Raw genomic sequence first — 144,179 nt, forward strand, 5'->3', positions numbered from 1 at the left:
CATAGTTTAGGAGATATGAGCAAAACAAGTTTTTCATATAAAAATTTCATTTTTTCCAGGATTTGGATGGAATTTTCGATTTTTTGGGGGTGGTCATGAATTAAGCTCCTTTTCGCTCTAGGACGCATAGTTGAGGAGATATGAGCAAAACAAGTTTTTCATATAAAAATTTCAATTTTTTCAGGATTTGGATGGAATTTTCGATTTTTTTGGGGGTGGTCATGAATTAAGCTCCTTTTCGCTGTAGGACGCATAGTTTAGGAGATATGAGCAAAACAAGTTTTTCATATAAAAATTTCAATTTTTTCAGGATTTGGATGGAATTTTCGATTTTTTTGGGGGTGGTCATGAATTAAGCTCCTTTTCGCTGTAGGACGCATAGTTTAGGAGATATGAGCAAAACAAGTTTTTCATATAAAAATTTCAATTTTTTCAGGATTTGGATGGAATTATCGATTTTTTTGGGGGTGGTCATGAATTAAGCTCCTTTTCGCTCTAGGACGCATAGTTTAGGAGATATGAGCAAAACAAGTTTTTCATATAAAAATTTCATTTTTTCCAGGATTTGGATGGAATTTTCGATTTTTTGGGGGTGGTCATGAATTAAGCTCCTTTTCGCTCTAGGACGCATAGTTGAGGAGATATGAGCAAAACAAGTTTTTCATATAAAAATTTCAATTTTTTCAGGATTTGGATGGAATTTTCGATTTTTTGGGGGTGGTCATGAATTAAGCTCCTTTTCGCTCTAGGACGCATAGTTTAGGAGATATGAGCAAAACAAGTTTTTCATATAAAAAATTCAATTTTTTCAGGATTTGGATGGAATTTTCGATTTTTTGGGGGTGGTCATGAATTAAGCTCCTTTTCGCTGTAGGACGCATAGTTTAGGAGATATGAGCAAAACAAGTTTTTCATATAAAAATTTCAATTTTTTCAGGATTTGGATGGAATTTTCGATTTTTTGGGGGTGGTCATGAATTAAGCTCCTTTTCGCTCTAGGACGCATAGTTTAGGAGATATGAGCAAAACAAGTTTTTTATAAAAAATTTTCAATTTTTTCAGGATTTGGATGGAATTTTCGATTTTTTGGTGGTGGTCATGAATTAAGCTCCTTTTCGCTCTAGGACGCATAGTTTAGGAGATATGAGCAAAACAACTTTTTCATATAAAAATTTCAATTTTTTCAGGATTTGGATGGAATTTTCGATTTTTTTGGGGGTGGTCATGAATTAAGCTCCTTTTCGCTGTAGGACGCATAGTTTAGGAGATATGAGCAAAACAAGTTTTTCATATAAAAATTTCATTTTTTCCAGGATTTGGATGGAATTTTCGATTTTTTGGGGGTGGTCATGAATTAAGCTCCTTTTCGCTCTAGGACGCATAGTTGAGGAGATATGAGCAAAACAAGTTTTTCATATAAAAATTTCAATTTTTTCCAGGATTTGGATGGAATTTTCGATTTTTTTGTGGTGGTCATGAATTAATCTCCTTTTCGCTCTAGGACGCATAGTTTAGGAGATATGAGCAAAACAAGTTTTTCATATAAAAATTTCAACTTTTTCAGGATTTGGATGAAATTTTCGATTTTTTGGGGGTGGTCATGAATTAAGCTCCTTTTCGCTCTAGGACGCATAGTTGAGGAGATATGAGCAAAACAAGTTTTTCATATAAAAATTTCAATTTTTTCCAGGATTTGGATGGAATTTTCGATTTTTTTGTGGTGGTTATGAATTAAGCTCCTTTTCGCTCTAGGACGCATAGTTTAGGAGATATGAGCAAAACAAGTTTTTCATATAAAAATTTCAACTTTTTCAGGATTTGGATGAAATTTTCGATTTTTTGGGGGTGGTCATGAATTAAGCTCCTTTTCGCTCTAGGACGCATAGTTGAGGAGATATGAGCAAAACAAGTTTTTCATATAAAAATTTCAATTTTTTCAGGATTTGGATGGAATTTTCGATTTTTTTGGGGGTGGTCATGAATTAAGCTCCTTTTCGCTGTAGGACGCATAGTTTAGGAGATATGAGCAAAACAAGTTTTTCATATAAAAATTTCAATTTTTTCACGATTTGGATGGAATTTTCGATTTTTTTGGGGGTGGTCATGAATTAAGCTCCTTTTCGCTCTAGGACGCATAGTTTAGGAGATATGAGCAAAACAAGTTTTTTATAAAAAATGTTCAATTTTTTCAGGATTTGGATGGAATTTTCGATTTTTTGGTGGTGGTCATGAATTAAGCTCCTTTTCGCTCTAGGACGCATAGTTTAGGAGATATGAGCAAAACAAGTTTTTCATATAAAAATTTCATTTTTTCCAGGATTTGGATGGAATTTTCGATTTTTTGGGGGTGGTCATGAATTAAGCTCCTTTTCGCTCTAGGACGCATAGTTGAGGAGATATGAGCAAAACAAGTTTTTCATATAAAAATTTCAATTTTTTCAGGATTTGGATGGAATTTTCGATTTTTTTGGGGGTGGTCATGAATTAAGCTCCTTTTCGCTGTAGGACGCATAGTTTAGGAGATATGAGCAAAACAAGTTTTTCATATAAAAATTTCAATTTTTTCAGGATTTGGATGGAATTTTCGATTTTTTTGGGGGTGGTCATGAATTAAGCTCCTTTTCGCTGTAGGACGCATAGTTTAGGAGATATGAGCAAAACAAGTTTTTCATATAAAAATTTCAATTTTTTCAGGATTTGGATGGAATTTTCGATTTTTTTGGGGGTGGTCATGAATTAAGCTCCTTTTCGCTGTAGGACGCATAGTTTAGGAGATATGAGCAAAACAAGTTTTTCATATAAAAATTTCAATTTTTTCAGGATTTGGATGGAATTTTCGATTTTTTTGGGGGTGGTCATGAATTAAGCTCCTTTTCGCTCTAGGACGCATAGTTTAGGAGATATGAGCAAAACAAGTTTTTCATATAAAAATTTCAACTTTTTCAGGATTTGGATGAAATTTTCGATTTTTTGGGGGTGGTCATGAATTAAGCTCCTTTTCGCTGTAGGACGCATAATTTAGGAGATATGAGCAAAACAAGTTTTTCATATAAAAATTTCAATTTTTACAGGATTTGGTTGGAATTTTCGATTTTTTGGGAGTGGTCATGAATTAAGCTCCTTTTCGTTGTAGGACGCATAGTTTAGGAGATATGAGCAAAACAAGTTTTTCATATAAAAATTTCAATTTTTTCAGGATTTGGATGGAATTTTCGATTTTTTGGTGGTGGTCATGAATTAAGCTCCTTTTCGCATAGTTTAGGAGATATGAGCAAAACAAGTTTTTCATATAAAAATTTCAATTTTTTCAGGATTTGGATGGAATTTTCGATTTTTTTGGGGGTGGTCATGAATTAAGCTCCTTTTCGCTGTAGGACGCATAGTTTAGGAGATATGAGCAAAACAAGTTTTTCATATCAAAATTTCAATTTTTTCAGGATTTGGATGGAATTTTCGATTTTTTTGGTGGTGGTCATGAATTAAGCTCCTTTTCGCTGTAGGACGCATAGTTTAGGAGATATGAGCAAAACAAGTTTTTCATATAAAAATTTCAATTTTTTCAGGATTTGGATGGAATTTTCGATTTTTTTGGGGGTGGTCATGAATTAAGCTCCTTTTCGCTGTAGGACGCATAGTTTAGGAGATATGAGCAAAACAAGTTTTTCATATAAAAATTTCAATTTTTTCAGGATTTGGATGGAATTTTCGATTTTTTTGGGGGTGGTCATGAATTAAGCTCCTTTTCGCTCTAGGACGCATAGTTTAGGAGATATGAGCAAAACAAGTTTTTCATATAAAAATTTCAATTTTTTCAGGATTTGGATGGAATTTTCGATTTTTTGGGGGTGGTCATGAATTAAGCTCCTTTTCGCTCTAGGACGCATAGTTTAGGAGATATGAGCAAAACAAGTTTTTTATAAAAAATTTTCAATTTTTTCAGGATTTGGATGGAATTTTCGATTTTTTGGGGGTGGTCATGAATTAAGCTCCTTTTCGCTCTAGGACGCATAGTTTAGGAGATATGAGCAAAACAAGTTTTTCATATAAAAATTTCAATTTTTTCAGGATTTGGATGGAATTTTCGATTTTTTGGGGGTGGTCATGAATTAAGCTCCTTTTCGCTCTAGGACGCATAGTTTAGGAGATATGAGCAAAACAAGTTTTTCATATAAAAATTTCAATTTTTTCAGGATTTGGATGGAATTTTCGATTTTTTGGGGGTGGTCATGAATTAAGCTCCTTTTCGCTCTAGGACGCATAGTTTAGGAGATTTGAGCAAAACAAGTTTTTTATAAAAAAATTTCAATTTTTTCAGGATTTGGATGGAATTTTCGATTTTTTGGTGGTGGTCATGAATTAAGCTCCTTTTCGCTCTAGGACGCATAGTTTAGGAGATATGAGCAAAACAAGTTTTTCATATAAAAATTTCATTTTTTCCAGGATTTGGATGGAATTTTCGATTTTTTGGGGGTGGTCATGAATTAAGCTCCTTTTCGCTCTAGGACGCATAGTTGAGGAGATATGAGCAAAACAAGTTTTTCATATAAAAATTTCAAATTTTTCCAGGATTTGGATGGAATTTTCGATTTTTTTGTGGTGGTCATGAATTAAGCTCCTTTTCGCTCTAGGACGCATAGTTTAGGAGATATGAGCAAAACAAGTTTTTCATATAAAAATTTCAACTTTTTCAGGATTTGGATGGAATTTTCGATTTTTTGGGGGTGGTCATGAATTAAGCTCCTTTTCGCTCTAGGACGCATAGTTGAGGAGATATGAGCAAAACAAGTTTTTCATATAAAAATTTCAATTTTTTCAGGATTTGGATGGAATTTTCGATTTTTTTGGGGGTGGTCATGAATTAAGCTCCTTTTCGCTGTAGGACGCATAGTTTAGGAGATATGAGCAAAACAAGTTTTTCATATAAAAATTTCATTTTTTCCAGGATTTGGATGGAATTTTCGATTTTTTGGGGGTGGTCATGAATTAAGCTCCTTTTCGCTCTAGGACGCATAGTTTAGGAGATATGAGCAAAACAAGTTTTTCATATAAAAATTTCAATTTTTTCAGGATTTGGTTGGAATTTTCGATTTTTTGAGGGTGGTCATGAATAAGCTCTTTTTCGCTCTAGGACGCATAGTTTAGGAGATATGAGCAAAACAAGTTTTTCATATAAAAATTTCAATTTTTTCAGGATTTGGATGGAATTTTCGATTTTTTGGTGGTGGTCATGAATTAAGCTCCTTTTCGCTGTAGGACGCATAGTTTAGGGGATATGAGCAAAACAAGTTTTTCATATAAAAATTTCAATTTTTTCAGGATTTGGATGGAATTTTCGATTTTTTTGGGGGTGGTCATGAATTAAGCTCCTTTTCGCTGTAGGACGCATAGTTAAGGAGATATGAGCAAAACAAGTTTTTCATATAAAAATTTCAATTTTTTCAGGATTTGGATGGAATTTTCGATTTTTTTGGGGGTGGTCATGAATTAAGCTCCTTTTCGCTGTAGGACGCATAGTTTAGGAGATATGAGCAAAACAAGTTTTTCATAAATTTCAATTTTTTCAGGATTTGGATGGAATTTTCGATTTTTTGGGGGTGGTCATGAATTAAGCTCCTTTTCGCTCTAGGACGCATAGTTTAGGAGATATGAGCAAAACAAGTTTTTTATAAAAAATGTTAAATTTTTTCAGGATTTGGATGGAATTTTCGATTTTTTGGTGGTGGTCATGAATTAAGCTCCTTTTCGCTCTAGGACGCATAGTTTAGGAGATATGAGCAAAACAAGTTTTTCATATAAAAATTTAATTTTTTCCAGGATTTGGATGGAATTTTCGATTTTTTGGGGGTGGTCATGAATTAAGCTCCTTTTCGCTCTAGGACGCATAGTTGAGGAGATATGAGCAAAACAAGTTTTTCATATAAAAATTTCAATTTTTTCAGGATTTGGATGGAATTTTCGATTTTTTTGGGGGTGGTCATGAATTAAGCTCCTTTTCGCTGTAGGACGCATAGTTTAGGAGATATGAGCAAAACAAGTTTTTCATATAAAAATTTCAATTTTTTCAGGATTTGGATGGAATTTTCGATTTTTTGGGGGTGGTCATGAATTAAGCTCCTTTTCGCTCTACGACGCATAGTTTAGGAGATATGAGCAAAACAAGTTTTTTATAAAAAATGTTCAATTTTTTCAGGATTTGGATGGAATTTTCGATTTTTTGGTGGTGGTCATGAATTAAGCTCCTTTTCGCTCTAGGACGCATAGTTTAGGAGATATGAGCAAAACAAGTTTTTCATATAAAAATTTCAATTTTTTCAGGATTTGGATGGAATTTTCGATTTTTTTGGGGGTGGTCATGCTCCTTTTCGCTGTAGGACGCATAGTTTAGGAGATATGAGCAAAACAAGTTTTTCATATAAAAATTTCAATTTTTTCAGGATTTGGATGGAATTTTCGATTTTTTTGGGGGTGGTCATGAATTAAGCTCCTTTTCGCTGTAGGACGCATAGTTTAGGAGATATGAGCAAAACAAGTTTTTCATATAAAAATTTCAAATTTTTCAGGATTTGGATGGAATTTTCGATTTTTTTGGGGGTGGTCATGCTCCTTTTCGCTGTAGGACGCATAGTTTAGGAGATATGAGCAAAACAAGTTTTTCATATAAAAATTTCATTTTTTCCAGGATTTGGATGGAATTTTCGATTTTTTGGGGGTGGTCATGAATTAAGCTCCTTTTCGCTCTAGGACGCATAGTTGAGGAGATATGAGCAAAACAAGTTTTTCATATAAAAATTTCAATTTTTTTCAGGATTTGGATGGAATTTTCGATTTTTGGGGGTGGTCATGAATTAAGCTCCTTTTCGCTGTAGGACGCATAGTTTAGGAGATATGAGCAAAACAAGTTTTTCATATAAAAATTTCAATTTTTTCAGGATTTGGATGGAATTTTCGATTTTTTTGGGGGTGGTCATGCTCCTTTTCGCTGTAGGACGCATAGTTTAGGAGATATGAGCAAAACAAGTTTTTCATATAAAAATTTCATTTTTTCCAGGATTTGGATGGAATTTTCGATTTTTTGGGGGTGGTCATGAATTAAGCTCCTTTTCGCTGTAGGACGCATAGTTTAGGAGATATGAGCAAAACAAGTTTTTCATATAAAAATTTCATTTTTTCCAGGATTTGGATGGAATTTTCGATTTTTTGGGGGTGGTCATGAATTAAGCTCCTTTTCGCTCTAGGACGCATAGTTGAGGAGATATGAGCAAAACAAGTTTTTCATATAAAAATTTCAATTTTTTCCAGGATTTGGATGGAATTTTCGATTTTTTTGTGGTGGTCATGAATTAAGCTCCTTTTCGCTCTAGGACGCATAGTTTAGGAGATATGAGCAAAACAAGTTTTTCATATAAAAATTTCAACTTTTTCAGGATTTGGATGAAATTTTCGATTTTTTGGGGGTGGTCATGAATTAAGCTCCTTTTCGCTGTAGGACGCATAGTTTAGGAGATATGAGCAAAACAAGTTTTTCATATAAAAATTTCAATTTTTACAGGATTTGGTTGGAATTTTCGATTTTTTGGGGGTGGTCATGAATTAAGCTCCTTTTCGTTGTAGGACGCATAGTTTAGGAGATATGAGCAAAACAAGTTTTTCATATAAAAATTTTAATTTTTTCAGGATTTGGTTGGAATTTTCGATTTTTTGAGGGTGGTCATGAATTAAGCTCCTTTTCGCTGTAGGACGCATAGTTTAGGAGATATGAGCAAAACAAGTTTTTCATATAAAAATTTCAATTTTTTCAGGATTTGGATGGAATTTTCGATTTTTTTGGGGGTGGTCATGCTCCTTTTCGCTGTAGGACGCATAGTTTAGGAGATATGAGCAAAACAAGTTTTTCATATAAAAATTTCATTTTTTCCAGGATTTGGATGGAATTTTCGATTTTTTGGGGGTGGTCATGAATTAAGCTCCTTTTCGCTCTAGGACGCATAGTTGAGGAGATATGAGCAAAACAAGTTTTTCATATAAAAATTTCAATTTTTTCAGGATTTGGATGGAATTTTCGATTTTTTTGGGGGTGGTCATGCTCCTTTTCGCTGTAGGACGCATAGTTTAGGAGATATGAGCAAAACAAGTTTTTCATATAAAAATTTCATTTTTTCCAGGATTTGGATGGAATTTTCGATTTTTTGGGGGTGGTCATGAATTAAGCTCCTTTTCGCTGTAGGACGCATAGTTTAGGAGATATGAGCAAAACAAGTTTTTCATATAAAAATTTCATTTTTTCCAGGATTTGGATGGAATTTTCGATTTTTTGGGGGTGGTCATGAATTAAGCTCCTTTTCGCTCTAGGACGCATAGTTGAGGAGATATGAGCAAAACAAGTTTTTCATATAAAAATTTCAATTTTTTCCAGGATTTGGATGGAATTTTCGATTTTTTTGTGGTGGTCATGAATTAAGCTCCTTTTCGCTCTAGGACGCATAGTTTAGGAGATATGAGCAAAACAAGTTTTTCATATAAAAATTTCAACTTTTTCAGGATTTGGATGAAATTTTCGATTTTTTGGGGGTGGTCATGAATTAAGCTCCTTTTCGCTGTAGGACGCATAGTTTAGGAGATATGAGCAAAACAAGTTTTTCATATAAAAATTTCAATTTTTACAGGATTTGGTTGGAATTTTCGATTTTTTGGGGGTGGTCATGAATTAAGCTCCTTTTCGTTGTAGGACGCATAGTTTAGGAGATATGAGCAAAACAAGTTTTTCATATAAAAATTTCAATTTTTTCAGGATTTGGTTGGAATTTTCGATTTTTTGAGGGTGGTCATGAATTAAGCTCCTTTTCGCTCTAGGACGCATAGTTTAGGAGATATGAGCAAAACAAGTTTTTCATATAAAAATTTCAATTTTTTCAGGATTTGGATGGAATTTTCGATTTTTTGGTGGTGGTCATGAATTAAGCTCCTTTTCGCTGTAGGACGCATAGTTTAGGAGATATGAGCAAAACAAGTTTTTCATATAAAAATTTCAATTTTTTCAGGATTTGGATGGAATTTTCGATTTTTTTGGGGGTGGTCATGAATTAAGCTCCTTTTCGCTGTAGGACGCATAGTTTAGGAGATATGAGCAACACAAGTTTTTCATATAAAAATTTCAATTTTTTCAGGATTTGGATGGAATTTTCGATTTTTTTGGGGGTGGTCATGAATTAAGCTCCTTTTCGCTGTAGGACGAATAGTTTAGGAGATATGAGCAAAACAAGTTTTTCATATAAAAATTTCAATTTTTTCAGGATTTGGATGGAATTTTCGATTTTTTTGGGGGTGGTCATGAATTAAGCTCCTTTTCGCTGTAGGACGCATAGTTTAGGAGATATGAGCAAAACAAGTTTTTCATATAAAAATTTCAATTTTTTCAGGATTTGGATGGAATTTTCGATTTTTTTGGGGGTGGTCATGAATTAAGCTCCTTTTCGCTGTAGGACGCATAGTTTAGGAGATATGAGCAAAACAAGTTTTTCATATAAAAATTTCAATTTTTTCAGGATTTGGATGGAATTTTCGATTTTTTGGGGGTGGTCATGAATTAAGCTCCTTTTCGCTCTACGACGCATAGTTTAGGAGATATGAGCAAAACAAGTTTTTTATAAAAAATGTTCAATTTTTTCAGGATTTGGATGGAATTTTCGATTTTTTGGTGGTGGTCATGAATTAAGCTCCTTTTCGCTCTAGGACGCATAGTTAAGGAGATATGAGCAAAACAAGTTTTTCATATAAAAATTTCATTTTTTCCAGGATTTGGATGGAATTTTCGATTTTTTGGGGGTGGTCATGAATTAAGCTCCTTTTCGCTCTAGGACGCATAGTTGAGGAGATATGAGCAAAACAAGTTTTTCATATAAAAATTTCAATTTTTTCAGGATTTGGATGGAATTTTCGATTTTTTTGGGGGTGGTCATGAATTAAGCTCCTTTTCGCTCTAGGACGCATAGTTGAGGAGATATGAGCAAAACAAGTTTTTCATATAAAAATTTCAATTTTTTCAGGATTTGGATGGAATTTTCGATTTTTTTGGGGGTGGTCATGAATTAAGCTCCTTTTCGCTCTAGGACGCATAGTTTAGGAGATATGAGCAAAACAAGTTTTTCATATAAAAATTTCAATTTTTTCAGGATTTGGATGGAATTTTCGATTTTTTGGTGGTGGTCATGAATTAAGCTCCTTTTCGCTGTAGGACGCATAGTTTAGGGGATATGAGCAAAACAAGTTTTTCATATAAAAATTTCAATTTTTTCAGGATTTGGATGGAATTTTCGATTTTTTTGGGGGTGGTCATGAATTAAGCTCCTTTTCGCTGTAGGACGCATAGTTTAGGAGATATGAGCAAAACAAGTTTTTCATATAAAAATTTCAATTTTTTCAGGATTTGGATGGAATTTTCGATTTTTTTGGGGGTGGTCATGAATTAAGCTCCTTTTCGCTCTAGGACGCATAGTTGAGGAGATATGAGCAAAACAAGTTTTTCATATAAAAATTTCAATTTTTTCCAGGATTTGGATGGAATTTTCGATTTTTTTGTGGTGGTCATGAATTAAGCTCCTTTTCGCTCTAGGACGCATAGTTTAGGAGATATGAGCAAAACAAGTTTTTCATATAAAAATTTCAACTTTTTCAGGATTTGGATGAAATTTTCGATTTTTTGGGGGTGGTCATGAATTAAGCTCCTTTTCGCTCTAGGACGCATAGTTGAGGAGATATGAGCAAAACAAGTTTTTCATATAAAAATTTCAATTTTTTCCAGGATTTGGATGGAATTTTCGATTTTTTGGTGGTGGTCATGAATTAAGCTCCTTTTCGCTGTAGGACGCATAGTTTAGGAGATATGAGCAAAACAAGTTTTTCATATAAAAATTTCAATTTTTTCAGGATTTGGTTGGAATTTTCGATTTTTTGAGGGTGGTCATGAATTAAGCTCCTTTTCGCTCTAGGACGCATAGTTTAGGAGATATGAGCAAAACAAGTTTTTCATATAAAAATTTCAATTTTTTCAGGATTTGGATGGAATTTTCGATTTTTTGGTGGTGGTCATGAATTAAGCTCCTTTTCGCTGTAGGACGCATAGTTTAGGAGATATGAGCAAAACAAGTTTTTCATATCAAAATTTCAATTTTTTCAGGATTTGGATGGAATTTTCGATTTTTTTGGGCGTGGTCATGAATTAAGCTCCTTTTCGCTGTAGGACGCATAGTTTAGGAGATATGAGCAAAACAAGTTTTTCATATAAAAATTTCAATTTTTTCAGGATTTGGATGGAATTTTCGATTTTTTTGGGGGTGGTCATGAATTAAGCTCCTTTTCGCTGTAGGACGCATAGTTTAGGAGATATGAGCAAAACAAGTTTTTCATATAAAAATTTCAATTTTTTCAGGATTTGGATGGAATTTTCGATTTTTTTGGGGGTGGTCATGAATTAAGCTCCTTTTCGCTCTAGGACGCATAGTTTAGGAGATATGAGCAAAACAAGTTTTTCATATAAAAATTTCATTTTTTCCAGGATTTGGATGGAATTTTCGATTTTTTGGGGGTGGTCATGAATTAAGCTCCTTTTCGCTCTAGGACGCATAGTTGAGGAGATATGAGCAAAACAAGTTTTTCATATAAAAATTTAAATTTTTTCAGGATTTGGATGGAATTTTCGATTTTTTGGGGGTGGTCATGAATTAAGCTCCTTTTCGCTCTAGGACGCATAGTTTAGGAGATATGAGCAAAACAAGTTTTTCATATAAAAATTTCAATTTTTTCAGGATTTGGATGGAATTTTCAATTTTTTGGGGGTGGTCATGAATTAAGCTCCTTTTCGCTCTAGGACGCATAGTTTAGGAGATATGAGCAAAACAAGTTTTTTATAAAAAATTTTCAATTTTTTCAGGATTTGGATGGAATTTTCGATTTTTTGGTGGTGGTCATGAATTAAGCTCCTTTTCGCTCTAGGACGCATAGTTTAGGAGATATGAGCAAAACAAGTTTTTCATATAAAAATTTCATTTTTTCCAGGATTTGGATGGACGCATAGTTTAGGAGATATGAGCAAAACAAGTTTTTCATATAAAAATTTCATTTTTTCCAGGATTTGGATGGAATTTTCGATTTTTTGGGGGTGGTCATGAATTAAGCTCCTTTTCGCTCTAGGACGCATAGTTGAGGAGATATGAGCAAAACAAGTTTTTCATATAAAAATTTCATTTTTCTCAGGATTTGGATGGAATTTTCGATTTTTTGGGGGTGGTCATGAATTAAGCTCCTTTTCGCTCTAGGACGCATAGTTTAGGAGATATGAGCAAAACAAGTTTTTCATATAAAAATTTCAATTTTTTCCAGGATTTGGATGGAATTTTCGATTTTTTGGTGGTGGTCATGAATTAAGCTCCTTTTCGCTCTAGGACGCATAGTTTAGGAGATATGAGCAAAACAAGTTTTTCATATAAAAATTTCATTTTTTTCAGGATTTGGATGGAATTTTCGATTTTTTGGGGGTGGTCATGAATTAAGCTCCTTTTCGCTCTAGGACGCATAGTTTAGGAGATATGAGCAAAACAAGTTTTTCATATAAAAATTTCAATTTTTTCAGGATTTGGATGGAATTTTCGATTTTTTGGTGGTGGTCATGAATTAAGCTCCTTTTCGCTGTAGGACGCATAGTTTAGGAGATATGAGCAAAACAAGTTTTTCATATAAAAATTTAAATTTTTTCAGGATTTGGATGGAATTTTCGATTTTTTTGGGGGTGGTCATGAATTAAGCTCCTTTTCGCTGTAGGACGCATAGTTTAGGAGATATGAGCAAAACAAATTTTTCATATAAAAATTTCAATTTTTTCAGGATTTGGATGGAATTTTCGATTTTTTTGGGGGTGGTCATGAATTAAGCTCCTTTTCGCTGTAGGACGCATAGTTTAGGAGATATGAGCAAAACAAGTTTTTCATATAAAAATTTAAATTTTTTCAGGATTTGGATGGAATTTTCGATTTTTTTGGGGGTGGTCATGAATTAAGCTCCTTTTCGCTGTAGGACGCATAGTTTAGGAGATATGAGCAAAACAAGTTTTTCATATAAAAATTTCAATTTTTTCAGGATTTGGATGGAATTTTCGATTTTTTTGGGGGTGGTCATGAATTAAGCTCCTTTTCGCTCTAGGACGCATAGTTTAGGAGATATGAGCAAAACAAGTTTTTTATAAAAAAATTTCAATTTTTTCAGGAATTGGATGGAATTTTCGATTTTTGGTGGTGGTCATGAATTAAGCTCCTTTTCGCTCTAGGACGCATAGTTTAGGAGATATGAGCAAAACAAGTTTATTCATATAAAAATTTCATTTTTTCCAGGATTTGGATGGAATTTTCGATTTTTTGGGGGTGGTCATGAATTAAGCTCCTTTTCGTTCTAGGACGCATAGTTTAGGGGATATGAGCAAAACAAGTTTTTCATATAAAAAATTCAATTTTTTCAGGATTTGGATGGAATTTTCGATTTTTTTGGGGGTGGTCATGAATTAAGCTTCTTTTCGCTCTAGGACGCATAGTTTAGGAGATATGAGCAAAACAAGTTTTTTATAAAAAATTTTCAATGTTTTCAGGATTTGGATGGAATTTTCGATTTTTTGGTGGTGGTCATGAATTAAGCTCCTTTTCGCTCTAGGACGCATAGTTTGGGAGATATGAGCAAAACAAGTTTTTCATATAAAAATTTCATTTTTTTCCAGGATTTGGATGGAATTTTCGATTTTTTGGGGGTGGTCATGAATTAAGCTCCTTTTCGCTCTAGGACGCATAGTTGAGGAGATATGAGCAAAACAAGTTTTTCATATAAAAATTTCAATTTTTTCCAGGATTTGGATGGAATTTTCGATTTTTTTGTGGTGGTCATGAATTAAGCTCCTTTTCGCTCTAGGACGCATAGTTTAGGAGATATGAGCAAAACAAGTTTTTCATATAAAAATTTCAATTTTTTCAGGATTTGGTTGGAATTTTCGATTTTTTGGGGGTGGTCATGAATTAAGCTCCTTTTCGCTCTAGGACGCATAGTTTAGGAGATATGAGCAAAACAAGTTTTTCATATAAAAATTGCAATTTTTTCAGGATTTGGATGGAATTTTCGATTTTTTGGTGGTGGTCATGAATTAAGCTCCTTTTCGCTCTAAGACGCATAGTTTAGGAGATATGAGCAAAACAAGTTTTTCATATAAAAATTTCAATTTTTTCAGGATTTGGATGGAATTTTCGATTTTTTGGGGGTGGTCATGAATTAAGCTCCTTTTCGCTCTAGGACGCATAGTTTAGGAGATATGAGCAAAACAAGTTTTTCATATAAAAATTTCAATTTTTTCAGGATTTGGATGGAATTTTCGATTTTTTGGGGGTGGTCATGAATTAAGCTCCTTTTCGCTGTAGGACGCATAGTTTAGGAGATATGAGCAAAACAAGTTTTTCATATAAAAATTTAAATTTTTTCAGGATTTGGATGGAATTTTCGATTTTTGGTGGTGGTCATGAATTAAGCTCCTTTTCGCTCTAGGACGCATAGTTTAGGAGATATGAGCAAAACAAGTTTTTCATATAAAAATTTCATTTTTTCCAGGATTTGGATGGAATTTTCGATTTTTTGGGGGTGGTCATGAATTAAGCTCCTTTTCGCTCTAGGACGCATAGTTGAGGAGATATGAGCAAAACAAGTTTTTCATATAAAATATTTCATTTTTTCCAGGATTTGGATGGAATTTTCGATTTTTTGGGGGTGGTCATGAATTAGGCTCCTTTTCGCTGTAGGACGCATAGTTTAGGAGATATGAGCAAAACAAGTTTTTCATATAAAAATTTCAATTTTTTCAGGATTTGGATGGAATTTTCCATTTTGTGGGGGTGGTCATGAATTAAGCTCCTTTTTGCTCTAGGACGCATAGTTTAGGAGATATGAGCAAAACAAGTTTTTCATATAAAAATTTCAATTTTTTCAGGATTTGGATGGAATTTTCGATTTTTTGGTGGTGGTCATGAATTAAGCTCCTTTTCGCTCTAGGACGCATAGTTTAGGAGATATGAGCAAAACAAGTTTTTTATAAAAAATTTTCAATTTTTTCAGGATTTGGATGGAATTTTCGATTTTTTGGTGGTGGTCATGAATTAAGCTCCTTTTCGCTCTAGGACGCATAGTTTAGGAGATATGAGCAAAACAAGTTTTTCATATAAAAATTTCATTTTTTCCAGGATTTGGACGGAATTTTCGATTTTTTGGGAGTGGTCATGAATTAAGCTCCTTTTCGCTCTAGGACGCATAGTTGAGGAGATATGAGCAAAACAAGTTTTTCATATAAAAATTTCAATTTTTTCCAGGATTTGGATGGAATTTTCGATTCTTTGGGGGTGGTCATGAATTAAGCTCCTTTTCGCTCTAGGACGCATAGTTTAGGAGATATGAGCAAAACAAGTTTTTCATATAAAAATTTCAATTTTTTCCTTTTCGCTCTAGGACGCATAGTTTAGGAGATATGAGCAGAACAAGTTTTTCATATAAAAATTTCAATTTTTTCAGGATTTGGATGGAATTTTCGATTTTTTGGTGGTGGTCATGAATTAAGCTCCTTTTCGTTCTAGGACGCATAGTTTAGGGGATATGAGCAAAACAAGTTTTTCATATAAAAAATTCAATTTTTTCAGGATTTGGATGGAATTTTCGATTTTTTGGTGGTGGTCATGAATTAAGCTCCTTTTCGCTCTAAGACGCATAGTTTAGGAGATATGAGCAAAACAAGTTTTTCATATAAAAATTTCAATTTTTTCCAGGATTTGGATGGAATATTCGATTCTTTGGGGGTGGTCATGAATTAAGCTCCTTTTCGCTCTAGGACGCATAGTTTAGGAGATATGAGCAAAACAAGTTTTTCATATAAAAATTTCAATTTTTTCCTTTTCGCTCTAGGACGCATAGTTTAGGAGATATGAGCAGAACAAGTTTTTCATATAAAAATTTCAATTTTTTCAGGATTTGGATGGAATTTTCGATTTTTTGGTGGTGGTCATGAATTAAGCTCCTTTTCGTTCTAGGACGCATAGTTTAGGGGATATGAGCAAAACAAGTTTTTCATATAAAAAATTCAATTTTTTCAGGATTTGGATGGAATTTTCGATTTTTTGGTGGTGGTCATGAATTAAGCTCCTTTTCGCTCTAAGACGCATAGTTTAGGAGATATGAGCAAAACAAGTTTTTCATATAAAAATTTCAATTTTTTCAGGATTTGGATGAAATTTTCGATTTTTTGGGGGTGGTCATGAATTAAGCTCCTTTTCGCTCTAGGACGCATAGTTTAGGAGATATGAGCAAAACAAGTTTTTCATATAAAAATTTAAATTTTTTCAGGATTTGGATGGAATTTTCGATTTTTTGGGGGTGGTCATGAATTAAGCTCCTTTTCGCTGTAGGACGCATAGTTTAAGAGATATGAGCAAAACAAGTTTTTCATATAAAAATTTAAATTTTTTCAGGATTTGGATGGAATTTTCGATTTTTTGGGGGTGGTCATGAATTACGCTCCTTTTCGCTGTAGGACGCATAGTTTAGGAGATATGAGCAAAACAAGTTTTTCATATAAAAATTTCAATTTTTTCCTTTTCGCTCTAGGACGCATAGTTTAGGAGATATGAGCAAAACAAGTTTTTCATATAAAAATTTCAATTTTTTCAGGATTTAGATGGAATTTTCGATTTTTTGGTGGTGGTCATGAATTAAGCTCCTTTTCGCTGTAGGACGCATAGTTTAGGAGATATGAGCAAAACACGTTTTTCATATAAAAATTTCAATTTTTTCAGGATTTGGATGGAATTTTCGATTTTTTGGGGGTGGTCATGAATTAAGCTCCTTTTCGCTGTAGGACGCATAGTTTAGGAGATATGAGCAAAACAAGTTTTTCATATAAAAATTTCAATTTTTCAGGATTTGGTTGGAATTTTCGATTTTTTGGGGGTGGTCATGAATTAAGCTCCTTTTCGCTCTAGGACGCATAGTTTAGGGGATATGAGCAAAACAAGTTTTTCATATAAAAATTTCAATTTTTTCCAGGATTTGGATGGAATATTCGATTTTTTGGGGGTGGTCATGAATTAAGCTCCTTTTCGCTGTAGGACGCATAGTTTAGGAGATATGAGCAAGACAAGTTTTTCATATAAAAATTTCAATTTTTTCCTTTTCGCTCTAGGACGCATAGTTTAGGAGATATGAGCAAAACAAGTTTTTCATATAAAAATTTCAATTTTTTCAGGATTTAGATGGAATTTTCGATTTTTTGGTGGTGGTCATGAATTAAAAAAAAAATTTAAATTTTTTCCTTTTCGCTCTAGGACGCATAGTTTAGGAGATATGAGCAAAACAAGTTTTTCATATAAAAATTTCAATTTTTTCAGGATTTGGATGGAATTTTCGATTTTTTGGGGGTGGTCATGAATCAAGCTCCTTTTCGCTGTAGGACGCATAGTTTAGGAGATATGAGCAAAACAAGTTTTTCATATAAAAATTTCAATTTTTTCCTTTTCGCTCTAGGACGCATAGTTTAGGAGATATGAGCAAAACAAGTTTTTCATATAAAAATTTCAATTTTTTCAGGATTTAGATGGAATTTTCGATTTTTTGGTGGTGGTCATGAATTAAGCTCCTTTTCGCTGTAGGACGCATAGTTTAGGAGATATGAGCAAAACAAGTTTTTCATATAAAAATTTCAATTTTTTCCTTTTCGCTCTAGGACGCATAGTTTAGGAGATATGAGCAAAACAAGTTTTTCATATAAAAATTTCAATTTTTTCAGGATTTGGATGGAATTTTCGATTTTTTGGTGGTGGTCATGAATTAAGCTCCTTTTCGCTCTAGGACGCATAGTTTAGGAGATATGAGCAAAACAAGTTTTTCATATAAAAATTTCAATTTTTTCAGGATTTGGATGGAATTTTCGATTTTTTGGTGGTGGTCATGAATTAAGCTCCTTTCGCTCTAAGACGCATAGTTTAGGAGATATGAGCAAAACAAGTTTTTCATATAAAAATTTCAATTTTTTCAGGATTTGGATGAAATTTTCGATTTTTTGGGGGTGGTCATGAATTAAGCTCCTTTTCGCTCTAGGACGCATAGTTTAGGAGATATGAGCAAAACAAGTTTTTCATATAAAAATTTCAATTTTTTCAGGATTTGGATGGAATTTTCGATTTTTTGGGGGTGGTCATGAATTAATCTCCTTTTCGCTCTAGGACGCATAGTTTAGGAGATATGAGCAAAACAAGTTTTTCATATAAAAATTTCAATTTTTTCAGGATTTAGATGGAATTTTCGATTTTTTGGTGGTGGTCATGAATTAAGCTCCTTTTCGCTGTAGGACGCATAGTTTAGGAGATATGAGCAAAACAAGTTTTTCATATAAAAATTTAAATTTTTTCAGGATTTGGATGGAATTTTCGATTTTTTGGGGGTGGTCATGAATTAAGCTCCTTTTCGCTCTAGGACGCATAGTTTAGGAGATATGAGCAAAACAAAATTTTCATATAAAAATTTCATTTTTTTCAGGATTTGGATGGAATTTTCGATTTTTTGGTGGTGGTCATGAATTAAGCTCCTTTTCGCTCTAGGACGCATAGTTTAGGAGATATGAGCAAAACAAGTTTTTCATATAAAAATTTCAATTTTTCAGGATTTGGATGGAATTTTCGATTTTTTGGGGGTGGTCATGAATTAAGCTCCTTTTCGCTGTAGGACGCATAGTTTAGGAGATATGAGCAAAACAAGTTTTTCATATAAAAATTTCAATTTTTCAGGATTTGGTTGGAATTTTCGATTTTTTGGGGGTGGTCATGAATTAAGCTCCTTTTCGCTCTAGGACGCATAGTTTAGGAGATATGAGCAAAACAAGTTTTTCATATAAAAATTTCATTTTTTTCAGGATTTGGATGGAATTTTCGATTTTTTGGTGGTGGTCATGAATTAAGCTCTTTTTCGCTCTAGGACGCATAGTTTAGGAGATATGAGCAAAACAAGTTTTTCATATAAAAATTTCAATTTTTTCAGGATTTGGATGGAATTTTCGATTTTTTGGGGGTGGTCATGAATTAAGCTCCTTTTCGCTGTAGGACGCATAGTTTAGGAGATATGAGCAAAACAAGTTTTTCATATAAAAATTTAAATTTGTTCAGGATTTGGATGGAATTTTCGATTTTTTGGGGGTGGTCATGAATTAAGCTCCTTTTCGCTGTAGGACGCATTGTTTAGGAGATATGAGCAAAACAAGTTTTTCATATAAAAATTTCAATTTTTTCCTTTTCGCTCTAGGACGCATAGTTTAGGAGATATGAGCAAAACAAGTTTTTCATATAAAAATTTCAATTTTTTCAGGATTTAGATGGAATTTTCGATTTTTTGGTGGTGGTCATGAATTAAGCTCCTTTTCGCTGTAGGACGCATAGTTTAGGAGATATGAGCAAAACAAGTTTTTCATATAAAAATTTTAATTTTTTCAGGATTTGGATGGAATTTTCGATTTTTTGGGGGTGGTCATAAATTAAGCTCCTTTTCGCTGTAGGACGCATAGTTTAGGAGATATGAGCAAAACAAGTTTTTCATATAAAAATTTCAATTTTTCAGGATTTGTTGGAATTTTCGATATTTTGGGGATGGTCATGAATTAAGCTCCTTTTCGCTCTAGGACGCATAGTTTAGGAGATATGAGCAAAACAAGTTTTTCATATAAAAATTTCAATTTTTTCAGGATTTAGATGGAATTTTCGATTTTTTGGGGGTGGTCATGAATTAAGCTCCTTTTCGCTGTAGGACGCATAGTTTAGGAGATATGAGCAAAACAAGTTTTTCATATAAAAATTTCAATTTTTTCAGGATTTGGATGGAATTTTCGATTTTTTGGTGGTCATGAATTAAGCTCCTTTTCGTTGTAGGACGCATAGTTTAGGAGATATGAGCAAAACAAGTTTTTCATATAAAAATTTCAATTTTTTCCTTTTCGCTCTAGGACGCATAGTTTATGAGATATGAGCAAAACAAGTTTTTCATATAAAAATTTCAATTTTTTCAGGATTTAGATGGAATTTTCGATTTTTTGGGGGTGGTCATGAATTAAGCTCCTTTTCGCTGTAGGACGCATAGTTTAGGAGATATGAGCAAAACAAGTTTTTCATATAAAAATTTAAATTTTTTCAGGATTTGGATGGAATTTTCGATTTTTTGGTGGTGGTCATGAATTAAGCTCCTTTTCGCTGTAGGACGCATAGTTTAGGAGATATGAGCAAAACAAGTTTTTCATATAAAAATTTCATTTTTTCCAGGATTTGGATGGAATTTTCGATTTTTTGGGGGTGGTCATGAATTAAGCTCCTTTTCGCTCTAGGACGCATAGTTTAGGAGATATGAGCAAAACAAGTTTTTCGTATAAAATTTTCAATTTTTTCAGGATTTGGTTGGAATTTTCGATTTTTTTGGGGTGGTCATGAATTAAGCTCCTTTTCGCTCTAGGACGCATAGTTTAGGAGATATGAGCAAAACAAGTTTTTCATATAAAAATTTCAATTTTTTCAGGATTTGGATGGAATTTTCGATTTTTTGGGGGTGGTCATGAATTAAGCTCCTTTTCGCTGTAGGACGCATAGTTTAGGAGATATGAGCAAAACAAGTTTTTCATATAAAAATTTCAATTTTTTCCTTTTCGCTCTAGGACGCATAGTTTATGAGATATGAGCAAAACAAGTTTTTCATATAAATATTTCAATTTTTTCAGGATTTGGATGGAATTTTCGATTTTTTGGTGGTGGTCATGAATTAAGCTCCTTTTCGCTCTAGGACGCATAGTTTAGGAGATATGAGCAAAACAAATTTTTCATATAAAAATTTCAATTTTTTCAGGATTTAGATGGAATTTTCGATTTTTTGGTGGTGGTCATGAATTAAGCTCCTTTTCGCTGTAGGACGCATAGTTTAGGAGATATGAGCAAAACAAGTTTTTCATATAAAATATTTCATTTTTTCCAGGATTTGGTTGGAACTTTCGATTTTTTTGGGGTGGTCATGAATTAAGCTCCTTTTCGCTCTAGGACGCATAGTTTAGGAGATATGAGCAAAACAAGTTTTTCATATAAAAATTTCAATTTTTTCAGGATTTGGATGGAATTTTCGATTTTTTGGGGGTGGTCATGAATTAAGCTCCTTTTCGCTGTAGGACGCATAGTTTAGGAGATATGAGCAAAACAAGTTTTTCATATAAAAATTTCAATTTTTTCAGGATTTGGATGGAATTTTCGATTTTTTGGGGGTGGTCATGAATTAAGCTCCTTTTCGCTCTAGGACGCATAGTTTAGGAGATATGAGCAAAACAAGTTTTTCACATAAAAATTTCAATTTTTTCAGGATTTGGATGGAATTTTCGATTTTTTGGGGGTGGTCATGAATTAAGCTCCTTTTCGCTCTAGGACGCATAGTTTAGGAGATATGAGCAAAACAAGTTTTTCATATATAAATTTCAATTTAGGAGATATGAGCAAAACAAGTTTTTCATATAAAAATTTAAATTTTTTCAGGATTTGGATGGAATTTTCGATTTTTTGGGGGTGGTCATGAATTAAGCTCCTTTTCGCTGTAGGACGCATAGTTTAGGAGATATGAGCAAAACAAGTTTTTCATATAAAAATTTCAATTTTTTCCTTTTCGCTCTAGGACGCATAGTTTAGGAGATATGAGCAAAACAAGTTTTTCATATAAAAATTTCAATTTTTTCAGGATTTAGATGGAATTTTCGATTTTTTGGTGGTGGTCATGAATTAAGCTCCTTTTCGCTTTAGGACGCATAGTTTAGGAGATATGAGCAAAACAAGTTTTTCATATAAAAATTTCAATTTTTTCAGGATTTGGATGGAATTTTCGATTTTTTGGGGGTGGTCATGAATTAAGCTCCTTTTCGCTGTAGGACGCATAGTTTAGGAGATATGAGCAAAACAAGTTTTTCATATAAAAATTTCAATTTTTCAGGATTTGGTTGGAATTTTCGATTTTTTGGGGGTGGTCATGAATTAAGCTCCTTTTCGCTCTAGGACGCATAGTTTAGGGGATATGAGCAAAACAAGTTTTTCATATAAAAATTTCACGTTTTTCAGGATTTAGATGGAATTTTCGATTTTTTGGGGGTGGTCATGAATTAAGCTCCTTTTCGCTGTAGGACGCATAGTTTAGGAGATATGAGCAAGACAAGTTTTTCATATAAAAATTTCAATTTTTTCCTTTTCGCTCTAGGACGCATAGTTTAGGAGATATGAGCAAAACAAGTTTTTCATATAAAAATTTCAATTTTTTCAGGATTTAGATGGAATTTTCGATTTTTTGGTGGTGGTCATGAATTAAAAAAAAATTTCAATTTTTTCCTTTTCGCTCTAGGACGCATAGTTTAGGAGATATGAGCAAAACAAGTTTTTCATATAAAAATTTCAATTTTTTCAGGATTTGGATGGAATTTTCGATTTTTTGGGGGTGGTCATGAATCAAGCTCCTTTTCGCTGTAGGACGCATAGTTTAGGAGATATGAGCAAAACAAGTTTTTCATATAAAAATTTCAATTTTTTCCTTTTCGCTCTAGGACGCATAGTTTAGGAGATATGAGCAAAACAAGTTTTTCATATAAAAATTTCAATTTTTTCAGGATTTGGATGGAATTTTCGATTTTTTGGTGGTGGTCATGAATTAAGCTCCTTTTCGCTCTAGGACGCATAGTTTAGGAGATATGAGCAAAACAAGTTTTTCATATAAAAATTTCAATTTTTTCAGGATTTGGATGGAATTTTCGATTTTTTGGTGGTGGTCATGAATTAAGCTCCTTTTCGCTCTAAGACGCATAGTTTAGGAGATATGAGCAAAACAAGTTTTTCATATAAAAATTTCAATTTTTTCAGGATTTGGATGAAATTTTCGATTTTTTGGGGGTGGTCATGAATTAAGCTCCTTTTCGCTCTAGGACGCATAGTTTAGGAGATATGAGCAAAACAAGTTTTTCATATAAAAATTTCAATTTTTTCAGGATTTGGATGGAATTTTCGATTTTTTGGGGGTGGTCATGAATTAATCTCCTTTTCGCTCTAGGACGCATAGTTTAGGAGATATGAGCAAAACAAGTTTTTCATATAAAAATTTCAATTTTTTCAGGATTTAGATGGAATTTTCGATTTTTTGGTGGTGGTCATGAATTAAGCTCCTTTTCGCTGTAGGACGCATAGTTTAGGAGATATGAGCAAAACAAGTTTTTCATATAAAAATTTAAATTTTTTCAGGATTTGGATGGAATTTTCGATTTTTTGGGGGTGGTCATGAATTAAGCTCCTTTTCGCTCTAGGACGCATAGTTTAGGAGATATGAGCAAAACAAAATTTTCATATAAAAATTTCATTTTTTTCAGGATTTGGATGGAATTTTCGATTTTTTGGTGGTGGTCATGAATTAAGCTCCTTTTCGCTCTAGGACGCATAGTTTAGGAGATATGAGCAAAACAAGTTTTTCATATAAAAATTTCAATTTTTCAGGATTTGGATGGAATTTTCGATTTTTTGGGGGTGGTCATGAATTAAGCTCCTTTTCGCTGTAGGACGCATAGTTTAGGAGATATGAGCAAAACAAGTTTTTCATATAAAAATTTCAATTTTTCAGGATTTGGTTGGAATTTTCGATTTTTTGGGGGTGGTCATGAATTAAGCTCCTTTTCGCTCTAGGACGCATAGTTTAGGAGATATGAGCAAAACAAGTTTTTCATATAAAAATTTCATTTTTTTCAGGATTTGGATGGAATTTTCGATTTTTTGGTGGTGGTCGTGAATTAAGCTCCTTTTCGCTCTAGGACGCATAGTTTAGGAGATATGAGCAAAACAAGTTTTTCATATAAAAATTTCAATTTTTTCAGGATTTGGATGGAATTTTCGATTTTTTGGGGGTGGTCATGAATTAAGCTCCTTTTCGCTGTAGGACGCATAGTTTAGGAGATATGAGCAAAACAAGTTTTTCATATAAAAATTTAAATTTGTTCAGGATTTGGATGGAATTTTCGATTTTTTGGGGGTGGTCATGAATTAAGCTCCTTTTCGCTGTAGGACGCATAGTTTAGGAGATATGAGCAAAACAAGTTTTTCATATAAAAATTTCAATTTTTTCCTTTTCGCTCTAGGACGCATAGTTTAGGAGATATGAGCAAAACAAGTTTTTCATATAAAAATTTAAATTTTTTCAGGATTTAGATGGAATTTTCGATTTTTTGGTGGTGGTCATGAATTAAGCTCCTTTTCGCTGTAGGACGCATAGTTTAGGAGATATGAGCAAAACAAGTTTTTCATATAAAAATTTTAATTTTTTCAGGATTTGGGTGGAATTTTCGATTTTTTGGGAGTGGTCATAAATTAAGCTCCTTTTCGCTGTAGGACGCATAGTTTAGGAGATATGAGCAAAACAAGTTTTTCATATAAAAATTTAAATTTTTCAGGATTTGTTGGAATTTTCGATATTTTGGGGATGGTCATGAATTAAGCTCCTTTTCGCTCTAGGACGCATAGTTTAGGAGATATGAGCAAAACAAGTTTTTCATATAAAAATTTCAATTTTTTCAGGATTTAGATGGAATTTTCGATTTTTTGGGGGTGGTCATGAATTAAGCTCCTTTTCGCTGTAGGACGCATAGTTTAGGAGATATGAGCAAAACAAGTTTTTCATATAAAAATTTAAAAATTTTCAGGATTTGGATGGAATTTTCGATTTTGTGGGGGGTGGTCATGAATTAAGCTCCTTTTCGCTCTAGGACGCATAGTTCAGGATATATGAGCAAAACAAGTTTTTCATACAAAAATTTAAATTTTTTCAGCATTTGGTTGGAATTTTCGAATTTTTGGGGGGTGGTCATGAATTAAGCTCCTTTTCGCTGTAGGACGCATAGTTTAGGAGATATGAGCAAAACAAGTTTTTCATATAAAAATTTCAATTTTTTCAGGATTTAGATGGAATTTTCGATTTTTTGGTGGTGGTCATGAATTAAGCTCCTTTTCGCTGTAGGACGCATAGTTTAGGAGATATGAGCAAAACAAGTTTTTCATATAAAATATTTCATTTTTTCCAGGATTTGGATGGAATTTTCGATTTTTTTGGGGTGGTCATGAATTAAGCTCCTTTTCGCTCTAGGACGCATAGTTTAGGAGATATGAGCAAAACAAGTTTTTCATATAAAAATTTCAATTTTTTCAGGATTTGGATGGAATTTTCGATTTTTTGGGGGTGGTCATGAATTAAGCTCCTTTTCGCTGTAGGACGCATAGTTTAGGAGATATGAGCAAAACAAGTTTTTCATATAAAAATTTCAATTTTTTCAGGATTTGGATGGAATTTTCGATTTTTTGGGGGTGGTCATGAATTAAGCTCCTTTTCGCTCTAGGACGCATAGTTTAGGAGATATGAGCAAAACAAGTTTTTCACATAAAAATTTAAATTTTTTCAGGATTTGGATGGAATTTTCGATTTTTTGGGGGTGGTCATGAATTAAGCTCCTTTTCGCTGTAGGACGCATAGTTTAGGAGATATGAGCAAAACAAGTTTTTCATATATAAATTTCAATTTTTTCAGGATTTGGATGGAATTTTCGATTTTTTGGGGGTGGTCATGAATCAAGCTCCTTTTCGCTGTAGGACGCATAGTTTAGGAGATATGAGCAAAACAAGTTTTTCATATAAAAATTTCAATTTTTTCCTTTTCGCTCTAGGACGCATAGTTTAGGAGATATGAGCAAAACAAGTTTTTCATATAAAAATTTAAATTTTTTCAGGATTTAGATGGAATTTTCGATTTTTTGGGGGTTGTCATGAATTAAGTTCCTTTTCGCTGTAGGACGCATAGTTTAGGAGATATGAGCAAAACAAGTTTTTCATATAAAAATTTAAATTTTTTCAGAATTTGGATGGAATTTTCGATTTTTTGGGGTTGGTCATGAATTAAGCTCCTTTTAGCTGTAGGACGCATAGTTTAGGAGATATGAGCAAAACAAGTTTTTCATATAAAAATTTCAATTTTTCAGGATTTGGTTGGAATATTCGATTTTTTGGGGGTGGTCATGAATTAAGCTCCTTTTTGCTCTAGGACGCATAGTTTAGGAGATATGAGCAAAACAAGTTTTTAATATAAAAATTTCAATTTTTTCCTTTTCGCTCTAGGACGCATAGTTTAGGAGATATGAGCAAAACAAGTTTTTCATATAAAAATTTAATTTTTTTCAGAATTTGGATGGAATTTTCGATTTTTTGGTGGTGGTCATGAATTAAGCTCCTTTTCGCTGTAGGACGCATAGTTTAGGAGATATGAGCAAAACAAGTTTTTCATATAAAAATTTAAATTTTTTCAGGATTTGGATGGAATTTTCGATTTTTTGGGGGTGGTCATGAATTAAGCTCCTTTTCGCTGTAGGACGCATAGTTTAGGAGATATGAGCAAAACAAGTTTTTCATACAAAAATTTCAATTTTTTCCTTTTTGCTCTAGGACGCATAGTTTAGGAGATATGAGCAAAACAAGTTTTTCATATAAAAATTTCAATTTTTTCAGGATTTGGATGGAATTTTCGATTTTTTGGTGGTGGTCATGGATTAAGCTCCTTTTCGCTCTAGGACGCATAGTTTAGGAGATATGAGCAAAACAAGTTTTTCATATAAAAATTTCAATTTTTCAGGATTTGGTTGGAATTTTCGATTTTTTGGGGGTGGTCATGAATTAAGCTCCTTTTCGCTCTAGGACGCATAGTTTAGGAGATATGAGCAAAACAAGTTTTTCATATAAAAATTTCAACTTTTTCAGGATTTGGATGAAATTTTCGATTTTTTGGGGGTGGTCATGAATTAAGCTCCTTTTCGCTGTAGGACGCATAGTTTAGGAGATATGAGCAAAACAAGTTTTTCATATAAAAATTTTAATTTTTTCACAATTTGGATGGAATTTTCGATTTTTTGGGGGTGGTCATGAATTAAGCTCCTTTTCGCTGTAGGACGCATAGTTTAGGAGATATGAGCAAAACAAGTTTTTCATATAAAAATTTCAATTTTTCAGGATTTGGTTGGAATTTTCGATTTTTTGGGGGTGGTCATGAATTAAGCTCCTTTTCGCTCTAGGACGCATAGTTTAGGAGATATGAGCAAAACAAGTTTTTCATATAAAAATTTCAATTTTTTTCAGGATTTAGATGGAATTTTCGATTTTTTGGGGGTGGTCATGAATTAAGCTCCTTTTCGCTGTAGGACGCATAGTTTAGGAGATATGAGCAAAACAAGTTTTTCATATAAAAATTTAAATTTTTTCAGAATTTGGATGGAATTTTCGATTTTTTGGGGGTGGTCATGAATTAAGCTCCTTTTCGCTGTAGGACGCATAGTTTAGGAGATATGAGCAAAACAAGTTTTTCATATAAAAATTTCAATTTTTCAGGATTTGGTTGGAATTTTCGATTTTTTGGGGGTGGTCATGAATTAAGCTCCTTTTCGCTCTAGGACGCATAGTTTAGGAGATATGAGCAAAACAAGTTTTTCATATAAAAATTTCAATTTTTTCCTTTTCGCTCTAGGACGCATAGTTTACGAGATATGAGCAAAACAAGTTTTTCATATAACAATTTAAATTTTTTCAGAATTTGGATGGAATTTTCGATTTTTTGGTGGTGGTCATGAATTAAGCTCCTTTTCGCTGTAGGACGCATAGATATGAGCAAAACAAGTTTTTCATATAAAAATTTAAATTTTTTCAGGATTTGGATGGAATTTTCGATTTTTTGGGGGTGGTCATGAATTAAGCTCCTTTTCGCTGTAGGACGCATAGTTTAGGAGATATGAGCAAAACAAGTTTTTCATATAAAAATTTCAATTTTTTCCTTTTCGCTCTAGGACGCATAGTTTAGGAGATATGAGCAAAACAAGTTTTTCATATAAAAATTTCAATTTTTTCAGGATTTGGATGGAATTTTCGATTTTTTGGTGGTGGTCATGAATTAAGCTCCTTTTCGCTCTAGGACGCATAGTTTAGGAGATATGAGCAAAACAAGTTTTTCATATAAAAATTTAAATTTTTTCAGGATTTGGATGGAATTTTCGATTTTTTGGGGGTGGTCATGAATTAAGCTCCTTTTCGCTGTAGGACGCATAGTTTAGGAGATATGAGCAAAACAAGTTTTTCATATAAAAATTTCAATTTTTCAGGATTTGGTTGGAATTTTCGATTTTTTGGGGGTGGTCATGAATTAAGCTCCTTTTCGCTTTAGGACGCATAGTTTAGGAGATATGAGCAAAACAAGTTTTTCATATAAAAATTTCAATTTTTTCAGGATTTAGATGGAATTTTCGATTTTTTGGGGGTGGTCATGAATTAAGCTCCTTTTCGCTCTAGGACGCATAGTTTAGGAGATATGAGCAAAACAAGTTTTTCATATATAAATTTCAATTTTTTCAGGATTTGGATGGAATTTTCGATTTTTTGGGATTGGTCATGAATTAAGCTCCTTTTCGCTCTAGGACGCATAGTTGAGGAGATATGAGCAAAACAAGTTTTTCATATAAAAATTTCAATTTTTTCCAGGATTTGGATGGAATTTTCGATTTTTTGGGGGTGGTCATGAATTAAGCTCCTTTTCGCTCTAGGACGCATAGTTTAGGAGATATGAGCAAAACAAGTTTTTCATATAAAAATTTAAATTTTTTCAGGATTTGGTTGGAATTTTCGATTTTTTGGGGGTGGTCATGAATTAAGCTCATTTTCGCTGTAGGACGCATAGTTTAGGAGATATGAGCAAATCAAGTTTTTTATAAAAAATTTTAAATTTTTTCAGGATTTGGATGGAATTTTCGATTTTTTGGTGGTGGTCATGAATTAAGCTCCTTTTCGCTGTAGGACGCATAGTTTAGGAGATATGAGCAAAACAAGTTTTTCATATAAAAATTTCATTTTGTCCAGGCTTTGGATGGAATTTTCGATTTTTTGGGGGTGGTCATGAATTAAGCTCCTTTTCGCTCTAGGACGCATAGTTTAGGAGATATGAGCAAAACAAGTTTTTCATATAAAGATTTCATTTTTTCCAGGATTTGGATGGAATTTTCGATTTTTTGGGGGTGGTCATGAATTAAGCTCCTTTTCGCTCTAGGACGCATAGTTTAGGAGATATGAGCAAACCAAGTTTTTCATATAAAAATTTCAATTTTTTCAGGATTTGGATGGAATTTTCGATTTTTTGGGGGTGGCCATGAATTAAGCTCCTTTTCGCTCTAGGACGCATAGTTTAGGAGATATGAGCAAAACAAGTTTTTCATATAAAAATTTCAATTTTTTCAGGATTTGGTTGGAATTTTCGATTTTTTGGTGGTGGTCATGAATTAAGCTCCTTTTCGCTCTAGGACGCATAGTTTAGGAGATATGAGCAAAACAAGTTTTTCATATAAAAATTTCAATTTTTTCAGGATTTGGTTGGAATTTTCGATTTTTTGGGGGTGGTCATGAATTAAGCTCCTTTTCGCTCTAGGACGCATAGTTTAGGAGATATGAGCAAACCAAGTTTTTCATATAAAAATTTCAATTTTTTCAGGATTTGGATGGAATTTTCGATTTTTTGGGGGTGGCCATGAATTAAGCTCCTTTTCGCTCTAGGACGCATAGTTTAGGAGATATGAGCAAAACAAGTTTTTCATATAAAAATTTCAATTTTTCAGGATTTGGATGGAATTTTCGATTTTTGGGGGTGGTCATGAATTAAACTCCTTTTCGCTCTAGGACGCATAGTTTAGGAGATATGAGCAAAACAAGTTTTTTATAAAAAATTTTCAATTTTTTCAGGATTTGAATGGAATTTTCGATTTTTTGGTGGTTGTCATGAATTAAGCTCCTTTTCGCTCTAGGACGCATAGTTTAGGAGATATGAGCAAAACAAGTTTTTCATATAAAAATTTCATTTTTTCCAGGATTTGGATGGAATTTTCGATTTTTTGGGGGTGGTCATGAATTAAGCTCCTTTTCGCTCTAGGACGCATAGTTGAGGAGATATGAGCAAAACAAGTTTTTCATATAAAAATGTCATTTTTTCCAGGATTTGGATGGAATTTTCGATTTTTTGGGGGTGGTCATGAATTAAGCTCCTTTTCGCTCTAGGACGCATAGTTTAGGAGATATGAGCAAAACAAGTTTTTCATATAAAAATTTCAATTTTTTCAGGATTTGGTTGGAATTTTCGATTTTTTGGGGGTGGTCATGAATTAAGCTCCTTTTCGCTGTAGGACGCATAGTTTAGGAGATATGAGCAAAACAAGTTTTTCATATAAAAATTTCAATTTTTTCAGGATTTGGATGGAATTTTCAATTTTTTGGTGGTGGTCATGAATTAAGCTCCTTTTCGCTGTAGGACGCATAGTTTAGGAGATATGAGCAAAACAAGTTTTTCATATAAAAATTTCAATTTTTTCAGGATTTGGATGGAATTTTCGATTTTTTGGGGGTGGTCATGAATTAAGCTCCTTTTCGCTCTAGGACGCATAGTTTAGGAGATATGAGCAAAACAAGTTTTTCATATAAAAATTTCAATTTTTTCAGGATTTGGATGGAATTTTCAATTTTTTGGTGGTGGTCATGAATTAAGCTCCTTTTCGCTGTAGGACGCATAGTTTAGGAGATATGAGCAAAACAAGTTTTTCATATAAAAATTTCAATTTTTTCAGGATTTGGTTGGAATTTTCGATTTTTTGGGGGTGGCCATGAATTAAGCTCCTTTTTGCTCTAGGACGCATAGTTTAGGAGATATGAGCAAAACAAGTTTTTCATATAAAAATTTCAATTTTTTCAGGATTTGGATGGAATTTTCGATTTTTTGGGGGTGGTCATGAATTAAGCTCCTTTTCGCTCTAGGACGCATAGTTTAGGAGATATGAGCAAAACAAGTTTTTCATATAAAAATTTCAATTTTTTCATGATTTGGTTGGAATTTTCAATTTTTTGGGGGTGGTCATGAATTAAGCTCCTTTTCGCTGTAGGACGCATAGTTTAGGAGATATGAGCAAAACAAGTTTTTCATATAAAAATTTCAATTTTTTCAGGATTTGGATGGAATTTTCGATTTTTTGGGGTGGTCATGAATTAAGCTCCTTTTCGCTCTAGGACGCATAGTTTAGGAGATATGAGCAAAACAAGTTTTTCATATAAAAATTTCAATTTTTTCAGTATTTGGTTGGAATTTTCGATTTTTTGGGGGTGGTCATGAATTAAGCTCCTTTTCGCTGTAGGACGCATAGTTTAGGAGATATGAGCAAAACAAGTTTTTCATATAAAAATTTCAATTTTTTCAGGATTTGGATGGAATTTTCGATTTTTTGGTGGTGGTCATGAATTAAGCTCCTTTTCGCTGTAGGACGCATAGTTTAGGAGATATGAGCAACACAAGTTTTTCATATAAAAATTTCAATTTTTTCAGGATTTGGTTGGAATTTTCTATTTTTTCGGGGTGGTCATGAATTAAGCTCCTTTTCGCTGTAGGACGCATAGTTTAGGAGATATGAGCAAAACAAGTTTTTCATATAAAAATTTCAATTTTTTCAGGATTTGGTTGGAATTTTCTATTTTTTGGGGGTGGTCATGAATTAAGCTCCTTTTCGCTGTAGGACGCATAGTTTAGGAGATATGAGCAAAACAAGTTTTTCATATAAAAATTTCATTTTTTCCAGGATTTGGATGGAATTTTCGATTTTTTGGGGGTGGTCATGAATTAAGCTCCTTTTCGCTCTAGGACGCATAGTTGAGGAGATATGAGCAAAACAAGTTTTTCATATAAAAATTTCAATTTTTTCAGGATTTGGATGGAATTTTCGATTTTTTGGGGGTGGTCATGAATTAAGCTCCTTTTCGCTGTAGGACGCATAGTTTAGGAGATATGAGCAAAACAAGTTTTTCATATAAAAATTTCAATTTTTTCAGGATTTGGTTGGAATTTTCGATTTTTTGGGGGTGGTCATGAATTAAGCTCCTTTTCGCTGTAGGACGCATAGTTTAAGAGATATGAGCAAAACAAGTTTTTCATATAAAAATTTAAATTTTTTCAGAATTTGGATGGAATTTTCGATTTTTTGGTGGTGGTCATGAATTAAGCTCCTTTTCGCTGTAGGACGCATAGTTTAGGAGATATGAGCAAAACAAGTTTTTCATATAAAAATTTAAATTTTTTCAGGATTTGGATGGAATTTTCGATTTTTTGGGGGTGGTCATGAATTAAGCTCCTTTTCGCTGTATGACGCATAGTTTAGGAGATATGAGCAAAACAAGTTTTTCATATAAAAATTTAAATTTTTTCAGAATTTGGATGGAATTTTCGATTTTTTGGTGGTGGTCATGAATTAAGCTCCTTTCCGCTGTAGGACGCATAGTTTAGGAGATATGAGCAAAACAAGTTTTTCATATAAAAATTTAAATTTTTTCAGGATTTGGATGGAATTTTCGATTTTTTGGGGGTGGTCATGAATTAAGCTCCTTTTCAAGTTTCAAAACAAGTTTTTCATATAAAAATTTCAATTTTTTCCTTTTCGCTCTAGGACGCATAGTTTAGGAGATATGAGCAAAACAAGTTTTTCATATAAAAATTTCAATTTTTTCAGGATTTGGATGGAGTTTTCGATTTTTTGGTGGTGGTCATGAATTAAGCTCCTTTTCGCTCTAGGACGCATAGTTTAGGAGATATGAGCAAAACAAGTTTTTCATATAAAAATTTCAATTTTTTGAGGATTTAGATGAAATTTTCGATTTTTTGGTGGTGGTCATGAATTAAGCTCCTTTTCGCTGTAGGACGCATAGTTTAGGAGATATGAGCAAAACAAGTTTTTCATATAAAAATTAAAATTTTTTCAGGATTTGGATGGAATTTTCAATTTTTTGGGGGTGGTCATGAATTAAGCTCCTTTTCGCTCTAGGACGCATAGTTTAGGAGATATGAGCAAAACAAGTTTTTCATATATAAATTTCAATTTTTTCAGGATTTGGTTGGAATTTTCGATTTTTTGGGGGTGGTCATGAATTAAGCTCCTTTTCGCTCTAGGACGCATAGTTTAGGAGATATGAGCAAAACAAGTTTTACATATAAAAATTTAAATTTTTTCAGGATTTGGATGGAATTTTCGATTTTTTGGTGGTGGTCATGAATTAAGCTCCTTTTCGCTGTAGGACGCATAGTTTAGGAGATAAGAAAAAAACAAGTTTTTCATATAAAAATTTCAATTTTTTCAGGATTTGGATGGAATTTTCGATTTTTTGGGGGTGGCCATGAATTAAGCTCCTTTTTGCTCTAGGACGCATAGTTTAGGAGATATGAGCAAAACAAGTTTTTCATATAAAAATTTAAATTTTTTCAGCATTTGGATGGAATTTTCGATTTTTTGGGGGTGGTCATGAATTAAGCTCCTTTTCGCTCTAGGACGCATAGTTTAGGAGATATGAGCAAAACAAGTTTTTCATATAAAAATTTCAATTTTTTCAGGATTTGGATGGAATTTTCAATTTTTTGGGGGTGGTCATGAATTAAGCTCCTTTTCGCTGTAGGACGCATAGTTTAGGAGATATGAGCAAAACAAGTTTTTCATATAAAAATTTCAATTTTTTCAGGATTTGGATGGAATTTTCGATTTTTTGGGGTGGTCATGAATTAAGCTCCTTTTCGCTCTAGGACGCATAGTTTAGGAGATATGAGCAAAACAAGTTTTTCATATAAAAATCTCAATTTTTTCAGTATTTGGTTGGAATTTTCGATTTTTTGGGGGTGGTCATGAATTAAGCTCCTTTTCGCTGTAGGACGCATAGTTTAGGAGATATGAGCAAAACAAGTTTTTCATATAAAAATTTCAATTTTTTCAGGATTTGGATGGAATTTTCGATTTTTTGGTGGTGGTCATGAATTAAGCTCCTTTTCGCTGTAGGACGCATAGTTTAGGAGATATGAGCAACACAAGTTTTTCATATAAAAATTTCAATTTTTTCAGGATTTGGTTGGAATTTTCTATTTTTTGGGGGTGGTCATGAATTAAGCTCCTTTTCGCTGTAGGACGCATAGTTTAGGAGATATGAGCAAAACAAGTTTTTCATATAAAAATTTCAATTTTTTCAGGATTTGGTTGGAATTTTCTATTTTTTGGGGGTGGTCATGAATTAAGCTCCTTTTCGCTGTAGGACGCATAGTTTAGGAGATATGAGCAAAACAAGTCTTCATATAAAAATTTCATTTTTTCCAGGATTTGGATGGAATTTTCGATTTTTTGGGGGTGGTCATGAATTAAGCTCCTTTTCGCTCTAGGACGCATAGTTGAGGAGATATGAGCAAAACAAGTTTTTCATATAAAAATTTCAATTTTTTCAGGATTTGGATGGAATTTTCGATTTTTTGGGGGTGGTCATGAATTAAGCTCCTTTTCGCTGTAGGACGCATAGTTTAGGAGATATGAGCAAAACAAGTTTTTCATATAAAAATTTCAATTTTTTCAGGATTTGGTTGGAATTTTCGATTTTTTGGGGGTGGTCATGAATTAAGCTCCTTTTCGCTGTAGGACGCATAGTTTAGGAGATATGAGCAAAACAAGTTTTTCATATAAAAATTTAAATTTTTTCAGAATTTGGATGGAATTTTCGATTTTTTGGGGGTGGTCATGAATTAAGCTCCTTTTCACTCTAGGACGCATAGTTTAGGAGATATGAGCAAAACAAGTTTTTCATATAAAAATTTCAATTTTTTCAGGATTTGGATGGAATTTTCGATTTTTTGGGGGTGGTCATGAATTAAGCTCCTTTTCGCTGTAGTTCGCATAGTTTAGGAGATATGAGCAAAACAAGTTTTTCATATAAAAATTTCAATTTTTTCAGGATTTGGTTGGAATTTTCGATTTTTTGGGGGTGGTCATGAATTAAGCTCCTTTTCGCTCTAGGACGCATAGTTTAGGAGATATGAGCAAAACAAGTTTTTCATACAAAAATTTCAATTTTTTCAGGATTTGGTTGGAATTTTCGATTTTTTGGGGGTGGTCATGAATTAAGCTCCTTTTCGCTCTAGGACGCGAAAAGGAGCTTAAAAATTTCAATTTTTTCAGGATTTGGTTGGAATTTTCGATTTTTTGGGGGTGGTCATGAATTAAGCTCCTTTTCGCTCTAGGACGCATAGTTTAGGAGATATGAGCAAAACAAGATTTTCATATAAAAATTTCAATTTTTTCAGGATTTGGATGGAATTTTCGATTTTTTGGGGGTGGTCATGAATTAAGCTCCTTTTCGCTCTAGGACGCATAGTTTAGGAGATATGAGCAAAACAAGTTTTTCATATAAAAATTTAAATTTTTTCAGGATTTGGTTGGAATTTTCGATTTTTTAGGGGTGGTCATGAATTAAGCTCCTTTTCGCTCTAGGACGCATAGTTTAGGAGATATGAGCAAAACAAGTTTTTCATATAAAAATTTAAAAATTTTCCGGATTTGGTTGGAATTTTCGATTTTTTGGGGGTGGTCATGAATTAAGCTCCTTTTCGCTTTAGGACGCATAGTTTAGGAGATATGAGCAAAACAAGTTTTTCATATAAAAATTTCAATTTTTTCTGGATTTGGATGGAATTTTCGATTTTTGGGGGTGGTCATGAATTAAGCTCCTTTTCGCTCTAGGACGCATAGTTTAGGAGATATGAGCAAAACAAGTTTTTTATAAAAAATTTTAAATTTTTTCAGGATTTGGATGGAATTTTCTATTTTTTTGTGGTGGTCATGAATTAAGCTCCTTTTCGCTTTAGGACGCATAGTTTAGGAGATATGAGCAAAACAAGTTTTTCATATAAAAATTTCAATTTTTTCCAGGATTTGGATGGAATTTTCGCTTTTTTGGTGGTGGTCATGAATTAAGCTCCTTTTCGCTCTAGGACGCATAGTTTAGGAGATATGAGCAAAACAAGTTTTTCATATAAAAATTTCAATTTTTTCAGGATTTGGATGGAATTTTCGATTTTTTGGGGGTGGTCATGAATTAAGCTCCTTTTCGCTCTAGGACGCATAGTTTAGGAGATATGAGCAAAACAAGTTTTTCATATAAAAATTTCATTTTTTCCAGGATTTGGATGGAATTTTCGATTTTTTGGGGGTGGTCATGAATTAAGCTCCTTTTCGCTGTAGGACGCATAGTTTAGGAGATATGAGCAAAACAAGTTTTTTATAAAAAATTTTAAATTTTTTCAGGATTTGGATGGAATTTTCTATTTTTTTGTGGTGGTCATGAATTAAGCTCCTTTTCGCTGTAGGACGCATAGTTTAGGAGATATGAGCAAAACAAGTTTTTCATATAAAAATTTCATTTTTTCCAGGATTTGGATGGAATTTTCGATTTTTTGGGGGTGGTCATGAATTAAGCTCCTTTTCGCTGTAGGACGCATAGTTTAGCAGATATGAGCAAAACAAGTTTTTCATATAAAAATTTAAATTTTTTCAGGATTTGGTTGGAATTTTCGATTTTTTGGGGGTGGTCATGAATTAAGCTCCTTTTCGCTCTAGGACGCATAGTTTAGGAGATATGAGCAAAACAAGTTTTTCATATAAAAATTTCAATTTTTTCAGGATTTGGATGGAATTTTCGATTTTTTGGGGGTGGTCATGAATTAAGCTCCTTTTCGCTCTAGGACGCATAGTTTAGGAGATATGAGCAAAACAAGTTTTTCATATAAAAATTTCAATTTTTTCAGGATTTGGATGGAATTTTCGATTTTTTGGGGGTGGTCATGAATTAAGCTCCTTTTTGCTGTAGGACCCATAGTTTAGGAGATATGAGCAAAACAAGTTTTTCATATAAAAATTTCAATTTTTTCAGGATTTGGATGGAATTTTCGATTTTTTGGGGGTGGTCATGAATTAAGCTCCTTTTCGCTGTAGTTCGCATAGTTTAGGAGATATGAGCAAAACAAGTTTTTCATATAAAAATTTCAATTTTTTCAGGATTTGGTTGGAATTTTCGATTTTTTGGGGGTGGTCATGAATTAAGCTCCTTTTCGCTCTAGGACGCATAGTTTAGGAGATATGAGCAAAACAAGTTTTTCATATAAAAATTTCAATTTTTTCAGGATTTGGTTGGAATTTTCGATTTTTTGGGGGTGGTCATGAATTAAGCTCCTTTTCGCTCTAGGACGCGAAAAGGAGCTTAAAAATTTCAATTTTTTCAGGATTTGGTTGGAATTTTCGATTTTTTGGGGGTGGTCATGAATTAAGCTCCTTTTCGCTCTAGGACGCATAGTTTCGGAGATGTGAGCAAAACAAGATTTTCATATAAAAATTTCAATTTTTTCAGGATTTGGATGGAATTTTCTATTTTTTTGTGGTTGTCATGAATTAAGCTCCTTTTCGCTTTAGGACGCATAGTTTAGGAGATATGAGCAAAACAAGTTTTTCATATAAAAATTTCAATTTTTTCCAGGATTTGGATGGAATTTTCGCTTTTTTGGTGGTGGTCATGAATTAAGCTCCTTTTCGCTCTAGGATGCATAGTTTAGGAGATATGAGCAAAACAAGTTTTTCATATAAAAATTTCATTTTTTCCAGGATTTGGATGGAATTTTCGATTTTTTGGGGGTGGTCATGAATTAAGCTCCTTTTCGCTCAGGACGCATAGTTTAGGAGATATGAGCAAAACAAGTTTTTCATATAAAAATTTCAATTTTTTCAGGATTTGGATGGAATTTTCGATTTTTTGGGGGTGGTCATGAATTAAGCTCCTTTTCGCTGTAGGACGCATAGTTTAGGAGATACGAGCAAAACAAGTTTTTCATATAAAAATTTCAATTTTTTCAGGATTTGGATGGAATTTTCGATTTTTTGGGGGTGGCCATGAATTAAGCTCCTTTTCGCTGTAGGACCCATAGTTTAGGAGATATGAGCAAAACAAGTTTTTCATATAAAAATTTCAATTTTTTCAGGATTTGGATGGAATTTTCGATTTTTTGGGGGTGGTCATGAATTAAGCTCCTTTTCGCTGTAGGACGCATAGTTTAGGAGATATGAGCAAAACAAGTTTTTCATATAAAAATTTCAATTTTTTCAGGATTTGGTTGGAATTTTCGATTTTTTGGGGGTGGTCATGAATTAAGCTCCTTTTCGCTCTAGGACGCATAGTTTAGGAGATATGAGCAAAACAAGTTTTTCATATAAAAATTTCAATTTTTTCAGGATTTGGTTGGAATTTTCGATTTTTTGGGGGTGGTCATGAATTAAGCTCCTTTTCGCTCTAGGACGCATAGTTTAGGAGATATGAGCAAAACAAGTTTTTCATATAAAAATTTAAATTTTTTCAGGATTTGGATGGAATTTTCGATTTTTTGGGGGTGGTCATGAATTAAGCTCCTTTTCGCTCTAGGACGCATAGTTTAGGAGATATGAGCAAAACAAGTTTTTTATAAAAAATTTTAAATTTTTTCAGGATTTGGATGGAATTTTCTATTTTTTTGTGGTTGTCATGAATTAAGCTCCTTTTCGCTTTAGGACGCATAGTTTAGGAGATATGAGCAAAACAAGTTTTTCATATAAAAATTTCAATTTTTTCCAGGATTTGGATGGAATTTTCGCTTTTTTGGTGGTGGTCATGAATTAAGCTCCTTTTCGCTCTAGGACGCATAGTTTAGGAGATATGAGCAAAACAAGTTTTTCATATAAAAATTTCAATTTTTTCAGGATTTGGATGGAATTTTCGATTTTTTGGGGGTGGTCATGAATTAAGCTCCTTTTCGCTCTAGGACGCATAGTTTAGGAGATATGAGCAAAACAAGTTTTTCATATAAAAATTTCATTTTTTCAGGATTTGGATGGAATTTTCGATTTTTTGGGGGTGGTCATGAATTAAGCTCCTTTTCGCTCTAGGACGCATAGTTTAGAAGATATGAGCAAAACAAGTTTTTTATAAAAAATTTTAAATTTTTTCAGGTGGTCATGAATTAAGCTCCTTTTCGCTCTAGGATGCATAGTTTAGGAGATATGAGCAAAACAAGTTTTTCATATAAAAATTTCATTTTTTCCAGGATTTGGATGGAATTTTCGATTTTTTGGGGGTGGTCATGAATTAAGCTCCTTTTCGCTCAGGACGCATAGTTTAGGAGATATCAGCAAAACAAGTTTTTCATATAAAAATTTCAATTTTTTCAGGATTTGGATGGAATTTTCGATTTTTTGGGGGTGGTCATGAATTAAGCTCCTTTTCGCTGTAGGACGCATAGTTTAGGAGATACGAGCAAAACAAGTTTTTCATATAAAAATTTCAATTTTTTCAGGATTTGGATGGAATTTTCGATTTTTTGGGGGTGGTCATGAATTAAGCTCCTTTTCGCTCTAGGACGCATAGTTTAGGAGATATGAGCAAAACAAGTTTTTCATATAAAAATTTCAATTTTTTCAGGATTTGGATGGAATTTTCGATTTTTTGGGGGTGGCCATGAATTAAGCTCCTTTTCGCTGTAGGACCCATAGTTTAGGAGATATGAGCAAAACAAGTTTTTCATATAAAAATTTCAATTTTTTCAGGATTTGGATGGAATTTTCGATTTTTTGGGGGTGGTCATGAATTAAGCTCCTTTTCGCTGTAGGACGCATAGTTTAGGAGATATGAGCAAAACAAGTTTTTCATATAAAAATTTCAATTTTTTCAGGATTTGGTTGGAATTTTCGATTTTTTGGGGGTGGTCATGAATTAAGCTCCTTTTCGCTCTAGGACGCATAGTTTAGGAGATATGAGCAAAACAAGTTTTTCATATAAAAATTTCAATTTTTTCAGGATTTGGTTGGAATTTTCGATTTTTTGGGGGTGGTCATGAATTAAGCTCCTTTTCGCTCTAGGACGCATAGTTTAGGAGATATGAGCAAAACAAGTTTTTCATATAAAAATTTCAATTTCTTCAGGATTTGGTTGGAATTTTCGCTTTTTTGGTGGTGGTCATGAATTAAGCTCCTTTTCGCTCTAGGACGCATAGTTTAGGAGATATGAGCAAAACAAGTTTTTCATATAAAAATTTAAATTTTTTCAGGATTTGGATGGAATTTTCGATTTTTTGGGGGTGGTCATGAATTAAGCTCCTTTTCGCTCTAGGACGCGAAAAGGAGCTTAAAAATTTCAATTTTTTCAGGATTTGGTTGGAATTTTCGATTTTTTGGGGGTGGTCATGAATTAAGCTCCTTTTCGCTCTAGGACGCATAGTTTAGGAGATATGAGCAAAACAAGTTTTTCATATAAAAATTTCAATTTTTTCAGGATTTGGATGGAATTTTCGATTTTTTGGGGGTGGTCATGAATTAAGCTCCTTTTCGCTCTAGGACGCATAGTTTAGGAGATATGAGCAAAACAAGTTTTTTATAAAAAATTTTAAATTTTTTCAGGATTTGGATGGAATTTTCTATTTTTTTGTGGTTGTCATGAATTAAGCTCCTTTTCGCTTTAGGACGCATAGTTTAGGAGATATGAGCAAAACAAGTTTTTCATATAAAAATTTCAATTTTTTCCAGGATTTGGATGGAATTTTCGCTTTTTTGGTGGTGGTCATGAATTAAGCTCCTTTTCGCTCTAGGACGCATAGTTTAGGAGATATGAGCAAAACAAGTTTTTCATATAAAAATTTCAATTTTTTCAGGATTTGGATGGAATTTTCGATTTTTTGGGGGTGGTCATGAATTAAGCTCCTTTTCGCTCTAGGACGCATAGTTTAGGAGATATGAGCAAAACAAGTTTTTCATATAAAAATTTCATTTTTTCAGGATTTGGATGGAATTTTCGATTTTTTGGGGGTGGTCATGAATTAAGCTCCTTTTCGCTCTAGGACGCATAGTTTAGGAGATATGAGCAAAACAAGTTTTTTATAAAAAATTTTAAATTTTTTCAGGTGGTCATGAATTAAGCTCCTTTTCGCTCTAGGATGCATAGTTTAGGAGATATGAGCAAAACAAGTTTTTCATATAAAAATTTCATTTTTTCCAGGATTTGGATGGAATTTTCGATTTTTTGGGGGTGGTCATGAATTAAGCTCCTTTTCGCTCAGGACGCATAGTTTAGGAGATATCAGCAAAACAAGTTTTTCATATAAAAATTTCAATTTTTTCAGGATTTGGATGGAATTTTCGATTTTTTGGGGGTGGTCATGAATTAAGCTCCTTTTCGCTGTAGGACGCATAGTTTAGGAGATACGAGCAAAACAAGTTTTTCATATAAAAATTTCAATTTTTTCAGGATTTGGATGGAATTTTCGATTTTTTGGGGGTGGTCATGAATTAAGCTCCTTTTCGCTCTAGGACGCATAGTTTAGGAGATATGAGCAAAACAAGTTTTTCATATAAAAATTTCAATTTTTTCAGGATTTGGATGGAATTTTCGATTTTTTGGGGGTGGCCATGAATTAAGCTCCTTTTCGCTGTAGGACCCATAGTTTAGGAGATATGAGCAAAACAAGTTTTTCATATAAAAATTTCAATTTTTTCAGGATTTGGATGGAGTTTTCGATTTTTTGGGGGTGGTCATGAATTAAGCTCCTTTTCGCTGTAGGACGCATAGTTTAGGAGATATGAGCAAAACAAGTTTTTCATATAAAAATTTCAATTTTTTCAGGATTTGGTTGGAATTTTCGATTTTTTGGGGGTGGTCATGAATTAAGCTCCTTTTCGCTCTAGGACGCATAGTTTAGGAGATATGAGCAAAACAAGTGTTTCATATAAAAATTTCAATTTTTTCAGGATTTGGATGGAATTTTCGATTTTTTGGGGGTGGCCATGAATTAAGCTCCTTTTCGCTGTAGGACCCATAGTTTAGGAGATATGAGCAAAACAAGTTTTTCATATAAAAATTTCAATTTTTTCAGGATTTGGATGGAATTTTCGATTTTTTGGGGGTGGTCATGAATTAAGCTCCTTTTCGCTGTAGGACGCATAGTTTAGGAGATATGAGCAAAACAAGTTTTTCATATAAAAATTTCAATTTTTTCAGGATTTGGTTGGAATTTTCGATTTTTTGGGGGTGGTCATGAATTAAGCTCCTTTTCGCTCTAGGACGCATAGTTTAGGAGATATGAGCAAAACAAGTTTTTCATATAAAAATTTCAATTTTTTCAGGATTTGGTTGGAATTTTCGATTTTTTGGGGGTGGTCATGAATTAAGCTCCTTTTCGCTCTAGGACGCATAGTTTAGGAGATATGAGCAAAACAAGTTTTTCATATAAAAATTTCAATTTCTTCAGGATTTGGTTGGAATTTTCGCTTTTTTGGTGGTGGTCATGAATTAAGCTCCTTTTCGCTCTAGGACGCATAGTTTAGGAGATATGAGCAAAACAAGTTTTTCATATAAAAATTTAAATTTTTTCAGGATTTGGATGGAATTTTCGATTTTTTGGGGGTGGTCATGAATTAAGCTCCTTTTCGCTCTAGGACGCGAAAAGGAGCTTAAAAATTTCAATTTTTTCAGGATTTGGTTGGAATTTTCGATTTTTTGGGGGTGGTCATGAATTAAGCTCCTTTTCGCTCTAGGACGCATAGTTTAGGAGATATGAGCAAAACAAGTTTTTCATATAAAAATTTCAATTTTTTCAGGATTTGGATGGAATTTTCGATTTTTTGGGGGTGGTCATGAATTAAGCTCCTTTTCGCTCTAGGACGCATAGTTTAGGAGATATGAGCAAAACAAGTTTTTTATAAAAAATTTTAAATTTTTTCAGGATTTGGATGGAATTTTCTATTTTTTTGTGGTTGTCATGAATTAAGCTCCTTTTCGCTTTAGGACGCATAGTTTAGGAGATATGAGCAAAACAAGTTTTTCATATAAAAATTTCAATTTTTTCCAGGATTTGGATGGAATTTTCGCTTTTTTGGTGGTGGTCATGAATTAAGCTCCTTTTCGCTCTAGGACGCATAGTTTAGGAGATATGAGCAAAACAAGTTTTTCATATAAAAATTTCAATTTTTTCAGGATTTGGATGGAATTTTCGATTTTTTGGGGGTGGTCATGAATTAAGCTCCTTTTCGCTCTAGGACGCATAGTTTAGGAGATATGAGCAAAACAAGTTTTTCATATAAAAATTTCATTTTTTCAGGATTTGGATGGAATTTTCGATTTTTTGGGGGTGGTCATGAATTAAGCTCCTTTTCGCTCTAGGACGCATAGTTTAGGAGATATGAGCAAAACAAGTTTTTTATAAAAAATTTTAAATTTTTTCAGGTGGTCATGAATTAAGCTCCTTTTCGCTCTAGGATGCATAGTTTAGGAGATATGAGCAAAACAAGTTTTTCATATAAAAATTTCATTTTTTCCAGGATTTGGATGGAATTTTCGATTTTTTGGGGGTGGTCATGAATTAAGCTCCTTTTCGCTCAGGACGCATAGTTTAGGAGATATCAGCAAAACAAGTTTTTCATATAAAAATTTCAATTTTTTCAGGATTTGGATGGAATTTTCGATTTTTTGGGGGTGGTCATGAATTAAGCTCCTTTTCGCTGTAGGACGCATAGTTTAGGAGATACGAGCAAAACAAGTTTTTCATATAAAAATTTCAATTTTTTCAGGATTTGGATGGAATTTTCGATTTTTTGGGGGTGGTCATGAATTAAGCTCCTTTTCGCTCTAGGACGCATAGTTTAGGAGATATGAGCAAAACAAGTTTTTCATATAAAAATTTCAATTTTTTCAGGATTTGGATGGAATTTTCGATTTTTTGGGGGTGGCCATGAATTAAGCTCCTTTTCGCTGTAGGACCCATAGTTTAGGAGATATGAGCAAAACAAGTTTTTCATATAAAAATTTCAATTTTTTCAGGATTTGGATGGAATTTTCGATTTTTTGGGGGTGGTCATGAATTAAGCTCCTTTTCGCTGTAGGACGCATAGTTTAGGAGATATGAGCAAAACAAGTTTTTCATATAAAAATTTCAATTTTTTCAGGATTTGGTTGGAATTTTCGATTTTTTGGGGGTGGTCATGAATTAAGCTCCTTTTCGCTCTAGGACGCATAGTTTAGGAGATATGAGCAAAACAAGTTTTTCATATAAAAATTTCAATTTTTTCAGGATTTGGTTGGAATTTTCGATTTTTTGTGGGTGGTCATGAATTAAGCTCCTTTTCGCTCTAGGACGCATAGTTTAGGAGATATGAGCAAAACAAGTTTTTCATATAAAAATTTCAATTTTTTCAGGATTTGGTTGGAATTTTCGCTTTTTTGGTGGTGGTCATGAATTAAGCTCCTTTTCGCTCTAGGACGCATAGTTTAGGAGATATGAGCAAAACAAGTTTTTCATATAAAAATTTAAATTTTTTCAGGATTTGGATGGAATTTTCGATTTTTTGGGGGTGGTCATGAATTAAGCTCCTTTTCGCTCTAGGACGCATAGTTTAGGAGATATGAGCAAAACAAGTTTTTCATATAAAAATTTCAATTTTTTCAGGATTTGGTTGGAATTTTCGATTTTTTGGGGGTGGTCATGAATTAAGCTCCTTTTCGCTCTAGGACGCATAGTTTAGGAGATATGAGCAAAACAAGTTTTTCATATAAAAATTTCAATTTTTTCAGGATTTGGTTGGAATTTTCGCTTTTTTGGTGGTGGTCATGAATTAAGCTCCTTTTCGCTCTAGGACGCATAGTTTAGGAGATATGAGCAAAACAAGTTTTTCATATAAAAATTTAAATTTTTTCAGGATTTGGTTGGAATTTTCGATTTTTTGGGGGTGGTCATGAATTAAGCTCCTTTTCGCTCTAGGACACATAGTTTAGGAGATATGAGCAAAACAAGTTTTTCATATAAAAATTTCAATTTTTTCAGGATTTGGATGGAATTTTCGATTTTTTGGGGGTGGTCATGAATTAAGCTCCTTTTCGCTCTAGGACGCATAGTTTAGGAGATATGAGCAAAACAAGTTTTTCATATAAAAATTTCAATTTTTTCAGGATTTGGATGGAATTTTCGATTTTTTGGTGGTGGTCATGAATTAAGCTCCTTTTCGCTGTAGGACGCATAGTTTAGGAGATATGAGCAAAACAAGTTTTTCATATAAAAATTTCAATTTTTTCCAGGATTTGGATGGAATTTTCGCTTTTTTGGTGGTGGTCATGAATTAAGCTCCTTTTCGCTGTAGGACGCATAGTTTAGGAGATATGAGCAAAACAAGTTTTTTATATAAAAATTTCAATTTTTTCAGGATTTGGTTGGAATTTTCAATTTTTTGGGGGTGGTCATGAATTAAGCTCCTTTTCGCTCTAGGACGCATAGTTTAGGAGATATGAGCAAAACAAGTTTTTCATATAAAATTTTAAATTTTTTCAGGATTTGGTTGGAATTTTCGATTTTTTGGGGGTGGTCATGAATTAAGCTCCTTTTCGCTCTAGGACGCATAGTTTAGGAGATATGAGCAAAACAAGTTTTTCATATAAAAATTTCAATTTTTTCAGGATTTGGATGGAATTTTCGATTTTTTGGTGGTGGTCATGAATTAAGCTCCTTTTCGCTGTAGGACGCATAGTTTAGGAGATATGAGCAAAACAAGTTTTTCATATCAAAATTTCAATTTTTTCAGGATTTGGTTGGAATTTTCGATTTTTTGGGGGTGGTCATGAATTAAGCTCCTTTTCGCTCTAGGACGCATAGTTTAGGAGATATGAGCAAAACAAGTTTTTCATATAAAAATTTCAATTTTTTCAGGATTTGGATGGAATTTTCGATTTTTTGGGGGTGGTCATGAATTAAGCTCCTTTTCGCTCTAGGGCGCATAGTTTAGGAGATATGAGCAAAACAAGTTTTTTATAAAAAATTTTAAATTTTTTCAGGATTTGGATGGAATTTTCTATTTTTTTGTGGTTGTCATGAATTAAGCTCCTGTTCGCTTTAGGACGCATAGTTTAGGAGATATGAGCAAAACAAGTTTTTCATATAAAAATTTCAATTTTTTCCAGGATTTGGATGGAATTTTCGCTTTTTTGGTGGTGGTCATGAATTAAGCTCCTTTTCGCTCTAGGACGCATAGTTTAAGAGATATGAGCAAAACAAGTTTTTCATATAAAAATTTCAATTTTTTCAGGATTTGGATGGAATTTTCGATTTTTTGGGGGTGGTCATGAATTAAGCTCCTTTTCGCTCTAGGACGCATAGTTTAGGAGATATGAGCAAAACAAGTTTTTCATATAAAAATTTCATTTTTTCCAGGATTTGGATGGAATTTTCGATTTTTTGGGGGTGGTCATGAATTAAGCTCCTTTTCGCTCTAGGACGCATAGTTTAGGAGATATGAGCAAAACAAGTTTTTCATATAAAAATTTCAATTTTTTCAGGATTTGGATGGAATTTTCGATTTTTTGGGGGTGGTCATGAATTAAGCTCCTTTTCGCTGTAGGACGCATAGTTTAGGAGATATGAGCAAAACAAGTTTTTTATATAAAAATTTCAATTTTTTCAGGATTTGGTTGGAATTTTCAATTTTTTGGGGGTGGTCATGAATTAAGCTCCTTTTCGCTCTAGGACGCATAGTTTAGGAGATATGAGCAAAACAAGTTTTTCATATAAAAATTTCAATTTTTTCAGGATTTGGATGGAATTTTCGATTTTTTGGGGGTGGCCATGAATTAAGCTCCTTTTCGCTGTAGGACCCATAGTTTAGGAGATATGAGCAAAACAAGTTTTTCATATAAAAATTTCAATTTTTTCAGGATTTGGATGGAATTTTCGATTTTTTGGGGGTGGTCATGAATTAAGCTCCTTTTCGCTGTAGGACGCATAGTTTAGGAGATATGAGCAAAACAAGTTTTTCATATAAAAATTTCAATTTTTTCAGGATTTGGTTGGAATTTTCGATTTTTTGGGGGTGGTCATGAATTAAGCTCCTTTTCGCTCTAGGACGCATAGTTTAGGAGATATGAGCAAAACAAGTGTTTCATATAAAAATTTCAATTTTTTCAGGATTTGGATGGAATTTTCGATTTTTTGGGGGTGGCCATGAATTAAGCTCCTTTTCGCTGTAGGACCCATAGTTTAGGAGATATGAGCAAAACAAGTTTTTCATATAAAAATTTCAATTTTTTCAGGATTTGGATGGAATTTTCGATTTTTTGGGGGTGGTCATGAATTAAGCTCCTTTTCGCTGTAGGACGCATAGTTTAGGAGATATGAGCAAAACAAGTTTTTCATATAAAAATTTCAATTTTTTCAGGATTTGGTTGGAATTTTCGATTTTTTGGGGGTGGTCATGAATTAAGCTCCTTTTCGCTCTAGGACGCATAGTTTAGGAGATATGAGCAAAACAAGTTTTTCATATAAAAATTTCAATTTTTTCAGGATTTGGTTGGAATTTTCGATTTTTTGGGGGTGGTCATGAATTAAGCTCCTTTTCGCTCTAGGACGCATAGTTTAGGAGATATGAGCAAAACAAGTTTTTCATATAAAAATTTCAATTTTTTCAGGATTTGGATGGAATTTTCGATTTTTTGGGGGTGGTCATGAATTAAGCTCCTTTTCGCTCTAGGACGCATAGTTTAGGAGATATGAGCAAAACAAGTTTTTTATAAAAAATTTTAAATTTTTTCAGGATTTGGATGGAATTTTCTATTTTTTTGTGGTTGTCATGAATTAAGCTCCTTTTCGCTTTAGGACGCATAGTTTAGGAGATATGAGCAAAACAAGTTTTTCATATAAAAATTTCAATTTTTTCCAGGATTTGGATGGAATTTTCGCTTTTTTGGTGGTGGTCATGAATTAAGCTCCTTTTCGCTCTAGGACGCATAGTTTAGGAGATATGAGCAAAACAAGTTTTTCATATAAAAATTTCATTTTTTCCAGGATTTGGATGGAATTTTCGATTTTTTGGGGGTGGTCATGAATTAAGCTCCTTTTCGCTCTAGGACGCATAGTTTAGGAGATATGAGCAAAACAAGTATTTCATATAAAAATTTCAATTTTTTCAGGATTTGGATGGAATTTTCGATTTTTTGGGGGTGGTCATGAATTAAGCTCCTTTTCGCTGTAGGACGCATAGTTTAGGAGATACGAGCAAAACAAGTTTTTCATATAAAAATTTCAATTTTTTCAGGATTTGGATGGAATTTTCGATTTTTTGGGGGTGGTCATGAATTAAGCTCCTTTTCGCTGTAGGACGCATAGTTTAGGAGATATGAGCAAAACAAGTTTTTCATATAAAAATTTCAATTTCTTCAGGATTTGGTTGGAATTTTCGATTTTTTGGGGGTGGTCATGAATTAAGCTCCTTTTCGCTCTAGGACGCATAGTTTAGGAGATATGAGCAAAACAAGTTTTTCATATAAAAATTTCAATTTTTTCAGGATTTGGTTGGAATTTTCGATTTTTTGGGGGTGGTCATGAATTAAGCTCCTTTTCGCTCTAGGACGCATAGTTTAGGAGATATGAGCAAAACAAGTTTTTCATATAAAAATTTCAATTTTTTCAGGATTTGGTTGGAATTTTCGCTTTTTTGGTGGTGGTCATGAATTAAGCTCCTTTTCGCTCTAGGACGCATAGTTTAGGAGATATGAGCAAAACAAGTTTTTCATATAAAAATTTCAATTTTTTCAGGATTTGGATGGAATTTTCGATTTTTTGGGGGTGGTCATGAATTAAGCTCCTTTTCGCTCTAGGACGCATAGTTTAGGAGATATGAGCAAAACAAGTTTTTCATATAAAAATTTCAATTTTTTCAGGATTTGGTTGGAATTTTCGATTTTTTGGGGGTGGTCATGAATTAAGCTCCTTTTCGCTCTAGGACGCATAGTTTAGGAGATATGAGCAAAACAAGTTTTTCATATAAAAATTTCATTTTTTTCAGGATTTGGATGGAATTTTCGATTTTTTGGGGGTGGTCATGAATTAAGCTCCTTTTCGCTCTAGGACGCATAGTTTAGGAGATATGAGCAAAACAAGTTTTTCATATAAAAATTTCATTTTTTCAGGATTTGGATGGAATTTTCGATTTTTTGGGGGTGGTCATGAATTAAGCTCCTTTTCGCTCTAGGACGCATAGTTTAGGAGATATGAGCAAAACAAGTTTTTCATATAAAAATTTCAATTTTTTCAGGATTTGGATGGAATTTTCGATTTTTTGGTGGTGGTCATGAATTAAGCTCCTTTTCGCTGTAGGACGCATAGCTTAGGAGATATGAGCAAAACAAGTTTTTCATATAAAAATTTCAATTTTTTCAGGATTTGGTTGGAATTTTCGATTTTTTGGGGGTGGTCATGAATTAAGCTCCTTTTCGCTCTAGGACGCATAGTTTAGGAGATATGAGCAAAACAAATTTTTCATATAAAAATTTCAATTTTTTCAGGATTTGGATGGAATTTTCGATTTTTTGGGGGTGGTCATGAATTAAGCTCCTTTTCGCTCTAGGACGCATAGTTTAGGAGATATGAGCAAAACAAGTTTTTTATAAAAAATTTTAAATTTTTTCAGGATTTGGATGGAATTTTCTATTTTTTTGTGGTTGTCATGAATTAAGCTCCTGTTCGCTTTAGGACGCATAGTTTAGGAGATATGAGCAAAACAAGTTTTTCATATAAAAATTTCAATTTTTTCCAGGATTTGGATGGAATTTTCGCTTTTTTGGTGGTGGTCATGAATTAAGCTCCTTTTCGCTCTAGGACGCATAGTTTAAGAGATATGAGCAAAACAAGTTTTTCATATAAAAATTTCAATTTTTTCAGGATTTGGATGGAATTTTCGATTTTTTGGGGGTGGTCATGAATTAAGCTCCTTTTCGCTCTAGGACGCATAGTTTAGGAGATATGAGCAAAACAAGTTTTTCATATAAAAATTTCATTTTTTCCAGGATTTGGATGGAATTTTCGATTTTTTGGGGGTGGTCATGAATTAAGCTCCTTTTCGCTCTAGGACGCATAGTTTAGGAGATATGAGCAAAACAAGTTTTTCATATAAAAATTTCAATTTTTTCAGGATTTGGATGGAATTTTCGATTTTTTGGGGGTGGTCATGAATTAAGCTCCTTTTCGCTGTAGGACGCATAGTTTAGGAGATATGAGCAAAACAAGTTTTTTATATAAAAATTTCAATTTTTTCAGGATTTGGTTGGAATTTTCAATTTTTTGGGGGTGGTCATGAATTAAGCTCCTTTTCGCTCTAGGACGCATAGTTTAGGAGATATGAGCAAAACAAGTTTTTCATATAAAATTTTAAATTTTTTCAGGATTTGGTTGGAATTTTCGATTTTTTGGGGGTGGTCATGAATTAAGCTCCTTTTCGCTCTAGGACGCATAGTTTAGGAGATATGAGCAAAACAAGTTTTTCATATAAAAATTTCAATTTTTTCAGGATTTGGATGGAATCTTCGATTTTTTGGGGGTGGTCATGAATTAAGCTCCTTTTCGCTCTAGGACGCATAGTTTAGGAGATATGAGCAAAACAAGATTTTCATATAAAAATTTCAATTTTTTCAGGATTTGGTTGGAATTTTCGATTTTTTGGGGGTGGTCATGAATTAAGCTCCTTTTCGCTCTAGGACGCATAGTTTAGGAGATATGAGCAAAACAAGTTTTTCATATAAAAATTTCAATTTTTTCAGGATTTGGATGGAATTTTCGATTTTTTGGGGGTGGTCATGAATTAAGCTCCTTTTCGCTCTAGGACGCATAGTTTAGGAGATATGAGCAAAACAAGTTTTTCATATAAAAATTTCAATTTTTTCAGGATTTGGATGGAATTTTCGATTTTTTGGGGGTGGTCATGAATTAAGCTCCTTTTCGCTGTAGGACGCATAGTTTAGGAGATATGAGCAAAACAAGTTTTTTATATAAAAATTTCAATTTTTTCAGGATTTGGTTGGAATTTTCAATTTTTTGGGGGTGGTCATGAATTAAGCTCCTTTTCGCTCTAGGACGCATAGTTTAGGAGATATGAGCAAAACAAGTTTTTCATATAAAATTTTAAATTTTTTCAGGATTTGGTTGGAATTTTCGATTTTTTGGGGGTGGTCATGAATTAAGCTCCTTTTCGCTCTAGGACGCATAGTTTAGGAGATATGAGCAAAACAAGTTTTTCATATAAAAATTTCAATTTTTTCAGGATTTGGATGGAATTTTCGATTTTTTGGTGGTGGTCATGAATTAAGCTCCTTTTCGCTGTAGGACGCATAGTTTAGGAGATATGAGCAAAACAAGTTTTTCATATAAAAATTTCAATTTTTTCAGGATTTGGTTGGAATTTTCGATTTTTTGGGGGTGGTCATGAATTAAGCTCCTTTTCGCTCTAGGACGCATAGTTTAGGAGATATGAGCAAAACAAGTTTTTCATATAAAAATTTCAATTTTTTCAGGATTTGGATGGAATTTTCGATTTTTTGGGGGTGGTCATGAATTAAGCTCCTTTTCGCTCTATGGCGCATAGTTTAGGAGATATGAGCAAAACAAGTTTTTTATAAAAAATTTTAAATTTTTTCAGGATTTGGATGGAATTTTCTATTTTTTTGTGGTGGTCATGAATTAAGCTCCTTTTCGCTTTAGGACGCGTAGTTTAGGAGATATGAGCAAAACAAGTTTTTCATATAAAAATTTCAATTTTTTCCAGGATTTGGATGGAATTTTCGCTTTTTTGGTGGTGGTCATGAATTAAGCTCCTTTTCGCTCTAGGACGCATAGTTTAGGAGATATGACCAAAACAAGTTTTTCATATAAAAATTTCAATTTTTTCAGGATTTGGTTGGAATTTTCGATTTTTTGGGGGTGGTCATGAATTAAGCTCCTTTTCGCTCTAGGACGCATAGTTTAGGAGATATGAGCAAAACAAGTTTTTCATATAAAAATTTCAATTTTTTCAGGATTTGGTTGGAATTTTCGATTTTTTGGGGGTGGTCATGAATTAAGCTCCTTTTCGCTCTAGGACGCATAGTTTAGGAGATATGAGCAAAACAAGTTTTTCATATAAAAATTTCAATTTTTTCAGGATTTGGATGGAATTTTCGATTTTTTGGGGGTGGTCATGAATTAAGCTCCTTTTCGCTCTAGGACGCATAGTTTAGGAGATATGAGCAAAACAAGTTTTTCATATAAAAATTTCAATTTTTTCAGGATTTGGATGGAATTTTCGATTTTTTGGGGGTGGTCATGAATTAAGCTCCTTTTCGCTGTAGGACGCATAGTTTAGGAGATATGAGCAAAACAAGTTTTTTATATAAAAATTTCAATTTTTTCAGGATTTGGTTGGAATTTTCAATTTTTTGGGGGTGGTCATGAATTAAGCTCCTTTTCGCTCTAGGACGCATAGTTTAGGAGATATGAGCAAAACAAGTTTTTCATATAAAATTTTAAATTTTTTCAGGATTTGGTTGGAATTTTCGATTTTTTGGGGGTGGTCATGAATTAAGCTCCTTTTCGCTCTAGGACGCATAGTTTAGGAGATATGAGCAAAACAAGTTTTTCATATAAAAATTTCAATTTTTTCAGGATTTGGATGGAATTTTCGATTTTTTGGTGGTGGTCATGAATTAAGCTCCTTTTCGCTGTAGGACGCATAGTTTAGGAGATATGAGCAAAACAAGTTTTTCATATAAAAATTTCAATTTTTTCAGGATTTGGTTGGAATTTTCGATTTTTTGGGGGTGGTCATGAATTAAGCTCCTTTTCGCTCTAGGACGCATAGTTTAGGAGATATGAGCAAAACAAGTTTTTCATATAAAAATTTCAATTTTTTCAGGATTTGGATGGAATTTTCGATTTTTTGGGGGTGGTCATGAATTAAGCTCCTTTTCGCTCTATGGCGCATAGTTTAGGAGATATGAGCAAAACAAGTTTTTTATAAAAAATTTTAAATTTTTTCAGGATTTGGATGGAATTTTCTATTTTTTTGTGGTGGTCATGAATTAAGCTCCTTTTCGCTTTAGGACGCGTAGTTTAGGAGATATGAGCAAAACAAGTTTTTCATATAAAAATTTCAATTTTTTCCAGGATTTGGATGGAATTTTCGCTTTTTTGGTGGTGGTCATGAATTAAGCTCCTTTTCGCTCTAGGACGCATAGTTTAGGAGATATGACCAAAACAAGTTTTTCATATAAAAATTTCAATTTTTTCAGGATTTGGTTGGAATTTTCGATTTTTTGGGGGTGGTCATGAATTAAGCTCCTTTTCGCTCTAGGACGCATAGTTTAGGAGATATGAGCAAAACAAGTTTTTCATATAAAAATTTCAATTTTTTCAGGATTTGGATGGAATTTTCGATTTTTTGGGGGTGGTCATGAATTAAGCTCCTTTTCGCTGTAGGACGCATAGTTTAGGAGATATGAGCAAAACAAGTTTTTTATATAAAAATTTCAATTTTTTCAGGATTTGGTTGGAATTTTCAATTTTTTGGGGGTGGTCATGAATTAAGCTCCTTTTCGCTCTAGGACGCATAGTTTAGGAGATATGAGCAAAACAAGTTTTTCATATAAAATTTTAAATTTTTTCAGGATTTGGTTGGAATTTTCGATTTTTTGGGGGTGGTCATGAATTAAGCTCCTTTTCGCTCTAGGACGCATAGTTTAGGAGATATGAGCAAAACAAGTTTTTCATATAAAAATTTCAATTTTTTCAGGATTTGGATGGAATTTTCGATTTTTTGGTGGTGGTCATGAATTAAGCTCCTTTTCGCTGTAGGACGCATAGTTTAGGAGATATGAGCAAAACAAGTTTTTCATATAAAAATTTCAATTTTTTCAGGATTTGGTTGGAATTTTCGATTTTTTGGGGGTGGTCATGAATTAAGCTCCTTTTCGCTCTAGGACGCATAGTTTAGGAGATATGAGCAAAACAAGTTTTTCATATAAAAATTTCAATTTTTTCAGGATTTGGATGGAATTTTCGATTTTTTGGGGGTGGTCATGAATTAAGCTCCTTTTCGCTCTATGGCGCATAGTTTAGGAGATATGAGCAAAACAAGTTTTTTATAAAAAATTTTAAATTTTTTCAGGATTTGGATGGAATTTTCTATTTTTTTGTGGTGGTCATGAATTAAGCTCCTTTTCGCTTTAGGACGCGTAGTTTAGGAGATATGAGCAAAACAAGTTTTTCATATAAAAATTTCAATTTTTTCCAGGATTTGGATGGAATTTTCGCTTTTTTGGTGGTGGTCATGAATTAAGCTCCTTTTCGCTCTAGGACGCATAGTTTAGGAGATATGAGCAAAACAAGTTTTTCATATAAAATTTTAAATTTTTTCAGGATTTGGTTGGAATTTTCGATTTTTTGGGGGTGGTCATGAATTAAGCTCCTTTTCGCTCTAGGACGCATAGTTTAGGAGATATGAGCAAAACAAGTTTTTCATATAAAAATTTCAATTTTTTCAGGATTTGGTTGGAATTTTCGATTTTTTGGGGGTGGTCATGAATTAAGCTCCTTTTCGCTCTAGGACGCATAGTTTAGGAGATATGAGCAAAACAAGTTTTTCATATAAAAATTTCAATTTTTTCAGGATTTGGATGGAATTTTCGATTTTTTGGGGGTGGTCATGAATTAAGCTCCTTTTCGCTCTAGGACGCATAGTTTAGGAGATATGAGCAAAACAAGTTTTTTATAAAAAATTTTAAATTTTTTCAGGATTTGGATGGAATTTTCTATTTTTTTGTGGTTGTCATGAATTAAGCTCCTTTTCGCTTTAGGACGCATAGTTTAGGAGATATGAGCAAAACAAGTTTTTCATATAAAAATTTCAATTTTTTCCAGGATTTGGATGGAATTTTCGCTTTTTTGGTGGTGGTCATGAATTAAGCTCCTTTTCGCTGTAGGACGCATAGTTTAGGAGATATGAGCAAAACAAGTTTTTCATATAAAAATTTCATTTTTTCCAGGATTTGGATGGAATTTTCGATTTTTTGGGGGTGGTCATGAATTAAGCTCCTTTTCGCTGTAGGACGCATAGTTTAGGAGATATGAGCAAAACAAGTTTTTCATATAAAAATTTCAATTTTTTCAGGATTTGGTTGGAATTTTCGATTTTTTGGTGGTGGTCATGAATTAAGCTCCTTTTCGCTCTAGGACGCATAGTTTAGGAGATATGAGCAAAACAAGTTTTTCATATAAAAATTTCAATTTTTTCAGGATTTGGATGGAATTTTCGATTTTTTGGGGGTGGTCATGAATTAAGCTCCTTTTCGCTCTAGGACGCATAGTTTAGGAGATATGAGCAAAACAAGTTTTTCATATAAAAATTTAAATTTTTTCAGGATTTGGTTGGAATTTTCGATTTTTTGGGGGTGGTCATGAATTAAGCTCCTTTTCGCTCTAGGACGCATAGTTTAGGAGATATGAGCAAAACAAGTTTTTCATATAAAAATTTCAATTTTTTCAGGATTTGGATGGAATTTTCGATTTTTTGGGGGTGGTCATGAATTAAGCTCCTTTTCGCTCTAGGACGCATAGTTTAGGAGATATGAGCAAAACAAGTTTTTCATATAAAAATTTCATTTTTTCAGGATTTGGATGGAATTTTCGATTTTTTGGGGGTGGTCATGAATTAAGCTCCTTTTCGCTCTAGGACGCATAGTTTAGGAGATATGAGCAAAACAAGTTTTTCATATAAAAATTTCAATTTTTTCAGGATTTGGATGGAATTTTCGATTTTTTGGTGGTGGTCATGAATTAAGCTCCTTTTCGCTGTAGGACGCATAGCTTAGGAGATATGAGCAAAACAAGTTTTTCATATAAAAATTTCAATTTTTTCAGGATTTGGTTGGAATTTTCGATTTTTTGGGGGTGGTCATGAATTAAGCTCCTTTTCGCTCTAGGACGTATAGTTTAGGAGATATGAGCAAAACAAGTTTTTCATATAAAAATTTCAATTTTTTCAGGATTTGGATGGAATTTTCGATTTTTTGGGGGTGGTCATGAATTAAGCTCCTTTTCGCTCTAGGACGCATAGTTTAGGAGATATGAGCAAAACAAGTTTTTTATAAAAAATTTTAAATTTTTTCAGGATTTGGATGGAATTTTCTATTTTTTTGTGGTTGTCATGAATTAAGCTCCTGTTCGCTTTAGGACGCATAGTTTAGGAGATATGAGCAAAACAAGTTTTTCATATAAAAATTTCAATTTTTTCCAGGATTTGGATGGAATTTTCGCTTTTTTGGTGGTGGTCATGAATTAAGCTCCTTTTCGCTCTAGGACGCATAGTTTAAGAGATATGAGCAAAACAAGTTTTTCATATAAAAATTTCAATTTTTTCAGGATTTGGATGGAATTTTCGATTTTTTGGGGGTGGTCATGAATTAAGCTCCTTTTCGCTCTAGGACGCATAGTTTAGGAGATATGAGCAAAACAAGTTTTTCATATAAAAATTTCATTTTTTCCAGGATTTGGATGGAATTTTCGATTTTTTGGGGGTGGTCATGAATTAAGCTCCTTTTCGCTCTAGGACGCATAGTTTAGGAGATATGAGCAAAACAAGTTTTTCATATAAAAATTTCAATTTTTTCAGGATTTGGATGGAATTTTCGATTTTTTGGGGGTGGTCATGAATTAAGCTCCTTTTCGCTGTAGGACGCATAGTTTAGGAGATATGAGCAAAACAAGTTTTTTATATAAAAATTTCAATTTTTTCAGGATTTGGTTGGAATTTTCAATTTTTTGGGGGTGGTCATGAATTAAGCTCCTTTTCGCTCTAGGACGCATAGTTTAGGAGATATGAGCAAAACAAGTTTTTCATATAAAATTTTAAATTTTTTCAGGATTTGGTTGGAATTTTCGATTTTTTGGGGGTGGTCATGAATTAAGCTCCTTTTCGCTCTAGGACGCATAGTTTAGGAGATATGAGCAAAACAAGTTTTTCATATAAAAATTTCAATTTTTTCAGGATTTGGATGGAATTTTCGATTTTTTGGTGGTGGTCATGAATTAAGCTCCTTTTCGCTGTAGGACGCATAGTTTAGGAGATATGAGCAAAACAAGTTTTTCATATAAAAATTTCAATTTTTTCAGGATTTGGTTGGAATTTTCGATTTTTTGGGGGTGGTCATGAATTAAGCTCCTTTTCGCTCTAGGACGCATAGTTTAGGAGATATGAGCAAAACAAGTTTTTCATATAAAAATTTCAATTTTTTCAGGATTTGGATGGAATTTTCGATTTTTTGGGGGTGGTCATGAATTAAGCTCCTTTTCGCTCTAGGGCGCATAGTTTAGGAGATATGAGCAAAACAAGTTTTTTATAAAAAATTTTAAATTTTTTCAGGATTTGGATGGAATTTTCTATTTTTTTGTGGTGGTCATGAATTAAGCTCCTTTTCGCTTTAGGACGCATAGTTTAGGAGATATGAGCAAAACAAGTTTTTCATATAAAAATTTCAATTTTTTCCAGGATTTGGATGGAATTTTCGCTTTTTTGGTGGTGGTCATGAATTAAGCTCCTTTTCGCTCTAGGACGCATAGTTTAGGAGATATGACCAAAACAAGTTTTTCATATAAAAATTTCAATTTTTTCAGGATTTGGATGGAATTTTCGATTTTTTGGGGGTGGTCATGAATTAAGCTCCTTTTCGCTGTAGGACGCATAGTTTAGGAGATATGAGCAAAACAAGTTTTTCATATAAAAATTTCAATTTTTTCAGGATTTGGTTGGAATTTTCGATTTTTTGGGGGTGGTCATGAATTAAGCTCCTTTTCGCTCTAGGACGCATAGTTTAGGAGATATGAGCAAAACAAGTTTTTCATATAAAAATTTCAATTTTTTCAGGATTTGGATGGAATTTTCGATTTTTTGGGGGTGGTCATGAATTAAGCTCCTTTTCGCTCTAGGACGCATAGTTTAGGAGATATGAGCAAAACAAGTTTTTCATATAAAAATTTCAATTTTTTCAGGATTTGGTTGGAATTTTCGATTTTTTGGGGGTGGTCATGAATTAAGCTCCTTTTCGCTCTAGGACGCATAGTTTAGGAGATATGAGCAAAACAAGTTTTTCATATAAAAATTTCAATTTTTTCAGGATTTGGATGGAATTTTCGATTTTTTGGGGGTGGTCATGAATTAAGCTCCTTTTCGCTCTAGGACGCATAGTTTAGGAGATATGAGCAAAACAAGTTTTTCATATAAAAATTTCATTTTTTCCAGGATTTGGATGGAATTTTCGATTTTTTGGGGGTGGTCATGAATTAAGCTCCTTTTCGCTCTAGGACGCATAGTTTAGGAGATATGAGCAAAACAAGTTTTTCATATAAAAATTTCAATTTATTCAGGATTTGAATGGAATTTTCGATTTTTTGGGGGTGGTCATGAATTAAGCTCCTTTTCGCTGTAGGACGCATAGTTTAGGAGATATGAGCAAAACAAGTTTTTTATATAAAAATTTCAATTTTTTCAGGATTTGGTTGGAATTTTCAATTTTTTGGGGGTGGTCATGAATTAAGCTCCTTTTCGCTCTAGGACGCATAGTTTAGGAGATATGAGCAAAACAAGTTTTTCATATAAAATTTTAAATTTTTTCAGGATTTGGTTGGAATTTTCGATTTTTTGGGGGTGGTCATGAATTAAGCTCCTTTTCGCTCTAGGACGCATAGTTTAGGAGATATGAGCAAAACAAGTTTTTCATATAAAAATTTCAATTTTTTCAGGATTTGGATGGAATTTTCGATTTTTTGGTGGTGGTCATGAATTAAGCTCCTTTTCGCTGTAGGACGCATAGTTTAGGAGATATGAGCAAAACAAGTTTTTCATATAAAAATTTCAATTTTTTCAGGATTTGGTTGGAATTTTCGATTTTTTGGGGGTGGTCATGAATTAAGCTCCTTTTCGCTCTAGGACGCATAGTTTAGGAGATATGAGCAAAACAAGTTTTTCATATAAAAATTTCAATTTTTTCAGGATTGGGATGGAATTTTCGATTTTTTGGGGGTGGTCATGAATTAAGCTCCTTTTCGCTCTAGGGCGCATAGTTTAGGAGATATGAGCAAAACAAGTTTTTTATAAAAAATTTTAAATTTTTTCAGGATTTGGATGGAATTTTCTATTTTTTTGTGGTGGTCATGAATTAAGCTCCTTTTCGCTTTAGGACGCATAGTTTAGGAGATATGAGCAAAACAAGTTTTTCATATAAAAATTTCAATTTTTTCCAGGATTTGGATGGAATTTTCGCTTTTTTGGTGGTGGTCATGAATTAAGCTCCTTTTCGCTCTAGGACGCATAGTTTAGGAGATATGACCAAAACAAGTTTTTCATATAAAAATTTCAATTTTTTCAGGATTTGGAAGGAATTTTCGATTTTTTGGGGGTGGTCATGAATTAAGCTCCTTTTCGCTGTAGGACGCATAGTTTAGGAGATATGAGCAAAACAAGTTTTTCATATAAAAATTTCAATTTTTTCAGGATTTGGTTGGAATTTTCGATTTTTTGGGGGTGGTCATGAATTAAGCTCCTTTTCGCTCTAGGACGCATAGTTTAGGAGATATGAGCAAAACAAGTTTTTCATATAAAAATTTCAATTTTTTCAGGATTTGGATGGAATTTTCGATTTTTTGGGGGTGGTCATGAATTAAGCTCCTTTTCGCTCTAGGACGCATAGTTTAGGAGATATGAGCAAAACAAGTTTTTCATATAAAAATTTCAATTTTTTCAGGATTTGGTTGGAATTTTCGATTTTTTGGGGGTGGTCATGAATTAAGCTCCTTTTCGCTCTAGGACGCATAGTTTAGGAGATATGAGCAAAACAAGTTTTTCATATAAAAATTTCAATTTTTTCAGGATTTGGATGGAATTTTCGATTTTTTGGTGGTGGTCATGAATTAAGCTCCTTTTCGCTGTAGGACGCATAGTTTAGGAGATATCAGCAAAACAAGTTTTTCATATAAAAATTTCAATTTTTTCAGGATTTGGATGGAATTTTCGATTTTTTGGGGGTGGTCATGAATTAAGCTCCTTTTCGCTCTAGGACGCATAGTTTAGGAGATATGAGCAAAACAAGTTTTTCATATAAAAATTTCAATTTTTTCAGGATTTGGATGGAATTTTCGATTTTTTGGGGGTGGTCATGAATTAAGCTCCTTTTCGCTGTAGGACGCATAGTTTAGGAGATATGAGCAAAACAAGTTTTTTTATAAAAAATTTTAAATTTTTTCAGGATTTGGATGGAATTTTCTATTTTTTTGTGGTGCTCATGAATTAAGCTCCTTTTCGCTGTAGGACGCATAGTTTAGGAGATATGAGCAAAACAAGTTTTTCATATAAAAATTTCATTTTTTCCAGGATTTGGATGGAATTTTCGATTTTTTGGGGGTGGTCATGAATTAAGCTCCTTTTCGCTCTAGGACGCATAGTTTAGGAGATACGAGCAAAACAAGTTTTTCATATAAAAATTTCAATTTTTTCAGGATTTGGATGGAATTTTCGATTTTTTGGGGGTGGTCATGAATTAAGCTCCTTTTCGCTGTAGGACGCATAGTTTAGGAGATATGAGCAAAACAAGTTTTTCATATAAAATTTTCAATTTTTTCAGGATTTGGATGGAATTTTCTATTTTTTTGTGGTGGTCATGAATTAAGCTCCTTTTCGCTGTAGGACGCATAGTTTAGGAGATATGAGCAAAACAAGTTTTTCATATAAAAATTTCAATTTTTTCAGGATTTGGTTGGAATTTTCGATTTTTTGGGGGTGGTCATGAATTAAGCTCCTTTTCGCTCTAGGACGCATAGTTTAGGAGATATGAGCAAAACAAGTTTTTCATATAAAAATTTCATTTTTTCAGGATTTGGATGGAATTTTCGATTTTTTGGGGGTGGTCATGAATTAAGCTCCTTTTCGCTCTAGGACGCATAGTTTAGGAGATATGAGCAAAACAAGTTTTTCATATAAAAATTTAAATTTTTTCAGGATTTGGATGACGCATAGTTTAGGAGATATGAGCAAAACAAGTTTTTTATAAAAAATTTTAAATTTTTTCCAGGATTTGGATGGAATTTTCGCTTTTTTGGTGGTGGTCATGAATTAAGCTCCTTTTCGCTGTAGGACGCATAGTTTAGGAGATATGAGCAAAACAAGTTTTTCATATAAAAATTTCATTTTTTCCAGGATTTGGATGGAATTTTCGATTTTTTGGGGGTGGTCATGAATTAAGCTCCTTTTCGCTCTAGGACGCATAGTTTAGGAGATATGAGCAAAACAAGTTTTTCATATAAAAATTTTTTGGGGGTGGTCATGAATTAAGCTCCTTTTCGCTGTAGGACGCATAGTTTAGGAGATATGAGCAAAACAAGTTTTTCATATAAAAATTTCAATTTTTTCAGGATTTGGTTGGAATTTTCGATTTTTTGGGGGTGGTCATGAATTAAGCTCCTTTTCGCTCTAGGACGCATAGTTTAGGAGATATGAGCAAAACAAGTTTTTCATATAAAAATTTCAATTTTTTCAGGATTTGGATGGAATTTTCGATTTTTTGGGGGTGGTCATGAATTAAGCTCCTTTTCGCTCTAGGACGCATAGTTTAGGAGATATGAGCAAAACAAGTTTTTCATATCAAAATTTCAATTTTTTCAGGATTTGGTTGGAATTTTCGATTTTTTGGTGGTGGTCATGAATTAAGCTCCTTTTCGCTCTAGGACGCATAGTTTAGGAGATATGAGCAAAACAAGTTTTTCATATAAAAATTTCAATTTTTTCAGGATTTGGATGGAATTTTCGATTTTTTGGGGGTGGCCATGAATTAAGCTCCTTTTCGCTGTAGGACCCATAGTTTAGGAGATATGAGCAAAACAAGTTTTTCATATAAAAATTTCAATTTTTTCAGGATTTGGATGGAATTTTCGATTTTTTGGGGGTGGTCATGAATTAAGCTCCTTTTCGCTGTAGGACGCATAGTTTAGGAGATATGAGCAAAACAAGTTTTTCATATAAAAATTTCAATTTTTTCAGGATTTGGTTGGAATTTTCGATTTTTTGGGGGTGGTCATGAAGCTCCTTTTCGCTCTAGGACGCATTGTTTAGGAGATATGAGCAAAACAAGTTTTTCATATAAAAATTTCAATTTTTTCAGGATTTGGTTGGAATTTTCGATTTTTTGGGGGTGGTCATGAATTAAGCTCCTTTTCGCTCTAGGACGCATAGTTTAGGAGATATGAGCAAAACAAGTTTTTCATATAAAAATTTCAATTTTTTTCAGGATTTGGTTGGAATTTTCGATTTTTTGGGGTGGTCATGAATTAAGCTCCTTTTCGCTCTAGGACGCATAGTTTAGGAGATATGAGCAAAACAAGTTTTTCATATAAAAATTTCAATTTTTTCAGGATTTGGATGGAATTTTCGATTTTTTGGTGGTGGTCATGAATTAAGCTCCTTTTCGCTGTAGGACGCATAGTTTAGGAGATATGAGCAAAACAAGTTTTTCATATAAAAATTTCAATTTTTTCCAGGATTTGGATGGAATTTTCGCTTTTTTGGTGGTGGTCATGAATTAAGCTCCTTTTCGCTCTAGGACGCATAGTTTAGGAGATATGAGCAAAACAAGTTTTTCATATAAAAATTTCAATTTTTCAGGATTTGGATGGAATTTTCGATTTTTTGGGGGTGGTCATGAATTAAGCTCCTTTTCGCTCTAGGACGCATAGTTTAGGAGATATGAGCAAAACAAGTTTTTTATAAAAAAATTTAAATTTTTTCAGGATTTGGATGGAATTTTCTATTTTTTTGTGGTGGTCATGAATTAAGCTCCTTTTCGCTGTAGGACGCATAGTTTAGGAGATATGAGCAAAACAAGTTTTTCATATAAAAATTTCATTTTTTCCAGGATTTGGATGGAATTTTCGATTTTTTGGGGGTGGTCATGAATTAAGCTCCTTTTCGCTGTAGGACGCATAGTTTAGGAGATATGAGCAAAACAAGTTTTTCATATAAAAATTTCAATTTTTTCAGGATTTGGTTGGAATTTTCGATTTTTTGGGGGTGGTCATGAATTAAGCTCCTTTTCGCTCTAGGACGCATAGTTTAGGAGATATGAGCAAAACAAGTTTTTCATATAAAAATTTCAATTTTTTCAGGATTTGGATGGAATTTTCGATTTTTTGGGGGTGGTCATGAATTAAGCTCCTTTTCGCTCTAGGACGCATAGTTTAGGAGATATGAGCAAAACAAGTTTTTCATATAAAAAATTCAATTTTTTCAGGATTTGGTTGGAATTTTCGATTTTTTGGTGGTGGTCATGAATTAAGCTCCTTTTCGCTCTAGGACTCATAGTTTAGGAGATATGAGCAAAACAAGTTTTTCATATAAAAATTTCAATTTTTTCAGGATTTGGATGGAATTTTCGATTTTTTGGGGGTGGTCATGAATTAAGCTCCTTTTCGCTCTAGGACGCATAGTTTAGGAGATATGAGCAAAACAAGTTTTTCATATAAAAATTTCAATTTTTTCAGGATTTGGATGGAATTTTCGATTTTTTGGTGGTGGTCATGTATTAAGCTCCTTTTCGCTGTAGGACGCATAGTTTAGGAGATATGAGCAAAACAAGTTTTTCATATAAAAATTTCAATTTTTTCAGGATTTGGATGGAATTTTCGATTTTTTGGGGGTGGTCATGAATTAAGCTCCTTTTCGCTCTAGGACGCATAGTTTAGGAGATATGAGCAAAACAAGTTTTTCATATAAAAATTTCAATTTTTTCAGGATTTGGATGGAATTTTCGATTTTTTGGGGGTGGTCATGAATTAAGCTCCTTTTCGATCTAGGACGCATAGTTTAGGAGATATGAGCAAAACAAGTTTTTTATAAAAAATTTAAAATTTTTTCAGGATTTGGATGGAATTTTCTATTTTTTTGTGGTGGTCATGAATTAAGCTCCTTTTCGCTGTAGGACGCATAGTTTAGGAGATATGAGCAAAACAAGTTTTTCATATAAAAATTTCATTTTTTCCAGGATTTGGATGGAATTTTCGATTTTTTGGGGGTGGTCATGAATTAAGCTCCTTTTCGCTCTAGGACGCATAGTTTAGGAGATATGAGCAAAACAAGTTTTTCATATAAAAATTTCATTTTTTCCAGGATTTGGATGGAATTTTCGATTTTTTGGGGGTGGTCATGAATTAAGCTCCTTTTCGCTCTAGGACGCATAGTTTAGGAGATATGAGCAAAACAAGTTTTTCATATAAAAATTTCAATTTTTTCAGGATTTGGATGGAATTTTCTATTTTTTTGTGGTGGTCATGAATTAAGCTCCTTTTCGCTCTAGGACGCATAGTTTAGGAGATATGAGCAAAACAAGTTTTTTATAAAAAATTTTAAATTTTTTCAGGATTTGGATGGAATTTTCTATTTTTTTGTGGTGGTCATGAATTAAGCTCCTTTTCGCTGTAGGACGCATAGTTTAGGAGATATGAGCAAAACAAGTTTTTCATATAAAAATTTCAATTTTTTCAGGATTTGGTTGGAATTTTCGATTTTTTGGGGGTGGTCATGAATTAAGCTCCTTTTCGCTCTAGGACGCATAGTTTAGGAGATATGAGCAAAACAAGTTTTTCATATAAAAATTTCAACTTTTTCAGGATTTGGATGGAATTTCCGATTTTTTGGTGGTGGTCATGAATTAAGCTCCTTTTCGCTGTAGGACGCATAGTTTAGGAGATATGAGCAAAACAAGTTTTTCATATAAAAATTTCATTTTTTCAGGATTTGGATGGAATTTTCGATTTTTTGGGGGTGGTCATGAATTAAGCTCCTTTTCGCTCTAGGACGCATAGTTTAGGAGATATGAGCAAAACAAGTTTTTCATATAAAAATTTCAATTTTTTCAGGATTTGGATGGAATTTTCGATTTTTTGGGGGTGGTCATGAATTAAGCTCCTTTTCGCTCTAGGACGCATAGTTTAGGAGATATGAGCAAAACGAGTTTTTTATAAAAAATTTTAAATTTTTTCCAGGATTTGGATGGAATTTTCGCTTTTTTGGTGGTGGTCATGAATTAAGCTCCTTTTCGCTGTAGGACGCATAGTTTAGGAGATATGAGCAAAACAAGTTTTTCATATAAAAATTTCAATTTTTTCAGGATTTGGATGGAATTTTCGATTTTTTGGGGGTGGTCATGAATTAAGCTCCTTTTCGCTCTAGGACGCATAGTTTAGGAGATATGAGCAAAACAAGTTTTTTATAAAAAATTTTAAATTTTTTCCAGGATTTGGATGGAATTTTCGCTTTTTTGGTGGTGGTCATGAATTAAGCTCCTTTTCGCTGTAGGACGCATAGTTTAGGAGATATGAGCAAAACAAGTTTTTCATATAAAAATTTCATTTTTTTCAGGATTTGGATGGAATTTTCGATTTTTTGGGGGTGGTCATGAATTAAGCTCCTTTTCGCTCTAGGACGCATAGTTTAGGAGATATGAGCAAAACAAGTTTTTCATATAAAAATTTCAATTTTTTCAGGATTTGGATGGAATTTTCGATTTTTTGGGGGTGGTCATGAATTAAGCTCCTTTTCGCTGTAGGACGCATAGTTTAGGAGATATGAGCAAAACAAGTTTTTCATATAAAAATTTCAATTTTTTCAGGATTTGGTTGGAATTTTCGATTTTTTGGGGGTGGTCATGAATTAAGCTCCTTTTCGCTCTAGGACGCATAGTTTAGGAGATATGAGCAAAACAAGTTTTTCATATAAAAATTTCAATTTTTTCAGGATTTGGTTGGAATTTTCGATTTTTTGGGGGTGGTCATGAATTAAGCTCCATTTCGCTCTAGGACGCATAGTTTAGGAGATATGAGCAAAACAAGTTTTTCATATAAAAATTTCAATTTTTTCAGGATTTGGATGGAATTTTCGATTTTTTGGGGGTGGTCATGAATTAAGCTCCTTTTCGCTGTAGGACGCATAGTTTAGGAGATATGAGCAAAACAAGTTTTTTATATAAAAATTTCAATTTTTTCAGGATTTGGTTGGAATTTTCAATTTTTTGGGGGTGGTCATGAATTAAGCTCCTTTTCGCTCTAGGACGCATAGTTTAGGAGATATGAGCAAAACAAGTTTTTCATATAAAATTTTAAATTTTTTCAGGATTTGGTTGGAATTTTCGATTTTTTGGGGGTGGTCATGAATTAAGCTCCTTTTCGCTCTAGGACGCATAGTTTAGGAGATATGAGCAAAACAAGTTTTTCATATAAAAATTTCAATTTTTTCAGGATTTGGATGGAATTTTCGATTTTTTGGTGGTGGTCATGAATTAAGCTCCTTTTCGCTGTAGGACGCATAGTTTAGGAGATATGAGCAAAACAAGTTTTTCATATAAAAATTTCAATTTTTTCAGGATTTGGTTGGAATTTTCGATTTTTTGGGGGTGGTCATGAATTAAGCTCCTTTTCGCTCTAGGACGCATAGTTTAGGAGATATGAGCAAAACAAGTTTTTCATATAAAAATTTCAATTTTTTCAGGATTTGGATGGAATTTTCGATTTTTTGGGGGTGGTCATGAATTAAGCTCCTTTTCGCTCTAGGGCGCATAGTTTAGGAGATATGAGCAAAACAAGTTTTTTATAAAAAAATTTAAATTTTTTCAGGATTTGGATGGAATTTTCTATTTTTTTGTGGTGGTCATGAATTAAGCTCCTTTTCGCTGTAGGACGCATAGTTTAGGAGATATGAGCAAAACAAGTTTTTCATATAAAATTTTAAATTTTTTCAGGATTTGGTTGGAATTTTCGATTTTTTGGGGGTGGTCATGAATTAAGCTCCTTTTCGCTCTAGGACGCATAGTTTAGGAGATATGAGCAAAACAAGTTTTTCATATAAAAATTTCAATTTTTTCCAGGATTTGGATGGAATTTTCGCTTTTTTGGTGGTGGTCATGAATTAAGCTCCTTTTCGCTCTAGGACGCATAGTTTAGGAGATATGACCAAAACAAGTTTTTCATATAAAAATTTCAATTTTTTCAGGATTTGGATGGAATTTTCGATTTTTTGGTGGTGGTCATGAATTAAGCTCCTTTTCGCTGTAGGACGCATAGTTTAGGAGATATCAGCAAAACAAGTTTTTCATATAACAATTTCAATTTTTTCAGGATTGGGTTGGAATTTTCGATTTTTTTGGGGGTGGTCATGAATTAAGCTCCTTTTCGCTCTAGGACGCATAGTTTAGGAGATATGAGCAAAACAAGTTTTTCATATAAAAATTTCAATTTTTTCAGGATTTGGATGGAATTTTCGATTTTTTGGGGGTGGTCATGAATTAAGCTCCTTTTCGCTCTAGGACGCATAGTTTAGGAGATATGAGCAAAACAAGTTTTTTATAAAAAATTTTAAATTTTTTCAGGATTTGGATGGAATTTTCTATTTTTTTGTGGTGGTCATGAATTAAGCTCCTTTTCGCTGTAGGACGCATAGTTTAGGAGATATGAGCAAAACAAGTTTTTCATATAAAAATTTCATTTTTTCCAGGATTTGGATGGAATTTTCGATTTTTTGGGGGTGGTCATGAATTAAGCTCCTTTTCGCTCTAGGACGCATAGTTTAGGAGATACGAGCAAAACAAGTTTTTCATATAAAAATTTCAATTTTTTCAGGATTTGGATGGAATTTTCGATTTTTTGGTGGTGGTCATGAATTAAGCTCCTTTTCGCTGTAGGACGCATAGTTTAGGAGATATGAGCAAAACAAGTTTTTCATATAAAATTTTCAATTTTTTCAGGATTTGGATGGAATTTTCTATTTTTTTGTGGTGGTCATGAATTAAGCTCCTTTTCGCTGTAGGACGCATAGTTTAGGAGATATGAGCAAAACAAGTTTTTCATATAAAAATTTCAATTTTTTCAGGATTTGGTTGGAATTTTCGATTTTTTGGGGGTGGTCATGAATTAAGCTCCTTTTCGCTCTAGGACGCATAGTTTAGGAGATATGAGCAAAATAAGTTTTTCATATAAAAATTTCATTTTTTCAGGATTTGGATGGAATTTTCGATTTTTTGGGGGTGGTCATGAATTAAGCTCCTTTTCGCTCTAGGACGCATAGTTTAGGAGATATGAGCAAAACAAGTTTTTCATATAAAAATTTAAATTTTTTCAGGATTTGGATGACGCATAGTTTAGGAGATATGAGCAAAACAAGTTTTTTATAAAAAATTTTAAATTTTTTCCAGGATTTGGATGGAATTTTCGCTTTTTTGGTGGTGGTCATGAATTAAGCTCCTTTTCGCTGTAGGACGCATAGTTTAGGAGATATGAGCAAAACAAGTTTTTCATATAAAAATTTCATTTTTTCCAGGATTTGGATGGAATTTTCGATTTTTTGGGGGTGGTCATGAATTAAGCTCCTTTTCGCTCTAGGACGCATAGTTTAGGAGATATGAGCAAAACAAGTTTTTCATATAAAAATTTCAATTTTTTCAGGATTTGGTTGGAATTTTCGATTTTTTGGGGGTGGTCATGAATTAAGCTCCTTTTCGCTCTAGGACGCATAGTTTAGGAGATATGAGCAAAACAAGTTTTTCATATAAAAATTTCAATTTTTTCAGGATTTGGTTGGAATTTTCGATTTTTTGGGGGTGGTCATGAATTAAGCTCCTTTTCGCTGTAGGACGCATAGTTTAGGAGATATGAGCAAAACAAGTTTTTCATATAAAAATTTCAATTTTTTCCAGGATTTGGATGGAATTTTCGCTTTTTTGGTGGTGGTCATGAATTAAGCTCCTTTTCGCTCTAGGACGCATAGTTTAGGAGATATGAGCAAAACAAGTTTTTCATATAAAATTTTCAATTTTTTCAGGATTTGGATGGAATTTTCTATTTTTTTGTGGTGGTCATGAATTAAGCTCCTTTTCGCTGTAGGACGCATAGTTTAGGAGATATGAGCAAAACAAGTTTTTCATATAAAAATTTCAATTTTTTCAGGATTTGGTTGGAATTTTCGATTTTTTGGGGGTGGTCATGAATTAAGCTCCTTTTCGCTCTAGGACGCATAGTTTAGGAGATATGAGCAAAACAAGTTTTTCATATAAAAATTTAAATTTTTTCAGGATTTGGATGACGCATAGTTTAGGAGATATGAGCAAAACAAGTTTTTTATAAAAAATTTTAAATTTTTTCCAGGATTTGGATGGAATTTTCGCTTTTTTGGTGGTGGTCATGAATTAAGCTCCTTTTCGCTGTAGGACGCATAGTTTAGGAGATATGAGCAAAACAAGTTTTTCATATAAAAATTTCATTTTTTCCAGGATTTGGATGGAATTTTCGATTTTTTGGGGGTGGTCATGAATTAAGCTCCTTTTCGCTCTAGGACGCATAGTTTAGGAGATATGAGCAAAACAAGTTTTTCATATAAAAATTTTTTGGGGGTGGTCATGAATTAAGCTCCTTTTCGCTCTAGGACGCATAGTTTAGGAGATATGAGCAAAACAAGTTTTTCATATAAAAATTTCAATTTTTTCAGGATTTGGTTGGAATTTTCGATTTTTTGGGGGTGGTCATGAATTAAGCTCCTTTTCGCTCTAGGACGCATAGTTTAGGAGATATGAGCAAAACAAGTTTTTCATATAAAAATTTCAATTTTTTCAGGATTTGGTTGGAATTTTCGATTTTTTGGGGGTGGTCATGAATTAAGCTCCTTTTCGCTCTAGGACGCATAGTTTAGGAGATATGAGCAAAACAAGTTTTTCATATAAAAATTTCAATTTTTTCAGGATTTGGTTGGAATTTTCGATTTTTTGGGGGTGGTCATGAATTAAGCTCCTTTTCGCTGTAGGACGCATAGTTTAGGAGATATGAGCAAAACAAGTTTTTCATATAAAAATTTCAATTTTTTCCAGGATTTGGATGGAATTTTCGCTTTTTTGGTGGTGGTCATGAATTAAGCTCCTTTTCGCTCTAGGACGCATAGTTTAGGAGATATGAGCAAAACAAGTTTTTCATATAAAAATTTCAATTTTTTCAGGATTTGGATGGAATTTTCGATTTTTTGGGGGTGGTCATGAATTAAGCTCCTTTTCGCTCTAGGACGCATAGTTTAGGAGATATGAGCAAAACAAGTTTTTTATAAAAAATTTTAATTTTTTTCAGGATTTGGATGGAATTTTCTATTTTTTTGTGGTGGTCATGAATTAAGCTCCTTTTCGCTGTAGGACGCATAGTTTAGGAGATATGAGCAAAACAAGTTTTTCATATAAAAATTTCATTTTTTCCAGGATTTGGATGGAATTTTCGATTTTTTGGGGGTGGTCATGAATTAAGCCCCTTTTCGCTGTAGGACGCATAGTTTAGGAGATATGAGCAAAACAAGTTTTTCATATAAAAATTTCAATTTTTTCAGGATTTGGTTGGAATTTTCGATTTTTTGGGGGTGGTCATGAATTAAGCTCCTTTTCGCTCTAGGACGCATAGTTTAGGAGATATGAGCAAAACAAGTTTTTCATATAAAAATTTCAATTTTTTCAGGATTTGGATGGAATTTTCGATTTTTTGGGGGTGGTCATGAATTAAGCTCCTTTTCGCTCTAGGACGCATAGTTTAGGAGATATGAACAAAACAAGTTATTCATATAAAAATTTCAATTTTTTCAGGATTTGGATGGAATTTTCGATTTTTTGGGGGTGGCCATGAATTAAGCTCCTTTTCGCTGTAGGACCCATAGTTTAGGAGATATGAGCAAATCAAGTTTTTCATATAAAAATTTCAATTTTTTCAGGATTTGGATGGAATTTTCGATTTTTTGGGGGTGGTCATGAATTAAGCTCCTTTTCGCTGTAGGACGCATAGTTTAGGAGATATGAGCAAAACAAGTTTTTCATATAAAAATTTCAATTTTTTCAGGATTTGGTTGGAATTTTCGATTTTTTGGGGGTGGTCATGAATTAAGCTCCTTTTCGCTGTAGGACGCATAGTTTAGGAGATATGAGCAAAACAAGTTTTTCATATAAAAATTTCATTTTTTCCAGGATTTGGATGGAATTTTCGATTTTTTGGGGGTGGTCATGAATTAAGCTCCTTTTCGCTCTAGGACGCATAGTTTAGGAGATACGAGCAAAACAAGTTTTTCATATAAAAATTTCAATTTTTTCAGGATTTGGATGGAATTTTCGATTTTTTGGTGGTGGTCATGAATTAAGCTCCTTTTCGCTGTAGGACGCATAGTTTAGGAGATATGAGCAAAACAAGTTTTTCATATAAAATTTTCAATTTTTTCAGGATTTGGATGGAATTTTCTATTTTTTTGTGGTGGTCATGAATTAAGCTCCTTTTCGCTGTAGGACGCATAGTTTAGGAGATATGAGCAAAACAAGTTTTTCATATAAAAATTTCAATTTTTTCAGGATTTGGTTGGAATTTTCGATTTTTTGGGGGTGGTCATGAATTAAGCTCCTTTTCGCTCTAGGACGCATAGTTTAGGAGATATGAGCAAAATAAGTTTTTCATATAAAAATTTCATTTTTTCAGGATTTGGATGGAATTTTCGATTTTTTGGGGGTGGTCATGAATTAAGCTCCTTTTCGCTCTAGGACGCATAGTTTAGGAGATATGAGCAAAACAAGTTTTTCATATAAAAATTTAAATTTTTTCAGGATTTGGATGACGCATAGTTTAGGAGATATGAGCAAAACAAGTTTTTTATAAAAAATTTTAAATTTTTTCCAGGATTTGGATGGAATTTTCGCTTTTTTGGTGGTGGTCATGAATTAAGCTCCTTTTCGCTGTAGGACGCATAGTTTAGGAGATATGAGCAAAACAAGTTTTTCATATAAAAATTTCATTTTTTCCAGGATTTGGATGGAATTTTCGATTTTTTGGGGGTGGTCATGAATTAAGCTCCTTTTCGCTCTAGGACGCATAGTTTAGGAGATATGAGCAAAACAAGTTTTTCATATAAAAATTTTTTGGGGGTGGTCATGAATTAAGCTCCTTTTCGCTCTAGGACGCATAGTTTAGGAGATATGAGCAAAACAAGTTTTTCATATAAAAATTTCAATTTTTTCAGGATTTGGTTGGAATTTTCGATTTTTTGGGGGTGGTCATGAATTAAGCTCCTTTTCGCTCTAGGACGCATAGTTTAGGAGATATGAGCAAAACAAGTTTTTCATATAAAAATTTCAATTTTTTCAGGATTTGGTTGGAATTTTCGATTTTTTGGGGGTGGTCATGAATTAAGCTCCTTTTCGCTGTAGGACGCATAGTTTAGGAGATATGAGCAAAACAAGTTTTTCATATAAAAATTTCAATTTTTTCCAGGATTTGGATGGAATTTTCGCTTTTTTGGTGGTGGTCATGAATTAAGCTCCTTTTCGCTCTAGGACGCATAGTTTAGGAGATATGAGCAAAACAAGTTTTTCATATAAAATTTTCAATTTTTTCAGGATTTGGATGGAATTTTCTATTTTTTTGTGGTGGTCATGAATTAAGCTCCTTTTCGCTGTAGGACGCATAGTTTAGGAGATATGAGCAAAACAAGTTTTTCATATAAAAATTTCAATTTTTTCAGGATTTGGTTGGAATTTTCGATTTTTTGGGGGTGGTCATGAATTAAGCTCCTTTTCGCTCTAGGACGCATAGTTTAGGAGATATGAGCAAAACAAGTTTTTCATATAAAAATTTCAATTTTTTCAGGATTTGGTTGGAATTTTCGATTTTTTGGGGGTGGTCATGAATTAAGCTCCTTTTCGCTCTAGGACGCATAGTTTAGGAGATATGAGCAAAACAAGTTTTTCATATAAAAATTTCAATTTTTTCAGGATTTGGTTGGAATTTTCGATTTTTTGGGGGTGGTCATGAATTAAGCTCCTTTTCGCTCTAGGACGCATAGTTTAGGAGATATGAGCAAAACAAGTTTTTCATATAAAAATTTCAATTTTTTCAGGATTTGGTTGGAATTTTCGATTTTTTGGGGGTGGTCATGAATTAAGCTCCTTTTCGCTGTAGGACGCATAGTATTGGAGATATGAGCAAAACAAGTTTTTCATATAAAAATTTCAATTTTTTCCAGGATTTGGATGGAATTTTCGCTTTTTTGGTGGTGGTCATGAATTAAGCTCCTTTTCGCTCTAGGACGCATAGTTTAGGAGATATGAGCAAAACAAGTTTTTCATATAAAAATTTCAATTTTTTCAGGATTTGGATGGAATTTTCGATTTTTTGGGGGTGGTCATGAATTAAGCTCCTTTTCGCTCTAGGACGCATAGTTTAGGAGATATGAGCAAAACAAGTTTTTTATAAAAAATTTTAATTTTTTTCAGGATTTGGATGGAATTTTCTATTTTTTTGTGGTGGTCATGAATTAAGCTCCTTTTCGCTGTAGGACGCATAGTTTAGGAGATATGAGCAAAACAAGTTTTTCATATAAAAATTTCATTTTTTCCAGGATTTGGATGGAATTTTCGATTTTTTGGGGGTGGTCATGAATTAAGCTCCTTTTCGCTGTAGGACGCATAGTTTAGGAGATATGAGCAAAACAAGTTTTTCATATAAAAATTTCAATTTTTTCAGGATTTGGTTGGAATTTTCGATTTTTTGGGGGTGGTCATGAATTAAGCTCCTTTTCGCTCTAGGACGCATAGTTTAGGAGATATGAGCAAAACAAGTTTTTCATATAAAAATTTCAATTTTTTCAGGATTTGGATGGAATTTTCGATTTTTTGGGGGTGGTCATGAATTAAGCTCCTTTTCGCTCTAGGACGCATAGTTTAGGAGATATGAGCAAAACAAGTTTTTCATATAAAAATTTCAATTTTTTCAGGATTTGGTTGGAATTTTCGATTTTTTGGTGGTGGTCATGAATTAAGCTCCTTTTCGCTCTAGGACGCATAGTTTAGGAGATATGAACAAAACAAGTTTTTCATATAAAAATTTCAATTTTTTCAGGATTTGGATGGAATTTTCGATTTTTTGGGGGTGGCCATGAATTAAGCTCCTTTTCGCTGTAGGACCAATAGTTTAGGAGATATGAGCAAATCAAGTTTTTCATATAAAAATTTCAATTTTTTCAGGATTTGGATGGAATTTTCGATTTTTTGGGGGTGGTCATGAATTAAGCTCCTTTTCGCTGTAGGACGCATAGTTTAGGAGATATGAGCAAAACAAGTTTTTCATATAAAAATTTCAATTTTTTCAGGATTTGGTTGGAATTTTCGATTTTTTGGGGGTGGTCATGAATTAAGCTCCTTTTCGCTCTAGGACGCATAGTTTAGAAGATATGAGCAAAACAAGTTTTTCATATAAAAATTTAAATTTTTTCAGGATTTGGTTGGAATTTTCGATTTTTTGGGGGTGGTCATGAATTAAGCTCCTTTTCGCTCTAGGACGCATAGTTTAGGAGATATGAGCAAAACAAGTTTTTCATATAAAAATTTCAATTTTTTTCAGGATTTGGTTGGAATTTTCGATTTTTTGGTGGTGGTCATGAATTAAGCTCCTTTTCGCTCTAGGACGCATAGATTAGGAGATATGAGCAAAACAAGTTTTTCATATAAAAATTTCATTTTTTCCAGGATTTGGATGGAATTTTCGATTTTTTGGGGGTGGTCATGAATTAAGCTCCTTTTCGCTCTAGGACGCATAGTTTAGGAGATATGAGCAAAACAAGTTTTTCATATAAAAATTTCAATTTTTTCAGGATTTGGATGGAATTTTCGATTTTTTGGGGGTGGTCATGAATTAAGCTCCTTTTCGCTGTAGGACGCATAGTTTAGGAGATATGAGCAAAACAAGTTTTTCATATAAAAATTTCAATTTTTTCAGGATTTGGTTGGAATTTTCGATTTTTTGGGGGTGGTCATGAATTAAGCTCCTTTTCGCTCTAGGACGCATAGTTTAGGAGATATGAGCAAAACAAGTTTTTCATATAAAAATTTCAATTTTTTCATGATTTGGATGGAATTTTCGATTTTTTGGGGGTGGTCATGAATTAAGCTCCTTTTCGCTCTAGGACGCATAGTTTAGGAGATATGAGCAAAACAAGTTTTTCATATAAAAATTTCAATTTTTTCAGGATTTGGTTGGAATTTTCGATTTTTTGGTGGTGGTCATGAATTAAGCTCCTTTTCGCTCTAGGACCCATAGTTTAGGAGATAAGAGCAAAACAAGTTTTTCATATAAAAATTTCAATTTTTTCAAGATTTGGATGGAATTTTCGATTTTTTGGGGGTGGTCATGAATTAAGCTCCTTTTCGCTGTAGGACGCATAGTTTAGGAGATATGAGCAAAACAAGTTTTTCATATAAAAATTTCAATTTTTTCAGGATTTGGTTGGAATTTTCGATTTTTTGGGGGTGGTCATGAAGCTCCTTTTCGCTCTAGGACGCATAGTTTAGGAGATATGAGCAAAACAAGTTTTTCATATAAAAATTTCAATTTTTTCAGGATTTGGATAGAATTTTCGATTTTTTGGTGGTGGTCATGAATTAAGCTCCTTTTCGCTCTAGGACGCATAGTTTAGGAGATATGAGCAAAACAAGTTTTTCATATAAAAATTTCAATTTTTTCAGGATTTGGTTGGAATTTTCGATTTTTTGGGGGTGGTCATGAATTAAGCTCCTTTTCGCTCTAGGACGCATAGTTTAGGAGATATGAGCAAAACAAGTTTTTCATATAAAAATTTCAATTTTTTCAGGATTTGGTTGGAATTTTCGATTTTTTGGGGGTGGTCATGAATTAAGCTCCTTTTCGCTCTAGGACGCATAGTTTAGTTTTTCAGGATTTGGTTGGAATTTTCGATTTTTTGGGGGTGGTCATGAATTAAGCTCCTTTTCGCTCTAGGACGCATAGTTTAGGAGATATGAGCAAAACAAGTTTTTCATATAAAAATTTCAATTTTTTCAGGATTTGGATGGAATTTTCGATTTTTTGGGGGTGGTCATGAATTAAGCTCCTTTTCGCTCTAGGACGCATAGTTTAGGAGATATGAGCAAAACAAGTTTTTCATATAAAAATTTCAATTTTTTCAGGATTTGGATGGAATTTTCGATTTTTTGGGGGTGGTCATGAATTAAGCTTCTTTTCGCTGTAGGACGCATAGTTTAGGAGATATGAGCAAAACAAGTTTTTCATATAAAAATTTCAATTTTTTCATGATTTGGATGGAATTTTCGATTTTTTGGGGGTGGTCATGAATTAAGCTCCTTTTCGCTCTAGGACGCATAGTTTAGGAGATATGAGCAAAACAAGTTTTTCATATAAAAATTTCCATTTTTTCAGGATTTGGATGGAATTTTCGATTTTTTGGGGGTGGCCATGAATTAAGCTCCTTTTCGCTGTAGGACCCATAGTTTAGGAGATATGAGCAAAACAAGTTTTTCATATAAAAATTTCATTTTTTTCAGGATTTGGATGGAATTTTCGATTTTTTGGGGGTGGTCATGAATTAAGCTCCTTTTCGCTCTAGGACGCATAGTTTAGGAGATATGAGCAAAACAAGTTTTTCATATAAAAATTTCAATTTTTTCAGGATTTGGTTGGAATTTTCGATTTTTTGGTGGTGGTCATGAATTAAGCTCCTTTTCGCTCTAGGACGCATAGTTTAGGAGATATGAGCAAAACAAGTTTTTCATATAAAAATTTCCATTTTTTCAGGATTTGGATGGAATTTTCGATTTTTTGGGGGTGGCCATGAATTAAGCTCCTTTTCGCTGTAGGACCCATAGTTTAGGAGATATGAGCAAAACAAGTTTTTCATATAAAAATTTCAATTTTTTCAGGATTTGGATGGAATTTTCGATTTTTTGGGGGTGGTCATGAATTAAGCTCCTTTTCGCTGTAGGACGCATAGTTTAGGAGATATGAGCAAAACAAGTTTTTCATATAAAAATTTCAATTTTTTCAGGATTTGGTTGGAATTTTCGATTTTTTGGGGGTGGTCATGAATTAAGCTTCTTTTCGCTCTAGGACGCATAGTTTAGGAGATATGAGCAAAACAAGTTTTTTATAAAAAATTTTAAATTTTTTCAGGATTTGGATGGAATTTTCTATTTTTTTGTGGTGGTCATGAATTAAGCTCCTTTTCGCTGTAGGACGCATAGTTTAGGAGATATGAGCAAAACAAGTTTTTCATATAAAAATTTCAATTTTTTCAGGATTTGGATGGAATTTTCGATTTTTTGGGGGTGGTCATGAATTAAGCTCCTTTTCGCTCTAGGACGCATAGTTTAGGAGATATGAGCAAAACAAGTTTTTCATATAAAAATTTCAATTTTTTCAGGATTTGGATGGAATTTTCGATTTTTTGGGGGTGGTCATGAATTAAGCTCCTTTTCGCTCTAGGACGCATAGTTTAGGAGATATGAGCAAAACAAGTTTTTCATATAAAAATTTCAATTTTTTCAGGATTTGGATGGAATTTTCGATTTTTTGGGGGTGGTCATGAATTAAGCTTCTTTTCGCTGTAGGACGCATAGTTTAGGAGATATGAGCAAAACAAGTTTTTCATATAAAAATTTCAATTTTTTCAGGATTTGGATGGAATTTTCGATTTTTTGGGGGTGGTCATGAATTAAGCTCCTTTTCGCTCTAGGACGCATAGTTTAGGAGATATGAGCAAAACAAGTTTTTCATATAAAAATTTCAATTTTTTCAGGATTTGGATGGAATTTTCGATTTTTTGGGGGTGGTCATGAATTAAGCTTCTTTTCGCTGTAGGACGCATAGTTTAGGAGATTTGAGCAAAACAAGTTTTTCATATAAAAATTTCAATTTTTTCAGGATTTGGTTGGAATTTTCGATTTTTTGGGGGTGGTCATGAATTAAGCTCCTTTTCGCTCTAGGACGCATAGTTTAGGAGATATGAGCAAAACAAGTTTTTCATATAAAAATTTCAATTTTTTCAGGATTTGGTTGGAATTTTCGATTTTTTGGGGGTGGTCATGAATTAAGCTCCTTTTCGCTCTAGGACGCATAGTTTAGTTTTTCAGGATTTGGTTGGAATTTTCGATTTTTTGGGGGTGGTCATGAATTAAGCTCCTTTTCGCTCTAGGACGCATAGTTTAGGAGATATGAGCAAAACAAGTTTTTCATATAAAAATTTCAATTTTTTCAGGATTTGGATGGAATTTTCGATTTTTTGGGGGTGGTCATGAATTAAGCTCCTTTTCGCTCTAGGACGCATAGTTTAGGAGATATGAGCAAAACAAGTTTTTCATATAAAAATTTCAATTTTTTCAGGATTTGGATGGAATTTTCGATTTTTTGGGGGTGGTCATGAATTAAGCTTCTTTTCGCTGTAGGACGCATAGTTTAGGAGATATGAGCAAAACAAGTTTTTCATATAAAAATTTCAATTTTTTCAGGATTTGGATGGAATTTTCGATTTTTTGGGGGTGGTCATGAATTAAGCTCCTTTTCGCTCTAGGACGCATAGTTTAGGAGATATGAGCAAAACAAGTTTTTTATAAAAAATTTTAAATTTTTTCAGGATTTGGATGGAATTTTCTATTTTTTTGTGGTGGTCATGAATTAAGCTCCTTTTCGCTGTAGGACGCATAGTTTAGGAGATATGAGCAAAACAAGTTTTTCATATAAAAATTTAAATTTTTTCAGGATTTGGTTGGAATTTTCGATTTTTTGGGGGTGGTCATGAATTAAGCTCCTTTTCGCTGTAGGACGCATAGTTTAGGAGATTTGAGCAAAACAAGTTTTTCATATAAAAATTTCAATTTTTTCAGGATTTGGTTGGAATTTTCGATTTTTTGGGGGTGGTCATGAATTAAGCTCCTTTTCGCTCTAGGACGCATAGTTTAGGAGATATGAGCAAAACAAGTTTTTCATATAAAAATTTCAATTTTTTCAGGATTTGGATGGAATTTTCGATTTTTTGGGGGTGGTCATGAATTAAGCTCCTTTTCGCTCTAGGACGCATAGTTTAGGAGATATGAGCAAAACAAGTTTTTTATAAAATATTTTAAATTTTTTCAGGATTTGGAAGGAATTTTCTATTTTTTTGTGGTGGTCATGAATTAAGCTCCTTTTCGCTTTAGGACGCATAGTTTAGGAGATATGAGCAAAACAAGTTTTTCATATAAAAATTTCAATTTTTTCCAGGATTTGGATGGAATTTTCGCTTTTTTGGTGGTGGTCATGAATTAAGCTCCTTTTCGCTCTAGGACGCATAGTTTAGGAGATATGAGCAAAACAAGTTTTTCATATAAAAATTTCAATTTTTTCAGGATTTGGATGGAATTTTCGATTTTTTGGGGGTGGTCATGAATTAAGCTCCTTTTCGCTCTAGGACGCATAGTTTAGGAGATATGAGCAAAACAAGTTTTTTATAAAAAATTTTAAATTTTTTCAGGATTTGGATGGAATTTTCTATTTTTTTGTGGTGGTCATGAATTAAGCTCCTTTTCGCTGTAGGACGCATAGTTTAGGAGATATGAGCAAAACAAGTTTTTCATATAAAAATTTCATTTTTTCCAGGATTTGGATGGAATTTTCGACTTTTTGGGGGTGGTCATGAATTAAGCTCCTTTTCGCTCTAGGACGCATAGTTTAGGAGATATGAGCAAAACAAGTTTTTCATATAAAAATTTCAATTTTTTCAGGATTTGGATGGAATTTTCGATTTTTTGGGGGTGGTCATGAATTAAGCTCCTTTTCGCTGTAGGACGCATAGTTTAGGAGATATGAGCAAAACAAGTTTTTCATATAAAAATTTCAATTTTTTTGTGGTGGTCATGAATTAAGCTCCTTTTCGCTGTAGGACGCATAGTTTAGGAGATATGAGCAAAACAAGTTTTTCATATAAAAATTTAAATTTTTTCAGGATTTGGTTGGAATTTTCGATTTTTTGGGGGTGGTCATGAATTAAGCTCCTTTTCGCTCTAGGACGCATAGTTTAGGAGATATGAGCAAAACAAGTTTTTCATATAAAAATTTCAATTTTTTCAGGATTTGGTTGGAATTTTCGATTTTTTGGGGGTGGTCATGAATTAAGCTCCTTTTCGCTCTAGGACGCATAGTTTAGGAGATATGAGCAAAACAAGTTTTTCATATAAAAATTTCAATTTTTTCAGGATTTGGATGGAATTTTCGATTTTTTGGGGGTGGTCATGAATTAAGCTCCTTTTCGCTCTAGGACGCATAGTTTAGGAGATATGAGCAAAACAAGTTTTTTATAAAATATTTTAAATTTTTTCAGGATTTGGATGGAATTTTCTATTTTTTTGTGGTGGTCATGAATTAAGCTCCTTTTCGCTTTAGGACGCATAGTTTAGGAGATATGAGCAAAACAAGTTTTTCATATAAAAATTTCAATTTTTTCCAGGATTTGGATGGAATTTTCGCTTTTTTGGTGGTGGTCATGAATTAAGCTCCTTTTCGCTCTAGGACGCATAGTTTAGGAGATATGAGCAAAACAAGTTTTTCATATAAAAATTTCAATTTTTTCAGGATTTGGATGGAATTTTCGATTTTTTGGGGGTGGTCATGAATTAAGCTCCTTTTCGCTCTAGGACGCATAGTTTAGGAGATATGAGCAAAACAAGTTTTTTATAAAAAATTTTAAATTTTTTCAGGATTTGGATGGAATTTTCTATTTTTTTGTGGTGGTCATGAATTAAGCTCCTTTTCGCTGTAGGACGCATAGTTTAGGAGATATGAGCAAAACAAGTTTTTCATATAAAAATTTCATTTTTTCCAGGATTTGGATGGAATTTTCGACTTTTTGGGGGTGGTCATGAATTAAGCTCCTTTTCGCTCTAGGACGCATAGTTTAGGAGATATGAGCAAAACAAGTTTTTCATATAAAAATTTCAATTTTTTCAGGATTTGGATGGAATTTTCGATTTTTTGGGGGTGGTCATGAATTAAGCTCCTTTTCGCTGTAGGACGCATAGTTTAGGAGATATGAGCAAAACAAGTTTTTCATATAAAAATTTCAATTTTTTCCAGGATTTGGATGGAATTTTCGCTTTTTTGGTGGTGGTCATGAAATAAGCTCCTTTTCGCTCTAGGACGCATAGTTTAGGAGATATGAGCAAAACAAGTTTTTTATAAAAAATTTTAAATTTTTTCAGGATTTGGATGGAATTTTCGATTTTTTGATGGTGGTCATGAATTAAGCTCCTTTTCGCTGTAGGACGCATAGTTTAGGAGATATGAGCAAAACAAGTTTTTCATATAAAAATTTCATTTTTTCCAGGATTTGGATGGAATTTTCGATTTTTTGGGGGTGGTCATGAATTAAGCTCCTTTTCGCTCTAGGACGCATAGTTTAGGAGATATGAGCAAAACAAGTTTTTCATATAAAAATTTCAATTTTTTCAGGATTTGGATGGAATTTTCGATTTTTTGGGGGTGGTCATGAATTAAGCTCCTTTTCGCTCTAGGACGCATAGTTTAGGAGATATGAGCAAAACAAGTTTTTCATATAAAAATTTCAATTTTTTCAGGATTTAGTTGGAATTTTCGATTTTTTGGTGGTGGTCATGAATTAAGCTCCTTTTCGCTCTAGGACGCATAGTTTAGGAGATATGAGCAAAACAAGTTTTTCATATAAAAATTTCAATTTTTTCAGGATTTGGTTGGAATTTTCGATTTTTTGGGGGTGGTCATGAATTAAGCTCCTTTTCGCTCTAGGACGCATAGTTTAGGAGATATGAGCAAAACAAGTTTTTTATAAAAAATTTTAAATTTTTTCAGGATTTGGATGGAATTTTCTATTTTTTTGTGGTGGTCATGAATTAAGCTCCTTTTCGCTGTAGGACGCATAGTTTAGGAGATATGAGCAAAACAAGTTTTTCATATAAAAATTTAAATTTTTTCAGGATTTGGTTGGAATTTTCGATTTTTTGGGGGTGGTCATGAATTAAGCTCCTTTTCGCTCTAGGACGCATAGTTTAGGAGATATGAGCAAAACAAGTTTTTCATATAAAAATTTCAATTTTTTCAGGATTTGGTTGGAATTTTCGATTTTTTGGGGGTGGTCATGAATTAAGCTCCTTTTCGCTCTAGGACGCATAGTTTAGGAGATATGAGCAAAACAAGTTTTTCATATAAAAATTTCAATTTTTTCAGGATTTGGATGGAATTTTCGATTTTTTGGTGGTGGTCATGAATTAAGCTCCTTTTCGCTGTAGGACGCATAGTTTAGGAGATATGAGCAAAACAAGTTTTTCATATAAAAATTTCAATTTTTTCAGGATTTGGTTGGAATTTTCGATTTTTTGGGGGTGGTCATGAATTAAGCTCCTTTTCGCTCTAGGACGCATAGTTTAGGAGATATGAGCAAAACAAGTTTTTCATATAAAAATTTAAATTTTTTCAGGATTTGGATGGAATTTTCGATTTTTTGGGGGTGGTCATGAATTAAGCTCCTTTTCGCTCTAGGACGCATAGTTTAGGAGATATGAGCAAAACAAGTTTTTTATAAAAAATTTTAAATTTTTTCAGGATTTGGATGGAATTTTCTATTTTTTTGTGGTGGTCATGAATTAAGCTCCTTTTCGCTTTAGGACGCATAGTTTAGGAGATATGAGCAAAACAAGTTTTTCATATAAAAATTTCAATTTTTTCCAGGATTTGGATGGAATTTTCGCTTTTTTGGTGGAGGTCATGAATTAAGCTCCTTTTCGCTCTAGGACGCATAGTTTAGGAGATATGAGCAAAACAAGTTTTTCATATAAAAATTTCAATTTTTTCAGGATTTGGATGGAATTTTCGATTTTTTGGGGGTGGTCATGAATTAAGCTCCTTTACGCTCTAGGACGCATAGTTTAGGAGATATGAGCAAAACAAGTTTTTTATAAAAAATTTTAAATTTTTTCAGGATTTGGATGGAATTTTCTATTTTTTTGTGGTGGTCATGAATTAAGCTCCTTTTCGCTGTAGGACGCATAGTTTAGGAGATATGAGCAAAACAAGTTTTTCATATAAAAATTTCATTTTTTCCAGGATTTGGATGGAATTTTCGACTTTTTGGGGGTGGTCATGAATTAAGCTCCTTTTCGCTCTAGGACGCATAGTTTAGGAGATATGAGCAAAACAAGTTTTTCATATAAAAATTTCAATTTTTTCAGGATTTGGATGGAATTTTCGATTTTTTGGGGGTGGTCATGAATTAAGCTCCTTTTCGCTGTAGGACGCATAGTTTAGGAGATATGAGCAAAACAAGTTTTTCATATAAAAATTTCAATTTTTTCCAGGATTTGGATGGAATTTTCGCTTTTTTGGTGGTGGTCATGAAATAAGCTCCTTTTCGCTCTAGGACGCATAGTTTAGGAGATATGAGCAAAACAAGTTTTTCATATAAAAATTTCAATTTTTTCAGGATTTGGATGGAATTTTCGATTTTTTGGGGGTGGTCATGAATTAAGCTCCTTTTCGCTCTAGGACGCATAGTTTAGGAGATATGAGCAAAACAAGTTTTTTATAAAAAATTTTAAATTTTTTCAGGATTTGGATGGAATTTTCTATTTTTTTGTGGTGGTCATGAATTAAGCTCCTTTTCGCTGTAGGACGCATAGTTTAGGAGATATGAGCAAAACAAGTTTTTCATATAAAAATTTCATTTTTTCCAGGATTTGGATGGAATTTTCGATTTTTTGGGGGTGGTCATGAATTAAGCTCCTTTCGCTCTAGGACGCATAGTTTAGGAGATATGAGCAAAACAAGTTTTTCATATAAAAATTTCAATTTTTTCAGGATTTGGATGGAATTTTCGATTTTTTGGGGGTGGTCATGAATTAAGCTCCTTTTCGCTCTAGGACGCATAGTTTAGGAGATATGAGCAAAACAAGTTTTTCATATAAAAATTTCAATTTTTTCAGGATTTAGTTGGAATTTTCGATTTTTTGGGGGTGGTCATGAATTAAGCTCCTTTTCGATGTAGGACGCATAGTTTAGGAGATATGAGCAAAACAAGTTTTTCATATAAAAATTTCAATTTTTTCAGGATTTGGATGGAATTTTCGATTTTTTGGGGGTGGTCATGAATTAAGCTCCTTTTCGCTGTGGGACGCATAGTTTAGGAGATATGAGTAAAACAAGTTTTTCAAATAAAAATTTCAATTTTTTCAGGATTTGGATGGAATTTTCGATTTTTTGGGGGTTGGTCATGAATTAAGCTCCTTTTCGCTGTAGGACGCATAGTTTAGGAGGTATGAGCAAAACAAGTTTTTCATATAAAAATTTCAATTTTTTCAGGATTTGGATGGAATTTTCGATTTTTCGGGGGTGGTCATGAATTAAGCGCCTTTTCGCTCTAGGACGCATAGTTTAGGAGATATAAGCAAAACAAGTTTTTCATATAAAAATTTCAATTTTTTCAGGATTTGGATGGAATTTTAGATTTTTTGGGGGTGGTCATGAATTAAGCTCCTTTTCGCTGTAGGACGCATAGTTTAGGAGATATGAGCAAAACAAGTTTTTCATATAAAAATTTCAATTTTTTCAGGATTTGGATGGAATTTTCGATTTTTTGGTGGTTGGTCATGAATTAAGCTCCTTTTCGCTGTAGGACGCATAGTTTAGGAGGTATGAGCAAAACAAGTTTTTCATATAAAAATTTCAATTTTTTCAGGATTTGGATGGAATTTTCGATTTTTTGGGGGTGGTCATGAATTAAGCTCCTTTTCGCTGTAGGACGCATAGTTTAGGAGATATGAGCAAAACAAGTTTTTCATATAAAAATTTCAATTTTTTCAGGATTTGGTTGGAATTTTCGATTTTTTGGGGGTGGTCATGAATTAAGCTCCTTTTCGCTCTAGGACGCATAGTTTAGGAGATATAAGCAAAACAAGTTTTTCATATAAAAATTTCAATTTTTTCAGGATTTGGATGGAATTTTCGATTTTTTGGGGGTGGTCATGAATTAAGCTCCTTTTCGCTGTAGGACGCATAGTTTAGGAGATATGAGCAAAACAAGTTTTTCATATAAAAATTTCATTTTTTCCAGGATTTGGATGGAATTTTCGATTTTTTGGTGGTGGTCATGAATTAAGCTCCTTTTCGCTCTAGGACGCATAGTTTAGGAGATATGAGCAAAACAAGTTTTTCATATAAAAATTTAATTTTTTCAGGATTTGGATGGAATTTTCGATTTTTTGGGGGTGGTCATGAATTAAGCTCCTTTTCGCTGTAGGACGCATAGTTTAGGAGGTATGAGCAAAACAAGTTTTTCATATAAAAATTTCAATTTTTTCAGGATTTGGATGGAATTTTCGATTTTTTGGGGGTGGTCATGAATTAAGCTCCTTTTCGATGTAGGACGCATAGTTTAGGAGATATGAGCAAAACAAGTTTTTCATATAAAAATTTCAATTTTTTCAGGATTTGGATGGAATTTTCGATTTTTTGGGGGTGGTCATGAATTAAGCTCCTTTTCGCTGTGGGACGCATAGTTTAGGAGATATGAGTAAAACAAGTTTTTCAAATAAAAATTTCAATTTTTTCAGGATTTGGATGGAATTTTCGATTTTTTGGGGGTTGGTCATGAATTAAGCTCCTTTTCGCTGTAGGACGCATAGTTTAGGAGGTATGAGCAAAACAAGTTTTTCATATAAAAATTTCAATTTTTTCAGGATTTGGATGGAATTTTCGATTTTTCGGGGGTGGTCATGAATTAAGCGCCTTTTCGCTCTAGGACGCATAGTTTAGGAGATATAAGCAAAACAAGTTTTTCATATAAAAATTTCAATTTTTTCAGGATTTGGATGGAATTTTCGATTTTTTGGGGGTGGTCATGAATTAAGCTCCTTTTCGCTGTAGGACGCATAGTTTAGGAGATATGAGCAAAACAAGTTTTTCATATAAAAATTTCAATTTTTTCAGGATTTGGATGGAATTTTCGATTTTTTGGTGGTTGGTCATGAATTAAGCTCCTTTTCGCTGTAGGACGCATAGTTTAGGAGGTATGAGCAAAACAAGTTTTTCATATAAAAATTTCAATTTTTTCAGGATTTGGATGGAATTTTCGATTTTTTGGGGGTGGTCATGAATTAAGCTCCTTTTCGCTGTAGGACGCATAGTTTAGGAGATATGAGCAAAACAAGTTTTTCATATAAAAATTTCAATTTTTTCAGGATTTGGTTGGAATTTTCGATTTTTTGGGGGTGGTCATGAATTAAGCTCCTTTTCGCTCTAGGACGCATAGTTTAGGAGATATGAGCAAAACATGTTTTTCATATAAAAATTTCAATTTTTTCAGGATTTGGATGGAATTTTCGATTTTTTGGGGGTGGTCATGAATTAAGCTCCTTTTCGCTGTAGGACGCATAGTTTAGGAGGTATGAGCAAAACAAGTTTTTCATATAAAAATTTCAATTTTTTCAGGATTTGGATGGAATTTTCGATTTTTTGTGGGTGGTCATGAATTAAGCTCCTTTTCGCTGTAGGACGCATAGTTTAGGAGATATGAGCAAAACAAGTTTTTCATATAAAAATTTCAATTTTTTCAGGATTTGGATGGAATTTCCGATTTTTTGGGGGTGGTCATGAATTAAGCTTCTTTTCGCTGTAGGACGCATAGTTTAGGAGATATGAGCAAAACAAGTTTTTCATATAAAAATTTCATTTTTTCCAGGATTTGGATGGAATTTTCGATTTTTTGGGGGTGGTCATGAATTAAGCTCCTTTTCGCTGTAGGACGCATAGTTTAGGAGATATGAGCAAAACAAGTTTTTCATATAAAAATTTCAATTTTTTCAGGATTTGGATGGAATTTTCGATTTTTTGGGGGTGGTCATGAATTAAGCTCCTTTTCGCTGTAGGACGCATAGTTTAGGAGATATGAGCAAAACAAGTTTTTCATATAAAAATTTCAATTTTTTCAGGATTTGGATGGAATTTTCGATTTTTTGGTGGTTGGTCATGAATTAAGCTCCTTTTCGCTGTAGGACGCATAGTTTAGGAGGTATGAGCAAAACAAGTTTTTCATATAAAAATTTCAATTTTTTCAGGATTTGGATGGAATTTTCGATTTTTTGGTGGTTGGTCATGAATTAAGCTCCTTTTCGCTGTAGGACGCATAGTTTAGGAGGTATGAGCAAAACAAGTTTTTCATATAAAAATTTCAATTTTTTCAGGATTTGGATGGAATTTTCGATTTTTTGGGGGTGGTCATGAATTAAGCTCCTTTTCGCTGTAGGACGCATAGTTTAGGAGATATGAGCAAAACAAGTTTTTCATATAAAAATTTCAATTTTTTCAGGATTTGGTTGGAATTTTCGATTTTTTGGGGGTGGTCATGAATTAAGCTCCTTTTCGCTGTAGGACGCATAGTTTAGGAGATATGAGCAAAACAAGTTTTTCATATAAAAATTTCATTTTTTCCAGGATTTGGATAGAATTTTCGATTTTTTGGGGGTGGTCATGAATTAAGCTCCTTTTCGCTGTAGGACGCATAGTTTAGGAGATATGAGCAAAACAAGTTTTTCATATAAAAATTTCAATTTTTTCAGGATTTGGTTGGAGTTTTCGATTTTTTGGGGGTGGTCATGAATTAAGCTCCTTTTCGCTCTAGGACGCATAGTTTAGGAGATATGAGCAAAACATGTTTTTCATATAAAAATTTCAATTTTTTCAGGATTTGGTTGGAATTTTCGATTTTTTGGGGGTGGTCATGAATTAAGCGCCTTTTCGCTGTAGGACGCATAGTTTAGGAGATATGAGCAAAACAAGTTTTTCATATAAAAATTTCAATTTTTTCAGGATTTGGATGGAATTTTCGATTTTTTGGTGGTTGGTCATGAATTAAGCTCCTTTTCGCTGTAGGACGCATAGTTTAGGAGGTATGAGCAAAACAAGTTTTTCATATAAAAATTTCAATTTTTTCAGGATTTGGATGGAATTTTCGATTTTTTGGGGGTGGTCATGAATTAAGCTCCTTTTCGCTGTAGGACGCATAGTTTAGGAGATATGAGCAAAACAAGTTTTTCATATAAAAATTTCAATTTTTTCAGGATTTGGTTGGAATTTTCGATTTTTTGGGCGTGGTCATGAATTAAGCTCCTTTTCGCTCTAGGACGCATAGTTTAGGAGATATGAGCAAAACATGTTTTTCATATAAAAATTTCAATTTTTTCAGGATTTGGATGGAATTTTCGATTTTTTGGGGGTGGTCATGAATTAAGCTCCTTTTCGCTCTAGGACGCATAGTTTAGGAGGTATGAGCAAAACAAGTTTTTCATATAAAAATTTCAATTTTTTCAGGATTTGGATGGAATTTTCGATTTTTTGTGGGTGGTCATGAATTATGCTCCTTTTCGCTGTAGGACGCATAGTTTAGGAGATATGAGCAAAACAAGTTTTTCATATAAAAATTTCAATTTTTTCAGGATTTGGATGGAATTTCCGATTTTTTGGGGGTGGTCATGAATTAAGCTTCTTTTCGCTGTAGGACGCATAGTTTAGGAGATATGAGCAAAACAAGTTTTTCATATAAAAATTTCAATTTTTTCAGGATTTGGTTGGAATTTTCGATTTTTTGGGGGTGGTCATGAATTAAGCTCCTTTTCGCACTAGTTTAGGAGATAGGAGATATGAGCAAAACAAGTTTTTCATATAAAAATTTAAATTTTTTCAGGATTTGGATGGAATTTTCGATTTTTTGGTGGTGGTCATGAATTAAGCTCCTTTTCGCTCTAGGACGCATAGTTTAGGAGATATGAGCAAAACAAGTTTTTCATATAAAAATTTCAATTTTTTCAGGATTTGGATGGAATTTTCGATTTTTTGGGGGTGGTCATGAATTGAGCTCCTTTTCGCTGTAGGACGCATAGTTTAGGAGATATGAGCAAAACAAGTTTTTCATATAAAAATTTAAATTTTTTCAGGATTTGGTTGGAATTTTCGATTTTTTGGGGGTGGTCATGAATTAAGCTCCTTTTCGCTCTAGGACGCATAGTTTAGGAGATATGAGCAAAACATGTTTTTCATATAAAAATTTCAATTTTTTCAGGATTTGGTTGGAATTTTCGATTTTTTGGGGGTGGTCATGAATTAAGCGCCTTTTCGCTCTAGGACGCATAGTTTAGGAGATATGAGCAAAACAAGTTTTTCATATAAAAATTTCAATTTTTTCAGGATTTGGATGGAATTTTCGATTTTTTGGGGGTGGTCATGAATTAAGCTCCTTTTCGCTGTAGGACGCATAGTTTAGGAGATATGAGCAAAACAAGTTTTTCATATAAAAATTTCAATTTTTTTCAGGATTTGCATGGAATTTTCGATTTTTTGGGGGTTGGTCACGAATTAAGCTCCTTTTCGCTGTAGGACGCATAGTTTAGGAGGTATGAGCAAAACTAGTTTTTCATATAAAAATTTCAATTTTTTCAGGATTTGGATGGAATTTTCGATTTTTTGGGGGTGGTATGAATTAAGCTCCTTTTCGCTGTAGGACGCATAGTTTAGGAGATATGAGCAAAACAAGTTTTTCATATAAAAATTTCAATTTTTTCAGGATTTGGATGGAATTTTCGATTTTTTGGTGGTGGTCATGAATTAAGCTCCTTTTCGCTCTAGGACGCATAGTTTAGGAGGTATGAGCAAAACAAGTTTTTCATATAAAAATTTCAATTTTTTCAGGATTTAGATGGAATTTTCGATTTTTTGGGGGTGGTCATGAATTAAGCTCCTTTTCGCTGTAGGACGCATAGTTTAGAGATATGAGCAAAACAAGTTTTTCATATAAAAATTTAAATTTTTTCAGGATTTGGATGGAATTTTCGATTTTTTGGGGGTGGTCATGAATTAAGCTCCTTTTCGCTGTAGGACGCATAGTTTAGGAGATATGAGCAAAACAAGTTTTTCATATAAAAATTTCAATTTTTTCAGGATTTGGATGGAATTTTCGATTTTTTGGGGGTGGTCATGAATTGAGCTCCTTTTCGCTGTAGGACGCATAGTTTAGGAGGTATGAGCAAAACAAGTTTTTCATATAAAAATTTCAATTTTTTCAGGATTTGGATGGAATTTTCGATTTTTTGGGGGTGGTCATGAATTAAGCTCCTTTTCGCTGTAGGACGCATAGTTTAGGAGATATGAGCAAAACAAGTTTTTCATATAAAAATTTCAATTTTTTCAGGACTTGGATGGAATTTTCGATTTTTTGGGGGTGGTCATGAATTAAGCTCCTTTTCGCTGTAGGACGCATAGTTTAGGAGATATGAGCAAAACAAGTTTTTCATATAAAAATTTCATTTTTTCCAGGATTTGGATGGAATTTTCGATTTTTTGGGGGTGGTCATGAATTAAGCTCCTTTTCGCTGTAGGACGCATAGTTTAGGAGATATGAGCAAAACAAGTTTTTCATATAAAAATTTCAATTTTTTCAGGATTTGGTTGGAATTTTCGATTTTTTGGGGGTGGTCATGAATTAAGCTCCTTTTCGCTCTAGGACGCATAGTTTAGGAGATATGAGCAAAACATGTTTTTCATATAAAAATTTCAATTTTTTCAGGATTTGGTTGGAATTTTCGATTTTTTGGGGGTGGTCATGAATTAAGCGCCTTTTCGCTCTAGGACGCATAGTTTAGGAGATATGAGCAAAACAAGTTTTTCATATAAAAATTTCAATTTTTTCAGGATTTGGATGCAATTTTCGATTTTTTGGGGGTTGGTCATGAATTAAGCTCCTTTTCGCTCTAGGACGCATAGTTTAGGAGATATGAGCAAAACAAGTTTTTCATATAAAAATTTAATTTTTTCCAGGATTTGGATGGAATTTTCGATTTTTTGGGGGTGGTCATGAATTAAGCTCCTTTTCGCTGTAGAACGCATAGTTTAGGAGATATGAGCAAAACAAGTTTTTCATATACAAATTTCAATTTTTTCAGGATTTGGTTGGAATTTTCGATTTTTTGGGGGTGGTCATGAATTAAGCTCCTTTTCGCTGTAGGACGCATAGTTTAGGAGATATGAGCAAAACATGTTTTTCATATAAAAATTTCAATTTTTTCAGGATTGGGTTGGAATTTTCGATTTTTTGGGGGTGGTCATGAATTAAGCGCCTTTTCGCTCTAGGACGCATAGTTTAGGAGATATGAGCAAAACAAGTTTTTCATATAAAAATTTCAATTTTTTCAGGATTTGGATGGAATTTTCGATTTTTTGGGGGTGGTCATGAATTAAGCTCCTTTTCGCTGTAGGACGCATAGTTTAGGAGATATGAGCAAAACAAGTTTTTCATATAAAAATTTCAATTTTTTCAGGATTTGGATGGAATTTTCGATTTTTTGGGGGTGGTCATGAATTAAGCTCCTTTTCGCTGTAGGACGCATAGTTTAGGAGATATGAGCAAAACAAGTTTTTCATATAAAAATTTCAATTTTTTCAGGATTTGGATGGAATTTTCGATTTTTTGGGGGTGGTCATGAATTAAGCTCCTTTTCGCTGTAGGACGCATAGTTTAGGAGATATGAGCAAAACAAGTTTTTCATATAAAAATTTCAATTTTTTCAGGATTTGGATGGAATTTTCGATTTTTTGGGGGTTGGTCATGAATTAAGCTCCTTTTCGCTGTAGGACGCATAGTTTAGGAGATATGAGCAAAACAAGTTTTTCATATAAAAATTTCAATTTTTTCAGGATTTGGATGGAATTTTCGATTTTTTGGGGGTGGTCATGAATTAAGCTCCTTTTCGCTGTAGGACGCATAGTTTAGGAGATATGAGCAAAACAAGTTTTTCATATAAAAATTTCAATTTTTTCAGGATTTGGTTGGAATTTTCGATTTTTTGGGGGTGGTCATGAATTAAGCTCCTTTTCGCTGTAGGACGCATTGTTTAGGAGATATGAGCAAAACAAGTTTTTCATATAAAAATTTCAATTTTTTCAGGATTTGGATGCAATTTTCGATTTTTTGGGGGTTGGTCATGAATTAAGCTCCTTTTCGCTGTAGGACGCATAGTTTAGGAGATATGAGCAAAACAAGTTTTTCATATAAAAATTTCAATTTTTTCAGGATTTGGATGGAATTTTCGATTTTTTGGGGGTTGGTCATGAATTAAGCTCCTTTTCGCTGTAGGACGCATAGTTTAGGAGGTATGAGCAAAACAAGTTTTTCATATAAAAATTTCAATTTTTTCAGGATTTGGATGCAATTTTCGATTTTTTGGGGGTTGGTCATGAATTAAGCTCCTTTTCGCTGTAGGTCGCATAGTTTAGGAGATATGAGCAAAACATGTTTTTCATATAAAAATTTCATTTTTTTCAGGATTTGGATGGAATTTTCGATTTTTTGGGGGTGGTCATGAATTAAGCTCCTTTTCGCTGTAGGACGCATAGTTTAGGAGATATGAGCAAAACAAGTTTTTCATATAAAAATTTCATTTTTTTCAGGATTTGGATGGAATTTTCGATTTTTTGGGGGTGGTCATGAATTAAGCTCCTTTTCGCTGTAGGACGCATAGTTTAGGAGATATGAGCAAAACAAGTTTTTCATATAAAAATTTCAATTTTTTCAGGATTTGGATGGAATTTTCGATTTTTTGTGGGTGGTCATGAATTAAGCTCCTTTTCGCTGTAGGACGCATAGTTTAGGAGGTATGAGCAAAACAAGTTTTTCATATAAAAATTTCAATTTTTTCAGGATTTGGATGGAATTTTCGATTTTTTGTGGGTGGTCATGAATTAAGCTCCTTTTCGCTGTAGGACGCATAGTTTAGGAGATATGAGCAAAACAAGTTTTTCATATAAAAATTTCAATTTTTTCAGGATTTGGATGGAATTTTCGATTTTTTGGGGGTGGTCATGAATTAAGCTCCTTTTCGCTGTATGACGCATAGTTTAGGAGATATGAGCAAAACAAGTTTTTCATATACAAATTTCAATTTTTTCAGGATTTGGTTGGAATTTTCGATTTTTTGGGGGTGGTCATGAATTAAGCTCCTTTTCGCTGTAGGACGCATAGTTTAGGAGATATGAGCAAAACAAGTTTTTCATATAAAAATTTCAATTTTTTCAGGATTTGGATGGAATTTTCGATTTTTTGGGGGTTGGTCATGAATTAAGCTCCTTTTCGCTGTAGGACGCATAGTTTAGGAGGTATGAGCAAAACAAGTTTTTCATATAAAAATTTCAATTTTTTCAGGATTTGGATGGAATTTTCGATTTTTTGGGGGTGGTCATGAATTAAGCTCCTTTTCGCTGTAGGACGCATAGTTTAGGAGATATGAGCAAAACAAGTTTTTCATATAAAAATTTCAATTTTTTCAGGATTTGGTTGGAATTTTCGATTTTTTGGGGGTGGTCATGAATTAAGCTCCTTTTCGCTCTAGGACGCATAGTTTAGGAGATATGAGCAAAACATGTTTTTCATATAAAAATTTCAATTTTATCAGGATTTGGTTGGAATTTTCGATTTTTTGGGGGTGGTCATGAATTAAGCGCCTTTTCGCTCTAGGACGCATAGTTTAGGAGATATGAGCAAAACAAGTTTTTCATATAAAAATTTCAATTTTTTCAGGATTTGGATGGAATTTTCGATTTTTTGGGGGTGGTCATGAATTAAGCTCCTTTTCGCTGTAGGACGCATAGTTTAGGAGATATGAGCAAAACAAGTTTTTCATATAAAAATTTCAATTTTTTCAGGATTTGGATGGAATTTTCGATTTTTTGGTGGTGGTCATGAATTAAGGTCCTTTTCGCTGTAGGACGCATAGTTTAGGAGGTATGAGCAAAACAAGTTTTTCATATAAAAATTTCAATTTTTTCAGGATTTGGATGGAATTTTCGATTTTTTGGGGGTGGTCATGAATTAAGCTCCTTTTCGCTGTAGGACGCATAGTTTAGGAGATATGAGCAAAACAAGTTTTTCATATAAAAATTTCAATTTTTTCAGGATTTGGATGGAATTTTCGATTTTTTGGGGGTGGTCATGAATTAAGCTCCTTTTCGCTGTAGGACGCATAGTTTAGGAGATATGAGCAAAACAAGTTTTTCATATAAAAATTTCAATTTTTTCAGGATTTGAATGGAATTTTCGATTTTTTGTGGGTGGTCATGAATTAAGCTCCTTTTCGCTGTAGGACGCATAGTTTAGGAGGAATGAGCAAAACAAGTTTTTCATATAAAAATTTCAATTTTTTCAGGATTTGGATGGAATTTTCGATTTTTTGTGGGTGGTCATGAATTAAGCTCCTTTTCGCTGTAGGACGCATAGTTTAGGAGATATGAGCAAAACAAGTTTTTCATATAAAAATTTCAATTTTTTCAGGATTTGGATGGAATTTTCGATTTTTTGGGGGTGGTCATGAATTAAGCTCCTTTTCGCTGTAGGACGCATAGTTTAGGAGATATGAGCAAAACAAGTTTTTCATATAAAAATTTCAATTTTTTCAGGATTTGGATGGAATTTTCGATTTTTTGGGGGTGGTCATGAATTAAGCTCCTTTTCGCTGTAGGACGCATAGTTTAGGAGATATGAGCAAAACAAGTTTTTCATATAAAAATTTCAATTTTTTCAGGATTTGGATGGAATTTTCGATTTTTTGGGGGTGGTCATGAATTAAGCTCCTTTTCGCTGTAGGACGCATAGTTTAGGAGGTATGAGCAAAACAAGATTTTCATATAAAAATTTAAATTTTTTCAGGATTTAGATGGAATTTTCGATTTTTTGGGGGTGGTCATGAATTAAGCTCCTTTTCGCTGTAGGACGCATAGTTTAGGAGATATGAGCAAAACAAGTTTTTCATATAAAAATTTCAATTTTTTCAGGATTTGGATGGAATTTTCGATTTTTTGGGGGTGGTCATGAATTAAGCTCCTTTTCGCTGTAGGACGCATAGTTTAGGAGATATGAGCAAAACAAGTTTTTCATATAAAAATTTCATTTTTTCCAGGATTTGGATGGAATTTTCGATTTTTTGGGGGTGGTCATGAATTAAGCTCCTTTTCGCTGTATGACGCATAGTTTAGGAGATATGAGCAAAACAAGTTTTTCATATACAAATTTCAATTTTTTCAGGATTTGGTTGGAATTTTCGATTTTTTGGGGGTGGTCATGAATTAAGCTCCTTTTCGCTGTAGGACGCATAGTTTAGGAGATATGAGCAAAACAAGTTTTTCATATAAAAATTTCAATTTTTTCAGGATTTGGATGGAATTTTCGATTTTTTGGGGGTTGGTCATGAATTAAGCTCCTTTTCGCTGTAGGACGCATAGTTTAGGAGGTATGAGCAAAACAAGTTTTTCATATAAAAATTTCAATTTTTTCAGGATTTGGATGGAATTTTCGATTTTTTGGGGGTGGTCATGAATTAAGCTCCTTTTCGCTGTAGGACGCATAGTTTAGGAGATATGAGCAAAACAAGTTTTTCATATAAAAATTTCAATTTTTTCAGGATTTGGTTGGAATTTTCGATTTTTTGGGGGTGGTCATGAATTAAACTCCTTTTCGCTGTAGGACGCATAGTTTAGGAGATATGAGCAAAACAAGTTTTTCATATAAAAATTTCAATTTTTTCAGGATTTGAATGGAATTTTCGATTTTTTGTGGGTGGTCATGAATTAAGCTCCTTTTCGCTGTAGGACGCATAGTTTAGGAGGAATGAGCAAAACAAGTTTTTCATATAAAAATTTCAATTTTTTCAGGATTTGGATGGAATTTTCGATTTTTTGTGGGTGGTCATGAATTAAGCTCCTTTTCGCTGTAGGACGCATAGTTTAGGAGATATGAGCAAAACAAGTTTTTCATATAAAAATTTCAATTTTTTCAGGATTTGGATGGAATTTTCGATTTTTTGGGGGTGGTCATGAATTAAGCTCCTTTTCGCTGTAGGACGCATAGTTTAGGAGATATGAGCAAAACAAGTTTTTCATATAAAAATTTCAATTTTTTCAGGATTTGGATGGAATTTTCGATTTTTTGGGGGTGGTCATGAATTAAGCTCCTTTTCGCTGTAGGACGCATAGTTTAGGAGATATGAGCAAAACAAGTTTTTCATATAAAAATTTCAATTTTTTCAGGATTTGGATGGAATTTTCGATTTTTTGGGGGTGGTCATGAATTAAGCTCCTTTTCGCTGTAGGACGCATAGTTTAGGAGGTATGAGCAAAACAAGATTTTCATATAAAAATTTAAATTTTTTCAGGATTTAGATGGAATTTTCGATTTTTTGGGGGTGGTCATGAATTAAGCTCCTTTTCGCTGTAGGACGCATAGTTTAGGAGATATGAGCAAAACAAGTTTTTCATATAAAAATTTCAATTTTTTCAGGATTTGGATGGAATTTTCGATTTTTTGGGGGTGGTCATGAATTAAGCTCCTTTTCGCTGTAGGACGCATAGTTTAGGAGATATGAGCAAAACAAGTTTTTCATATAAAAATTTCATTTTTTCCAGGATTTGGATGGAATTTTCGATTTTTTGGGGGTGGTCATGAATTAAGCTCCTTTTCGCTGTATGACGCATAGTTTAGGAGATATGAGCAAAACAAGTTTTTCATATACAAATTTCAATTTTTTCAGGATTTGGTTGGAATTTTCGATTTTTTGGGGGTGGTCATGAATTAAGCTCCTTTTCGCTGTAGGACGCATAGTTTAGGAGATATGAGCAAAACAAGTTTTTCATATAAAAATTTCAATTTTTTCAGGATTTGGATGGAATTTTCGATTTTTTGGGGGTTGGTCATGAATTAAGCTCCTTTTCGCTGTAGGACGCATAGTTTAGGAGGTATGAGCAAAACAAGTTTTTCATATAAAAATTTCAATTTTTTCAGGATTTGGATGGAATTTTCGATTTTTTGGGGGTGGTCATGAATTAAGCTCCTTTTCGCTGTAGGACGCATAGTTTAGGAGATATGAGCAAAACAAGTTTTTCATATAAAAATTTCAATTTTTTCAGGATTTGGTTGGAATTTTCGATTTTTTGGGGGTGGTCATGAATTAAGCTCCTTTTCGCTCTAGGACGCATAGTTTAGGAGATATGAGCAAAACTAATTTTTCATATAACAATTTAAAAATTTTCCGGATTTGGATGGAATTTTCGATTTTTTGGGGGTGGTCATGAATTAAGCTCCTTTTCGCTCTAGGACGCATAGTTCAGGATATATGAGCAAAACAAGTTTTTCATACAAAAATTTAAATTTTTTCAGCATTTGGTTGGAATTTTCGATTTTTTGGTGGTGGTCATGAATTAAGCTCCTTTTCGCTCTAGGACGCATAGTTAAGGAGATATGAGCAAAACAAATTTTTCATATAAAAATTTAAAAATTTTCAGGATTTGGATGGAATTTTCGATTTTTTGGGGGTGGTCATGAATTAAGCTCCTTTTCGCTGTAGGACGCATAGTTTAGGAGATATTAGCAAAACAAGTTTTTCATATAAAAATTTCAATTTTTTCAGGATTTGGATGGAATTTTCGATTTTTTGGGGGTGGCCATGAATTAAGCTCCTTTTCGCTCTAGGACGCATAGTTTAGGAGATATGAGCAAAACAAGTTTTTCATATAAAAATTTTAATTTTTTCAGGATTTGGATGCAATTTTCGATTTTTTGGGGGGTGGTCATGAATTAAGCTCCTTTTCGCTCTAGGACGCATAGTTTAGGAGATATGAGCAAAACAAGTTTTTCATATAAAAATTTCAATTTTTTCAGGATTTGGATGGAATTTTCGATTTTTTGGTGGTGGTCATGAATTAAGCTCCTTTTCGCTCTAGGACGCATAGTTTAGGAGATATGAGCAAAACAAGTTTTTCATATAAAAATTTCAATTTTTTCAGGATTTGGATGGAATTTTCGATTTTTTGGGGGTGGTCATGAATTAAGCTCCTTTTCGCTGTAGGACGCATAGTTTAGGAGATATGAGCAAAACAAGTTTTTCATATAAAAATTTCAATTTTTTCAGGATTTGGATGGAATTTTCGATTTTTTAGGGGTGGTCATGAATTAAGCTCCTTTTCGCTCTAGGACGCATAGTTTAGGAGATATTAGCAAAACAAGTTTTTCATATAAAAATTTCATTTTTTCCAGGATTTGGATGGAATTTTCGATTTTTTGGGGGTGGTCATGAATTAAGCTCCTTTTCGCTCTAGGACGCATAGTTTAGGAGATATGAGCAAAACAAGTTTTTCATATAAAAATTTCAATTCTTTCAGGATTTGGATGGCATTTTCGATTTTTTGGGGGTGGTCATGAATTAAGCTCCTTTTCGCTGTAGGACGCATAGTTTAGGAGATATGAGTAAAACAAGCTTTTCATATCAAAATTTAATTTTTTCCAGGTTTTGGATGAAATTTTCGATTTTTTGGTGGTGGTCATGAATTAAGCTCCTTTTCGCTCTAGGACGCATAGTTTAGGAGATATGAGCAAAACAAGTTTTTCATTTAAAAATTTCAATTTTTTCCAGGATTTGGATGGAATTTTCGATTTTTTGGTGGTGGTCATGAATTAAGCTCCTTTTCGCTCTAGGACGCATAGTTTAGGAGATATGAGCAAAACAAGTTTTTCATATAAAAATTTCAATTTTTTCAGGATTTGGATGGAATTTTCGATTTTTTGGGGGTGGTCATGAATTAAGCTCCTTTTCGCTCTAGGACGCATAGTTTAGGAGATATTAGCAGAACAAGTTTTTCATATAAAAATTTCAATTTTTTCAGGATTTGGATGGAATTTTCGATTTTTTGGGGGTGGTCATGAATTAAGCTCCTTTTCGCTTTAGGACGCATAGTTTAGGAGATATGAGCAAAACAAGTTTTTCATAGAAAAATTTCAATTTTTTCAGGATTTGGATGGAATTTTCGATTTTTTAGGGGTGGTCATGAATTAAGCTCCTTTTCGCTCTAGGACGCATAGTTTAGGAGATATTAGCAAAACAAGTTTTTCATATAAAAATTTCATTTTTTTCAGGATTTGGATGGAATTTTCGATTTTTTGGGGGTGGTCATGAATTAAGCTCCTTTTCGCTCTAGGACGCATAGTTTAGGAGATATGAGCAAAACAAGTTTTTCATATAAAAATTTCAATTTTTTCCAGGATTTGGATGGAATTTTCGATTTTTTGGTGGTGGTCATGAATTAAGCTCCTTTTCGCTCTAGGACGCATAGTTTAGGAGATATGAGCAAAACAAGTTTTTCATATAAAAATTTCAATTTTTTCAGGATTTGGATGGAATTTTCCATTTTTTGGGGGTCATGAATTAAGCTCCTTTTCGCTCTAGGACGCATAGTTTAGGAGATATGAGCAAAACAAGTTTTTCATATAAAAATTTAAATTTTTTCAGGATTTGGATGGAATTTTCGATTTTTTGGGGGTGGTCATGAATTAAGCTCCTTTTCGCTGAAGGACGCATAGTTTAGGAGATATGAGCAAAACAAGTTTTTCATATAAAAATGTCAATTTTTTCAGGATTTGGATGGAATTTTCGATTTTTTGGGGGTGGTCATGAATTAAGCCCCTTTTCGCTGTAGGACACATAGTTTAGGAGATATGAGCAAAACAAGTTTTTCATATTAAAATTTCAATTTTTTCAGGATTTGGATGGAATTTTCGATTTTTTGGGGGTGGTCATGAATTAAGCTCATTTTCGCTGTAGGACGCATAGTTTAGGAGATATGAGCAAAACAAGTTTTTTATAAAAAATTTAAAATTTTTTCAGGATTTGGATGGAATTTTCGATTTTTTGGGGGTGGTCATGAATTAAGCTCCTTTTCGCTGTAGGACGCATAGTTTAGGAGATATGAGCAAAACAAGTTTTTCATATAAAAATTTCATTTTTTCCAGGATTTGGATGGAATTTTCGATTTTTTGGGGGTGGTCATGAATTAAGCTCCTTTTCGCTGTAGGACGCATAGTTTAGGAGATATGAGCAAAACAAGTTTTTCATATAAAAATTTCAATTTTTTCAGGATTTGGATGGAATTTTCGATTTTTTGGTGGTGGTCATGAATTAAGCTCCTTTTCGCTCTAGGACGCATAGTTTAGGAGATATGAGCAAAACAAGTTTTTCATATAAAAATTTAAATATTTTCAGGATTTGGATGGAATTTTCGATTTTTTGGGGGTTGGTCATGAATTAAGCTCCTTTTCGCTGTAGGACGCATAGTTTAGGAGGTATGAGCAAAACAAGTTTTTCATATAAAAATTTCAATTTTTTCAGGATTTGGATGGAATTTTCGATTTTTTGGTGGTGGTCATGAATTAAGCTCCTTTTCGCTCTAGGACGCATAGTTTAGGAGATATGAGCAAAACAAGTTTTTCATATAAAAATTTCAATTTTTTCAGGATTTGGATGGAATTTTCGATTTTTTGGGGGTGGTCATGAATTAAGCTCCTTTTCGCTGTAGGACACATAGTTTAGGAGATATGAGCAAAACAAGTTTTTCATATAAAAATTTCAATTTTTTCAGGATTTGGATGGAATTTTCGATTTTTTAGGGGTGGTCATGAATCAAGCTCCTTTTCGCTGTAGGACGCATAGTTTAGGAGATATGAGCAAAACAAGTTTTTCATATTAAAATTTCAATTTTTTCAGGATTTGGATGGAATTTTCGATTTTTTGGGGGTGGTCATGAATTAAGCTCATTTTCGCTGTAGGACGCATAGTTTAGGAGATATGAGCAAAACAAGTTTTTTATAAAAAATTTTAAATTTTTTCAGGATTTGGATGGAATTTTCGATTTTTGGGGGTGGTCATGAATTAAGCTCCTTTTCGCTGTAGGACGCATAGTTTAGGAGATATGAGCAAAACAAGTTTTTCATATAAAAATTTCATTTTTTCCAGGATTTGGATGGAATTTTCGATTTTTTGGGGGTGGTCATGAATTAAGCTCCTTTTCGCTGTAGGACGCATAGTTTAGGAGATATGAGCAAAACAAGTTTTTCATATAAAAATTTCAATTTTTTCAGGATTTGGATGGAATTTTCGATTTTTTGGTGGTGGTCATGAATTAAGCTCCTTTTCGCTCTAGGACGCATAGTTTAGGAGATATGAGCAAAACAAGTTTTTCATATAAAAATTTAAATATTTTCAGGATTTGGATGGAATTTTCGATTTTTTGGGGGTTGGTCATGAATTAAGCTCCTTTTCGCTGTAGGACGCATAGTTTAGGAGATATGAGCAAAACAAGTTTTTCATATAAAAATTTCAATTTTTTGAGGATTTGGATGGAATTTTCGATTTTTTGGGGGTGGTCATGAATTAAGCTCCTTTTCGCTGTAGGACGCATAATTTAGGAGATATGAGCAAAACAAGTTTTTCATATAAAAATTTCAATTTTCAGGATTTGGATGGAATTTTCGATTTTTTAGGGGTGGTCATGAATTAAGCTCCTTTTCGCTCTAGGACGCATAGTTTAGGAGATATGAGCAAAACAAGTTTTTCATATAAAAATTTCAATTTTTTCAGGATTTGGATGGAATTTTCGATTTTTTGGGGGTGGTCATGAATTAAGCTCCTTTTCGCTCTAGGACGCATAGTTTAGGAGATATGAGCAAAACAAGTTTTTCAATTTCAATTTTTTCAGGATTTGGATGGAATTTTCAATTTTTGGGGGTGGTCATGAATTAAGCTCCTTTTCGCTGTAGGACGCATAGTTTAGGAGATATGAGCAAAACAAGTTTTTCATATAAAAATTTCAATTTTTTCAGGATTTGGTTGAAATTTTCAATTTTTTGGGGGTGGTCATGAATTAAGCTCCTTTCCGCTCTAGGACGCATAGTTTAGGAGATATGAGCAAAACAAGTTTTTCATATAAAAATTTTCAGGATTTGGATGGAATTTTCGATTTTTTGGGGGTGGTCATGAATTAAGCTCCTTTTCGCTGTAGGACGCATAGTTTAGGAGATATGAGCAAAACAAGTTTTTCATATAAAAATTTAAATTTTTTCAGGATTTGGTTGGAATTTTCGATATTTAGGGGTGTCATGAATTAAGCCTCTTTTCGGTCTAGGACGCATAGTTTAGGAGATATGAGCAAAACAAGTTTTTCATATAAAAATTTAAATTTTTTCAAGATTTGGATGGAATTTTCGATTTTTTGGGAGTGGTCATGAATTAAGCTCCTTTTCGCTGTAGGACGCATAGTTTAGGAGATATGAGTAAAACAACTTTTTCATATAAAAATTTCAATTTTTCCAGGATTTGGATGGAATTTTCGATTTTTTGGGGGTGGTAATGAATTAAGCTCCTTTTCGCTCTAGGACGCATAGTTTAGGAGATATGAGCAAAACAAGTTTTTCATATAAAAATTTCAATTTATTCAGGATTTGGATGGAATTTTCGATTTTTGGGGGTGGTCATGAATTAAGCTCCTTTTCGCTCTAGGACGCATAGTTTAGGAGATATGGGCAAAACAAGTTTTTAATATAAAAATTTAAATTTTTTCAGGATTTGGATGAAATTTTCGATTTTTTCGGGGTGGTCATGAATTAAGCTCCTTTTCGCTGTAGGACGCATAGTTTAGGAGATATGAGCAAAACAAGTTTTTCATATAAAAATTTCAATTTTTCCAGGATTTGGATGGAATTTTCGATTTTTTGGGGGTGGTCATGAATTAAGCTCCTTTTCGCTCTAGGACGCATAGTGTAGGAGATATGAGCAAAACAAGTTTTTCATATAAAAATTTAATTTTTTTGAGGATTTGGATGGAATTTTCGATTTTTTCGGGGTGGTCATGAATTAAGCTCCTTTTCGCTGTAGGACGCATAGTTTAGGAGATATGAGCAAAACAAGTTTTTCATATAAAAATTTCAATTTTTTCAGGATTTGGATGGACGCATAGTTTAGGAGATATGAGCAAAACAAGTTTTTCATATAAAAATTTCAATTTTTTCAGGATTTGGATGGAATTTTCAATTTTTTGGGGTGGTCATGAATTAAGCTCCTTTTCGCTCTAGGACGCATAGTTTAGGAGATATGAGCAAAACAAGTTTTTCATATAAAAATTTAAATTTTTTGAGGATTTGGATGGAATTTTCGATTTTTTGGGAGTGGTCATGAATTAAGCTCCTTTTCGCTCTAGGACGCATAGTTTATGAGATATGAGCAAAACAACTTTTTCATATAAAAATTTCAATTTTTCCAGGATTTGGATGGAATTTTCGATTTTTTGGGGGTGGTCATGAATTATGCTCCTTTTCGCTCTAGGACGCATAGTTTAGGAGATATGAGCAAAACAAGTTTTTCATATAAAAATTTAAATTTTTTCAGGATTTGGTTGAAATTTTCAATTTTTTGGGGGTGGTCATGAATTAAGCTCCTTTTCGCTGTAGGACGCATAGTTTAGGAGATATGAGCAAAACAAGTTTTTCATATACAAATTTCAATTTTTTCAAGATTTGGATGGAATTTTCGATTTTTTGGGAGTGGTCATGAATTAAGCTCCTTTTCGCTGTAGGACGCATAGTTTAGGAGATATGAGTAAAATAACTTTTTCATATAAAAATTTCAATTTTTCCAGGATTTGGATGGAATTTTCGATTTTTTGGGGGTGGTAATGAATTAAGCTCCTTTTCGCTCTAGGACGCATGGTTTAGGAGATATGAGCAAAACAAGTTTTTCATATAAAAATTTCAATTTTTTCAGGATTTGGATGGAATTTTCGATTTTTTGGTGGTGGTCATGAATTAAGCTCCCTTTCGCTCTAGGACGCATAGTTTAGAAGATATGAGCAAAACAAGTTTTTCATATAAAAATTTAAATTTTTTCAGGATTTGGATGAAATTTTCGATTTTTTGGGGGTGGTCCCTTTCGCTGTCGGACGCATAGTTTAGGAGATATGAGCAAAACAAGTTTTTCATATAAAAATTAAAATTTTTTGAGGATTTGGATGGAATTTTCGATTTTTTGGGGGTGGTCATGAATTAAGCTCCTTTTCGCTCTAGGACGCATAGTTTAGGAGATATGAGCAAAACAAGTTTTTCATATAAAAATTTCATTTTTTCCAGGATTTGGATGGAATTTTCGATTTTTTTGGGGGTGGTCATGAATTAAGCTCCTTTTCGCTCTAGGACGCATAGTTTAGGAGATATGAGCAAAACAAGTTTTTCATATAAAAATTTCAATTTTTTCAGGATTTGGTTGGAATTTTCGATTTTTTGAGGGTGGTCATGAATAAGCTCCTTTTCGCTCTAGGACGCATAGTTTAGGAGATATGAGCAAAACAAGTTTTTCATATAAAAATTTCATTTTTTTCAGGATTTGGATGGAATTTTCGATTTTTTGGGAGTGGTCATGAATTAAGCTCCTTTTCGCTGTAGGACGCATAGTTTAGGAGATATGAGTAAAACAACTTTTTCATATAAAAATTTCAATTTTTCCAGGATTTGGTTGGAATTTTCGATTTTTTGGTGGTGGTCATGAATTAAGCTCCTTTTCGCTCTAGGACGCATAGTTTAGGAGATATGAGCAAAACAAGTTTTTCATATAAAAATTTAAATTTTTTCAGGATTTGGATGGAATTTTCGATTTTTTGGGGGTGGTCATGAATTAAGCTCCTTTTCGCTGTAGGACGCATAGTTTAGGAGATATGAGCAAAACAAGTTTTTCATATAAAAATTTCAATTTTTCCAGGATTTGGATGGAATTTTCGTTTTTTGGGGGTGGTAATGAATTAAGCTCCTTTTCGCTCTAGGACGCATGGTTTAGGAGATATGAGCAAAACAAGTTTTTCATATAAAAATTTAAATTTTTTGAGGATTTGGATGGAATTTTCGATTTTTTCGGGGTGGTCATGAATTAAGCTCCTTTTCGTTGTAGGACGCATAGTTTAGGAGATATGAGCAAAACAAGTTTTTCATATAAAAATTAAAATTTTTTGAGGATTTGGATGGAATTTTCGATTTTTTGGGGGTGGTCATGAATTAAGCTCCTTTTCGCTCTAGGACGCATAGTTTAGGAGATATGAGCAAAACAAGTTTTTCATATAAAAATTTCAATTTTTCCAGGATTTGGATGGAATTTTCGATTTTTTGGGGGTGGTCATGAATTATGCTCCTTTTCGCTGTAGGACGCATAGTTTAGGAGATATGAGCAAAACAAGTTTTTCATATAAAAATTTCAATTTTTTCAAGATTTGGATGGAATTTTCGATTTTTTTGAATTAAGCTCCTTTTCGCTGTAGGACGCATAGTTTAGGAGATATGAGTAAAACAACTTTTTCATATAAAAATTTCAATTTTTCCAGGATTTGGTTGGAATTTTCGATTTTTTGGTGGTGGTCATGAATTAAGCTCCTTTTCGCTCTAGGACGCATAGTTTAGGAGATATGAGCAAAACAAGTTTTTCATATAAAAATTTAAATTTTTTCAGGATTTGGATGAAATTTTCGATTTTTTGGGGGTGGTCATGAATTAAGCTCCTTTTCGCTGTAGGACGCATAGTTTAGAAGATATGAGCAAAACAAGTTTTTCATATAAAAATTTCAATTTTTTCAGGATTTGGATGGAATTTTCGATTTTTTGGGGGTGGTCATGAATTAAGCTCCTTTTCGCTGTAGGACGCATAGTTTAGGAGATATGAGCAAAACAAGTTTTTCATATAAAAATTAAAATTTTTTGAGGATTTGGATGGAATTTTCGATTTTTTGGGGGTGGTCATGAATTAAGCTCCTTTTCGCTCTAGGACGCATAGTTTAGGAGATATGAGCAAAACAAGTTTTTCATATAAAAATTTCATTTTTTCCAGGATTTGGATGGAATTTTCGATTTTTTTGGGGGTGGTCATGAATTAAGCTCCTTTTCGCTCTAGGACGCATAGTTTAGGAGATATGAGCAAAACAAGTTTTTCATACAAAAATTTCAATTTTTTCAGGATTTGGATGGAATTTTCGATTTTTTGGGGGTGGTCATGAATTAAGCTCCTTTTCGCTCTAGGACGCATAGTTTAGGAGATATGAGCAAAACAAGTTTTTTATAAAAAATGTTCAATTTTTTCAGAATTTGGATGGAATTTTCGATTTTTTGGTGGTGGTCATGAATTAAGCTCCTTTCGCTCTAGGACGCATAGTTTAGGAGATATGAGCAAAACAAGTTTTTCATATAAAAATTTCAATTTTTTCAGGATTTGGTTGGAATTTCCGATTTTTTGAGGGTGGTCATGAATAAGCTCCTTTTCGCACTAGGACGCATAGTTTAGGAGATATGAGCAAAACAAGTTTTTCATATAAAAATTTCAATTTTTTCAGGATTTGGATGGAATTTTCGATTTTTTGGTGGTGGTCATGAATTAAGCTCCTTTTCGCTGTAGGACGCATAGTTTAGGGGATATGAGCAAAACAACTTTTTCATATAAAAATTTCAATTTTTTCAGGATTTGGATGGAATTTTCGATTTTTTTGGGGGTGGTCATGAATTAAGCTCCTTTTCGCTGTAGGACGCATAGTTTAGGAGATATGAGCAAAACAAGTTTTTCATATAAAAATTTCAATTTTTTCAGGATTTGGATGGAATTTTCGATTTTTTTGGGGGTGGTCATGAATTAAGCTCCTTTTCGCTGTAGGACGCATAGTTTAGGAGATATGAGCAAAACAAGTTTTTCATATAAAAATTTCAATTTTTTCAGGATTTGGATGGAATTTTCGATTTTTTCGGGGTGGTCATGAATTAAGCTCCTTTTCGCTGTAGGACGCATAGTTTAGGAGATATGAGCAAAACAAGTTTTTCATATAAAAATTAAAATTTTTTGAGGATTTGGATGGAATTTTCGATTTTTTGGGGGTGGTCATGAATTAAGCTCCTTTTCGCTCTAGGACGCATAGTTTAGGAGATATGAGCAAAACAAGTTTTTCATATAAAAATTTCAATTTTTCCAGGATTTGGATGGAATTTTCGATTTTTTGGGGGTGGTCATGAATTATGCTCCTTTTCGCTGTAGGACGCATAGTTTAGGAGATATGAGCAAAACAAGTTTTTCATATAAAAATTTCAATTTTTTCAAGATTTGGATGGAATTTTCGATTTTTTTGAATTAAGCTCCTTTTCGCTGTAGGACGCATAGTTTAGGAGATATGAGTAAAACAACTTTTTCATATAAAAATTTCAATTTTTCCAGGATTTGGTTGGAATTTTCGATTTTTTGGTGGTGGTCATGAATTAAGCTCCTTTTCGCTCTAGGACGCATAGTTTAGGAGATATGAGCAAAACAAGTTTTTCATATAAAAATTTAAATTTTTTCAGGATTTGGATGAAATTTTCGATTTTTTGGGGGTGGTCATGAATTAAGCTCCCTTTCGCTGTAGGACGCATAGTTTAGGAGATATGAGCAAAACAAGTTTTTCATATAAAAATTTCAATTTTTTCAGGATTTGGATGGAATTTTCGATTTTTTGGGGGTGGTCATGAATTAAGCTCCTTTTCGCTGTAGGACGCATAGTTTAGGAGATATGAGCAAAACAAGTTTTTCATATAAAAATTAAAATTTTTTGAGGATTTGGATGGAATTTTCGATTTTTTGGGGGTGGTCATGAATTAAGCTCCTTTTCGCTCTAGGACGCATAGTTTAGGAGATATGAGCAAAACAAGTTTTTCATATAAAAATTTCATTTTTTCCAGGATTTGGATGGAATTTTCGATTTTTTTGGGGGTGGTCATGAATTAAGCTCCTTTTCGCTCTAGGACGCATAGTTTAGGAGATATGAGCAAAACAAGTTTTTCATACAAAAATTTCAATTTTTTCAGGATTTGGATGGAATTTTCGATTTTTTGGGGGTGGTCATGAATTAAACTCCTTTTCGCTCTAGGACGCATAGTTTAGGAGATATGAGCAAAACAAGTTTTTTATAAAAAATGTTCAATTTTTTCAGAATTTGGATGGAATTTTCGATTTTTTGGTGGTGGTCATGAATTAAGCTCCTTTTCGCTCTAGGACGCATAGTTTAGGAGATATGAGCAAAACAAGTTTTTCATATAAAAATTTCAATTTTTTCAGGATTTGGTTGGAATTTTCGATTTTTTGAGGGTGGTCATGAATAAGCTCCTTTTCGCTCTAGGACGCATAGTTTAGGAGATATGAGCAAAACAAGTTTTTCATATAAAAATTTCAATTTTTTCAGGATTTGGATGGAATTTTCGATTTTTTGGTGGTGGTCATGAATTAAGCTCCTTTTCGCTGTAGGACGTATAGTTTAGGGGATATGAGCAAAACAAGTTTTTCATATAAAAATTTCAATTTTTTCAGGATTTGGATGGAATTTTCGATTTTTTTGGGGGTGGTCATGAATTAAGCTCCTTTTCGCTGTAGGACGCATAGTTTAGGAGATATGAGCAAAACAAGTTTTTCATATAAAAATTTCAATTTTTTCAGGATTTGGATGGAATTTTCGATTTTTTTGGGGGTGGTCATGAATTAAGCTCCTTTTCGCTGTAGGACGCATAGTTTAGGAGATATGAGCAAAACAAGTTTTTCATATAAAAATTTGAATTTTTTCAAGATTTGAATGGAATTTTCGATTTTTTGGGAGTGGTCATGAATTAAGCTCCTTTTCGCTGTAGGACGCATAGTTTAGGAGATATGAGCAAAACAAGTTTTTCATATAAAAATTTGAATTTTTTCAGGATTTGGTTGGAATTTTCGATATTTAGGGGGTGGTCACGAATTATGCTCCTTTTCGCTCTAGGACGCATAGTTTAGGAGATATGAGCAAAACAAGTTTTTCATATAAAAATTTGAATTTTTTCAGGATTTGGTTGGAATTTTCGATATTTAGGGGGTGGTCATGAATTAAGCTCCTTTTCGCTGTAGGACGCATAGTTTAGGAGATATGAGCAAAACAAGTTTTTCATGTAAAAATTAAGCTCTTTTTGCTCTAAGACGCATAGTTTTGGGAGATATGAGCAAAACAAGGTTTTCATATAAAAATTTAAATTTTTTTAGGATTTGGATGGAATTTTCGTTTTTTGGGTGTGGTTATGAATTCAGCTCCTTTTCGCTGTAGGACGCATAGTTTAGAAGATATGAGCAAAACAAATTTTTCATATAAAAATTTGAATTTTTTCAGGATTTGGTTGGATTTTTCGATTTTTTGGGGGTGGTCATGAATTAAGCTCCTTTTCGCTCTAGGACGCATAGTTTAGGAGATATGAGCAAAACAAGTTTTTCATATAAAAATTTCAATTTTTTCAGGATTTGGTTGGGATTTTCGATTTTTTGGGTGTGGTCATGAATTAAGCTCCTTTTCGCTGTAGGACGCATAGTTTAGGAGATATGAGCAAAACAAGTTTTTCATATAAAAATTTCAATTTTTTCAGGATTTGGATGGAATTTTCGATTTTTTGGGGGTGGTCATGAATTAAGCTCCTTTTCGCTGTAGGACGCATAGTTTAGGAGATATGAGCAAAACAAGTTTTTCATATAAAAATTTCAATTTTTCCAGGATTTGGATGGAATTTTCGATTTTTTGGGGGTGGTCATGAATTAAGCTCCTTTTCGCTCTAGGACGCATAGTTTAGGAGATATGAGCAAAACAAGTTTTTCATATAAAAATTTCAATTTTTTCAGGATTTGGTTGGAATTTTCGATTTTTTGGGGGTGGTCATGAATTAAGCTCCTTTTCGCTCTAGGACGCATAGTTTAGGAGATATGAGCAAAACAAGTTTTTCATATAAAAATTTAAATTTTTTCAGGATTTGGTTGCAATTTTCGATTTTTTGGTGGTGGTCATGAATTAAGCTCCTTTTCGCTGTAGGACGCATAGTTTAGGAGATATGAAGAAAACATGTTTTTCATATAAAAATTTAAATTTTTTCAGGATTTGGTTGGAATTTTCGATTTTTTGGGGGTGGTCATGAATTAAGCTCCTTTTCGCTCTAGGACACATAGTTTAGGAGATATGAGCAAAACAAGTTTTTCATATAAAAATTTCAATTTTTTCAGGATTTGGATGGAATTTTCGATTTTTTGGGGGTGGTCATGAATTAAGCTCCTTTTCGCTCTAGGACGCATAGTTTAGGAGATATGAGCAAAACAAGTTTTTCATATAAAAATTTCAATTTTTTCAGGATTTGGTTGGAATTTTCGATTTTTTGGTGGTGGTCATGAATTAAGCTCCTTTTCGCTCTAGGACGCATAGTTTAGGAGATATGAGCAAAACAAGTTTTTCATATAAAAATTTCAATTTTTTCAGGATTTGGATGGAATTTTCGATTTTTTGGTGGTGGTCATGAATTAAGCTCCTTTTCGCTCTAGGACGCATAGTTTAGGAAATATGAGCAAAACAAGTTTTTCATATAAAAATTTAAATTTTTTGAGGATTTGGATGGAATTTTCGATTTTTTGGTGGTGGTCATGAATTAAGCTCCTTTTCGCTGTAGGACGCATAGTTTAGGAGATATGAGCAAAACAAGTTTTTCATATAAAAATTTCAATTTTTTCAGGATTTGGATGGAATTTTCGATTTTTTGGTGGTGGTCATGAATTAAGCTCCTTTTCGCTCTAGGACGCATAGTTTAGGAGATATGAGCAAAACAAGTTTTTCATATAAAAATTTAAATTTTTTCAGGATTTGGATGAAATTTTCGATTTTTTGGGGGTGGTCATGAATTAAGCTCCCTTTCGCTGTAGGACGCATAGTTTAGGAGATATGAGCAAAACAAGTTTTCCATATAAAAATTTCAATTTTTTCAGGATTTGGATGGAATTTTCGATTTTTTGGGGGTGGTCATGAATTAAGCTCCTTTTTGCTCTAGCATGAGCAAAACAAGTTTTTCTTATAAAATTTTCAACTTTGTAGGATTTGGATGGAATTTTCGATTTTTTGGGGGTGGTCATAAATTAAGCTCCTTTTCGCTGTAGGGCGCATAGTTTAGGAGATATGAGCAAAACAAGTTTTGCATATAAACATTTATTTTTTTCAGGATTTGGATGGACGTATAGTTTAGGAGATATGAGCAAAGCAAGTTTTGCATATAAACATTCATTTTTTTTTCAGGATTTGGATGGACGCATAGTTTAGGAAATATGAGCAAAAAATTTCAATTTTTTCAGGATTTGGTTGGAATATTCGATTTTTTGGGGGTGGTCATGAATTAAGCTCCTTTTCGCTGTAGGACGCATAGTTTAGGAGATATGAGCAAAACAAGTTTTTCATATGAAAATTTAAAATTTCCCAGGATTTGGATGGAATTTCCGATTGTTTGGGGTGGTCATGAATTAAGCTACTTTTCGCTCTAGAACGCATAGTTTATGAGATATGAGCAAAACAAGTTTCTAAACTGGCAATACTACCCACAATGAAAAGTTTGTTTTACTTTTTCGATCCACATTTCATGTCGCTCACACTCCTGTGGAAATTTACTATGCTTACGTTTCACTTTTAATTTTCCACTTCAATGACACATAAATTGATAAGAAGTAGATGTCATGTTGTCGTTTGATTTCGCAACAGATAAGATCTCAAGATTTATCATGAAAATGCGTATCCATGCATTTATTATAGCCCCCAACCCATAATATATAACATAAAATTATCTACATATTTATCCCCCCCAAAATGCACGTACAAATCGACATATAGTACCAAGAAATTTGTTTACGTAACTACTATAATGTGTGTGTAGGTATGCGTGTATTGGTGTATAAATATTCTTGTGTAGATATTTTGATGTATTTTTGATAAAATGCAAATTTTGTTATCCAAGATGTGAAATAGATTTTAGCAAACCTTAAAGTTATATAAACTTTTGAGTAGACATACACACACACACATACATTTATACCCATTATACCCATCTCAAATGATAATCACGTTTACTTACTTTATAACATATGAATGAATACACACATCTTTATATCCTTTGGCCTATATAGGCTAAAATATATTTGTGTATGTGTGCAAGTGTGTGTGTGTCAGAGTTATTTATGTTTGTGTTAACGGAAGCATAAAGATGACAGCTAAAGCGCATATTATAATGAATTCGATAAGAAAAGGGACCTTAAAACCTAATGTTAAAAGGTCACATCTTAAAATTGATTGCTTGGCAAAAATCAAGAGATTTTTAGGCGTTATTATCATGCACAGTAGTTTTTATATGGCAATAATTTTATGACAATTAGAAGTTATTCCACAACCATTTTTTAAACACATCCCGGGTTCCTAGCGCTGTTGCCATTCGAGCCAAAAACAATCTACCAATTATTTGAAAAAAAAAATATTTCTTCAAAAAAAAATATTTTCTTTAATTTATTTTAGAAATACACTTATTGTTTTCTTTTATTGAATAACAAAAAAAAATTATTTCTAAAGAAAATTTTGTCAAAATTTTATTTCTACACCGAAAAAAAGCATGACCGGTTCTAAAGATTTTGTCTTTACTTTAAAAATTTTGGTATTGATTCCGAGCCAAAGAAGCGGAGAATACATGTATGGATACTTTTAAGACACAATTCACTTTTAAATTTTGGTTTTGTGTACTTGCTTCTAGAAAGCAAATTTTAATTTTTCGCTTTTTCAGCTTTTTTATACCCTCCACCATAGTATGGGGGGTATATTAACTTTGTCATTCCGTTTGTAACACATCGAAATATTGCTCTAAGACCCCATAAAGTATATATATTCTGGGTCGTGGTGAAATTCTGAGTCGATCTAAGTATGTCCGTCCGTCCGTCTGTTGAAATTACGCTAACTTCAGAAGGAAACAAGCTATCGACTTGAAACTTGGCATAAGTAGTTGCTATTGATGTTGGTCGGATGGTATTGCAAATGGGACATATCGGACCACTTTTACGTATAGCCCCCATATAAACGGTTCCCTATATTTGGCTTGCGGAGCCTCTTAGAGAAGTAAATTTCATCCGATCCGGCTGAAATTTGGTACATGGTGTCAGCATATGATCTCTAACAACCATGCTAAAATTGGTCCACATCGGTTCATAATTATATATAGTCCCCATATAAACCGATCCCCCGATTTGGCTTGCAGAGCCTCTAAGAGAAGCAAATTTCATCCGATCCGGCTGAAATTTGGTACGTGATGTTAGTATATAGTATCCAACAACCATGCAGGAATTGGTTCATATCAGTCCATAATTATATATAGCCCCCATATAAACCGATCCCCAGACTTGACCTCCGGTGCCATTTGGAGAAGCAAAATTCATCCCATCTGGCTTAAATTTGGTAGGTGATGGTAGTATATGATATTTAACAACCATGCCAAAAGTGGTCCATATCAGTTCATAATCATATACAGCCCCTATATAAACCGATCCCGAGATTTGGTTTTGGAGCCTCTTGGAGGAGCATATTTCATCCGAGTGAGTTGACATTTGGTACATTGTGCTAGTATTATGTGGCCGTTAACAACCATGCCTAACTAGGTCCATATCGGTCTATAGTTATATATAGCCCTCAGATAAATCGATCCGCAATCACACAAAAATTGTTCCATATCAAGTGCATAATTCTATATAGCCCCCATATAAGCGACCCCCGTATTTCAATTCTGGCTCTGTACGTATTGTGCAAAAAGTCCATATCGATTCGTAATTATTTGTAGACTTAACTATACATAACTTTTTTGTCTAATATATACCACGTATGGACTACCTCACAATTTAGAAAACGATGTTAAGAAGTTTTAAGATACACAGAGAAAAAATTTACGAAAATTTTTCCAATTAAAATCTTAATTGAGTTTTAAAAAATATTCAATTAAAAATTTAATTGACTCAACAAATTTTTTAATTGAAATAAAAATCAATCACACAAATTAATAGTATCAATTAAGTTTTTAATTGGATCAATTAATTTTTTAATTGACTGTCAATTAATTTTTTAATTGATACTATCATTTCTGTGATTGAAGACATTTTAATTAAAAAATTAATTGGATCAATTAATTTCGTGATTGAATCAGAAAAATATTTTTTGTGTGTAACACAACCAAAGTAATTCGATTGTGGATGACAGTCTTTCGTAGAAGTTTCTACGCAATCCATGGTGGAGGGTACATAAGAAAATTTTGTAATTTTTAATTTTCTATAGAAAATATTGTTAAAATTTTATTTTTATAGAAAATTTTGTCAAAATTTTATTTCTATAGAACATTTTGTCAAAATTTTACTTCTATAGAAAATATTGTTAAAATTTTATTTTTATAGAAAATTATGTCAAAATTTTATTTCTATAGAAACTTTTTGTCAAAATTAGATTGCTATAACAAATTTGATCAAAATTTTATTTCTATAGAAAATTTTGTCAAGATTTTATTTCTAAACAAATTTTTTCAAAATTTTATTTCTATAGAATATTTTTTCAAAATTTCATTTCTTAGAAAATTTTGTTATTTCTATACAAAATTTTGTCAAAATTTTAGTGCTATAGAAAATTTGGTCAACATTTTATTTCTATAGAAAATTTTGTCAAAATTTTATTTCTATAGAACATTTTGTCAACATTTTATTTCTATAGAAAATTTTGTCAACATTTTATTTCTATAGAAAATTTTGTTAACATTTTATTTCTATAGAAAATTTTGTCAAAACTTTATTTCTATAGAAAATTTCGTCAAAAGATGGGCTATACCGGTCCAAGTTTTGATATAGTCCCCATATAAACCGACCTTCCGATTTGGGTTCTTGGGCTTATAAAAACTGTAGTTTTATCCAATTTGCCTGTAATTGGAAATCTAGAGGTATTTTAGGACCATCAAAAAGTGTACCGAAAATGGTGCCTATCGGTCCGTGTTTTGGTATAGCGCCCATATGGACCGATTTCCCGATTTTGCTTATTGGGCTTTTAGAATCTGCAGTTTTTATCCAATTTACCTGAGATTTGATATCTAGAGGTACTCTAGGACCCTAAAGACGTGTGCCGAAAATGGTGAGTGTCGGTCCGTGGTTTGATACAGCCACCATATAGACCGATCTCCCGATTTTACTTCTTGGTCGTCTAGAATCCGTAATTTTTATGCAATTTGCCTGATATTGGAAATCTAGAGGTATTCTAGGACCATAAATACGTGTGTCGAAAATGGTGAGTACCGGTCCATGTTTTGATATAGCCACCATATAGACCGATCTCCCGATTTTACTTCTTGGTGTTCTAGAATCTCTAATGTTTACCCAATTTGCCTCAAATTGGAAATCTAGAGGTATTCTAGAACCTAAAAGGGGTGTGCCGTAAATGGTGAGTATCGGTCCATGTTTTGATATAGCCCCCATATAGACCGATCTTCCGATTTTACTTCTTGGGCTTCTAGAATCCGTAATTTTTACCCGATTTGCCTGAAATTGGAAATCTAGAGATAATCTAGGACTCTAAAGACGTGTGCCGAAAATGGTGAGTACCGGTCCATGTTTTGATATAGCCACCATATAGACCGATCTCCCGATTTTACTTTTTGGGTTTCTAGAATCCGTAGTTTTTATCCAATTTGCCTGAAGTTGGAAATCTAGAGGTATTCGAGGACCTTAAAGAGGTGTGAAGAAAATGGTGAATATCAGTCCATGTATTGATATAGCCCCCATATAGACCGATCTCCCGATTTTATTTCTTGGGCTTCTAGAATCCGTAGTTTTTATCCTGAAATTGGAAATCTAGAGGTATTCTAGGACCATAAAGGGGTGTGCCGAATATATTGAGTATCGATACAGTTTTTGATATAGCCCCCTTATAAACCGGCTCTCCGATTTGGGGTCTAGGTTCTAGAACTACAATTAAATATCCTGTATATTGTGTGTATCCTTCCATGTTTTTGTATAGCCCCCATTACTCCGAACTCCTGATTTAACTCCTAGGGTTTCTAGAAATTGTAGTTTTTATCCGATTTGCCACAAATTGAAAATATACTGGCATTTTAGACCCATAACAAAGTGTATATGATTTAGTTTTATCGGTCCATTTGATAAGGCCTCCATATAGACCGATTTCACTTATTGAGGGTATAGAAGGAGCACTGATCATGAAAATTGTTTGAAACTGAATGCAAACTTTTCAGATTTTGCTTCTCGTAATCATTTAAATAATTGGGATGAAAATTCACAGATTTTAGATTTCAAATCAAGGCGTTATTTCATCATTTTCTTGCACACTTACAAGAGATGTTTATGATTCCTCTAAAATTCAAACAAAAATGGTTCTTATAAATTCAGAATCTGCTCTAGTCTTCATAGGTAAAATCTTTACATTTATCTGTGGAAAGCGTACTGATTGAACTGATCTGCTTGGAAAAATATCTGTCATCAAACCCCCTGAAATTCTCAAACTATTACATTTGATTCATGGTGGTGGGTATTTAAGATTCGGCCCGGCCGTACTTACTACTGTATATACTTGTTATATATACAAGATATTGCAATATTTGTGCACCATAACGATCGGTTTTCGTTCCACTGTCCTTTGGGTTTAAAAATGCATAGATTTCTATCTAAATTATATGGGAATACAAATTTATTTTCCACTTCAGATTTATTTCAATTTATTCATTCTTGATAAACTATAACTCAAAATCAACAACAGTGCCAAGCAAATAATAACAGCACAAAGAGAACCAACACAAAAAAGGCAGCAGTCTATTGACCCCCTTACCCCCGCCCCATCACCAATTCATTCAGCGAAGCTATAAAATCCATGACTTCCTCTCCATCTGAGCTGATGGTGATGTTGGGTGATGGCGATAGTAGTATATTACTAGCAAACGATTTAAATAAAACATTTGCCAAAACGAAACAAACAAAAAAAATAATACTGAGATGCGAACAATTCGCCTAGAATATAGCCATGGTCTATGAACCCTTTTATCATCCTTCTATACTTCCTTTATGCTTCCTTCCTTCTTTCATCTTTTTTACAATTCATTTAATGTATGCCATAATTTTCCCTAAAAACAGCAGCATACAATGGCGATAAGCCAAATAGAGGCTACGCATATGTATGAGTGTGGGCATCAGTGTTTGTGTGGTTGTGTGCGTGTGTAGACTACAGACCAAGTCGAACTAACATTGTGCACTTCAGCATAAAATGTGAGGCTCATTTAATTTTAAATGCCTTTTGGAATTGTGTTACATATTGCGCCAAAAGAATTGACTAATATCAGGCATTTAATACAATGGATGATGGCAAAATGAAAATGAAAAGCTAATTTTCCAGATGGAATGTCATTTAGATATTGAAGATATGTGCGTAAGTGAAACAGTTACGTTAAATTTTATTGATTTAGTGACAGTTTTTTACAATTTTCCATTGTAACTAGAAATACATACGAGGGCAGTTCGGAAACTTCTTAACCTAAAGGGTGATACGGTCTAAAATTTGGTCAAGGGAAAACGCGTGTAAATCGGTGAAATCGTTTATTTAAAAAATCAAATTAAATTTCTTTTTCAAGTTCAATTAGTATAAAATTCAGGAAAAATATTCAGTTAGGCTTTCGCTTTTCCAAATCCGAATTGCCGGGCCTCACGCTTGACACCTGCCATCAGATTTTGTGCAGCCACCTTGTCCAACTTCTTCGCCGCAGAAAGCCAGTTTGCCTTGAACTGCTGCTCGTCCTTAGCAGTTTTTTTGGTCTTCTTTAGGTTCCGCTTGACAATAGCCCAGTATTTCTCAATTGGGCAGAGCTCTGGCGTGTTAGGAGGGTTCTTGTCCTTGGGAACCACCTGCACGTTGTTGGCGTCGTACCACTCCGTGGCCTTTTTACCGTAATGGCAAGATGACAAATCCGGCCAAAACAGTACGGAACAACCGTGTTTCTTCAGGAAAGGCAGCAGACGTTTATTCAAACACTCTTTCACGTAAATTTCTTGGTTGACAGTCCCGGAAGCTATGAAAATGCTGCTTTTCAAGCCACAGGTACAGATGGCTTGCCAAACCAGATATTTCTTTGCGAACTTTGACAGTTTTATGTGTTTGAAAATATCTGCTACCTTTCCCCTTCCTTTTGCCGTATAAAACTCCTGTCCCGGAAGCTGCTTGTAGTCGGCTTTGACGTAGGTTTCGTCGTCCATTACCACGCAGTCAAACTTCGTCAGCATCGTCGTGTACAGCCTCCGGGATCGCGCTTTGGCCGTCGTATTTTGTTTATCATCGCGATTTGGAGTCACTACCTTCTTGTAAGTCGATAGTCCGGCTCGTTTTTTGCCTCGATGCACGGTTGTAGACGATACACCCAGCTTATTTGCGGCATCTCGGAGAGAGAGGTTAGGGCTTCGCTTGATACTACCGGCAACTCTCTTTGTCGTCTCAGCGGCTTCCGGTTTTCGATTTCCCCCCGATCCAGACTTTTTGGCTGTCGACAAACGTTCCCCAAATACTTTAATTACATTTGTAACGGTTGATTTGGCAACTTTTAACGATTTTGCGTGCGAGTAGCTCGGATTTTCGCGATGCGCGAGCAAAATTTTGAAACGCTGCTCTTCTTGCTTGGACGGCATTTTGACAACTGAAGAGTGAATTCCAAAATAAAAATAGGAGCAATATTCTACACACACACCTTCAAAATGAGGGGTGTTCAGGTTTTTTAGATGCAAAATTGAAAGAAATACGTCAAGTTTATATTGACCAAATTTTGACCGTATCACTCTTTACATACGAGGGCAGTTCGGAAACTTCTTATCCTAGCACAAAAAGCGCGGTATAACAGAAGATAGTTAAGTGTTTTGGAAACTTCCATCTCTGTTATGAACACATGTTAAATTTTGTTTCGATCTGGCAACTCCTTCATGTAGAAACAGGTGTTCAAAAAAGACGCAACCGCAATTATTTTTACAATGGAAAAATTAGAAATGCGTGCATAAAAAGGTTTATCGTGACAAGAAATTCATAATGATATGGTGAATGTGTTAGGTGAAAGTGCTCCTTCATATGCAACAGTAAAAAATTGGGTTGCTGAATTTAAACGTGGTCGTACAAGCATTGAGGATGAACCATGTAGTGGACGTCCAAAAACAACAACAACACCAACAGAAATTGTAGCCAAAGTGCATGACATGGTATTAAATGATCGATGAATAAAAGTGCTTGAAATTTCTAATATCATGGGTATCTCAAATGATCGAGTCCATTTAATTTTGCATGAAGAACTACAGATGAAAAAGCTTTCTGCAAGATGGGTGCTGCATTTGTTAACAGTCGATCAAAAATGCATAAGAATGAAAATTTCTCAAGCTTGTTTGGATCGTTTTAAGCCAAATAAAATGGATTTTAAGCGTCGTTTCATAACTGTTGATGAGACATGGATCCACCACTATACTCCAGAGACAAAAGAACAATCCAAACAATGGACTGAAGCTGGAGAAAGTGCCCCAAAAAAATTCAATCGGCTGGTAAGGTTATGGCCAGGGCTGTGGAGTCGAGCCAATTTTGCTCGACTCCGACTCCAGCATTTTTCATCTCATTTTAATACCACTAATTTGTAGATCTATTGTGGGGGGAGCCACCGTAGTGCAATGGTTAGCATGCCCGCCTTGCATACACAAGGTCGTAGGTTCGATTCCTGCTTCGACCGAACACCAAAAAGTTTTTTCAGCGGTGGATTTCCCACCTCAGTAATGCTGGTCACATTTCTGAGGGTTTCAAAGCTTCTCTAAGTGGTTTCACTGCAATGTGGAACGCCGTTCGGACTCGGCTATAAAACGGAGGTCCCTTGTCGTTGAGCTTAACATGGAATCGGGCAGCATTCAGTGATAAGAGAGAAGTTCACCAATGTGGTATCACAATGGAGTGAATAGTGTAAATGAGTCTGATACATCGGGCTGCCACCTAACCTAACCTAAAATTGTGGGGGTACCGTAAGTGGATCGATATAAAGTATCGTATTTATTTAAGTGTGCAAAAAAAGGTCTTAATTTCACATTAGATGCCAATTGAACTCTATATTTCAAATTTAGGGCAATGTTTAATAAATAAAATAATGTTATAAATACCCATCATAATATACTCTACATTTTGAAAAAATCTCACATCAGACTTCTACAAAATCTTGGGCAATATTTGGGAAATAGTTATAATTGTTTAGACAATTTCGCAAAAATGCATTTATGATTCATTCATTGAAAAATTTTAAAATTTGAGTCATTTCTACAAGTTTTCGACTTAGCAGTGAGTATCAGTGAGCATACAATTTTGGAAAAAATTTTGTCTAGGAAATAAAATTTTGCAAAATTTTATATAGAAATAAAATTTTGCAAAATTTTCTACAGAAACAAAATTTTGACTAAATTTTCTATAGAAATAAAATTTTGGCAAAATTTTCTATAGAAATCAAATTTTGACCAAATATATAGAAATAAAATTTTGAATAAAATTTTTATAGAAATAAAATTTGGCAAAATTTTTTATAGAAATAAAAGTTTGAAAAAATTATCGATAGAAATACAATTAAAAAAAAATTGTGTTGCAAATAAAATTTTGCAAAATTTTCTATAAAAATAAAATTTTGCAAAATATTCTATAGAAACAAAATTTTGACTAAATTTTCTATAGAAATAATATGTTGACTAAATTTTATATAGAAAAAAATATTTCTATAGTAATAAAATTTTGAATAAATTGTTTATAGCAGTGAGCATCAGTAAGAAAAAAGTAAGAAATAGAAATAAAATTTTGACAAAATTTTCTATAGAAATAAAATTTTGACCAACTTTTCTAATAAAAAAATGTATTAATATAAAATTTTGGCAAAATTTTCTATAGAAATAAAATTTTGACTTAAATTTTTATAGAAATAAAATTGTCAATAGAAATAAAATTTTGAAAAAATTTTTGTGTAACAAACAAAATTTTGCAACAGAGGAAAATAATGTTTGTCAAATTTATTTGGGCAAAGCCCTATAAACTGCAAGATGGTTGGATGGACGCACGTTTCGGTATTACCACATTCCTCATCAGCATTTTCTACTTTTGCAAAATATTCTATAGAAACAAAATTTTGACTCAATTTTCTATAGAAATAAAACTTTGACTAAATTTTCTATAGAAAAAAATATTTCTATGTTATAGTAATAAAATTTTGAATAAGTTTTTTATAGAAATGAAATTTTGACAAAATTTGCTATAGAAATAAAATTTTGACAAAACTTTTTATAGAAATAACATTTTGACAAAATTTTCTATAAAAAACAAATTTTCCGCCAATATTCCACATATGTATATGGCCTTAAAATAAAATTAAAAAAAAAAAAATTTCGATTGTTCGAAATATTTCAAATAAATTGATATGGGCATTAAAATGGATCGATCCTGCCCATCTGCTAGTCGAACATTCTAGGAAACATAAAAAGATATCCGTAATTGGAAGTTGATTTTCATTTACAATCATGCTGTACATTGATCGAATGAATATCGCAATGAAAACTAATTTGCGTAAAAACTTGCTTAGTTACAAAAATGTGAAGTGTTTTAAAAAATTTGGTTTAGCCGGAGTCGAGCAAAATTTTTACGACTCCGACTCTGACTCCAGCAAAATCTTCAGACTCCGACACCGGCTCCACAGCCCTGGTTATGGCAACGGTTTTTTTTTGGGACTTCAAAGGTATTTTATTGATTGACTATCTGCAAAAGGGTAAAACAATAAATTCAAAGTACTATAGCAACCTTTTGGATCAATTAAATGTACAAATTCGAGAAAAGCGTCCTGGCTTACAACACAAAAAAAAAATTAATTTTTCATCAAGACAACGCACCAGCGCACAATAGTGTTTTAACAATGGCTAAAATCAACGAATTAAAGTACGAGTAGCTTGACCACCAAGCTTATTCTCCTGATTTAGCTCCCAGTGACTTTGACTTGTTCCCAAATCTAAAAAAAATTCCTTGCTGGCAAGCGTTTTACCTCAAATGAAGATGCAATTACAGTTGTAAAGCACTATTTTGAAGACCTTGAGGAAAACTATATTAATCAAGGGATAGAATTGCTAGAAAAGCGTTGGACTAAGTGTATTGAAGTTTCAGGAAATGATATTGAAAAACAAGTATATACGGCCTTAAGTTCGGCCAGGCCGAATCTTATGTGCCCTCCACCATGGATTGCGTAGAAACTTCTACGAAAGACTGTCATCCACAATCTAATTAATTGCACGCAGGGAAGGAATATGATCACCTCAAACATATTTCAATAGCAAAATGTTATTTTTGTATGGTGACCATGTAACATGTTTGTCACTAAAATGTTATAACCTGCTTGCCGAAATTAGATACGTAATTTCCGAAAACCATGTTACATGGTCACCACCCAAAAATAACATTTTGCTCTTAAAACATGTTTGAGGTGATAATATTCCTTCTCTGGGTGTGGATTGTGGTATTTTAAAACTTCTTAACATCGTTTTCTAAATTGTTAGTTAGTCCATACGTGGTATACATTAGACAAAAAAGGTATGTATAAAATAGGTAAGTCTACAAATAATTACGAATCGATATGGATTTTTGCACGGTACGTAGAGAGCCAGGGTCGCTTATATGTGGGCTATATACAATTATGAACTTGATATGGACCAATTTTTGTTCGATTGGGGATCGATTTATCTGAGGGCTATATATGGACCTAGTTAGGCATGGTTGTTAACGGCCATATACTAGCACAATTTACCAAGGGGCTCCAAAACCAAATCTCGGAATCGGTTTATATGGGGGCTATATATAATTATGGACTGATATGGACCACTTTTGGCATGGTTGTTAAATATTATATTCTACCACCACGTAGCAAGTTTCAACCAGATCGGATTAATTTTGCTTTTCCAAAAGGCACCGGAGGTCAAATCTGGGGATCGGTTTATATGGGGGTTATATATAATTATGGACTGATATAAACCAATTCCTGCATGGTTGTTGGATACCATATACTAACATCACGTACCAAATTTCAACCGAATCGCATGAGTTTTGCTCTTCCTAGGGGCTCCGGAGGTCAAATCTGGGGATCGGTTTATATGGGGGCTATATATAATTATGGACCGATTTCGACCAATTTTTGCATGGGTGTTTGAGGCCATATATTAACACCATGTACCAAATTTCAGCTGGATCGGATGAAATTTGCTTTTCTTAGAGGCTCCGAAAGCCAAATCGGGGGATCGGTTTATATGGGGGCTACATATAATTATGAACCGATGAGGACCACTTTTTGCATGGTTGTTAGAGACCATATACTGACACCATGTACCCAATTTCAGCCGACTCGGATGAAATTTGCTTCTCTTAGAGGGCCTGCAAGCCAAATTTGGGGGTCCGTTTATATGGGGGCTATATATAATTATGGACCGATGTGGACCAATTTCTGCATGGTTGTTAAAGACCATATACTCACACTATGTATTATATTTCAGCCGGATCGGATAAAATTTGCTTCTCTTAGAGGCCTCGCAAGCCAAATTTGGGGGCCCGTTTATATGGGGGCTATACGTAAAAGTGGACCGATATGGCCCATTTACAATACCATTCGACCTACATCAATAACAACTACTTGTGTCAAGTTTCAAGTCGATAGCTTGTTTCGTTCGGAAGTTAGCGTAATTTCAACAGACGGACGGACGGACGGATATGCTCAGATCGACTCAGAATTTCACCACGACCCAGAATATATGAATACTTTATGGGGTCTGAAAGCAATATTTCGATGTGTTACAAACGGAATGACAAAGTTAATATACCCCCCATCCTATGGTGGAGGTATAAAAATATATATGTTATAGACAAGTGAAGCATAAAGATTTACTAAATTCGCGTCTCCACAAAATTGTTAAAAATTTCTTAAAATTTGAAAATTTTGCCAATAATGGGCCAACTTAAACTTCGTACAGCACTACAGACCTTTTTGCAATTTTGAACTGCAAATGTGGAGAAACATAACCTGCTGGGTTCACTGTTTTTTTTAGTGTAGTTTTTCTGGGACAGGGAATCTCTGCAATTCTACATGAATGTTCATATTCTTCTACGAAGACTCTAAACATATTCATCATATAACAATAAATCATAAATGATCAACAATATAAATAACATAATAGCAATAACAACAACAACGACAGCTTTTGTGCCGAAAGCACAATTGGTTCTGTGGCAAAAGCTGAATAAAAGCCAACTACTAAATAAACCACCATGTCGGCCAAAATACATTCACAGGCCATGCTTGCTGAACTAAATCATATTGAAGTGAACGCATGATATTTGTGCCAAAGATACAGTTATGTCAAATGACAAAAGCAGAAGTTAAAAAAAAAACATAAACACCATCATAGGATGGTGGGTATAACTCACCAAACAACTGACAAATCATTTGTTTTGTTTAAAAGCATGCTACAGCATTTTGATATATTCCATTCAGAAATGAAATTACTCGTGTTGGAATTCAAGTTTGATAGTGTGATTGCTTTATATTTACTGGAAACCCACAAGAGGTTTTCGTTAGAGTGAATAATTGTTTGTTTCTCGTTATATTGTTCTTTACCATGATACTGGCTGTGTTGCATTGCATACAAAAAATTGACGAAAAAGAACGCTGACATCACCAGAAATAATTCGAAAAGTGAAGGCTAGATATGATAGAAATCTACGTCGCAGTTGTAGAAAAGTTACACGTAAGCTAAACATATCGATGCAATAGATTCAACACATATTGAAAAATGAGCTTGGGCTAAAGCCATTGAAGTTCCGAAAAGTGCAAGAGATCGCCGGGAGCACATCGGATATAGCTTTAGCGGAGTTCAAATAATCCACTATATCTCTTTGGCCGACCGCCAATAGTAGGTGCACTAGACAGCTGAGACAGTAGGTAATTCCAGAAATCGTGTGGTTCACATCCTGTTTATTACTGACAACTAACCAGCCATTTGTGACAGTCGCTGACACATGGCACTCACCCAAGACCATAGAACAGCGAAAACAGTCAACCAGCGAAAGATCTCAAAAAAATGCGAAGACTATTTTATGGGCCACAATGGTAATGGTGAGCGTTGTCTGAGGTCGTAAGGTGTGAGCCACGTCGACTCCCTGGAAAAGGGAACACATTTATTGCCATATATTTCCACACAACTGTCTGCATCATACAAAAACTAATAAACTGAATTATTATTTCTATTTTCGCACAAAGGCAAGTCATATAAAAAGCATATTTTGCAGAGAATGAAAAATGTAAAGTATTAGCCGAAAAGCTTTTCGAAAAGATGTGGTACAACAATGGAAATAGAAATAAATGATGACCTGAATTGAAACAAATTCTAAATGAATTTGAAAAATTTTGACTAGACATAAATCATACACTACGATTCCGTAGTAACCTACCAGAGAGAAAAAATGAAAACATGAATTTTGTATGTAACGCCGCTAAAAGAAATAATTTACACTTTTTCTATTCTTTGGCACAATAAATAAAAATAATAAAAAATTTCAAAAGTTTTTTATGAGGTTAAAATTTATCACAACTTCTAAAAAGTATAATGCAACATATGAAGATAGCCTACATTGTCCATGCTGTTTTCTAATGAGATAAGTATATAAGGGTAAAATTTTAGCATGTTCGGAGGTGAACACGAATTAACTTCTATTTCGCTCTACGACGCATGGTTTAGGAGATACGAGACAAATAAGCTTTTCATATAATAATTTAGATTTTTTTGATGATTCGGATGAATTTTTTAATTTTTTAGGGGTGATCATAAATTAAACTGCTTTTCGCTGTAGGACGTTTAGGAGATATGAGCAAAACAAGATTTTGATTTGTTAATGATTTGGATGGAATTTCGATATTTTGAGGGTGGTCATGAATTAAGCTCCTTTTCGCTCTAGGACGCCTAGTTTTGGAGATATGGCCAAAAGTAGTTTTTCATATAAAAATTTAAAATTTTTTAGGATTAGGAGATATGATCAATGCAAGTTTTTCATGTAAAATTTTAGATTTTTTGATGATTTGGATGGAGAATTTGATTTTTTTGGGGATGATCACGAATTAACGTCCTTATCAAGATATGAGCAAAACTTACTCGATCTGGACGAAATTTGTTAGACTTCTAGAGATTTAAAATTTAAGTCGGCTAATCCCCTGGGGTGGAACACAATGTTAGTAAAAAATATGGGAAACATTTAAATTTGAACCAATCTAGAGTCAACTTCGCAAAAGTGTATTGATGATTTATTGGTCGATAGACATGTATTATGTTATTCTGGCCAAATCGGAAAACATATATATAAAACTTATAACTAAATCTGAACCGATTGCAACCAAATGTGACATGCACTATTAATTCTACTCCCTGTGCACAGTTTCAAGTAAATCGGAGTAAAACTTGGGTCTCTGTTGTTATATAAGAGTAAATCGGGCGAAAGACATAACAGGTTGGCTGATAAGTCCCCGGTCTGACACATAGATGGCGTCACTAGTATTAAATGCATATTATTTTTATATAGTACCAACCTTCAAATGATTCGTGTCAAAATTTGACGTCTGTAAGTCAATCATTAGTTGTGAAATAGAACGTCTTTTGTGAAGCAACTTTTGTTACTGTGAAAAAAAAATGGAAAAAAGGAATTTCGTGTTTTGATAAAATACTGTTTTCTGAAGGGAAAAATACGGTGAAAGCAAACACTTGGCTTGGTAATGAGTTTCCGAACTCTGCCCCAGGGAAATCAACAATAATTGATTGGTATGCAAAATACAAGCTTTGGTGAAATGAGCACGGAGGAGGTGAACGCAGTGGACGCCCGAAAGAGGTGGTTACCGACGAAAACATCAAAAAAATCCACAAAATGATTTTGAATGACCGTAAAATGAAGTTGATCGAGATAGCAGAGGCCTTAAGGTATCAAAGGAACGTGTTGGTCATATCATTCATCAATATTTTGATATGCGGAAGCTCTGTGCAAAATGGGTGCCGCGCGAGCTCATATTTGACCAAAACAACAACGTGTTGATGATTCTGAGCGGTGTTTGCAGCTGTTAACTCGTAATACACCCGAGTTTTTCCGTCGATATGTGACAATGGATGAAACATGGCTCCATCACTACACTCCTGAGTCCAATCGACAGTCGGCTGAGTGGACAGCGACCGGTGAACCGTCTCCGAAGCGTGGAAAGACTCAAAAGTCCGCTGGCAAAGTAATGGCCTCTGTTTTTTGGGATGCGCATTGAATAATTTTTATCGATTATCTTGAGAAGGGAAAAACCATCAACAGTGACTATTATATGGCGTTATTGGAGTGTTTGAAGGTCGAAATCGCGGCAAAACGGCCCCATATGAAGTAGAAAAAAGTGTTGTTCCACCAAGACAACGCTCTGTGCCACAAGTCATTGAGAACGATGGCAAAAATTCATGAAGTGGGCTTCGAATTACTTCCCCACCCACCGTATTCTCCAGATCTGGCCCCCAGCGACTTTTTCTTGTTCTCAGACCTCAAAAGGATGCTCACAGGGAAAAAATTTGCCTGCAATGAAGAGGTGATTGCCGAAACTGAGGCCTATTTTGAGGCAAAACCGAAGGAGTACTACCAAAATGGTATCAAAAAATTGGAAGGTCATTATAATCGTTGTATCGCTCTTGAAGGGAACTATGTTGAATAATAACAAGTATGTACGGCCGTAAGTTCGGCCAGGCCGAAGCTTATGTACCCTCCATCATGGATTGGGTAGAAACTTCATCTAAACACTGCCATCCACAATCGAATTACTTAAGTTGCGGTAACGCTTGCCGATGGCAAGGTATCTTAAAACCTCCTAACACCATCTTCTAAATTGTATGTAAGTCCATACGTGGTATATATTAAATCAAAAAAGATCGATCCAATACGTATATAATTCAGTTTGACAAAGTAGACATAAAATTTTGACAAAATTTTCTACTGAAATAAAATTTTAACAAAATTTTCTATAGAAATAAAATTTTCACAAAATTTTCTATAGAAATAAAAATTTGGTAGATTATTTTTGGCTCTAGTGGCAACCATGATTATGAACCGATATGGATCAATTTTTGTGTGATTGGACCAATTTTGGTATGGTTTTTAGCGACCATATACTAACACCACGTTCCTAATTTGAACCGTATCGGATGAATTTTGCTCCTCCAAGAGGCTCCGGAGGTCAAATCTGGAGAATGTTTTATATGGGGGCTATATATAATTATGGACCGATATGGACCAATTCTGGCACGGTTGTTAAAGATCATATACTAACACCATGTTCCAAATTACAACCGGATTGGATGAAATTTGCTTCTCTTGGAGACTTCGCAAGCCAAATCTGGGGATCGGTTTATATGGGGGCTATATATAATTATGAACCGATGTGGACCAATTTTTGCATGGTTGTTAGAGAACATATACCATATATGAGGCTCCGCAACCCAAATCTGGGGATCGGTTTATATGGGCGCTATATATAATTATGGACCGATGTGGACCAATTTTTGCACGGTTGTTAGAGACCATATACCAATACCATGTACCAAATTTCAGCCGGATCGGATGCAATTTGCTCCTCTTTGAGGCTTCGCAAGCCAAATCTGGAGATCGGTTTATATGGGGTCTATATATAATTATGGACCGATGTGGACCAATTTATGCATGGTTGTTAGAGACCATATACCAACACCATATACCAAATTTCAGCCGGGTCAGATGAAATATGCTTCTGTTAGAGGCTCCACAAGCCAAATCTGAGGGTCCCTTTATATGGGGGCTATACGTAAAAGTGGACCTATATGGCCCATTTGCAATAACATCCGACCTACATCAATAACAACTACTTGTGCCAAATTTCAAGTCGATAGCTTGTGTCGTTCGGAAGTTAGCGTGATTTCAACAGACGGACAGACGGACGGACATGCTTAGATCGACTCAGAATTTCACCACGACCCAGAATATATATACTTTATGGGGTCTTAGAGCAATATTTCGATGTGTTACAAACGGAATGACAAAGTTAATATACCCCCATCCTATGATGGAGGGTATAAAAACGAATTTTGACAAAAAAAAAAATATGTTTTTCTTTGTTAGACCGGGGACTTATCAGTGAACCTGTTATATGGGAGCTATAGCTAACTCTGAACCGATTTCAACCAAATTTTGCAAACATCGTAAGTATATTAGTTCTACTCCCTGTGTAAAGTTTCAAGTAAACCAGAGTACAACTTTGGCTTCAGTGGTCATTATACCCACCACCATAGACGGAGGTATAATAAGTTTGTCATTCCCATGTCAACACATGGGAGTATCGATTTCCGAATATATAAAGAATATATATATTCTTGATCAGGGAGAAATTCTAAGACGATATAAGCATGTCCGTCTGTCCTTCTGTCTGTATGTTGTAATCACGCTACAGCCTTCAATAATGGCGCTATCGTCCTGAAATTTGACACAGATTCGTCTTTTGTTTGCAGGCAGGTCAAGTTCGAAAATGGGCTATATCGGTCCAAATTTTCATATAGTCCTGATATAAACCGACCTCCCGATTTAGGGTCTTGGGCTTATAAAAACTGTGGTTTTTATCCAATTTGCCTGAACTTGGAAATCTAGAGGTATTTTAGGACCATCAAAAAGTGTACCGAAAATGGTGCATGTTTTGGTATAGGGCCCATATTGACCGATTTGCCGATTTTGCTTCTTGGGCGTCTAGAAAGTGTATTTTCTATCCGATTTGTGTGAAATTGGAAATCTAGAGGTATTCTAGGAACATAAAGAGGTGTGCCAAAAATGGGGTGTATCGATTCATGTTTTGATATAGCCCCCATATAGACCGATCTGCCGATTTTATTTCTTGGGCTTCTATAATCCGCAATTTTTACCAAATTTGCCTCAAATCGGAAATCTAGAGGTATTTGAGGACCTTAAAGAGGTGTGCCGAAAATGCTGAGTATCAGTCCATGTTTTGATATAGCCCCCATATAGACCGATCTCCTGATTTTATTTCTTGGGCTTCTAGAATCCGTAGTTTTTATCCAATTTGCCTGAAGTTGTTCTAAGAAAATAAATGGATGTGCCGAAAATGGTGATTATCGGTCCATATTTTGATATAGCCCCCATATAGACCGATCTCCCGATTTTACTTCTTGGTCTTCTAGAATCCGTAGTTTTTACCCAATTTGCCTGAAATTGGAAATCTAGAGGTATTCTAGGACCATAAAGGGGTGCGCCGATATATTCAGTATCGGTACAGTTTTTGATATAGCCCCCTTATAAACCGGCCCTCCGATTTTGGGTCTAGATTCTAGAACTACAATTAAATGTGCTGAATACTGTGTGTATCCTTCCATGTTTTGGTATAGCCCCCATTACACAGAACTCCCGATTTAACTCCTAGGGTTTCTAGAAATTGTAGTTTTTTATCCGATTTGCCACAAATTGAAAATATACTGGCATTTTAGACCCATAATAAAGTGTATTTGATTTATTTTTATCGTCAATTTGGTAAGGCCTCCATATAGACCGATTTCACTTATTGGGGGTATAGAAGACGCACTGATCATGAAAATTGTTTGAAACTGAATACAAAAGTTCCAGATTTTGCTTCTCGTAGTCATTTAAATAATTGGGATGAAAATCCACAGATTTTGGATTTCAAATCAAGGCGTTATTTCATCATTTTCTTGCACACTTTCAAGAGATGTTTATGATTCCTCTAAAACTCAAACAAAAAATGGTTCTTATAAATTCGGAATCTGATCTAGACTTCATAGGTACAATCTTTACATTTATCTGTGGGAAGCGTACTGGTTGAACTGATCTGCTTGGGATTTCACTGACAGACGGGTGGACAGACGGACGGACAGACAGACAGACGGACATGGCTATATCGACTCAGGAGCCAGTGTTGCCAGGTTGGGGGTTTTCCCCCCAAATTTAGGGGTTTTTTACACGTTTAGGGGAATTTTAGGGGTAACATTTATTTGGGGGGATTTTTGGGGGTAAAAAAAATATCCTAGGCCTTATAAAGTGGAGCTATTCTCAATAAAATTTGGAACAATTCTGGCATGAATTTTGAGAAAAAAAAAATAAGGGAAGTCAACCCATATTTCTAAATACAAGGAAGTATGCAATGACATTCTTGTTTAAACGCATCTGTTGCAGGGGCATTTTTAATATTTGACACTATTAAAAACAAGGTTAGGTTAGGTTAGGTGGCAGCCCGATGTATCAGGCTCACATAGACTCACTTAGGGACCTCCTTTTTATAGCCGAGTCCGAACGGCGTTTCACATTGCAGTGCAACCACTTAGAGAAGCTTTGAAACCCTCAGAAATGTCACCAGCATTACTGAGGTGGGATAATCAACCGCTGAAAAACTTTTTGGTGTTCGGTCGAAGCAGGAATCGAACCCGAATTTGTGGCAAATGGTGTAATGATTTTATCTAATGATTTTTATTTACTTCGAAGGAAAATTTTTAGCAATAAAAAACTTATTTTGTCTAAAATTTTGTTCCTCAGAAAAAATTCTTCTTTCAGTTTATATATTTGTGTTAAATTTAATTTTTAAAGTGTATCACTACAGGAATTTTTAACGAAGTTTTGGGTCTCTTTTTGTACTATTTACATACTTAAAAATTTTGGGGGTTTTTGAGAAAAGTCTAGACCAATTTAGGGTTTTTTTTCTTAAGATTTGGGGGGAAGAATCAAAAAATACCTGGCAACACTGTCAGGAGCCCACCCTGAGCATTTTTGCCAAAGACACCATGTGCCTATCTCGTTTCCTTCTGGGCGCTGCAAACATATGTACTAACTTATAATACACAGGGTAACACAGAGTATAAATATAGCAATTTACTTTGTTGCTTTACATATCAATCACCCTGTGTACTTTCAAAATTTTTATGCGTATATTCCAAACTACGCCATTTCTTGTCAATCCTGCTACAGTGTTAACTCGTTATTCATTAATTAATTAGGCTGTTACTATGAACATTTCTCTCCCATATACCCTTGATTTGAACTGGACAACCTCCTGAAACCTATTACTTTTCTAATTACAAAGGCATTACCAGAATATTTCAAATTAATATCCAATGTATCAAAATTCCTGTTTCAATAACTGCATGTACTTTAACAATCCTATACTATGGGTGTGTAAAGATGGCTGTGCAAAGATCCCTTCTTGAAATCTTAATATCTTCCCAAAATTTTGAAAATGCATTTCTGTGCATGTATCCGAATCAGCTCTACTGAAGCTATACATAAATCTTGATTTAGAAGGCATTAACTTAAATACATCCCAAAGGCTAAGTCACGACAACCCTCCTAAGGTAATATGAGATATGTTTTTCTGCTACTTGCCGAAAGTCTATCTAAAGCGTAATGTAAGCTATCAAGTCATTGCAAGTATTTTGGGATTTTTTTTCTTTATTTTTTGATCAAGCAATGTTTCATCAAAAAGAAAAATGAAATTGAAAATCATTGCAGCCTTGTGAATGAAATTGGTTTGTATGAATCACTTAAGGCTTTAAGCGTATTATACCGAATTGCAACAACAGGAAGCTGTTGATGTTTACCCTTCCGCACCTCTGTCTCTCTTTTTCCTCCTAGTGAGTTTTCATTCTACTTGGGTTTATTTTCTCCCCCTACCATCGAATGGTATCAGTATACGATTTTTATGAAATTCACTCTCCCTCTCAGAGATGTGTAATTGAATTCCCATTTAAGAAATCTTCTAAAGCTGCTTACATGCTACATGTAGAGTAGTCAGTTTTTGTATCTGTGGATGATGTTGTGTTCATGTTGTAGCTGTAGCTGGCCTTTGAGCTTTACAGCCAAATCTCAACGATAACAAGATTCATGTCTAAGAATTTGAAGCCTTAAGCGTTTTTAATGTTTTCACTTGAAGTGTGAGCAAAGGCTCATGGTTTTTGGGTGGAAGATATTTTCTATTTTTATACCCTGCGCCACACTGTGGAACAGGGTATTATAAGTTAGTGCATATGTTTGCAACACCCAGAAGAAGACGAGATAGACACATGGTGTCTTTGGCACAAATGCTCAGGGTGGGCTCTTGAGTCGATATAGCGATGTCCGTCTGTCCGTGAACACATTTTTTTACTCAAAGTCTAGGTCGCAGTTTTAGTCCAATCGACTTCAAATTTGGCACAAGTATGTGTTTTGGCTCAGAATAGATCCCTACTGATTTTGGAAGAAATCGGTTCAAATTTAGATATAGCTCCCATATATATTTCGCCCGATATGGACTTATATGGCCCCAGAAGCCAGAGTTTTACCCTAATTTGTTTAAAATTTTGCACAAGAAGAACAATTAGTACTATAGTCAAGTGTGCCAAATTTTATTGAAATCGGTTCAGATTTAGATATAGCTCCCATATATATCTATCGCCCGATATGGACTAATACGGTCCCAGAAGCCAGAGTTTTACCCCAATTCGGTTGAAATTTTGAACTAGGAGTACAATTAGTAGTGTAGTCAAGTGTGCCAAATTTTATTGAAATCGGTTCAGATTTAGATATAGCTCCCATATATATCGTTCGCCCGATTTACACTCATATGACCACAGTGGCCAATCTTTTACTCCGATTGAATTGAAATTTTGTACAGGGAGTAGAATTAGCATTATAACTATGCGTTCCAAATTTGGTTGAAATCGGTTCAGATTTATATATAGCTCCCATATATAGCTTTCGGCCGATTTGCACATATATGACCACAGAGGCCAATTTTTAACTCCGACTTAGTTGAAATTTTGCACATGGAGCAGAATTAACATTGCTTCTAAGCGTGCCAAATTTGGTTGAAATCGGTTCAGATTTAGATGTAGCTCATATATAACTTTCGCCCGATTTACACTCATATGACCACAGAGGCCAATTTTTAACTCCGATTTAGTTGAAATTTTGCACAGGGAGTAGAATTAGCATTATAGCTATGCGTGCCAAATTTGGTTGAAATCGGTTCAGATTTAGATATAGCTCCCATATATATGTTTTTCCCATTTCGACAAAAATGGTCAAAATACCAACATTTTCCTTGTAAAATCGCCACTGCTTAGTCGAAAAGTTGTAAGAATGACTAAAATTTTCCTAAACTTCTAATACATATATATCGAGCGATAAATCATAAACAAACTTTTTCGAAGTTTCCTTAAAATTGCTTCAGATTTAAATTTTCCCATATTTGTTTTTACTAACATTATGTTCCATCCTAGTGCATTAGCCGACTTAAATTTTGAGTCTATAGAGTTTGTAGAGGTCTATCAAATTCTGTCCAGATCGAGTGATATTTAAATATATGTATTTGGGACAAACCTTTATATATAGCACCCAACACATTTGACGGTTGTGATAAGGTATCGAAAATTTAGATCTACAAAGTGGTGCAGGGTATAATATAGTCGGCCCTGCCCGACATTAGACTTTCCTTACTTGTCTATGGTATTGTTGGGATTTTATTCTAATCTACAAATGAAAAATAAAATAAGTGTAATGAATCCCATGTCTTTCCCTTCAATCAATAGTTCCAATATACTCCCAAACACATTATGTTTCACCTTAGGCGTACACTGGTAGAAAAAAAATTAATGAAATTTTATTTGTGTGTATATATTTTTACTTTTTACTTTTTTTTGTGTGTATTGGTTACTTTCATCATCCTATGGTGGAGGGTAACACATCGAAATATTGCTCTAAGACCCCATAAATTCTGGGTCATGGTAAAATTCTGAGTCGATCTAAGCATGTCCGTCCGTCCGTCCGTCTGTTGAAATCACTTGGAGGAGCAAGATTCATCCAATCCGGCTGAAATTTGGTACATGGTGTAAGTATATGGTCTCGAACAGCTATGTAAAAATTGGTCCACATCGGTCCATAATTATATATAGCCCCCATATAAACCGATCCCCCTTTGGCTTGCGGAGCCTTTAAGAGAATCAAATTTTATCCGATCCGTCTGAAATTTGGTACATGGTCCTAGTATATGGTCTTTAACAGACATGCAAAAATTATTTCACATCGGTCCATAATTATATATAGCCCCCATATAAACCGATCCCCAGATTTGGCTTGCGGAGGCTCAAACGGAAACAAATTTCATCCGATCCAGCTGAAATTTGGTGCATGATGTTGGTATATGGTCTCTAACAACCATGCATAAATTGGTCCACATCCGTTCAAAACTATATATAGCCCCCATATAAACCGATCCCCAGATTTGGCTTGCGGAGCCTCTAAGAGAAGCAAATTTCATCCAATCCGGTTCAAATGTGGAAAATGGTGTTAGTATATGGTCTCTAACATCCATGCAAAAATTGGTCCATAGTTATATATAGCCAATCCCCAATCACACAAAAATTGGTCCATATCGGTTCATAATCATGGTTGCCCCTCGACCCAAAAATAATTTACCAAAATTTTATTTCTATCGAAAATGTTGTTAAAATTTTATTTTTATAGAAAATTTTGTTAAAATTTAATTTCTATAGAAAATTTTGTCAAAAATTTATTTCTATAGAAAATTTTGTCAACATTTTATTTCTATAGAAAATTTTGTCAAAATTTTATTTTTATAGAAAATTTTGTCAAAATTTTATCTCTATAGAAAATTTTGTTAAAATTTTATTTCTATAGAAAATTTTGTCAAACTGAATTATATGCGTATTTAATGGGTCATTTTTAATTTAATATATACCACGTATGGACTTACTTAAAGGGTAAAATTTGGTCAAGGGAAAACGCGTGTAAATCAGTGAAATCGTTTATTTAAAAAATCAAATTAAATTTCTTTTTCAAGTTCAATTAGTATAAAATTCAGGAAAAATATTCAGTTAGGCTTTCGCTTTTCCAAATCCGAAGTGCCGGGCCTCACGCTTGACACCTGCCATCAGATTTTGCACAGCCACCTTGTCCACCTTCTTCGCCGCAGAAAGCCAATTTGCCTTGGACTGCTGCTCGTCCTTAGCAGTTTTTTGGTCTTCTTTAGGTTCCGCTTGACAATAGCCCAGTATTTCTCAATTGGGCGGAGCTCTGGCGTGTTGAGAGGGTTCTTGTCCTTGGGAACCACCTGCACGTTGTTGGCGGCGTATCACTCCATGGCCTTTTTACCGTAATGGCAAGATGCCAAATCCGGCCAAAACAGTACGGAACAACCGTGTTTCTTCAGGAAAGGCAGCAGACGTTTATTCAAACACTCTTTCACGTAAATTTCTTGGTTGACAGTCCCGGAAGCTATGAAAATGCTGCTTTTCAAGCTACAGGTACAGATGGCTTGCCAAACCAGATATTTCTTTGCGAACTTTGACAGTTTTATGTGCTTGAAAATATCTGCTACTTTCCCCTTCCTTTTGCCGTATAAAACTCCTGTCCCGGAAGCTGCTTGTAGTCGGCTTTGACGTAGGTTTCGTCGTCCATTACCACGCAGTCAAACTTCGTCAGCATCGTCGTGTACAGCCTCCGGGATCGCGTTTTGGCCGTCGTATTTTGTTTATCATCGCGATTTGGAGTCACTACCTTCTTGTAAGTCGATAGTCCGGCTCGTTTTTTGGCTCGATGGACGGTTGTAGACGATACACCCAGCTTATTTGCGGCATATCGGGGAGAGGGGCCGGTAGTTTCGCTTGAAACTACCGGCAACTCCCTTTGTCGTCTCAGCGGCTTTCGGTTTTCGATTTCCCCCCGATCCAGACTTTCTGGCTGTCGACAAACGTTCCCCAAACACTTTAATTACATTTGTAACGGTTGATTTGGAAACTTTTAGCGATTTTACCAGCTTTGCGGGCGAGTAGCTCGGATTTTCGCGATGCGCGAGCAAAATTTTGATACGCTGCTCTTCTTGCTTGGACGGCATTTTGACAACTGAAGAGTGAATTCCAAAATCAAAATAGGAGCAACATTCTACACACACACACCTTAAAAATGAGGGGTGTTCAGGTTTTTTAAATGCAAAATTGAAAGAAATACGTCAAGTTTATATTGACCAAATTTTGACCGTATCACCCTTTAGGTCTATCTCTCTAAATACATATATGTTTATAGGCTATTTCTAAATTAATATATGTTTGCATCCAAACATATTATATTTACAAACATTTTAGGTCCCAAACATAATATGTTCTAACATATTAATATATATGCCCCAAACATGTTATGCTAGTTTATGAAAATTATATGCTTGCACTTAAAAATATTGTGTTAAAAATTTTGAGTTCCAAACATATAATTTTTACACCCAAACATATGAAAAACAGTCTTTTTCGTCCGTGTACAAACATTTTCGGTTTGCGTTAGTTCATATTGAACTTATGTGTGTGGTCATTGAACTATATATCCACGTTTAGTTCATAAAAGTTTTGAGGGATACTTAGCAAAAGGAAAGTTTCATTGGGCTGTGGAAATTTTCGAAAAAGATAATAACATTTAACTACAACCAATAATTATAAAATAAAAATAAGTTTAATTTAGCGTTAGTTTAACAATGGTTCAGTATACGTAGAATATTATAAAAAGGAATCAAAAGACTGGATTGTATATCTGGGGACGTAAAAACGATGTCCTGCAGACATTTACCGTCACAGTACCTAACAAATAAATGTTTGTGAAGCAACCTCTAATTTTTTTGCTAGAGTAATATAATCCAAAAACTGACATAGGATCCATGTTAACCCTGTTTGAACCTAGAAAACATCTACCCTAAAGCAGTTTGAAGTTGACTTTCAATTTGTGACCCCACAACCATGATACAATGATTGTAAGGTAGCCTCTGTAGAACAAAAATAACAACAAAAACATAAAAGCAGCTCATCATAACGTCAAACTAAATGTCGGTAAAAAGTAAATAAACAAATACAAAAATGTTTGTTTTGATCATGAGAAATGTTTTTTTTTGGTATAGAAAAAAATTGACCATTTTCACCATTTACCCGCTTGTTACACAGACAACACTTTCGCATTTTCCGTTTCATTTCCGAATTTCAAATACAATTTAAACTTAAGACGTTAATTCCAACAACATAATTTAAAAATGTCAACAATATTTTTGACATTATGATGAGCCGTTCAAAGTCACCTGACGGAATAAAGTTACCTTATAATCATTGTATCATGCCCACAACAACACTAGTAACAAGGTTGTAAACTTTTTTCTTAAAAAAAAAGAAAATTTTTGTATATGATCCATGGTGGAATAATTTCATATACGATTTCGTACGATTCCTATTTACTTGTTTGCTTTAAAATTTCAATTTAATTTCATTATTCATGCATAATATTAATAAATTTATACTATGATTATAATTTTTCAAAATTCAAATAGTGAAAGAGAGAGATAGGGAGAAATAAAAAAAAAATTATAATGAAATTTTCCAACATGCCTACATTCATTAACACATCGCTTTGTAGTCCTATTTAACATAACATATCAGAGAATATCTTTCTGTGCCACAACAATCAACTGGATTGGTTTTATTGTTCATATAGAGAGTTTGGGGAATTAATTATTTTGAAATTTTATGAAATGTGAAAAGTAATTAAATTTTACTTAGGGCTATTTTCATGGCATAACAATATCAAACACTCTCGCTTGTGTTCGTGTGAATGGCAATACGTACTATGTGCCAGCCCGTAAACCTGAAATTGCCAATCAATCAGAAAATTATATTAAATTATTCCTATAGAAATTATGCATAACATTTCATGTTTATTATATACACATACATATTTGGGTATTTTGTGAAATGTTCTTATATTGATAATGCATAAATATATTTAATAAATTTATTCGTAGACAAATCAAGGATATTATATGCGACAAAGAGTTATCAACAATAGTGAGTAGTGTAGTTGTAGTTTTAAGATGCATGAATACCAATCTCAATATGAGTAGTGGGAAGTGATTACACAGAAAAAAAAATTTGATTCAATTGCGAAGTTAATTGTTCCTATTAGTTTTTAATTGAAATTGCTTCAATCACAAAAATATTATAGTATCAATCACAAAATTATTTAATGCGAATTTCGCTTAGCACAGAAGACGCATTTCTCTTATAAAAAGATTTTTTTCCTTTTGCAAAAGACGACAAACTTTTCAATGTGTTCGTTTTGTCCCTATAGATAAGTAAATCGACTTAAAACAAAGGTATCTTTCACGAAAGAAATATTTGTTTGTCTAAGCTCAACTGCACCCTCAAAAAAAAATCGCTTCTGTAATATATACCCCAAGGCGCCAATTGGTTACTTCCATTATTTTACTTGTAGCATATTCTCTAGGTCTCTCTTTCTAAACACATATATGTTTATAGGCTATTTCTAAATTAATATATGTTTCCATCTAATCATATTATATTTACAAACATTTTATGTCCCAAACATAATATGTTCTAACATATTAATATATATGTCCCAAAAATGTTATGCTACTTTATGAACATTATATGCTTGCACTTAAAAATATTGTGTTAAAAAATTTGAGTTCTAAACATAAAATTTTTACATCCAAACATAAAATTTTTACATCCAAACATATGAAAAACAGTCTTTTTCGTCCGTGTGGGCTTTAATAATTCAGAAAATTCTTCAAAATTAATTGAACCGTCTTTAAATTTGTTAACATGTTGCATTTTGACAGCATACAAAAATAGGATACATTTTTCAATCTTTTTTTTTAAGGACGAGTTTTACTTGAAACATACCATAATATCTACTTGAAGCCGAGTAGGAATTTGGAAATGTAAGTTGTCGTTAAAACATTAAAAAAAAACGTTGATAGCACATAAAGAAACAAGTATATACGGCCGTAAGTTCGGCCAGGCCGAAGCTTATGTACCCTCCATCATGGATTGCGTAGAAACTTCTACGAAAGACTGTCATCCACAATCGAATTACTTAAGTTGCGGTAACGCCCGATGGCATGGTATCTTAAAACCTCCTAACACCATCTTCTAAATTGTATGTAAATCCATACGTGGTTTATATTAAATCAAAAAAGTAGACATAAAATTGTGACAAAATTTTCTACAGAAATAAAATTTTAACAAAATTTTCTATAGAAATAAAATTTTCACAAAATTTTCTTTAGAAATAAAAATGTTGACAAAATTTTCTACAGAAGAAAATTTTGACAAAAATTTCTACAGAAATAAAATTTTAACAAAATTTTCTATAGAAATAAACTTTTGACAAAATTTTCTATAGAAATAAAATCTTGGTAGATTATTTTTGGCTCGAGTGGCAACCATGATTATGAACCGAATAAAATTTGAACAAAATTTTCTATAGAAATAAAATTTTGACAACTATGAAAATTTTATTATGAACCGAATAAAATTTAAAAAAATTTTCTCTAGAAATAAAATTTTGACAAAATTTTCTATAGAAATAAAATTTGGACAAAATTTTCTATATAAATAAAATTTTGGTAGATTATTTTTGGCTCTAGTGCCAACCATGATTATGAACCGATATGGACCAATTTTTGTGTGATTGGACCAATTTTGGTATGGATCTTAGCGACCATATACTAACACCACGTTCCTTAAACCGGATCGGATGAATTTTGCTCCCCCAAGAGGCTCCGGAGGTCAAATCTGGAGAACGTTTTATATGGGGGCTATATATAATTATGGACCGATAGGGACCAATTCTGGCACGGTTGTTAAAGATCATATACTAACACCATGTTACAAATTACAACCGGATTGGATGAAATTTGATTCTCTTGGAGACTTCGCAAGCCAAATCTGGGGATCGGTTTATATGGGGGCTATATATAATTATGAAACGATGTGAACCAATTTTTGCAAGGTTGTTAGAGACCATATACCAATATCATGTACCAAATTTCAGGCGGATCGGATGAAATTTGCTTCTCTTTGACGCTCCGTACCCAAATCTGGGGAACGGTTTATATGGGCGCTATATATAATTATCGACCGATGTGGACCAATTTTTGCACGGTTGTTAGATACCATATACCAATACCATGTACCAAATTTCAGCCGGATCGGATGAAATTTTCTTCCCTTTGTGGCTCCGCAAGCCAAATCTGGGGATCGGTTATATGGGGGCTATATATAATTAAGGACCGATATGGACCAATTTTTGCATGGTTGTTAGAGACCATATACCAACATCATGTACCAAATTTCAGCCGGATCGGATGAAATTTTCTTCTCTTTGTGGCTCCGCAAGCCAAATCTGGGGATCGGTTTATATGGGGGCTATATATAATTATGGACCGATGTGGACCAATTTTTGAATGGTTGTTAGAGACCATATACCAACACCATGTACCAAATTTCAGCCGGATCGGATGAAATATGCTTCTGTTAGAGGCTCCACAAGCCAAATCTGAGGGTCCCTTTATATGGGGGCTATACGTAAAAGTGGACTGATATAGCCCATTTTCAATACCATCCGACCTACATCGATAACAACTACTTGTGCCAAGTTTCAAGTCGATAGCTTGTTTCGTTCGGAAGTTAGCGTGATTTCAACAGACGGACGGACGGACGGACATGCTTAGATCTACTCAGAATTTCACCACGACCCAGAATATATATACTTTATGGGGTCTTAGAGCAATATTTCGATGTGTTACAAACGGAATGACAAAGTTAATATACCCCCATCCTATGATGGAGGGTATAAAAAAGCTGGAAAAACAAATACATTAAAATTTGTTTACCAGAATCAAATAAAAAAAAAAACTAAAAAAACAAACTAAAATTTAAAATAGAATTGTATGTTAAAAGTATCCTTACTTCAAAACTCCACTTCAAATCTCTGGCTTGGAATCAATATTACTATCATTGGTGTAAATACAAAATCTTTGAAACCAGGCAAATTTTTTTTCAGTGTACATTCCATGAATTGCGTAAAAAGTTCTGTTGAAGACTCTCATCCACAATTGAATTACTTGGGTTGCAGTAACAGTTGCGAGCCACCGTGGTGCAATGGTTAGCATGCCCGCCTTGCATACACAAGGTCGTGAGTTCGATTCCTGCTTCGACCGAACACCAAAAAGTTTTTCAGCGGTGGATTATCCTAGACTACACCGATAGGGATCACTTTTTCCGTGAGAGGTGTATACTAACAACACATACCAAATTTAAACCGGATCGGATACAATTTAATTCTCCAAGAAATAAATAAAATTTACAAAAAATTTTGAGAAAATTTTCCATTGAAATAAAGTTTTTAGAACATTTTCTATAGAAATAACATTTTGAGAAAACTCGCTTTAGAAATATAATTTTGAGAAAATTGTCTATAGAAATAAAATTTTGTGAAAATTTTCTATAGAAATAAAATTTTGAGAAAATTTGCCATAGAAATAAAATTTTGAGAAAATTTGCCATAGAAATAAAATTTTGACAAGATTTTTTATAGAAATAAAATTTTGAAAAAAATTTTCTATAGAAATACAATTTTGACAACATTTTCTATTGAAATATAAAGAATAATATTTTGAGATATTCTATACGAATAAAATTGTATATGCGTATAGAATATTTTTCTATAAAAATAAACTTTTGGAAAATTTTCTATGGAGAAAAAAACTTTGACAACATTTTCTATAAAAATAAAATTTTGAGAAAATTTCCTATAGAAATAAAATTCTTACAAAATTTTCTATAGAAATAAAATGTTGACAAAATTTTCTATATAAATAAAATGTACACAAAATTTTCTATATAAATAAAATTTTGACAAAATGTTCTATAGAAATAAAATTTTGACAAAATCTTCTATAGAAATACAATTTTGACAAAATTTTCTATAGAAATATAATTTTGACAAAATTTTCTATTGAAATATAAAAAATTAAATTTTTAAAAAAATATTCTATACGAATAAAATTTCCAAAAAAATTGTCTACGCGAATAAAATATTCAATACAAATATAATTGTGGGAACATTTTCTATAGAAATAAAATTTTGAGAAAATTTTCTATAGAAATAAAATTTTGACAAAATTCTCTATAGAGCTCAAATTTTGACAAAATTTTCTATTGAAATAAAATTTCAACAAAATGTTCTATAGAAATAAAATTTTGACAAAATCTTCTATAGAAAAAAAATTATGACAAAATTTTCTATAGAAATAAAATTTTGACAAAATTTCCTATTGAATTATAAAAAACTACATTTTGAAAAAATATTCCATACGAATAAAATTTCCAAAAAAAATTGTCTATGCGAATAAAATTTTCAATAAAAATATAATTGTGGGAACATTTTCTATAGAAATAAAATTTTGAGAAAATTTTCTATAGAAATAAAATTTTAACAAAATTTTCAATAGAAATAAAATTTTGACAAAATTCTCTATAGAGCTCAAATTTTGACAAAATTTTCTACTGAAATAAAATTATTGCAAAATTTTCTATAGAAATACAATTTTGACAAAATTTTCTATAGAAATAAAAGTTTGACAAAGTTTTTTATAGAAATAAAATTTTGACAAAATTTTCTATAGAAATAAAATGTTGACAAAATTTTCTATTGAAATAAAAGTTTGACAATTTTTATATAGATATAAAACTTTGAAAAAATTGTCTATAGAATTACATTTTTTACAGAAATAATTTTTTTATAAAATTTTGAGGAAATTTTTTTATAATTCACTATATTCAACGGAGACCGAGCTTTTGGCGTAGGGATGGCTGATTGGAGGATGGGAAATTTACAAAATATTAAAGACAAATTTCTTTAAAATAATGAAATTTTAATTAAAATAAAGTTTATAATCTTTGTTCCACATTTTTTTTTTCATTAAATTTAGGACACAAATTTTTTCCGTCAAAGTCGCACGTCTTTGAACTAAGGCTAGTTTTTCTTAAAATAAAGAGAGACATTTTTGATTTAAAGAAATTGTCCTTAAATTAACTGAAATATTGAAACTTTAGATTTAAGATAAAAACGCTTCAAATATAGGCCAAGACTTATTTTGTTTTAATGTTTATAATGTTTTGAATTTAAACCTTCTAACAAATGAACTTACATTTTTACATATTTAAATGCATTAGACATAAATTTCTCTACTCTAAAAAGAAAAAAAAAAAATAAAATAAAATGAGACATATGTATGTTGTTCTGTATAAATTCCAAAGATATTTTAGTTACAAAAAATTTATAATTTCCTGCATGCTACCCCATTTTGTGAAATTTCACCATGCTACATAAAAACCATTTTAAAAACTATGGCATGCTATATAAAACTTTTGGCGGTTTATTTTTACTAGTAATGTTGTTAACCCACATTTATCTATAATTCTCACGCATGCGATTTACAAAATTGAGATTTATACAAAAGAATCCCTGTCTCTTTTCTCTCTATGTCGATGATGTTTACTTTGTCTTCAGTGACAGTTCTCATTGTTCTCAAATGTACACAGAGATATTAGTATTGTATATTACTTCGCACTCCATAGACCGTTTTTTCCCTTTTTGTTAACAATCCATCTACCGGCATTCGGAAATTAAGACATTGTGGTCATACATTAAACGCAAAACTGCAATTT

This window comes from Haematobia irritans, chromosome 1, assembly GCF_050003625.1.
Source record: "Haematobia irritans isolate KBUSLIRL chromosome 1, ASM5000362v1, whole genome shotgun sequence".
NCBI lineage: Eukaryota > Metazoa > Arthropoda > Insecta > Diptera > Muscidae > Haematobia > Haematobia irritans.